Here is a 121,896-nt window from a genome sequence, read left to right as displayed (position 1 = left end):
ATTCTGCAAATTGGTTCTGCAAATGGAAGGGGGTGGTCGCGGCCTCTCGCAACTGGCAGTCGGTATGGGGGTTGTTCCTGCAGAGACTGTGTGTCAGGCAGCCGAATTGATTTGAGAGGATGAATCGTCCATGCCTGGAAGCTTCAGGGAATTCTGCCATGCCTGGGCACATGTGCATTTGCCTGAAGATGCATTGCTTGAATTGGGGGTGGGGGGGGGAGGAGTGTGCATGCAAGGCTCACCCTCCTCTAACATCTTTGCACTGATAAACACACATGTACACCCACCCACCCACATGTCAGTCACTGACTTCCCCCGTTTGCAGGCGGCTTCTAGAATCTGCCTGAATGCGAGTAGAACCACCCACACTGTAACAAGTCATTTAGCCCTAAGGCTAATCTCTCTGTAGCTGACAAAAACAGTCAGGCTGACAACGCTAAGCGGTCTGCGGTCTAGAGACCGATGATCTGAGCCCAGCTATGGCAACACAAATCTCAACAAGAGTTGTATTGGATCATATCAGCGGCCCCATTTCTCTATTGATTTTCCCCTAAATTGATTTTTGAATTCTGAATTTATTGTTATTCACATTTTATACCGTATTTTATGCTGTTTTTTGTTGCATCAATTAAGTGTTTTAAATTTATTGTTAGCCGCCCTGAGCCCGGTTTTCTGAACTGGGAAGGGCGGGGTATAAATAAAAATTTATTATTATTATTATCCCAGACCCTGCGGTCTCCACAAGGGGTCCGGACGGTGGCAACATGAGAACTGGCTTTTTCTGCGGTGGCTTCCCACTTATAGAATGCTCTGCCCCGGGAGGGTTGCCCGGTGCCATCATTACTGAGAATTAAGGGCCATTGCAGTGGGGGTAAGGGGCCCACCCTGAATCACACCAGCAGAGCTCAGGAGAACCCAGACGGCAGGCCCCCCCTCATTTCCTTCCTAGTGGTGAGAGACCAGCAGTGCCTCCTATGTGCCAAGACACTGCTGTAGAGGTGGCATGGGGGGTGCTGACAAGGAGGAGGCAGACCCAGCTTCCAACAAGCACATCACAGGTGTTGCTGCCATCGCGGCAGCAGCAGGAGACACGTTCCTTAGAGCCCGGATCTGCTGCCCCTGTGTATCCTGCCGCCCGAGGCAGTTGCCCTGCTTTGCCTCCTGCGTGGGCCGGCCCTACTTGTTTGCAGCAAATCTCTTCAGATCTCTGCACAGGCATGGCTGTAAGCGCTGTTGGAGGAGAAACAGCAGCGGTTTCCTTCAAAGCCGCTGTCTCACCTGGAACCCGCGTCTCCCGACAGGCAGCCGAGCGAGAGATGAAAGCCAGCACAAAGTGTTTAAATAGCTTTATTCATTAATTTACATAATGCATATATTTATATTTAATTCTTCTTCTTATACTCTGAGATCCATAATCAACTTCATTGCTCTTTAAAATATAAAATAGCCATTTTTCATCTTATTTGTTTTTGTTTTGCTTCTGAAAGAAAATCAGAAAACTGGTTCGAGTCCTGCCTTGTATAACAAGAAAACGTACGTCACATTTCCATCCCTTTCACCATTTGCCAAAGCGATTGTTTTTAAGTGTCTCTTTACAAGGAAAGAAAGACGGGGGGGGGGGGGAGGACGGAGCAAATGACAAAAGCCCGGCGGTGAGAGGCAGGGTGAAAGGTGGAACATTTGAGGAGATGGGGGGAGATGATGAGGGTGGAGGTCAAGATTACTTTCCCATCTTGCGTGGTGATGCTTCGACCTGATTTATGCTCTGAGAGCGCACCTTTTTCTTAATGTTCTTCTGCGGCTGAAATTCAGACCATGGTGATATCTTCCCCTCCAGGCCCTGACAGCTATGCTCTCCCTGCCACAGCACCATTCTCTCTGGCAAATAAATCCAGCCTAATCCCAGAGCTGGCTCATAGCTTTCCAATGCAAAAGTAGGTGCGTATAATAAACAGTAAACCTAGTTCCTAGTCTCTTTGCTTTGTATTTTTTTAGGCCTCTTCTGGAGAGCAGATTCCTATGTGCCTGTAGCCTGCTCCAGGCTTTCTACACCCGAGTCAAGTAAACAGGTGAAAGGGGAACAAATGTCCTACACAAACCCACCCCCTGCTGCTATTCCTGTTGAGCTCCCTGTGCATTTTGGAGCCCTCATCCTCGGGGGTTCATGCACAGAAGAGGCTCCCTGCTTCAGAAGTTTGCCCTCCGACCCTTGCAGTGTCTATGTGTGTGTGGAGCTAGCTTGCTTTTCTCCACTACCCCACTCGGCTGCAGAAAGCTTGTAGCGCCAACAACAGGAAGTTGAAGGGACTGACACTTCTATCAGTAATCTGTCGTGGAGAATTGGCACCGGGTACCATGCAACTTAGGGAGGTGGGTGGCGCTGTAGGTTAAACCACAGAGCCTAGGGCTTGCCAATCAGAAGGTCGGCGGTTTGAATTCCCGTGACAGGGTGAGCTCCCGTTGCTCGGTCCCTGCTCCTGCCAACCTAGCAGTTCTAAAGCACGTCAAAGTGCAAGTAGATAAATAGGTACCGCTCTGGCGGGAAGGTAAACGGCATTTCTGTGCGCTGCTCTGGTTTGCCAGAAGCGGCTTAGTCATGCTGGCCACATGACCCAGAAGCTGTCTGCGGACAAACGCCAGCTCCCTTGCCCAATAAAGCGAGATGAGCGCCGCAACCCCAGAGTCTGCGACTGGACCTAATGGTCAGGCGTCCCTTTACCCTTTTCCCCTTCAGCTTGGCAGGCCTTTCGTCTCCCAAGGTGCTACAACCTTTCAGCAGAGCCTCGAACCCCCACAGGAGTCACTACCCTCCTGGCCCTTGCTAGAGGTGAGAGGCAATATCCCTGACTATATGTGCATGTTCACTGACAAGATACGTCTGATGTTAAATCCAACACAGCAGAAATCGCCCCTGCTGCTAATCCTCACATTCTTTCTGCTTCTCTGAGTGAGTTGACAGGCACTACTGGGAGCTAATCGGGATCTTTCTGAAAACATAAATTTCTTGGAACAGCAGAGATTTCGGGATCTGGGTGGGATCACTGTGGCTCCACCGCAGCCTGCCCTACTCAATGAGTTCCCCAACATCAACCTACTCCCGTAGCATTTGACTCCAACAGGAAACAGCGATTCTTCTCCGACCTGACCTTGACTCAAAAGCAACAACTATCTCACATTCACTTGCATTTAAAGAAACGGACACTCTGGGCAGCTTCATTTCTGACCCGTGAGGACCATCAGTAGGTAGGTAACGTTCTCGGCTAAAGCTGCCCACGCCGCCTCTTTCTCTGTTGCTTCTCCCCACCCCTCAAAGGACCTGAAATTACGCTTGGATTCCCCAGTAGAAAGTTAAAACACCAAATTCCTGGCCAAGACCAAACCCTGCAGTGGCCTTGAGGTAGCTCCAGCAGCTTCCTGCTAGTTCAAGGAACACCTTTAAATTAAATATATATATGTATATATGTGAATGTGCCCAGCCAGTCCAATCTTTTTGACCTCCTGCAGAAAGTGTCCTATGCCATGATTCAATAATACAAAAGGGATCTTGGCTTTCACAACCCAAATCCGAGGCTCTGCTTTTCCAACTAGGATGGAGACCAGAGATGGATGGCAAGAGCAGCAGTGTGTTCAATGGGGCAGGGAGTCTTCGCCATTGACCCAAGGCAGCATCTTCATGGAGCTGAAAGCAAAGCTGTACACCGGTCCTCCAAGTGACTTCTTTTTGGGAAAGATGCCAGCCAGAAAGTTCCCTTCCCTCTGGAGCAGGGGAGATGGGAGCTCTTCTTTACGCAAGACCGCAAAAGCACAGGACTCCACGTCTGTTGAGATGTGCTCCAAAGGACTCCCCCTCTCCTCTGGCTGAAGTAACACCATGTCGCTGCGTAATCGGTTCCCCAGGATGAATTTCCCGCGGCTTCATGTTCCGGGAAGGGTGGATCGGAGGGGGGAGGGCGTCTCCTGCAGGTGCTCATTTTGGGGTTCGGCGGCTGCCGGAGCTCACAAAAGCTTTCCTTCATCATCCGGGACGTCAGCTGTGCGGAAGGGAACAAAGACAAGTTGTTAGCGTGGAAGAAAGGAGACACACAAGCTTTCAGAGCAAGGGAGACAGTTGGATGTGTATTAGCTCGGACCACTAACGGGAATATGTGAGGCCATAATCCAAGAGGCTGCAGAACTGGGCCAGAAGTAAGGGAGGGAAGACAGGTTCAGTTGTTTTCTATGGAAGTCTGCTGCATCAGGCAATTTGCTTACAGTGGTACCTCGGGTTAAGAACTTAATTTGTTCTGGAGGTCCGTTCTTAACCTGAAACTGTTCTTAACCTGAGGTAACCTGAGGTAAAGTGGTAACCTGAGGTACCAGTTTAGCTAATGGGGTCTCCCGCTGCCGCTGCACCGCGATTTCTGTTCTCATCCTGAAGCAAAGTTCTTAACCTGAGGTACTATTTCTGGGTTAGCGGAGTCTGTAACCTGAAGTGTCTGTAACTTGAGGTACTGATGTATTTGTAAAGACAGAAATACGTGAGGATGGTATGGGCCTGACTTCATTCCTGGTTTCGATGTAGGGTTTTAAAATTCCATGCTTGGGCAATTTTATCAACTCGGCCAACCCAAGACTTGCAAGTTACCTAAACAGGGTTTTATTCTCCTGTTCCTCCTGACGGCACACGGCTGTAAGTGGTGATAAGTCTTAGGCTTAATTTTCCTTTATAGCTGCTTCAGATACAAAGCAATTTTTTAGGACACGGATCTGTTCCGATCAGGCCCTTATTAAATACACTACAATGCCGTAGTATTAAGTTCTGCTGATCTAGTCTGTTCTTGCAAAATTAAAGAGTGAACATGGCATTTTCTTCTAGCAATGAGTGACAACCTGTAATTAAATTGTGACTCTCTCGATTTATTTGACAACAGTCACATCCTGTCTGTGCTGTGAGAGAGCTCAAGCTGGCAAACACTGGCATTCCCAGGTGGCCTTCCATCCAGGAACTGACTAGTCCCAGATCAGCTTAGCTTCAGTGAAGGGCCTACAATCTCCCCACAGCTATAGGTCATGTGATGCTCCCACTTATGTGCTGTTCCGGGGGAAATCGCCAAGCGGCTTTTTACATACAAACATATGCAATGGTTTGTTACATGCCCAAATACACAATGGTTTGCTGCATGCAAATATATGCAATGAAACTATTATTTAAGCAATACAGGTAAAGCCACATTTTGGGACTGGGATCAGCTAAAGGAAACAAGGGGCTCCCCCAGTTTTGGAACCCCAGAGTGGGAAAAGCCATTTTGGACTTGGAGGTGGGGATTTGGAGCAGGAAAATGGCAGGCTGGGGAAAAGTAAAAATGCCCGCTTCCACTTCTAGAGCCTAACTGCTCCCACTGAAGTGGCATTTTCTGCATTAAAAATGGAGGGGCTGCTGAGCTACTAATACACTTGAAAAGCCTGTTTGCCTAATAATGTACCTAAAGTGATTAAAAAAGACTAAAAGGACTGTCAAATGAATCCCTTGGTGTTCATACGATTAAATTTAATCACAACTGTAAGAGCTACTTAATAGGATTGTGCAAAGGCTCCTACTGGGATGGCCAGATTCCTTTTATGACTCCAGTAGATGCCCTGTGCAGCCTTCGGCTGCTTCCTTCTAGGAATGCTCTGTTCAATTTAAGAGTCACTGAGGGGAGCCTTGAAGTCCGTCTACTCAAACCCACTGCATTTCCAATGCATGGATAGAGGAGCAACTCAATTCAGCATACCTTTAAAGCCAAACATTTCCCATTTCTTCATTCTGAAAGGAATATGCACAAATCAAAGGAGCCAAGCCTTCAAAATTCGCACTCATCCGAATTTTTCAATGCCCTATAAAGCTTTACGGAAACAGACGCTTCCGCCTTGTGGTTTCACAGGCTTCCTGGCCGCAAGGAAGCCTTAGGCCAGAGGTTCTCAACCTGTGGGTCCCCAGATGTTGTTGGACTACAACTCCCATCATCCCTGAGCTCTGGCCTTGCTAGCTGGGGACCCATAGGTTCAGAAAGGCTCCCTTAGGCGATGTGCACATTAATGGCTTAAAACACTGCAAGATACACCCACCCACCCCCATCCATCCCCCCAACTGCCCTTCAAATCACGTTTGCATGTCATTGTACACATTTCTACGGTGGGATGTGTTTCTGTCAGTCACCTGAGAGGCAGCGTGGATATCTTCATATATGGCTTATGTTTTCAAATCAGATCGAAGCTGTTTTTAAGGTAAATGCCCCCAAATGCAATATTTCTCAAAAAAACAAAACAAAATACCCTACAAGATATCTGGATTGTGGCTAATGTTGTGCGCACATGGCTTCACAAACCAGGAGCAGGAGTACACTGGCTGCAGAGTAAATGGGGGTATCTACCCAGGCTGCAGGCATAGGCCTCTCTCTGCAGACAATCACAGAATCATGGAACTGTAGGGCTGGAAGGGACCCTGAGGGTCATCTAGTCCAACCCCCCGTAATGCAGGAATCACAGCTAGAGAATCAAGATGGCCATCCAACGTCTGTTTAAAAACCTCCTGTGAAGACGAGTCCACCACCTTTGAAGGTGGTGTGTTCCACTGTCAAACCGTTCTTACTGTCAGAAAGATCTTTTTTATGCCCAGAAGTGGAAAGAAGAGGACGTACCAACGAAAGAAGAATGGAAGACTAAGATGATAGACTATGCTGAAATGGCAAAACTTTCTGGGTAAGATCAGGAACCAAGATGAAGAAAAAATGTAATAATGAATGGGGATTTTTTAAATAGATTATTTTAAAGAGCACTGTAAAAATGTGGAAGCATTAGCAGGATTGTTGTAGCATTTATAAACTGAAGGTAGAATTATGATGTGAAAAATAATCTGAAATTAAGTGGAAATACTATTAGATGCATGGAAAATAAAGGGGGGGAATGGAAATTGGTGAGGGGGGTCAATCAATGCAAATTTGGATTTGATATGTAAGCTTATGAAAACTGTTATCAGAAAAAATGAAAATATTATAGATATAGATGGGGACGTGGGTGGCACTGTGGTCTAAACCACCAAGACTAGGGATTGCTGATCAGAAGGTCGGTGGTTCGAATCCCTGCGACGGGGTGAGCTCCCGTTGCTTGGTCCCTGCTCCTGCCAACCTAGCAGTTCAAAAGCACACAGTGCAAGTAGATAAATAGGTACCGTTCCAGCAGAAAGGTAAACGGCGTTTCCGTGTGCTGCTCTGGATCTCCAGAAGCGGCTTAGTCATGCTGGCCACATGACCTGGAAAAACTGTCTGCGGACAAACGTCAGCTCCCTCAGCTAGCAAAGCAAGATGAGCGCCGCAACCCCAGAGTCATCCGCGACTGGACTTAACTGTCAGGGGTCCTTTACCTTTTTTATAGATATAGATATAGATATAGATATAGATATAGATATAGATATAGATATAGATATAGATATAGATATAGATAGATATAGATATGAAAGTTCTTCTTTCTAAGGTTTTGTCAATCAATCAATTTTTATTAAGGCAAACAGCCAGCACATTCCTAAGGTTTTGTCAGAATCTCCTCGCTTGTATTTTGGATCCACTGGCTCAGGTCCTACCCTCTGCAGCAGCGGAAAACAAGCTTGCTCCATCTTCCATGTGACAGCCCTTCAGGTATTTGAAGATGCTCCCCTTCAACACATTTAGCTCCCCTTCAACACATCAGCCCAAAGGCCCAGCAACCACCTTCCAACCTGCACACACACACACACACACACACACACACACACGATGCACACATCTCTTTTGGTTTACTCACCGCCTTAGACTTTCACAGAGGCTGGAGGCATCATGAGTTGATTTACTCTGCAAAGCAAGAGGGGGAGGAAAGGTATCAGCAAGTTCCAAAAATAAAAAAAACAACACAGAAACTTTACAGACACAGACCCTGACATCGAGAGCAGCCGTCACTGGATGCTCAGCCAGCCAATGCTGAAGCCCATCCTGCTGGCTCACTTGTCATTTTTGGACAGGTGAGCCATTTGTGGAAGAGAAAAAGTAAACAGGCAAGCGGAAACGGCATCGCCCAGGTGCGCTGGGCATCCCTCCCACGGTGGCCATGCAAGAGTCGTGCTGCTCCCACACTGGGAACAGTCACAGACCCAGCAGCATAAACTCCCCAAAGGTTTCTGCAAGCGATGTCACCCCTTCTTTAGCTGGGGGAGATGGTTGTTTTTGTACAGTGCATGTTGACAAGCCATCTTTAGACGACTCCCTGACTGTCATCCATCCATCCCCTCTGGCAATACAACAACATCTGCCTATTTCCTGTCCTTTCCTCACTCCCCATTATCTGTTTGTGAGAAAGGATAACAAGCACAGCGTGCCAAGCAGGGGTCTCGGATTACTGGCACAAGATATTAGAGGCAGGGTTGTGTGTGTGTGTTTAATAAAATGGCTATAACACTTTTCTAAAATAAAGAGAGAACAGAAGAGAAAAATCAGACGACAGGCCAGCGTACAGGAATAGAAAACAGAAAACCAAACCAGCCGCTCAATAAAGTGAAAAAACAAGATGGCTTTGTATTAAAGTTAGAAAAAGCTAAAACAACAACAACCGCAAACTTCAAATTTTTAAAAAGAAGACCACCACACATTTGGCGCCCGGTCTAAAGCAATGCTGTCCTTGAGAAAGGCCTCCTTTGCCTAGGCTGCTTGAACGTGGGCACACAAAGCACAATTCCTGATGGCATTGCCCCTCAAGGGCTTGGGTGCTGTCAGGTGTTGGTGTGGTTGCTCGAGAGCAAACAGGCAAGACTCCGACCTGTCTTTTCCAGCTTTACTATTAGTCCAAAATATTTACGGTGAAGAACGTCGCAAGTTCATGTCTGGCTCAGTCGCTAGCAGAATCTGGGAGTGGCCGGTCCTTGTACCTCCCCCAGCATAACAGCCGTGTGACCCCCATCCTTCTCCTCCCCTCTCTGCGCCGAAACCTACTGCGCAGAGTGGGCACTGGCAAAGGGGGGCTCCCCCCCCGCTTTGCACAGGCTCCGTGTTGAGGATCTCCCTAGCATCTCCTGGTCCCTGCACCTCCTCCCCACTGGAGGCGGGGCTTTCCTCCTTGCCAGAGGAGGAACTGCTTTGCAAGATCTTCGGAGGTTCCCTATAACACAACTGCCCTTCCACCTCTTGCCTCTGAGCTGATGGCAGTTCCCTGACAGGTGCTCTAAGGGAGGGAAGCAGCACTGCTTGGAGAGGGGGCTTTGTGAGCTGTGGGGCCCCCATGGATGCTTCCCCTGGACACCCTTTGCAGCACAGACTGCAGTCGCTGCCTCCGTTATGAGAAGGGCTGGGGAGCCAGTGGCCCTCTAGGTGCTGCCAGACCACGACTCCCATCCTCCTTGTCCATAAGCCAGGCTGACTTGGGAAAACAGGAATTGGAAGTCCACAAATATCTGGAGGGTCACAGATTCCCCTGCCTGGCTGTAAAGGAACAATTTGAGGGCCATAAGGCCTGCCTTGTACTCGAGGTGAGCCTGATGAACACGCTCCAAATAATAATTATTATAATCATATTCCCAAGCTTGGAAATATTGCCTGCTGCTCTTGTCACCCCAAGAGTGCCTGCTTACCCACCAATGGTTCAGGCTTTCTGGGTTGGAACAGGGCTGTAGTGTCTCAGGCCATATCTCTGCCTTATAGGGAACCTCAGGCTCAGGGGCAAAATATGGCCCCCAGACCCCTCTGACCGGCCCTTGGGAACTCTTGTCAGATGCTTCTGCATGGTCAAATGTCACCAGGCTTCTCGGTTGCCTGGATGAAGGATGCAGAGATGTGCTCTGCCTTTTTCGTGGTCCTAATGAGCACAGCCTCCAGTACAAAGAGTCACACCTGTTGCCACACCCACCAGTAGTGTGCCATCCCCAAGTTTTTTTTTAAAAGCCCATTCCCATTATAGAATTAGAACTTCATTGAAAGCAGCTCGGATTGGTTACCTGAGAGCCCTACTATAGCTCCACGTGGGATGCCTTATTTAAGTCGCTTTGAGTTCAATTTAAAAAGCGACAAATAAGTGCAGTAAATAACTAAAAACAAACCTGTTCCAACCTACTGGGGACAGATCTCCTTTATAAATAGCCCTCCCAAACAAATCTATTTTTCTTGAGATTGCAGATCTTTTTGTTCATTAAAGAGGAAGAGGCAGCGACATCCTTTTCTGCTATTTTCTGAAAGGAAATAAGCTGCCATTGTTTTCTTTTTTTAAAAAAAAAGTAGCACAAAAGTTGAGAAAAATGAGATCTTGGAATTCGGAAAAGCTCTTTGTCCGCTGTAACCTTCTGCAGGGCTTTTTTGTTTTGTTTTGCTTTTGGAAAACATCCCTGTCCTGTTGCCTGCTCCACCTTCTCACTCACTATAATATAGCTTGCTGCTTGCAGGAATCCGCAGTGTTTAGTCCAGGACGGACTAAAACTCATTCCACAACCTTTGCGAACTTCTACAATTAAGGAGGGTTTGCAGCAGCTGCTATTTTATTCTCGCCTACCTGCTCCAAAATGAGTCATTCAATTATTTCTAAAGGTATTTTTAAAAGGGATCTAATTTGATGCCCGGAAAGCTTTCCTGGAGAACCCTCAGGGCGTCTTCGTGCTTCTATGCCCCTTCTACTGGAAAACCACTTGTTTCAGCGGGACGCTGCAATTTCCCCATATGTCACCAGCCTGCATTTTGACCCTTCCACGTGTCCCCTCCTACCATTGTCTTACTTTCTACGGCACTGGGAAGAAAGCCAAAAGCAGCATCAGGTTCATTGTAGGAACTTCAGGTGAGCCCTGGCCCAGGGATGGGATGCGTAAACCTTTCAACTGCAGTTTTGCTTCTCCACGCTTCCACACCTCTTTGCCATTTTTAAAAGTCCTCAGGAAAATTCACCAGCATTTTAGTGCAAATTTCTCCCATGCACATTTTTGTACTCAATTCTGCCAAATATAGAAATTTTTGTCATGCATTTTCCTGCAACATAATGCATTTTGTGCATTACTTCCACTCATACATGCATTTTAAAACGCACACTTATGTGCATGCGTTTTTTAAATGCGTTTTTTAAAAAAACAGGATTAATTTAGGGCTGGGGAATCTGTGGCACGCCACAAGTTTTTGGACTCCAATTCCCATCAGCCACAGCAGCAAGGCTAATGGTCAGGGATGATGGGCTTTGGAGTCCAGCATCATTGGAAGGCTACCCCTCATCTCCCCAATGAATCTGCTAAACGTTACAGCCCAAGAAAAGTGAAATTTGACCATTGAGTAGGTTTGGGAAAAGGCCTGGGCTGAGTGAGCTAAAAATATTCCATCTAGTTACATATTGCTTGATAAGCAATGACAGTGACTCCAAGCCTTTAAGGGAGCTGGCTGTGCTTTAGGAACCAAAGGCCGGTTTGCTCAAAGGAAAAGTCACAACCGATTAGGCCACTTGAAAACGTTAGTGCAAGAATGAGAGAGGATGCTGTTCCTGAACAGATCTGGGAGACTCGTGTGTTGAAGGCCAGCCAGGGGATTGGACATATTGATGGAGGATAAGAGGGCCTCACCAGCAGTCATCTGTTACGAAGGGATAGACAGAATGGTGTGGCCGCACCCTTGACTTTATGGAGTTTTTTTTTATTTCAAGTCAACTTACAAAGCATAGGTTATTAAATTGGCTTGTGCACAGTTAAGATTAACCACAGTTTAGCATTCAGATGCAACACTAAACTGGAGTCAATCAAAAACGGAAGTGAGAGCTTCCCAACTCATGGCCATGCTGGAGGAGTCAAGGGGAGCACATGAGTCCAAGACTTGCCTTGGCTCATTCTAAATAACTGGTTGTGTTTGAGTGCTACACTAAACAACAGTTCATCACATCATCCCGATGTGGCCAGCTACTCAGCCCTGATTTGTCTCTTTCTGCCATTGCTATCTCCAATGCTTCTCTCAAGGTTTTTACCTTCCTGGCCTGTTTTGCTTCAACAATTTGAAGGGGAGAAGTATTCAGTTTCCAGAGGAAAACTCGGGAGGATAAAAGCCAGCATTAAAAAAGAGAAGAAAATCAATAGCATTCCCTTGTCTCTTCCCCAGGCAACAAAGCGTCAAGGGCTCTTCATTAAGCAACCAAGTGTTGAGACAGAGATAAAACTCCAAAAGACAAAACTGCCCTACACTTTCAGCAATTAGGACTGAAACTGAAAGCTTGCCATTCTCCTCCTTGTAACGGCGGATTTGCACACGGGCAACCTATATACCAGGTGCCTGCAAGAAAGTTGTTCTACTCCAATTCCCATCAGCCTAATCCAGCAGGGCTAAAGTCATAGTCCGAGGCTAGATAGCTCAGTCGGTAGAGCATGAGACTCTTAATCTGAGGGCTGTGGGTTCAAGCCCCACGTTGGATGAAGAAATTCCAGCATAACAGCTTTCAACAAGCAGAGAGTTGCCATTTTGCATGGAGGAGCAGTCCATACCATGAACCCCTTCTGACCTGTAGTGGCACAATGCGAGGCACAACTCAAAGAGAACTAGCCCCTAGAGTCCGAAACCATCAATGGCTACCCCAGTCCTGTGATAAGCCCTTCTCACCTTGCACAGCCTAACCGGTTGCAAAACAAAGATCTCCCACCTCCAAATCATCTGCCCTAATCATTTTTAAAGGATGTACTAGTCATCGCTCCTCCACACTTGTAAAAGCTGCTAAAAGCCTGCCAATATTTCTGTCACACAGGAATATTTGCAAACACACTGAGAGGGGGGAAATGTCAAGATTGTGTGTGTGTGCGCTTGCAACTGCTTTTGAAGCTGTTGTGCCACATTTTGGTACATCGCAAATATAAAATATTCGGCAGTTTACTTTCCTGGGTGACACCAGATTAAATGCAATGAACTCGGGAACTGGGGCAAATCAGCCTGTTGTCTGAGCTTGAAATGGACCCTCGTCTCCTGATATCTGTGAAAATGAGTGTTGCATACAGTACATAACCCACAAATGGTTGGGGGTCGCTGGCATAGAACATCTCAAGGCAACTTTAAACAGCTCTGATCATAGCTGGACATTTTAAGCATTTGCCCCAGGTATGTTCCACAGAGCTACAAGCCATCTCTATGCTTCATTTACATACATCAATACTTAAAAAACCCCAACACTTCAGGACTTTTGAAATACCACTTCGAAACTTAAAAGACCGTTTTGATACCACTTGTCCTTGTTTTAATGGCAGCTGGAAGCAGTGGCGTAGCGTGGGTTATCAGCACCCGGGGCAAGGCAAGTAATTTGCGCCCCCTAACCCATGGATTTGCGCCCCCTAACCCGTGGATTTGCGCCCCCTAACCCGTGGATTTCCCTAACCCCCAGATGTTGCGCCCGGTGCGGCCGGCCCCCCCTGCACCCCCCACGCTACGCCACTGGCTGGAAGACCTTTAGTTGATCAGGCTGCTTAACAAAGATTTCAAACTTTCTGCTTTATGTGTGATTTTTATACTGAATTTGTCTACATTCTTCTGTGTTGCACTTTTATTTCTGCTTTAAACCTAACTGCTGTATAACAACTAATACCAGTGTACTGGAAGAAGCAAAGATCACCAGTGCTGAAGCAATGATTCTTCAACATCAGCTTCATTGGACTGGTCATGTTGTGTGGATGCCTGCTTATCGCCTTCCAAAGCAACTACTCTATTCCGAACTTAAAAATGGAAAGCATAATGCTGATGGCCAACAAAAGAAGTTTAAAGACTGTCTCAAGGCAAATCTAAAAAATGTAGTATAAACACTGACAATTGGGAAACGCTTGCGAGAGCTCCAATCGGAGAACAGCCTTTACCAAAGGTGTCATGGGCTTTGAAGACACTCGAACCCAGGACTCAAGGGAGATACGTGCTAAGAGGAAGGCACGCTTGGCAAATCCACACCGTGATCAACTCCCGCCCAGAAACCAATGTCCCCACTGTGGAAGGATGTGTGGATCCAGAATTGGCCTCCACAGTCACTTACGGACTCATTGTTAAAACCGTGTTTATGGAAGACAATCTTACTCAGCTACAAGTGATCACCAAAGATGAAGCAGCAGTACAGCAGCAGCTGTATAATGTTTAGGGAACTTACATTATGAAGGCGCAGGCAAATGCAAGTAACACCTTAACCTCTCTATAATTGGAAGCATGTGAGAGAGAGAAAGAGAAACAGAAAGACAGGGAGAGCATCTATCTTTTCATCCACTTGTCAAGCGCTCTTCTTATAACTGTGATTATAGGGCAGTCAAGAGGTCTTAAGGGACACTCCATCTTAACCCTAGGATTTTGAAACAAGCAGCCTTTCAAGCCCCAACCTGTGCAGGCCAGCATGCGCTCAGAATGCGATACCCAGATTAATTCGTTAGCGAAGCCTGAGACCTTCGACCCCTTGTGTCCCGGCCTCGCTTATGATAAATGGGTTTAATCGAAAGCTTATGCGCTGGAACCTATGATCAACGAATAGGTCCGCAAACCACTTACATGCAGCGTTTTTCCAGGCCTGCCATTGGTGGGATAAATCAGGGTCTTGCTCTGAATCCAATTGGGGAATACACATATCGACAAATGATTCTGATTTCCAGGTAGGATTTTAGACACAGAGGGGGCTTTCTGGAAGGTATCCGCTGCTACTGGCTACACTTCTCTCTCTTTTTTGCTTACTGTACTTTTCCATGTATAACACACCCCCATGTATATTTTTGGGGACTCAAAATTAAGAAAATTGGGGGGATTGCCCTGAGTTATTGAGCTTTTTTTGGGGGGGGGGGAATTGCCTGGCCAATTCTGCCAGTAGCACACATTGCAGAAGCCAACAATAGTCAGCCCCCTCGCCACCAGCCGCCGCCAATCACCCGTCCAATTGACGCAACAACAGCCAATCAACAGCAGCTCTCGCCACAGCCACCAATCACCAGAACAATCGCCACAAACAACCTCCTACTTGCGGCAACAACCAATCACCTGTCCCCACTCTGAACTGCCCATGTATAAGACGACCCCAAATTTTTAAACATTATTTTAACACCAAAAAGCCTCGTTTTACACACGAAAAAAAAAGAATGGTACCTGGAGACAATTCTTATCAGATTTACGGGTGAAGTAAAATATCTGCTTTTAGACATGTGAAGAAGATGCATCTTATAAGAGAGCTCAAATCGACAACAGCAAGCATAAAAGGAGGTTCTTCGTAAACAGAAAAATTGCAGCCCCTCCGGCACCTTCTCTGTGACTGGCTGGGAGGCCAGAGTCCCAGTTTGTAAGTCAATCAAACGGTGCAAAGAAGGACCTGACCATTGTTCTGAGAAAAAGAGAGACTGGAAAGAAGCATGTAAGTCAAAATAATTATAGCAAGTACTGGTAACAAGAGGAATCTGCGTCAGCATCTTTTTGGTGACGCAGTTCTCCAACCAGGCAACGTTTAAAAAATGCACATATTAGCGGAAAGTGTGCATAAAAATGAAAGTATTGGTGAAAACAATATAGAAAAATAACTTACAAAAATGCTATTTTGCACTTGCAAAAATATGTACAGTACATTAGTCCAAACTATACACAAAAATGTGCTTATTAGGAGAATCACACAAAATGCTATGGTTTTTTATGAGAATTTTTTTTTAAGTATCACAAATTGCTGCAGAAATGTGGTGGACTGAACTAATTATTGGAAAAATGAAAAACAGAGAGAAGCAAAATGGACGGATCCTTCCACCCCTAATGCAGGGAGATTGTCTGCTGAATAATACCTCCTAGCACAGTCAGAATGGAAAGAGGAAGGATGTCAGAAGGGAGACAGAAAATAAAAATAGACAGGTTGGTACCAGACTCTCTCTCAAGAGAGAAAGCACAGAGGGCAGAGTTTGGATGCCTCTGGTTTTCAGAAACAAAATCAGCCGGAACACTCCTCAGAAGACTCAGCCTGGACTAGATAGCACTGAGGATATACCTGGCTGAGATCAAGGAAGGAATCTACCACATATCTGCCCATTGCCAGGAAGGGGATGGAGAATGTGATCACAGGGACATAAGAAGATCCTGCTGGATGAGCCCATCTAACCCAACATCTTGTTTTCACAGAGGCAAACCAGATGTCTACAAGAAACTGGCAAAAAGGAGGTTCTTAGGTTGTGGGGGGGAATCAAAACTTCTGAGTTCAGAATCAAGCATGCAGACTGGTCAGGCAAAGGAGGAATGCCAGAGATTTTATCTGCTTGCATAATTTCAGTTTGATATTTGAGCTCCTTGAAGGCGAAGTGGTAAACACAAAACACCCCCTTTTTGGACCCTGTAACCAGCAGTGACGTCAAGAAATCCTTGGCAAACGCCAATTCCTGACTGCAGAGGCAGCCAGAAAGGCATTTGGCAGTGACCTCTGTGAGTTACATTTTAGGGTTACAGTTCTCTGATTCAGGCGCCCGCAAAAAAGGACTCTTCAAGGAATCATTGGAAGCTGGCCACAAGCCCCCCCCCCCCCGCAACTTACTAACACATGCTGCGCTCTTTAAATCTCATAAAGAGATTGTCAGGGACGCAGCGGGAGCGCAGGGAGGGGAGGAGATGGAGAGCGAGGGGGAGCAATCCGAGGGCAGCGTAGGAGAAGAGGACAGTAGCCCGAGAGATTCCATGAGCCTCTCCAGCGAATCGGAAGATTCACAGAAGGGGGCGCCGATGGCCAGGGCAAGGGGGGCCCCAAGGGGGACACCCCAGAAGCAAGGGGCCAGCGGGGACTCCCAGAGCAGCAGTTGGAAATCAGGGCCAGCTTCCCCACCAGAGCATAGTGGGGGGGAAGGGTCCCAGGTATCAGGGCCAGCGTATTCACCACCAGCGAGAGAAGATGAGTCAGGGTTGACCACGCCTCCGTCGGAGAGCGAGGGAACGGTCGAGAGGAAGGTTACCGGCTGGGCGCGCGCGCCAAGTTCAAATGTACAGGCGAGCGGCACAGCAGGTAGCCCGGATAGGGAACCAGGTCCTAAAGCCCGCCGGAAGGAGGGGCAAGAATCAGGGGGGTCAGCGTCAGAAGAGTCCAGAAAGGATGAAACCCCAGCGGGCAGGAGGGCCCAGAGGAGGAAGGAGCTAAGGAAGAGGTGGAGCAAGGCTAGAGTCTTAAACTGGTGTCAGGGGGGCGGAGACTCAGACGGGACTTCGCCGGTCTAGGCTTTAAGACGTAGAGTTGCACGCTGCGGCTTTGAAATGGAAACTGAACTTCAATAAAGACTTTTGTACATAACTACAGCCGGGCGTTGGTCCTTTGTGAGCTGGGACCTAGGGGCGGCTCTGACAGAGATTATCATCTTGCTCTTTCCAGGCTAAAGGATTGCTAAAGGACTCTTTCCATTGCTAGCTTGACCGGGGTCATGTACCACCTATATATCATTTTCATAATATTCTCCTTCAAAGCATTACATGCCGTGAATTTTATTCCGGTGGTCCATAACCTTTCCCAGTCCTCAAACATAATGTTATACCCTATATCCTGAGCCCATTTTATCATGGCTGATTTAACAGTCTCATCCTGTGTATTCCATTTAAGCAGCAAGTTATACATTCTCGACAATATCTTAGTCTTTGGTTCCAACAGTTCTGTCTCTAATTTCGACTTCTCCACCTGAAATCCTATCTTTTTGTCCAATTTAAAAACCTCTTGGATTTGGGCGTAATGTAACCAATCTTGCACCTTATTCTTTAATTTCTCCAAGCTCTGCAACCTCCATTTGTCTCCAATTTTTTCTATTAATTCCCAATATTTCGGCCAGCCGGCCTCCATATTGAGTCTCTTCCGGGCCTTAGCCTCCATTGGTGATAACCTTCTCGGGGTCTTACTTTCTAGTAAGTCTTTATATTTTGTCCAAACAATAAATATTGCTTTTCTGACAATATGGTTTTTGAACATTTTATGAACCTTTACCTTATCATACCACAAATATGCATGCCAACCAAAAGCATTGTTAAACCCTTCCAGATCTAGGACATCAGTGTTCTCTAGAAGTAACTAATCTTTCATCCAGCAGAAAGCTGCAGCTTCGTAATATAACTTTAAATCTGGCAGGGCAAACCCCCCTCTTTCTTTTGCATCAGTTAGTATTTTAATTTTATTCGGGGCTTTTTGCCCTGCCAGATAAACTTAGAAATATCTTTCTGCCATTTTCCAAAACATTCCACTCTGTCCACAATCTGTAGAGCCTGAAACAAAAACAACATCTTTGGCAATACATTCATTTTAATAGCTGCGATTCGACCCATTAAGGAAAGTTTCAATCTTGACCAAATTTCTAAATCCTTTTTAATTTCTGACCAACATTTTTCATAATTATCTTTAAATAAATTCAAATTTTTAGCAGTCAAGTTAACCCCTAGGTACTTCACTTTTTTAACCACATTTAACTCTGTCTCTTTCTGAAACCTTTCTGACTCCGAAACTGTCAGATTTTTTACCAAAACCTTAGTTTTTTGCTTGTTCAGTTTGAATCCCGCCACCCGACCAAACTCGTATATCAGTTCCAAAACTCTTTTCGTACTAGATTCTGGCTCCTGTAATGTAATTACCAAGTCATCTGCGAAAGCTTTCAATTTATACTGTTTCACTCCGACCTGTATTCCTTGCACTAACCGGTCCTCCCTAATCATGTTCAAAAGCACCTCCAGGACTGAAATAAATAACAGAGGGGATAGGGGGCACTCTTGTCGTGTTCCTTTCTCAATTTTAAATTCTTCTGACACCACATTGTTAACAATCAATTTAGCTTTTTTATATCACCTGTCTGATAATAAATGTTGGAAATGTAGAGAGGCTGAGGGGACATTCTTCCACCTCTGGTGGACATGCCCTAAAGTGAAAGCCTTCTGGGAAATGATCTATAATGAACTAAAAAAGGTATTTAAATATACCTTTGTTAAGAAACTGGAGGCCTTCCTCTTGGGCATTGTCGGCCAGAAAGTGTTAAAGAAGGACAGAAGTTTCTTTATGTATGCGACAACAGCAGCAAGAATACTCATTGCAAAGTACTGGAAGACACAAGACTTGCCCACACTGGAAGAGTGGCAGACGCAATTGATAGACTATATGGAATTGGCTGAAATGACTGGCAGAATCCGAGACTTGGGAGAAGAAACAATGGAAGAGGACTGGAAGAAGTTTAAGGATTATCTACAGAAATATTATAAGTTGTATGAATGTTAAGTATTTGCACGATTTAGAAAATACCAGTTCCAGCAAATAGGCTTTGTAAAATAGAAAATTAAGTTATAAGAAAAGGTCGAAATTTAAGGCAACACTATGTTTAATTTTAAGGTATGAGCAATTGATAAAAACTATTTTAAATTTAGAAGTATAACATTTGGAAAGTACAAAATAAGGTATGAAATAAGGTAATAATTTGCTGACATTCTGATTATAAATAATGCAGGGTAAGGAGATGCGAGGAAGTCCAGTTAGTTATATAAGAAAAGTTATACTGAATGGTTGGTTATATTTTTCTCTTTTCTCTTTTTTATTTTTTATTTCTTTCTTTCTATATGGTTTCTTGGTGTATTTGTTCTGGTTTTTTGGTGTAGGGATCTTGTATTATGTATTTGAAAATTTAATAAAATATTTTTTGAAAAAGGACTCTTTCCATTGCTAAAGGACTCACGGCGCAGTCTGATGACAAATACCTGCATTAAAATGTGCATATTCTTATCGGCATGTCTTGATGACTCTGGGAAATTAACAAGGCCGGGCTGGGCTGAGGTCCCACCAGCACTGCAATGTTTGCAGTTGCCTTATAAGTAAAGGGTTTTTCTTTGGAAGCTTAAAAGCAGTTCAACAGAGGTATTGTAAAGCTGGAGAAGGTTCTGAAAAGGGCAACCAGAAAGATCAAGGAGATGGAGTGATTCCCTTTCAAAGAAAGGTTGCAGCATTTGGGAATTTTGAGTTTAGCAAAAAGGCAAGAGATGGCACAGTAGAAACTTATAAAATCATGCATGACGTGAAGAAAGTAGACTGGAAAACCTTCTTTTCTCTGTCTCCTAACACCAGAACTCGTAGACCTCCAATGAAGCTGAATGTTGGAAGGTTCAGGAGAGATAAAAGAAAGTCCTTCTTCACACAGTGCCTAGTTAAACTATGGAACTCATGTCCACATGACGCAGTGATAGCCACCAACTTGGAGGGCTTCAAAAGAGGGTTGGGCCAATTTATGGAGGATCAGCCTGTCAATGGCTAGTAGCCATGAATGCTATGCTCTGCCTCTACTGGAAACCACAGGAGGGGAGAGCACTACTCTTGTGCTCCTGCTTGCCAGTTTCCCACATGCATCTAGTTGGCCACTGTGAGAACAGAATGATGGACAAGATGGACAATTGGCCTGATCCTGCAGGCTCTTCTTATGGTATTAAAAGTGGGTTGGGAAGGGTAGAGGATTGGGGACCTCCAGTAAAAGACCCTGGGATTGTGACCCCTGGGCCACCCACCAACAACGGCCTTGCTCTCAGGCAAGAGATCCCAGAACATATACAAAAATGCATATTTTAGGGTAAAGTCCCCACAAGTATGCAAAGTATGCAAGTATGTCTTGCATAGAAAGACATCTTCACTATACAGCTTTCATTTTATGCTGAAGATACACCTCTTTTCCCTGGTCTTTCGCACTTGAGATGATGGGCTCCATAATCCACACAAGGTGACCAAAGCTACTTAACATCTCAGATCGCATCCCTGAAACCCTGGAACCTTAGTGTTCTGTGCATCTAAAATTATTATTATTAATTATTGTTGTTATTAGGTTGACTGGTAATCTTGTGCAATACTTAAATCCCTGCAGATCTCTAGCATCGTCCACCAACCTCCACTTAGCAAATTTATCTAGGCAAGAGGACTTGTGGAAATGTTGCTTGTATAGAAAGCTCACTCTCTAACCAGGAGACTCTGTAGCATATTTATTGTTGTCATCATTGCTAAGGGTAAAACGCCTAAACTTTCTTGAAGCTTTTATAGAACAATGCAAAACAGGACAAAGCAGAGTTATGATTCAACACCTGCGAATCTGAAGCGGACTGGAGACACACAGATCTGGCCGCCCCTTATCCCTGACCCCAACCACAAAAGAAGTATTCCTCCTTTCCCGCCCCACAGGGAGGAAATGTCTCTTCTGAGATTGTGCAACAGGTGCACGTGCCGCCCACAAACAAAAGCTAGCGAGTTTTCTTCCATCATAACTTTCGGCTTTCTCAGGCGCAAATCTATGCAGGTTGAGCATCATCTAATTCCGTCAAAATAAGGTTTCTTCAGCGGAGTTGCATTGTAGGAAAAGAACAGGCTCGTTAGAATTAAAAGAGTCGGGATCCTAAATGCAATAGTGCCAGTGGGGGTGCTCAGCTGCAGGGAGTGCACGGGTGTCGTGACACAGAAATTCATGCAGTGCTATTGCAAAGCCTTCCAGAGCATTTGATCTCAAGCAGAGAAGGGGAAACAGGGGCCCGCAGGACAGTGATGGACTCCGACACCCATCAGCCCCAGCCAGCATACCCAATAGCCAGGGATGATGGGAGCTGTAGTCCATCAACGTCTCGAGAGCCACAAGTTTCCTATCCCAGGTCTAACGAACGACAAAGCACATGCTTTCAGAAGGTTCTCGCCTCCTTCCTCTTCCGCAGTGTAGCAGCTTTGCCAGCTCTCCCTGTGCTCCGTAATTGACTTAATGTCACGGTTTCATAGCCAGGTTCTCGCTATCGTTTGCTCCATGCTGTTTTTGTTTATTGTTTCAAATTGCAGGAGGTTGGCAATGCTGCATTCCTTCCGAGCAAGCAGCTAAGGTAAAGGCTGATCTGCAGTTCTGCTGGCAAAGAGGAAACCCATCATATATGTAGATATTTGAGAAATATCCCCGAAAGGGAAAGAAAACCAGGGTGGGTTGGGGGGAGGGGGAGACAACAACCCAGGGAAGCTTGTGGAATAATCTGCTACAAAGGTTTCCAAGGAAAAGTGGACAGATATGCCACCAAGCGTGGTAGGATGCCACAAAAAACATTGAATGTGCTTTTGAATCCAGAATGCAGCTTCCCAAGAACCTCAGATTCCCTCTCAAAAACAGTTGGCAAAGATGATAGTCCTCATGGTTTTCCAGCAGGCATGTGATGCCTGCTGAAATTTCGGAAAGCAGAGGAGTGGGGAGAATAAGGTTTTCAGTGGGGGGTGCTTCAGGACCCCACATTAGCAAAACTGGAATAAATAATGCAAATTTGCTCAAGTTGAACAAACTGCGTAGCTCACAGAACCGAGCCTCCTCCCCAAGCAGAGGATTCCGTTAATGTATTTATTTATTTAAAATCACCTTAATGTAAAGTTTTAATGTCAGCTCTGGATGAAGGAAGAGGCCACATGATGAGAACGGATGCCATGCCAGCCACCCTGAGCCACAAAAGGATTGGGGTGGATTATAGGTCTAAACTCATAATGCATTAAAAATAAATACACGGCTATCAAAATCTGCCCAAAAACGTATCACATAACGTAAGAGCAGATCCACAAACATGCCTATGGAACCACATGTTTTGGAAACAGCAGCCCGCAAGAAGCAGCTTGGTCCAAAAAATAAAAAACCAATTTCCCAGCAGAAAAGAAGTTCAGATTTCTATGTGTTTTATTTTGGCGCTGAAAATATTTACATATATGGTGGGTTTTCTTCCCCTTTCCATCTCCTGGCCAGTGAGTAGAAGCTTTCTTTTTTTCCTTTAAAGAAAGAAGACAAAAACACACACCAACTAACCCCAAGTTGTAGCGGTCATGTGGCTGTGTCTTCCGAGTTACTGGAGGTGCCCGTGGCGAGGCGGTCCAGATCCGTGCTGAAAAACACGCAGCTCCAGGTTGGTTGGGTTTCACTTTTAACAAGCCCCCCCAAAGGCTCAGCAGAGATAATTACCGGTATCTTTTGAGGAGAGGAGTGACAGGGCACTCAAGTATTATTTCATACTGTAAACAATATCTAGTCAGTCTCCCTCTCTCTCTCTCTCTCTTTCTGTCTCTCTCTCTCTCTCTCTCAGACACACACACACACACACACACACACACACACACACACACACTGTATTTGGTGTTGTTGTTTTTAATTGCATCTCTATCCCATCTTTCCTTTAAGCTCAAGGTGGCACAGTTTTTCTTCCCCACCTTATCCCCAAACAGCAACAACCCTGTGAGGTAGGTCAGGCTGAGAGACAGTGACTGGCCCAAGGTCGCCCACTGAGTTTCACAGCTCAGCAAGGATTTAAGCCTTGGTCTCCTGGCTTCCGAGTCCAATTCTCTAACTGCTACACCATGATGGCTTATATTTCATACAGTAAACCAGCAGCTTGCACATTCAGCCTTATAGGTATGGCCGGGGGGTGGGGGGTGGGGAGTAATTAAAAGAAGAAGAAAAATGACTTTGGCAATCCCACCTGCCATTGCACCCAATGTGTTTTGACTATGATTTTGGCATGGAGCGTGATCCCCAGAACATAACCCCCCACGTAAGTTGTCGGCTTACTGTATATTAGGTAAAGGTAAAGGGACCCCTGACCATTAGGTCCAGTCGTGGGGTTGTGGCGCTCATCTCGCTTTATTGGCCGAGGGAGCCAGCGTCCAGCTTCCAGGTCATGTGGCCAGCATGACTAAGCCGCTTCTGGCGAACCAGAGCAGTGCACAGAAATGCCGTTTACCTTCCCACCAGAGCGGTACCTATTTATCTAATTGCACTTTGATGTGCTTTTGAACTGCTAGGTTGGCAGGAGCAGGGACCGAGCAACGGGAGCTCACCCCGTCGCGGGGATTTGAACCGCCGACCTTCTGATCAGCAAGTCCTAGGCTCTGTGGTTTAATCCACAGAGCCACCTGTGTCCCTGTATATTAGAGCCGAGCTAAAATGGGTGGGATGATCCTTCTGAACATTTCCCATACTCCTTGGCAAAGGCTCTAGCCTGCTGTTTTCTGGGTCTAAATGGCACCCCTTGTTTATATCCTGCCTTTCCTCTGTGCAGCTCAGGGTGGCACACGAGGTTCTCCCCCGTCCCACTTCAACCTCACAACAACCCTGTGAGGTAGGCCAGGCTGGCAGGTAAGTGACAGGTCCAAGGTCACCCAGTGAGCTTTATGGCCAAGTGGGTGGGTGAGATTTGAATCAGCGTCTCTCCATTTGTGTTCTGCCACACTATCTCACAGAGAAGCAGGGAGTGGAAGGAACCTGCCGGCCTCCTTACAGAGGCAAACATGGCTGAGGCTCTCTTGCATTGACCTGCCCACCCCACAGCACAGTCAAACGTACGTGTCCGTTCAAACAGGCCCTTTTAAATTAATTAAACTGCCTCCAATCCAGATCTGGCTGTGACAACATTCCCCCCCTCCCCCTGCCTTCCAACACACAACATGAGCTTTTAACTTAATTAAAATTAAAAGGTGGTGGAGGGAGAAACAGCAGCTCTCCTATCCTATATTGAGAGCAGCTTCTGATATTCTGGAAGGTTGTAACACTTGCTGGATCGGGGCCACTGTAGATCGCACGTGGCCTGAAGGTTTAACTTGAGCCAAGCTTCTGAGCACGTCCAGAGTTGAAAATGAATAACCCCAGCCCAGTCTTTAAAGTGTCGTATTAGGGGGCAGGGATTCCACAGCAAAGGGGTGCAGCTTCCAGATAATATTCAGTTCTGCTTCGCTCTTCTCTCTCCCCTCTCCTTATTTCTAATATTATGATGATTCCTAAATCAGTCAAGGACTGCCTATAGGCCTTCTTTCCCTTCCCTTCAATTATGACCCCAGTTGCTGCCTCATTATGCTCTCTTGCAGTCGCCAGGTATAAAATATGACCGAGATGCTGTGGTCTGCCAGAAGAGCTGGGAGTTCCAGCATTCCCTTCTTCAAATCAGATTTCCCGGTCTCAGAATAATGGGGTGTCTTTACAGCGAAGAGCTTGTTGTGCAGTTCATCAAATCTGCTTTTTTGAGATGGTGATTTAGAGCTTTGCGGAATATCTCGGGCCCAGGAAGCTGGAAAGTCATTCCAAGGGAAGGGAGCTCGTGCCAGTTTGACAAGTGCCAGGACGGGGATCTTCCAGGCAGAGTACCAATAAACTGAGCCATGCTTATGCTACGAATATAAACTAGTCAGAAGTCCATTTGGCTCCCAGGACTTGCTCCATCAGAGGCAGGCAGCACAAGGCCCAGGAACTGACAGAGGAGCAGGGGGCCACTGCCAAACTCCAGAGTCCCTTGGGCCAGGGGACGGGCTGTAGCTCAGTGATGGAGCAAATACTTTGCATGAAAAAGACCCCCCAGCATCTTCAGGGAGGGCTGGGAGAGAGACACACCTGCGAGAGCTGCTGCCAGCCAGAGCAGGCAACACTGAGTTGGATGGACCAGTGGTCTGACTTGGTCTAAGACAACTTCTTATTTATATATATTTAACAAAATTCATATACCGCTAGTGATAAAAAACAACAAAGCGGCTTACAACAACCATGCACAGAACCACACAATAAAAAACCATATACAAAAGTGAAACCTGCTAACTATTATGGAAAGATGCATTATTCTTAATTGCCTGCATAAGGCAGCCTGATGGAAGAGAAAAGTTTTGGGACAGATGGGGTTTGCTGAATCTATGTTGTCAATACTGAGCCAGCGACACGAAAGGCTCCGTTTCTTGCTGCCATCAAATGGGCCTCACCATGACCCACAGTGCTCCTGCAGATGTTCAACCCAGGATATAAGAGTACAGGCAGTTTCCTGAGGTAAATTATGTTCCTATGGAAAGGAGCTCAGAGGGAGAGGGCCTGAGGAGGTCAACACGCCCAGGTGCCCCCCAAAACCTGGGAACTGGCACCAGCTTGCCCCCCCAAACAGCCCTGGGAAATACAGTTTCGTGAAGGCACCAATCTTGCTTTGTTCAAGATCACTCTCCCTTTTCATGTACCATATTTTTCACTCTATAAGATGCACCAGACCACAAGACGCACCTAGTTTTTGGAGAAGGAAAACAAGAAAAAAAATATTCTGAATCTCAGAAGCCAGAACAGCAAGAGGGATCGCTGTGCAGTGCAAGCAGCAATCCCTCTTGCTGTTCTGGCTTCTGGGATAGCTGCGCAGCCTGCATTCGCTCCATAAGACGCACACATATTTCCCCTTACTTTTTAGGAGGGAAAAGTGAAGTCTTATAGAGCAAAAAATATGGTAACTGGGTTCCTTGATCAGGAACGTCGACGGTCAAATGGGTCTGAATCTCATCTGACTGCGTAGTGCGGACATGCTTTTCCCCCCACCGGCTGTAGGGGGCACCAACCCAAAGCTGGCATGTACAATATCATGTGCAAATGGTGGATACTCACTGTTGCTCTGCTTTGGCTCGGTCACTCAGGAAGAAGAGGGCCGTGGCTAGGAAAAACATCCCCCCCAGAACGACGACGAAAGGGCAGAGCATAAGTGCGTAGCCTAAGCTGAGGAATTCCCAGAGCGGCGATTCCTTTGTGCTCTGGCGAATCAGGTCAGAGATCTGGAGAGGAAGCAGAATTGGGGTCGGGGAGAGGGGGAGAAAAGTTAGCATCTTTCCGGGTGCAGTTTATTCAGTATGACAGCGATTGCTCGCTTGCAAAGATGTGTGGGACTCTCGAGAGATGTCAAAAGGGAAAGAAATACGATGGTTGCTACGATAAACTGTCTCCTTTCCTCCTTGTCAGTCAGGGTTTCCAACTGATATGCTTCCCTCCTGCTGGTCTGCAAGAACCCCTGCATGGAGGGCAGGAATAGCCAGGCTAGATTAGTCGTGGATAAGAGCAGGGAGTGTCACCCACAGCTAGGTGGTACAGCACATTCGTGATTGAAGAGGGTCCCGGGTGCAAGCCCTGGTTTCCCCAGTGAAGAAGAAGACCAGAGAAATGATTTTGCCTCCTCTTCCCCCGCTCCAGTCCTTGGTACTTTCAGACCCTCCAAGTGCCCCGATTTTCCAGGGACAGTCGCAGATTTACAGAAGCCATTCTGCTTTCTTATTTTATCCTGGAATGTCCCGTTTTGCCTTAGGGCTTCCCTATTTTCATCAGGGAAATGTTGGAGGGTATGGAGTTATGCGACCCCTGAGCCAAGGAGATAAGTTTAGAAAACATCTGAAGGCAGGCCTTTAAAAAAAAAAAAAAAGTTTAATGTTTTATTATGTTTTTATATAGGTTGGAAGCCGCCCAGAGTGGCTGGGCCAATCCAGTCAGATGGGTGAGGTATAAATAAATTAATAATGATGATGACGACAACAACAACAACAACAACAACAAGAAGAAGAAGAAGTAGTAGTAACTGTATAGGACATCCCTATTTTCATCAGAGAAATGTTGGAGGATATGCACTTTCCTTCCTTTGCTGGGGAGACATGGTTGCTCTGCAAATGAGAGTCAAGCCTCCCAACACATCCCTGACCCAGACACCCCAAAAATGCACTTACAAATCCAATCAGGTAAGGGCTCCCAGCGTCTCCCAGAAGGTGTGAGGTGAAGCTTTGCAAAGCTACTGCAGTTGCCCGGCGTGTAGGAATAACCACGTACTGGCAGGGAGAAATATATTAATAATAATAATAATAATAAATTTTATTTATATCCCGCCCTCCCCAGCCGAAGCCGGGCTCAGGGCGGCTAACAACACTAAAACAGTACAACATTATAAAACATTATAAAAATGAATTAAAATCAAAATTGATGGCAACCATAAACTAAAGTCTTGTAAAGATTGCCAAAGGAGGGAGTCAGGCTGCGCCCTGACCAAAGGCCAGGTGGAACAGCTCTGTCTTGCAGGCCCTGCGGAAAGATGTCAAGTCCTGCAGGGCCCTTGTCTCTTGTGACAGAGCGTTCCACCAGGTTGGAGCCGCAGCCAAAAAAGCCCTGGCTCTAGTTGAGGCCAGCCTAACCTCTCTGTGGCTTGGGACCTTCAAGGTGTTTTTATTTGAAGACCGTAAGTTCCTCTGTGGGGCATACCAGGAGAGGCGGTCCCGTAGGTACGAGGGCCCTAGGCCGTATAGGGCTTTGAAGGTTAAAACCAGCACCTTAAACCTGATCCTGTACTCCACCGGGAGCCAGTGCAGCTTGTATAGCACCGGATGAATGTGATCTCTAAGTGAAGACCCCGTAAGGAGTCTCGCTGCGGCATTCTGCACCCGCTGGAGTTTCTGGGTCAGTCTCAAGGGCAGCCCCACGTAGAGCGAGTTACAATAATCCAGTCTGGAGGTGACCGTCGCGTGGATCACAGTGGCTAGGTCAGGGCGAGAGAGGTAAGGAGCCAACTGCTTAGCTTGGCGGAGATGAAAAAATGCCGCCTTTGTTATAGCTGCAATCTGCGCCTCCATGGAGAGGGAGGTATCGAAGATTACACCCAAACTCTTAACGGACGGTGCTGGCACTAATTGCACCCCCTCAAGAGATGGGAGTTGCCCCCTCAGTCCCATGTCGTCCCGTCCCAGCCAGAGGACCTCTGTCTTCGAAGGATTTAACTTCAACCGGCTCCCACGTAACCATCCAGCCACAGCCTCAAAGCATCTGATCAGTGTGTCTGGGGCCGAGTCCGGGTGGCCGTCCATCAACAGATAGAGTTGGGTGTCATCAGCATACTGATGGCAGCCCAGCCCAAAACTCCGGACAAGCTGGGCGAGGGGGCGCATAAAGATGTTAAAAAGCATCGGGGAGAGTATTGCACCCTGGGGCACACCACACACCAAGGAGTGGCGGGATGACAATTCCCCCCCAAGTGCCACCCTCTGTCCCCGACCAGAGAGAAACGAGCGCAGCCATTGAAGGACTGTGCCCTGGATCCCCACGTCGGCAAGGCGGTGGTCCAGGAGTTCGTGATCGACCATGTCGAAGGCTGCTGACAGGTCTAGAAGAATCAGCAGCCCCGACCCGCCTCGATCCAGCTGCCTGCGGAGATCATCTGTTAGGGCGACCAGAGCCGTCTCGGTCCCATGACCAGCGCGGAAGCCGGACTGGAATGGATCCAGAGCTGATGTTTCATCCAGAAACCTACCAAGCTGTTTAGCAACCGCTCTCTCAATCACCTTACCCAGGAATGGTAGATTCGAAACCGGGCGGTAATTGGATAGATCTAAGGGATCTAATGATGTTTTCTTTAAGAGCGGGCGCACCACTGCCTCCTTCAGTTCCCCTGGGAATGTCCCGGTGCCAAGGGACAGATTGATGATATCCCCAAGGGGGGCCCACACCTCGTCTGGACACGCTCTAATCAGCCAGGACGGGCACGGGTCGAGAGGACAGGTGGTGGGCTTTCCAGCTCGGAGGAGTCTGTCCACATCAGCTGGGGATATCCAGTCAAAGTGGTCTAATACTGAACCCGAGGACAGTCAAGGGGCCTCCAGTTCCTTTATTGTATCCAAATTGGCAGGGAGGTCATGGCGGAGCAACAAGACCTTCTCCGCAAAAAAGCTCGCAAATGCCTCACAGCTGTGTGTCAAATTGTTATTTAAATTTGGCTGTCCTTCAAGGGACGTTAAAGACCGAATTATACTAAATAATTGCGCCGGGCGAGAGCTAGCGGATGCAATGGAGGCCGAGAAGTAGGACTTCTTAGCGGCCTTCACTGCCATCTCGTAGGTTTTCATAAAAACCCTATAAGATGTTCTTGAAGCTCCATCACGGGCACCCCGCCGTACTCGCTCTAGCCGTCTGAGGTCCCGCTTCATTTTCCGGAGCTCCTCGGTAAACCAGGGAGCACGGTTTCTGCGGGGACGCAGAGGGCGCTTAGGTGCGATCTCATTGTGATGGCTGCTAGGAGCTGGGTATTCCAGGCCTCAACAAGCTCAGTCAATGAGTCGCCAGGGGGAGAAAGGTCCTGCAAGGCTTGACGGAATCTATCAGGGTCCATCAGCCTCTGCGGGCGAGCCCAAATTGGCTCGCCACCCAAGCAGGGTGGGGGTGGAACGTCAATCCTGGCTTTCAGAGCATAGTGATCAGACCATGGCACCTTCATCGAAGGAAACATGATCACATCTATACCAATGCCAAAGATCAAATCCAGCGTGTGGCCTGCTTGATGTGTGGGGCCCGAAACAAACTGGGAGAGCCCTAGTGTCGCCATGGAAGACACCAGGTCCAGAGCCTGTGAGGAGGGAGTGGCATCAGCATGGATGTTGAAGTCCCCCAATACCAATAGGTTAGGGAACTCCAAGGCCCAGCCGGCCACCGCCTCCAGCAGGCCTGACAGGGTGGCTGCTGGTGCGCTAGGTGGCCGGTACACCAGCCAGACAGCCAAGCTCACCTCGGAGCCCCACACTAGGCCAACACATTCAATGCCGGGGATCGATGGCGATGGTAGAGCTCTGAAAGAACAATCTTCCCTGATTAATAACGCCACCCCTCCCCCCCGGCCCACAGTCCGCGACTGGTGGAGGACGGAGAAACCCGGGGGCGCCATCTCTCGTAAGGTAACAGTATCCCCTTCGCGCACCCAGGTCTCAGTCACACATGCCAGGTCAACCCCCTGCGAGGTGAAGAAATCTCGCAGGGTGGAGATTTTGTTGCCTATAGACCTGGCATTGCACAACACCAGTGACGGAGGTGAGTAATCCTTGCTCACCCTACCCTCGTCTCTCAGGATGGGGCGCAGATTGGAAGGGGTACGAGCATATCCGTATCTCGATCCCCTTCGCCTATGACATCTGCCCCCACCGCCATACCTCCCTCGCCCCTCCACAGTAGGAATCCCAAGCCTCGTACTCGCCTCCATTTACAGAATATAAAAGCAAACAAACGAAAAACAATTACACAAAAACAAAACCAATCCCCACCCCACTCCACAACCACCCCACCCCAACCCAAAATAAACCAAAACAAAATAAAAATACATGGATAAAAACCACCGCTTATGGTGGTACAACAAAGCAAAAAATAAAAACAATTTAAAACATATTATTTATTATCATTGCATTTATATCCCTTCTTTCCTCCAATTAGCTCAACGTGGCATTTACGGACTCCCACTCTGCGTATTATCCCTCACCACTGACAGGCTCAGGGTGACCCAGTAAGCTTCATGGTCAAGTGGGGATTTGAACCCTGGTCTCCTTGGTCTTTGCCCAACACTCTATGGGTAAAGCATTTCAACAACCAGTCAGTCAAATGACTAGCTGACACTGGGATGTGCCATTTAGCACAAGCATGAATTTGGGGACCATGTGGTTACAGAAAAGAAAATGGCGGCAGAGCTGGCCTGATCTTGGTTGTACTTGTACCAATCTAAGAGTAGACCTACTGCAATTAGAGGCCTATACATTTAAAGATGTATCAAAACAACCATGGCTTCCCCCTGACTGCAGGAGAGAGACCCCCACAGTTGTGTGGCAAACCTATACAGTACTTGCCATGGACTGGCTGGATGGAGAAGGAATGGTGGGAGGAACCAGCTGGGGAACTCCCAAGGGATCGGTGGTGGGACGTTGGGTCCCTCAGTATTGTGAACACCCAAGGTAGGGAACCTGCAGCCCTCCCAGAGTATTGACTGGGTATTGGCCCACCCTCCGTATTGACTGACTGGGATATTGACCCACCCTCAGTATTGACTGACTGGGGTATTGGCCCACCCTCAGTATTGACTGACTGGGGTATTGGCCTTCCCTCAGTATTGACTGACTGGGGTATTGGCCCTCCCTCAGTATTGACTGACTGGGGTATTGGCCCTCCCTCAGTATTGACTGACTGGGGTATTGGCCTTCCCTCAGTATTGACTGACTGGGGTATTGGCCCTCCCTCAGTATTGACTGACTGGGGTATTGGCCCTCCCTCAGTATTGACTGACTGGGGTATTGGCCCTCCCTCAGTATTGACTGACTGGGGTATTGGCCTTCCCTCAGTATTGACTGACTGGGGTATTGGCCCTCCCTCAGTATTGACTGACTGGGGTATTGGCCCTCCCTCAGTATTGACTGACTGGGGTATTGGCCTTCCCTCAGTATTGACTGACTGGGATATTGGCCATCCCTCAGTATCGACTTACTAAAGTTAGTGTCTAACAACATCTGAAGGGCCAGAGGTGCCACATCCCTGCTCTGTAGCCACTGGGGAAATCTGTGGGGCCCTCTGGAAGTTATCAACCCATAATTCCCATCTGGAGGGCCAGAGTTTCCCCATACTTGTAGCAAAGGATGGTGGGTGGGTGCCCTTTTAAAGAGCACTTAGAAAAGAAAAAAAAACCCCAGCCAAACATTAGTTCCTGCCCAAGTTTGGAAAATAAGTCAATTACAGGCCTGAGTGAACCAAAAGTGCACCACAGTAGCTGGCTCGGATATCCCTGCCAAAGATGGCGGCAGGTTGGCTAAGCCAGGAAGCAGAGCGTGGGATCGCCCCGGTTGCTCCGAGCTGAGCTGCACACACAACTCAGGAAGCCGGAGGAAAGACCACAAGGGTTGCCCTGGCAAGGCCTCACCTCCTAAAATAGAGGCCTGGGGAAAGGGCTAGCGTTGCCACCAATGTCCTCTTCACACCACAAAAAAAATGAGCAGAGCTATTCGTGGCATCACACAGGGCACCACTAAGCTGGCTCTGAGAGCCAGGCAGAGAGGCCTGGAGGGCCACATTGGGCGCCCAGCCCAGAGGTTCCTCACCCCATCCTTCTTAAGATTCCCCCATAATGGCAACAGGATGCTGAACTCTGCACCAGTGCAATTGCAACATTATGGACTGTGTGTGGCCTTCACCAACACAGTTAAGAGCACTCCCTATGCCAGCTTACCATGAGTATGTCAGCAGTGATGGCCCAGTTTGAAAACAATAGTGTCTCACCGATAAAAATGCAGACCTGTTGATGAAACACAGACAGCACCAATTGTTTAATTTTTACCACATTTTAAGCAGATTTCGTAAAACAGTAGTACTTGCTCCCAACGCAGCCATATGCACAGCAATTTACTTTATTGCACTGCGAAATTGGGCTGCTTGTTTCCTTTTGTTTGGGAGGAAGATTGGAAATGTTCTTAGACAGATACTAGTCAAATTCTCATTAATTATGGTTGTGGGCGGAGTTAGCTGAAGGAGGGAGAATCTGTATATTGCAAGGAGAGAGATAAAGGGAGCTAAACAGCAGATAGAGAATATTTACTTTATTGATAGTATTTATGTATTCACTGTGAGTGTTTGCATAGTGGGTCAACGATTTCCATTGATCTCTATGGGAACATTTCTAATGTGTTCCTGACCACAGAATTTTGATCCCCAAATGACAGGAAAAACCCAGGAAAACCCTTGAAGGGGGAAAATGCTCTCTTATTTCTCTGATCTCTCCCCCCTCCCTTCCCACCATTTTTTTTGGGGGGGGGGGCAAAATGGATGCCATGGACCAGCAAAACACAAAAAGTAAGGCTTCTTTAAGGCTGTTTACTTGTTTACAATACCACATGCAGGTCCAGATGTTTGGATATGTGAATCTCTGGTGCATAGCTGTCAACTTTTCCCTTTTCTTGTGAGGAATCCTATTCAGAATAAGGGAATTTCCCTTTAAAAAAGGGAAACGTTGGCAGCTATGCTCTGGTGTGCATAGCAAGGTTTGGGTACTAATTCCTCGTGCTTGGATAAGTGAATTCTCGTATAAAGAGTGTTTGGGTAGCGGGGCCTTGGGAATTTGTGGACTTTCGTTCCTTGGAAGTTTTAAAGCAGAGGTTGGATGGCCATCTGCCATGGATGCTCTAGCTGAGATTCCTGCATTGCAGGGGGTTGGAATAGATGACCCTTGGTGTCCCTTCCAACTCTACAATTCTATGATTTTATGACCTGTGTGAAATTGCAATCAGGAACTTCAGTCTCTCCCCGTACCACCCCAAGCTGATTCATACATACATAGGCTCCCACAATGCTGCTCTTTGCCGCAACGAAGATCAGACAAGTGAAGATGGCTGAACCCAACATCCCGACGGCGCAGACGAGGGGATCTGCCCGCTGTGTTTTCAAACGGCACCACTTGGTCGCGCCGGCCCCGGTGATCACGCCCAGAAATCCGGTGAAGCAAGTGATAGCTCCGAAGATCAAGCTAAGGGCAAGGAAGAATTCCAAAAATAGAGGCCTCTCTCACTGATACGGGGCATATTTTTATACACAGGAAGGTGAGAGGCAGGTGGATTAGCAAAGCAAAAGGCATGAGTAAGATGTGCTAAACGGACATTTATGGGCGAAAACCCAAAGCAGGGAATTCATAAAATTAAGACGCTGGCTCTGAGGACAGTCTGGACGTTTTCCATGGGAATCTGAGGTTCTCAGGTGACTGAACCTTGCGGGAGGGGAAGGATCTTTTTCTGAAGGGCGGCAATCTGTAACTGCATTTTAAAATTTAACCTGGTTCACTTATGTGCTCTGTCTCTCACAGGAGTCTATCTCTACTTTTTTCTTTTCTTCCTTCTGGTGATGCAGTGGGGCAAGACACGTACAGTATATCAGGCCCAGGAAATCCTTTTATAAAATTTATTTATTTGGTTTTTCGAATTATAATTTTACAGTCGCATAGTCAACGTAAAAAACAAGATTCCAAGAAATCTCTTTAACTTCCCTCCACCCCCCTTTGTGGGTCCAATTGTTAATCATTTCCTCCTGCATCTTTTATGATAATCCAAATCTCTTACCTCTCCATTGTGTCTAAAATTCACTATTAAACTACAAGTGATATTCCAATCTTACGAACGATGGTGTTTCCTGCTTGGCAGGGGGTTGGACTCGATGGCCCTTGTGGTCTCTTCCAACTCTATGATTCTATGATTCTATGATTTTAACCGTTTACAATGGTCTTTAAGAAAATTATAAATTACCCCCATTATCTATCTCTACTTTCCACTCATTGCCCAACCTTGGACGAATCCCTGATCCCTCAAGTTTGAGTTCCTCCAACATTAAACAGGAACCCCCCTCTCTCAGTGGGTTGGCATGACAGCAAACCTGTCCAAAGCAAGTAAAAGGGCTCTGAAAAACTGAAAAGGACTTTTATACAAAGTGATGAGCTGTTAGTAAAGAGCCAGTGTGGTTCAGCATTTAAAGTGTCGGACCTGGGAGACCAGGTTTCGAATCCCCCACTTGGGCACGAAGCTTAATGGGTGACACTGGGGGCTAGTCCCTGCCTCTCAGCCTGACCTACCTCACAGGATTGTTGTGAGGATGACCTGGGGAGGGGGAGAGCCATGTATGGCACCTTCGGTATAGGGGCCACTATATTGGTCATGGCAAACCTGCAGCTGAATGCAGGATTGGAAAATCAATATGAAATCATATTGAAAATCAGAACTCCTATTAGAATAAACAAGCTCGGTTATAAATACTGAAATACAATGTGTCACAGAAAAAGAAGTAAAAAGTTGGTTTAAAAGCGTGTGAAAGAAAGTAATAGAAGTGGAAAGAAATTGCAAGCGGGTAGATTGGAAGTCAAGCACAGGGTGGGGTGAGGGATGGTGGTGGGAAAAGGAAGTATGTGTGGGATTGAGTGTGGATATGTATGAATATTTTTAAGGATTGTATGAAATGTATGTTTGTAAATTTGTAATATGTATGTATTAATGTTGAATTATTTTAATAAAATAAAAATTAAATTTTTAAAAAAAAAATTAAAAAAGAATTCATGAACTGACTCTCCAGAAATGCCTTATGATCCAAGGAGGGTGCTATCACTGGCACTTAAGAGAATCTTAGAGCTGGGACACTGGGGGTGGGGGACATCTAGCCCCACCCCACGCCGAATGCGAGACCAACAGCGCAGGCTGCCCCTTGCGCCATCCCTGCTAGACGTAAAAGCAAAGCAGGAGCTCACCTGTCCTTGGTCCCGCAGGGCTGAGATGTGCAGGTCTCTGCGGTTTTCTGGACCACTTGTGCCCGGTGGAGGTAGAGGGGGATCCACATGCCCAGGGCCCCCGTGGCGAAGGAGACAGCCGAGGTAGCCAGAGAGGAAAAGACGTAGCTGCGGCTGAAGGGATAAAGGGGTTTTGGGGGTGAGCCAAGAAGGGGAGGCTTCATATCCCATGAAGAGGAAGCTCTCGCTGCTTCCCCATAAATGATCCTGGAAAGTTTTGGTTTTAATTTTGTAATATTACGGACAGAACATCAGAATGGACAAACCAATATAAGACGATAAAGCCATTCCAAAGAGCATGACGGGGGAAAGAAATGCACTGTGCATCTTCATTACACACTTTGAGAAGAATACAGTGTTACCGTGGGTTAAGTACTTAATTCGTTCCGGAGGTCTGTTCTTAACCTGAAACTGTTCTTAACCTGAAGCACCACTTTAGCTAATGAGGCCTCCCGCCGCCGCCACGCCACTGGAGCACAATTTCTGTTCTCATCCTGAAGCAAAGTTCTTAACCCGAGGTACTATTTCTGGGTTAGCGGAGTCTGTAACATGAAGCGTCTGTAACCCGAGATACCACTGTACAGTGGTACCTCAGGTTAAGTACTTAATTCGTTCCAGAGGTCCATTCTTAACCTGAAACTGTTCTTAACCTGAAGCACCACTTTAGCTAATGGGGCCTCCTGCTGCTGCCGCGCCGCCAGAGCACGATTTCTGTTCTCATCCTGAAGCAAAGTTCTTAACCTGAAGCACTATTTCTGGGTTAGCCTGAATGTAACCTGTATGTAACCTGAAGTGTAACCTGAAGCTCATATATACACATATACATATATATATATATGTGTGTGTGTGTGTGTGTGTGTGTGTATATATATATATATATATATATATATATATATATATATATATGAGAGAATGACATATTGACATAAGAACATTAGAAGAGCCGGCCGGATCAGGCCAATGGCCCATCGAGTCCAGCATCCTCTCCTCACAGTGGCCAAACGGATGCCACTGTGGGAAACCAGCAAGCAGGTTTCACGCACTTTCCTGCTCCTGTGGCTTCCAGCATTTAGCATTCAGAAGCATTGCTACTAGCCATCGTGGCTAGTAAGGTAAAAAAAAGGTAAAGGACCCCTGGATGGTTAAGTCCAGTCAAAGGCGACTATGGGGTTGTGGCGCTCATCTCCCTTTCAGGCCAAGGGAGCCGGCATTTGTCCAAAGACAGCTTCCGGGTCATGTGGCCAGCATGACTAAACCACTTCTGGAGCAACGGGACACCGTGATGGAAGTCAGAGCGCACAGAAACGCTGTTTACCTTCCCACCGCAGTGGTGCCTATTTATCTACGTGCACTGGCGTGCTTTTGAACTGCTAGGTTGGCAGGAGCTGGGACAGAGCAACGGGAGTTCACCCCATCAAGGGGATTAGAACCCCTGACCCTCTGATTGGCAGCCCAAGAGGCTCAGTGGTTTAGACCACAGCACCACCCGTGTCCCATGCTTGTAGCCATGACTAGTAGCCATCAATAACCCTCTCTTACGTCTGCAAAAAATCAGCAAAGAAACTTTGAATTAGGGGGTACAAAACTGACACAGGATGGAAACAGGCTGCATAGTTCTCTTACTTCCTTATCAAGGCCTTCATGTCCCTCAGCCACGAGGTCCGAGCCTTCAGCTGCGCTCCCAGCTGCTCGGCGTTGCCCCTCTTAGCAGCTGGAACAAATATTAAGATGAGTGTGCCGGTGATCATACCTAAAAGTGGGGAGACCTGGAGGAGAAAGAGGTGTGCGGTGTGAGGAACCAGGAATCAGAAACATCTAGAGCACACGGCCTGGTTTTTTTTTAAAAGGGCGGATGACTGGGGCAAAATGAACACCCAGCTTAATTGCAATCATCTCTAAGCATTGCACGAGAAACTCAATACAATGGAAATGTTAAAAAAAGATGAGTTAAAAATGATACAATTGCAATTCAGTTAAATATGCTTGCTGGAATAAAAGATTCAGCAGACGCTGGATGTTCACAGGGAGGGATGGGAGACTGACCTCGACAGGAAGGGAGCTGCATAAAATTGGGTGTGCAATACTAAACAGTACGAGCTGTGTGTTCAAGCCACTGGGGACCACTAAGAGGGGCTCCCCGAAAGAGTTCAGTGATTAGGCTGGGATATAAAGAATTAGGTGGTTTCTTGGGGTATTCTGGATCAAAGTTGTTCAGGGCCTTGTAAGCTAGAACAAAAGCCTTGAACCACACCAAGTAGCAATATAGGCAACTGGTGTAGAGCTTTGAGCACCTGAGTTATGCGCTGCCGATAGCCTGGCCCCATCAACAGGCCAGGAGACCTGATTTTAGCACCCCACATCATTTACAAAAGCCACACCTCCCATCCCATACTTTTCACCTTCCTAAAATTCCATCCACGGGAAAAGTCGCCCCTCCACTGGCAAGAGGCCAAGCGGAGTCAAAGGTTAGGAAACAGTTTTGCTGCCCTGTTTCCTGTTGGCTATTTCTTTTCTTTTTTTCTGGTCAAGCGCTCTTTGTGTCTGCTGTGTCCACTGCATGCTTAAAGTATTCCCCGCACATTTTTCAAGGTCCCCCAAAGTGTATAGAAGGAAATGGAGAAACCTTCATGCAGGAAAATGAATGCAAAAGGGAAACAATTATCCCTCCCACAAAACAAGAAAACATCCCTGGCTGAGTTTCATGGCAGCCAAGGGACACTTTGACTAAAGAGCAGCAGAGGGAACGGAATGCTGCTGCAACCTTTCGTTTTCCTGTCCTGACAATAATCTACCTCAAGCCAGAAGCATCCTAAATTCTTCAGCAGATTTTTCCTCCACTTCTAGCAAAACAGTGGTCCAGGAAGCTATTTAGCCTGTAATGTTTCCCATGACACTGGCATGAGGGGAGCATTCTAATATTTAGCCAACCGAAAGGGTGCCTGATTCTTGTTTATTATTATTATCTTGGGCAAGTGTTGGAAGGGGCCTTGATAGTCATCCTGTCCCCCATTCCTGATGCAGGAAACCAGCTGCTGCAGTGCCCCTGGCTGATGGGATGCCCAGCTTGCCCTGTCACGAGGGTCTTCATAGTAATAGTGCCTTGTAATCTGCTGAAACCATGTCAGAAGAGGCTCTACGCGTGCACCAATGTTTGCAGGTAGAGCTTCTCTATGCTCTCCCTCGCATAGCTCTATGTGATAGCCAGCGTGCAGGGACAGCCAGTGCAGTACCCCCCAGGTGCTGTGGACTACAACTCCCATCATCCCTGGGACTGATGGGAATTGTAATCCAATAACATCTGAAGAGAACCAAGCTGGCTAGACACGGTGTAGATCTTCTTCCAGCATGCCGATGGTGTGGTCACTGGGGGTGAGCATGACTCACCCATAGAAGTCCCACATGTATTTTTTTCAATGTGTGGGCAACGTGATCTGTAAACAGCACCTCAGTTAGGGGCAGAGCGGAGCAGATCTTTGAAACAAACATCAAAAAACAGGCTGCTTGCTCACCCGAAGGGCCCAGTGCCAGTCACCAGCTACTTGCTTGACGCTTGATCCAGTGATGTACCCTAAACCGCTGGGGAACAAAGCAAAAGACAAGAGGAAAAATAGGGGAATTAGTTCATTCATTCGTTCAAGTTCCTAGCCCACTTGATCTCCCAGTGGCACCTGAAGTGCAGAATCCAACATGCGTAGAACGGCTAACCAAATGGATTGAAAACATGGTACTTTAAAACTTCACCAGTACCAATCCAACAGCTGCACCGTAGCCACACAAAGCCTGTTTTAAAGAAAGCTCCACTAGATCATGGCTGAAAGGCACGCGTGAATTTCCAGGGGAAGGGAGTCCCACAGTCCAGGAGAACATCTAGAGCTGTTTGTGCATTCTGCAACCAGTCTCAGGAACTACACAAACAAAGCTACTGGTATTTTTTGTCAGCATCCGTCTTTCTAGAGAGACAACGGAGTGTGCCTCTGAGGTTGAAGTCAACTGCCGCATTTGTAGCACCAAAGTGACACCCCCAGGGCGAAATCCTGGGCACTGTGTATGAAGGTCCTGGGCTGCCCAATGACAAGGCTCCTCTCTCGGCCTCATTGATATGGTCCAAAGGAAAGCAGAGTAATATGCTTGGCACCAGCTTGGCCAAAGTTGCCGGAAGGAGGTGCACAAGGCACCATCCAGCCGTCTTAGGGACTTCACTCTGGATTTCTGTAGGGTTTACTCCTTAGCCTTTTCTTCTCCCAAAGATGTCCCTCAAGGCAACAGGGGACTACTGGTATAAGCGTGCAGAATTCAGCATCCTGGCCATCTCATTTGAAAAAGTGTGATGCAATTGAGCTTTACTCAGTCTAGACACCTTGAAATAATCTGACCCAAATTAGTCATTTCCATAGTTTTCAGTAGGTCCACTCTGAGTAGGATCATCATTGGAGAGCTCTCCAGGTCTTTAGCCCTTAAGGTTACAAAGTCCTCAAGGCGTTTGGTCTAGTTTAACAGCTGCTACCTTTTCTATAGGGACCCTTGGAAATCCATAGTGCTGAGAGGAGGCCTACTGAAATCCCCCTCACCAAAACGAAACTCCCAGGATTCTTTAAGAGAATCTAGAGTAGTTTGGCTTAGTTCACAGACAGATCCTGACCATCTCTAAGTACCAGTTGCTGAGGAGCAAACAACTGGGGCTAGCTGTTGCCTTTACGAGTAGCTTTGGGAGTTCCAGGAATAATCTTACTGACCCCTCTCAGATAAATGGCCCAGGGACCCCATTTGATCTGACCCTCCTCACTACACCACCCAAACAATACTGAGCTTGCTATTTTAAAGCCAGAGTCACGGGCCAAATTCACAGCCTCGCTTCCCGCTGTTGTTCAGGAAAAAGCTGCCCCCAGCGTTCTCAGGCGGGCCTGGGGACGCATTTTTTCCTGAAGAGCTAAAAGGAATGCTTTCAACCCTTTGTCTCCAAGCTGGCCTGCAAACGGTGAGTTCAGGATAGCTTGTTCGCCAGCCCGCCACAGATGTTTTGTCACCCGACTGATTACGGGAAAGGTTTCCCCCGCGCCGATGGAAGTAAACATGCGGCGCTGAGATTCCCCGCAGGAAACGGCCCTGCCAGCTGGAATGCGGAGTGCCCAACCCGTCTGTCACCATGCCAAGCTGGGGCAAGGAGGCATTGTGAGGAGAGAGGAATCCCCAGAATGCACCAGGCTGATAAGGGTGGCTCGAAGCAAGGAAGGAAGCCATTAGCCCCAAGCTTGGCACCGTAGCCGAGGTTTCCAAACTGGGACCTCAGTTATTCTGTACCTCAGGGGCACTCTGTCAGGGGCTGCATGCCCCCGGTGGATGGGGCCTGGACGAGTGGTGGGTGGGGCTGAAGCAAAAAAAAACAAGGCCGCTTCCACACCGTCCATTTAAAGCACTACGAACCCACTTTAAACACACCCGCCCCAAGAATTTTCTGGGAACTCTAATTTGTTAAGGACACTGAAGGTTGTTGCTGCTTCAAATGTAAGGTGCAGACATGTCCCAGGGCTCAAGGCGTTTTCTGTGTTCAGAGTAAGAAAGCAAAGAAACGAAACACGATGCGTGTAGAAACAAGGAGGCAAGGGGTCCGTGGAGTTCCATACCTGCCCAAAGGGATTGCGAAGTAGAAAACAGAGAGCATGAGGGTCCGGGTGTTTTTGGTGAAGAGGTCTCCGATGATGGTGGGCGCAATGGTGGAGTAGCTGGCTTCTCCGATGCCGACCAAACCCCGCGAGAGGACAAACAGCCAGAAATACTGAGGGTGAGAGAAGGAAAAGGGGAGAAGGAGTCAGTCTGTTGTCATCGCGATTCACACAGCAGTCCCAAACTCCCCCAAAATGACTGAGCCATAGATCAGAAGGAACTCCCTCTCCAGTTCAAACTCTACTGTGGAATAGTGTGGTGTAGCAGTTAGAGCAGGGTTTCCCAAACCTGCGTCACCAGTTGGTTTTGGACTACAACTCTCATTATCCCTAGCTAGTGGTCAGGGATGATGGGAATTGTAGTCCAAAAACAGCTGAAGAGAGACCCAGGTTTGGAAAATCCCAGTTTAGAGTGTTAGACTAGGAGTAGCACCTGGGAGACCAGGTTTTGAATCCCCCACTCGGCCATAAAGCTTTCTGGGTGCACTTGGGCCGGCCACTGTCTCTCAGTCTAACCTACCTCACAGGGTGGTTGTGAAAACAGCATGGCAGGGAGGGAAGCACCTATGCTATCTCTGGAGTAAATCTGGGGCTGGAATGTAATAGATAAATGGAACACCGCCAAGCCTCAGCCTCCCTCGGTTCCCTCTGGCCTGCTCTGCACATAACACTTAATCTGCTGCTGCCAGTCAGTGTAGACAATACTGAGTTAGATGCACCAGTGGTCTGATTTGGTATAAAGAGGCAGCTCCCTGTTTGAATCACTTCTTTAATTTGAACCATGAGGACTAGTATCTTACTCTGCCTCTAAGGGAAGGGCAGTAGCTCAGCAGTTTTGCATGCAGAAGGTGCTAGATTCCTACGTTCCTCTGTGCAAATGCCTTGCCCGCCCTGCAAGCAGGTGGAAATCTGCTGTCCCGGCACATTGGCTATGCACCGCGCTGCAAACCAGCCAACCTCTATTTGCCTTTTGTGCGCTTGGCAGCTCCACCTTGGTACCCTTTTTTGGGAACTGTTATGCTGCCGCCTGCCCTATAATTACAGGTCCAATTAAATGTTTCCTGCTGCCCTTGTCATATCAGAGACAGATGTGTGTGGGCTGAGCCCTAAAGGGCAGGCGCATGACTCAGGGCCATTTAATGAGTGTCCATCGCCCAACACTAAACCGCTCTGGAATACCGTGGGGAATCTGCTGATGCCCAGTCAAGAGGGGAGCCAAGAGGCCTTTCAAGGAAGCGGCCATTCTCACAGAGCACACGCTGAACAAATTAGCTGGCAAAACATTTGCAGCGGGAACAGACAAGGGGTGTTTCTGCTAACGCAAATGCACAAGCGTGTGCACACACATATATATATTTGAGGATTTTTACTTGAGGAGGAGAAGAATCATAGAATTGTAGAATTGGAAGGGACCACGAGGGTTACCTAGTCCAACTTTCTGCAATGCAGGAATCTCAGCTAAAGCGTCCATGACAGATGGCCCTCCAACCTCTGCTTTGAAATCTCCAAGGAAGGAGAGTCCACAACCTCCTGAGGGAGACCGCCCCACTGTCAAACAGCTCTTACTGTCAGGAAGTTGTTCCTGATATTAAATCAAGAACCTGCTTTCTTGTAACTTTTTCTGTGGGATTAGCAACACCTTTGAAGGACTGTTTAGATTTAGAAACGAGTAGGGAAGGGAGGCGTTGAACACCCTCTCCTTGTGCAAATTTCATAGCTAGAGAACTGGGCTGCAAAATTCGGAGAAATTCTAATTTCGAAAGGTGGCTGCATTGAGGTCCATGCAGCGTTCCGGAAAGCGTGAATTTAAACACAAGCAGAACTGACTTTCTCCCTTTTCTCTAGCCTTGAGTGGACAAAGCCATGGAGACCAGCCTTCACAACCAGCTTGGCACGTAGACACAGAGACTTCAAGGATGCCCAGTCCTCAGCGGCCTGTTTCCAGGGTTTCCCTCACTCTGAGAGTTTCTGCCCTCTAATTTGTGTGTGTGTGCGAGCTTCTGCAAACTGGGACACTCCCTCAGACCTTCCAAAACCTCCCTCTTTTGCGTGAGGATGATAACAATCGGCACTCGCTGTCTAAATGTCGGAAGTTAGAGGGAATGGCCTTCCTTTGGGAGCCAGCAGAATAACAACTACAGGAAAATGGAGGACAGAAATATATATATATATATACTGCCAGCCAACTCAGAATGGATGGTTAAAGTCTGGGACATTGTCCTTTTGAGTAAACAGATATATTACACCCATACAAAAGAAATGTCAAATGGCTGCTGAGTCATTAGCCTTACTTGCTGTATGATAATGACACGGCGACTGCCTGGCATTCCTTTCGTGTGTTTTTTGGGAATAATTCGAGACAGGACAAATAAACAAGACAACTTTTGATCTTTTTTAAGTCTGCAACAGTATTTTGAACCGTGGCTGTGGTGCAATGGGCGTGTTCAAGAATTTCATGGAACAATGCCATCCCCATTGTGAAATACCCCACTCCACTCCATGAAATAACAGGGAGGGGGCTGGAAAAGGGGCACAAAAACACCCAACCATTCAGAGTGAGGGCAGGAAGTACAGTTCACATGTCAAGGCTTTGCGATGACATCACTTCCTGAAATCTGGTTGGCGCAGCGATGCTATGATGCTAGCTACATAGTTGGAATAACTCGGAGCAGGGCTTTCAGTGCAGATGCCCCTGTTCTGTGCAGCTGTCGAGATACAACAGTATCTGCACTTTCCAAAGGCGATTTATATTTTTATTGTGACCCGCTTTCCCAGTTGGATGACCAAGTCTCTGCCATAGGTGTCGACCTTGTATTGCTTCTAAACTAAGCTGCTGTAGGGAGCCAGTGTGGCCTAGTGGTTAGAGTGTTGGACTAGGACCAAGGAGACCAGGGTTCAAATCCCCTCTTGGCTATGAATAGTAATAATAATAATAATAATAACAATAATAATAAACTAAGCTGCTGTTATTTTCCATTTTCCTTTTAACTGCTTTAGGCTGTTTTCATTGCATTATGTATATCGCTCCGAGACACATTTTTGGAAAGCGGTTAAATTACTGTTGCTATTACCACTACCAGTACTACTAATACTAATAATATAAACCCTGATTGGCTTCATCGCAAGCCAGCAAAAGGAAAAAAACTGTCTTCAAAACACTGTACGAAAAGAGGGAAGCTGCGAACAGGCTGTGAAGAAAAAGACAGCAGCTTTGAGGAGTTTGCAGAAAACACCCCCAGCACACCAAAACTCTTTGCCAGTCAAAATTTGGCTCAGCCCGGCAATGTACTCCTCCCTGGTATTCTTCTGCAATCTCTTTAAATGCATTAAAATTGAAATAGTATTTTTTGCAAAGGTTCGAGACCCCCCTTCCCCACGCTAGCATTCCTCACCAACACCCCATTCCTGCATCCGTGCACGGCCAGCCATGCAAGTAATCCATACTTTAATAAGCCTAAATGTGTCCCTGCTCCTCTTGCTCTCCTCCTAAATTGCTTAAGAAAAGGAGAATTACGCTACTGTTCTCCAAGAGCTCCGCAGCCAGTGATAAAGCGATAATCTGCTGAAGTATGTCTAAAGCCCAGGGGCAAACTGCCTCGCCATCTCAAAAAGCACATGATCCTTAAATCCCGGGGTCAGAAAGCATTAGAAAACGCATGTGATGCGATCGGAGGCTGCAGGAAATCCCAGAGAGAGCTGCGAGGCCTCTGAGCTAGGCTTCCACGCATCCAGATCCTGAGATACGTTCACGTGGAACTGAAATTCTTGTGGTGTGTTGTTGTTTTTTAGAAACACACAGCTGGGACCAAAATATCCTACGGCCTTGTAGAGGAGAAGCCCATAGCTCAGCACACAGAACATGTCATTGCCATGAAGGAGGGGAAAAAAGTTGCAGGTCCAATTCCTGAATTTTTGTATTAGATTAAAGCAAGGGGCAGGGAAACGTTCGTCCTGGAAAGTCGATTGGGGTCCACTATTGATGGTGGACATCTGGTGGTGGTGGTGGAGACACCAGAGTCAAAAGGTGGCACTTGAAGCCGTGGTGTATGCAGCACTGCAGCCGAACCACTGTGGTACAGGATTAGGACCCGGGAGACAAGGGTTCAAATCCCTGCTCAGTCGTGAAGCTCACTTGTGTTGGTCCACTCAAAGGCTGTGTACACGTAACGTTTTATTCTAGAATCAGTGGAGATGGAGGAGTTGTTGTTTTTCCTACGTACTCCATGCACAATCTAGATCTGTTGCATATACCTTCTAACCCTCAAAAGCATTTTTTTTTTTTAGGAAACTGGTTTCATTTTGAAAACAAAACTTTGCAGATTCATCCTTCGTTGCTCCACCTGCAAGCAGTTCTTGAGCATGAGATGCCTCTCCCCTCCTGAGTTTTCCAGCAACTGATATTCAGAAGCATTGATGCCTCTGACAGGGGAGGCAACACACCATGCCTAGTAGCCATCGATAGCCCTCTCCATCATAAATTTGTTTCATCCTTTTTCACAGACATCCAAACTGATAGTCATCACTGCCTCCTGCGGGAGCCAGTTCCGTAGTTTGTGTTGCCTGAGTAAGTAAAGGTAAAGGGACCCCTGACCATTAGGTCCAATAGTGGCCGATTCTGGAATTGCGGCGCTCATCTCGCTTTATTGGCCGAGGGAGCCGGCGTACAGCTTCCGGGTCATGTGGCCAGCATGACTAAGCCGCTTCTGGCAAACCAGAGCAGAGCACAGAAACACCGTTTACCTTCCCACCAGGTACCTATTTATCTACTTGCACTTTGACTTGCTTTTGAACTGCTAGGTTGGCAGGAGCAGGGACTGAGCAATGGGAAATCACCCCGTCACGGGGATTCAAACCGCCAACCTTCTGATCAGCAAGTCCTAGGCTCTGTGGTTTAACCCACAGGCCACCAACGTCCCTGAGTTAAGTACTCTGTCCTAAATCTTCATTGCACCTCCCTGAGTTGTAGTGTTGTGGGGAAGGGAGATAAAACCTTCCTCTATCGTGTGCATAATTTTATATACTTCTAGCTTTCCCCCCACAGGCTCCCCAGTCCTGCTTTATTGCAGCATTTTTCTTCCTACCTCCCCCACAATTTTTTAAGATGCAGGTTTAAATGGACTTTGCATGATTAATCGCTGAATATTTCTTTGAATTGGGTGGCTGCCTACCTTCCAAATTAACTTCCAGGAGGGTGTGCAGGCCCACCTTATCCTGGCAGGTGTCCTGGACAAAGCGCCAGCTGATTATGGGTTTCCCTTTCGGGCTGCATGTGTTCCTGCCGTATAATTAGCTGTGCTTTTTATTGCTCCCTCTGCATAATAGATCACCGGTTTCACCTTCAAATCGGAAAGCTAAACTCCCCTTGTATTGATTTGCAACTTGCCTTGAAAGTAGGAGCGGTGGGATAAAAATAACGCAGGTTAAAAATAAAAATGAACACCTGGTTTCATGGAACAAAAGGAGTGACAATTTTACCCTTTGGGTTTGGGGGATGTGGGAGGCCAGAAATCACACCCATGGATAGCCAACAAACTCACTGTCTGCCTTGGAGGTGGTAGTAGTAGTAGTAGTTGTTGTTGTTTGTACCCCACCCATCTGACTGGGTTGCCCCAGCCACTCTGGTCAATGCTATTTTTCTTCCTGGCATAAGTACTTCTGCAGCTTAGTGGTCGTCTAGCTGACTGTCATCCTCAACAGGGGTCCTCCACTCTGCAACAATTTGTTGCAGGTACCACTTGGGCCATCCACATTGTGAGAATGAAATGGCAGTGAAGAGACACCAAAGGGCACGATAACTAAGCTTATTCCGGGAATTTCCAAGCCGGCTATCCATTCTCACACTGCACCTCACCTCCCAAATACGGGAAGCCTTTTGCTAGCTGCCAAAGTTATAAAAAGGGAGAGAGAAAGAGAGAGATGGAGAACAAAGTCTGTATTTTAACATGCCAACACAGGAACAGGATGCTGCAAACTGACCCTGTCAGATATCCTGTTAATTGCGTTCCCATTAATGGATTCAATGCTTCCTGATGACCGTTGCCGTGGCAGAGGAGAAAAACACAGAATAATAGAAATAAAATAATAAATGCAGTTGCGTGCACCGATGACTGCAAAACAAGAGAATCGGACAATTCCATGGAGTTCCTTAGGAAGAGCGATTGATTGTTGTTAAAGCAGTTTCTGGAGGAAACTGTAGCTGACAGATGACACCAAACTGAAATTTGCAGATGACACCAAACTGGGAGGGGTGGCTAACACCCCAGAGGACAAGATCACACTTCAAAACGACCTTGACAGATTAGAGAACTGGGCCAAAACAACCAAGAGGAATTTTAACAGGGAGAAATGTAAAGTATTGCACTTGGGCAAAAAAAATGAGAGGCACAAATACAAGACGGGTGACACCTGGCTTGAGAGCAGTACATGTGAAAAGGATCTAGGAGTCTTGGTTGACCACAAACTTGACATGAGCCAACAGTGTGACACGGCAGCTAAAAAAGCCAATGCAATTCTGGGCTGCATCAATAGGAGTATAGCATCTAGATCAAGGGAAGTAAAAGTGCCACTGTATTCTGCTCTGGTCAGACCTCACCTGGAGCACTGTGTCCAGTTCTGGGCACCACAGTTCAAGAAGGACACTGACAAACTGGAACGTGTCCAGAGGAGGGCAACCAAAATGGTCAAAGGCCTGGAAACGATGCCTTATGAAGAATGGCTAAGGGAGCTGGGCATGTTTAGCCTGGAGAAGAGGAGGTTAAGGGGTGATATGATAGCCATGTTCAAATATATAAAAGGATGTCACATAGAGGAGGGAGAAAGGTTGTTTTCTGCTGCTCCAGAGAAGCGGACACGGAGCAATGGTTCCATACTACAAGAAAGAAGATTCCACCTAAACATTAGGAAGAACTTCCTGACAGTAAGAGCTGTTCGACAGTGGAATTTGCTGCCAAGGAGTGTGGTGGAGTCTCCTTCTTTGGAGGTCTTTAAGCAGAGGCTTGACAACCATATGTCAGGAGTGCTCTGATGGTGTTTCCTGCTTGGCAGGGGGTTGGACTCGATGGCCCTTGTGGTCTCTTCCAACTCTATGATTCTATGATTCTGTGAGAGGAACAGGGGTCTCCTAGCAGCTCTCAGCACCCTTGACAAACTAATTCCCAGGATTCTTCCCTGATGAGTTCTCCAAGGGCAGCCTTGATGAAGAGGAAGCTGATGGGCAGAACCAGCCCCTGAATTGGTTGTAAGGAAGGCGGCAGGAAGGGAGTGGCTGGCTGTGGCTGGTGGGGCAGTGCCCCATTCTCCCTAATGGACCAGCCTTCGTTATTCGGGGCAACAGAGAAGTGAGACAATGAGAAAGTGGGCAGCTTTGAGGCACTGACCAACTCCCAGCAGCCAGAGTTTACATACTGGGCCTTCCCAGCTACGTATTGAGGTGTTGATTGTAGGAGGGCCATTAGGTCAGTTAAAAGGTACAAAAGGGAACACGTTGAGGGCATAGCTGTCAACTTTCAGATTTGAAAATAAGGGATCAGCAGCCACAAAAATAAGAGATCAGCAGCCTCACCTGTCCCGGGGACAGTCTATGGGATATCTAACAATCCAGGATAGCAGCGGGAAGCAGCGCTGGAATAAGGGAATTTCCCGCAAAAAAAGGGAAGGTTGACAGCTATGGTTGAGGAAAGAAATGTCCTCTTGCCTTTTGGAAATTGGTGGGAGGCAGGAGAAATGCACGAGGTCTAGAGCTGACAGAGAAGGAGAGCCTTTGGCTGCTAAAGTTAAGCAACATGTAGCAGCTGGTAACTGGAAGGGGGGGGGATTTGTTTGGACAACGGTATTTGTCATGAGCACTGGAACACCAAAAAGCAGGCCCCTCTCTTCAACTGTGCAGGAAATGGAGAGCTTTACCATTCGATCATGACAGAACTGGTAACAAGCTCTCCCTGATATGTTGGAAGTAAAGCGACAAGGCATGCAATAAGCTACCTGAACCAGCAGGCAGAAAGGCAACCTTTTCTTCCCTTGCCAATTCCTTCTTAACTCCCTGCAAGTTGGTTTTCTCTCTCAGGCTTTACTTCCTTCCTGCTGCTTCTCCAATGAGTGTTAGACCTTCTTATTGTGGCTCCAGGACAGCCGCATGAGAGCTCGCACTCAGAATGGCCTTGTTTGCCAGGACTAATAAACCTTACGTTTCTATATTCTTTCCACTAGATTCCTACTTTGCAGGGGGTTGGGCTAGATGACCCTTGGGGTCTCTTCCAGCGCTATGATTCTATGATTCTATCAGGCTATTTCTGTATGATAGGACACCTGCTAGAACAGCAATGGGGAGCCTCGCATGCAGCCTTCCAAGTCCTCTCATTCTGGCCCGTGTGACTCCCCTAGGCCACACGCACCCTGGGCCACACTGCAACATTTTGTTGCAGATCCCATTTGTGCATCCTAAACCAGTTTAAAACTCTAGTGTAAACACACCCTGCAGGGTTGATATTCCATTTTGCTTCCCATCAATTAAAAAAAAGGCCCGGAAAAGACTCAATATGGAGGCCAAATGGCCGAAGTATTGGGAAATATTAGAAAAAGATGGAGACAATTGGAAATTGCAGAGTCAGGAGAAAATGAAAGACAAAGTGCGAGATTGGTTACACTATGCTCAGATTAAAGAAGTTTTTAAACTTGATAAAAAGTTAGGATTCCAGGTGGAAAAATCGAAGTTAGAAACGGAACTGTTAGAGCCTAAGACTAAGGTACTTTCAAGAATGTATAACTTGCTGTTAAAATGGAACACACAGGATGAAATGGTTAAATCGGCTATGATAAAGTGGGCACAGGACATTGGGTATAATATTATGTTTGAGGACTGGGAAAAGTTATGGACTACTGGGCTGAATTTCACTGCATGTAATGCTTTGAAAGAAAATGTAATGAAAATGATATATAGATGGTACATGACCCCAGTCAAACTTGCAAAAATATACCACTTGTCTGATAATAAGTGTTGGAAATGCAGGGAAAGTGAAGGAACGTTCTTTCACCTCTGGTGGACCTGCGCTAGGGTTAAGGCCTTCTGGGAAATGATATATAATGAGCTGAAAAAGGTATTTAAGTATACCTTCCCTAAGAAACCAGAGGCCTTCCTTTTGGGCATTGTTGGCCAGAGGGTGTCAAAGAATGATCGAACATTTTTTATGTATGCAACAACAGCAGCAAGGATACTCGTTGCTAAGCATTGGAAAACCCAAGATCTACCCACACTGGAAGAATGGCAGATGCAACTGATAGACTATATGGAACTGGCTGAGATGACTGGCAGAATCCGAGACCTGGGAGAGGAGACGGTGGAAGAAGATTGGAAGAAATTTAAGGACTATTTGCAAAAATATTGTAAACTGTATGAATGTTAAGGAGGATGCTTGATCACAAACAATTTGGCACCATTGAATTAGATAAAGTGAACTATGAAGATAAGTTAAATTTAGGAAAAAATCAACTTTTAGATAATGATTAGGCTAAATTAAAAGTTTTAAAAAGTCAAATGAATATATCTAAAATTTAAGATATAACATTGGAAAACTAGATAAGGTGGGGATAAGGTGATAAATTGCTGAATTAACTTTTATATTTTGGAACGTAGGAGCGGGAGATGTGAGGAAGTTCAAAAAGGATAAGAAAATATGTTATAAAATGTGATATTTTTTGTATGTTTTGTTTATTATGTTGTAATATAAAAAAAACCATTAATAAATATTTTTTTTAAAAAACCCACTCCTTGTGACTCTGAGGTGACTAGCCAAGCCAAGTATGATGGCGGCTCCAAAGGCTTTTAGAAATACTCGCCTTTTTGTCACACCGCAGTCGGCAGCTGAGGAGCCCAGACATGCACCCACTGACATAATTAAATGTGTATTTTTATCCCTAAGGTATCTAAACTTGAAATGAAGGGTTTTGGGGGTGGGGTTTTGTTTTGTTTTGTTGTTGAGGCAGGCACAGACACTTTTCACCTCAAGATAGCACGCTTGCGGTAACCTACAACATGTGGCAAAACACCACTTCCTGACATGAGGTTTGAAAAGGGAAAAAAAAGGAGGAAAGGAGAAGTTACTGCATGACGGCCAACCACCAAGTGGAAAGTGTGAGGGGAAAGGTGGGGTCCTTTGTCTCCGAGGCACACCCAGCCACCCCTGGAAGTGACCGCGGCTATGAGGCCCTGCCAGCCACAAGGCCAGGGACTGTCATAAGTGAAGCAAACAAGCTCAAAATGAACCACCTGGCCTTGTTCATGAATGCAACAACGGCCGCAAGAATACTCCTGGCCCAGAAATGGAAGCAACAAGAACTCCCCACCTTGGAAGATTGGCAAGTAAAAATGGTTGAGTATGTGGAGCTGGCAAAACTGACGGGGAAGATCCGGAATCGCCGTGATGAACTGTTCCAAAAGGACCCGGGCAAATTTATACTTTATATGAAAGAAAATTGTAAAAAGTTGAAAACGTTTGTAGGTTTAAGTTGAAACGTTTGGTAATGGGAAATTAAGAAGGTGATTGCTTTAAGATTGATATAAGGTAAAAAAGTGAAATATAGGAATGTGAAGAAATTGGTAAAGTGATATGGAAGTCTGTTAAAGGGAGGAAAGGAGGTCGATGCTTTATTTAAGCAATGCTTTAAGTTATAAATTCTTTGATTTTTGATTCTGAAATGTAATGAAATATGGAAAACTTAATAAAAATTATATTAAAAATAAACAAAAACAAAAACAAAATGAACCACCTGGCCAGCAAACTGGGAGGAAGGTTGCCCTTTACGCCAGGCGCTAGCAACCAAATAAGCCTTGCCGAAGCAGATACCTGACCATTTTACTGAAAGGAAAACTGAGAGGGCGAGAGGAAGAAGGGGACTGAGGTCACAAGGCAAAGCCCGTGGCAGAGGCAGGAATTCCTTTTGGAAATGTAAACAGTGAATAGTCCTGGGAAAAGGACCTACGCAGCCGGCCAGCCTGCAACATCTGCCCCCTCCCTGCGAGGTGACAACCAGCATTCAATCATTAGAAACGGCACACCTCGTGGGATCACGTGGGTGGCTGCTCACCATCTGGGTGTGACAGGATGAGGGTGATCCCAGGAATGCAGATGGACCAAGAAGACGAGAGGAGTGTGGGATGCTTGGCTGGCTCCCTCCTTCTGGAGGGAAATGGCCCGGCACGACTTTGATTGATCTCACCAGGAATACATTAATTAGCCCTCTTCAACAGCAGGTTGCAAAACAGGAGCATTTCTGTTCCCAGCTGCGGAGGACTGTGGCGTCACAGCGCTGGCAACGGAAAGCTGCAATGTCTCCGGCACAAACAACCCCTTCCCACTCCTGGGTCCAGAAACAGGTGTGTGACTTGGAGGTTGCTGGAGGATGCTATATTTAGCCTCCCAAAATTAGGCAAGAGCCAAACCCCAAATTGCACCTGACGAGCTTGGAGCTCAAAGGGCAAAACAGAAGCGACAAAGAGTCAACGGCGAGGTTGTTTCGGGGCAAATCTTCCCTGTGCAGTGGGTTTTTGTCACACGCTAGGCAGGGGAAGGTCTGTCCAATTCAGCTGACAAAAGTTTCTGCTGGTATTTGTCTATGTCACTGCATACGATTAATAAATAGACTTTTGCCTTTCTCTTTTTAAGCTAGCAAAACTTCCACATGGAAGCTTAGGAGCAAAGCTGCGATACTTAGTTGATCAACACAGCCCAGAATCGGCTGCAGAGCACCCACTGCTTCCTCTGAACATGATCTTACCTGCTCAGTGATGAAGGAGCTGGAAAAGGTGATGGCCGACCAGAAGAAAATGCCGCAGCTGAGAATAATTTTCCTGTTGAAACGGTCCCCCAGGTAGCCGAATATTGGGGCTGCTACCATGAAGCTGCAGATGAAAACTGTAGGAGGAGAGAGAAGCAAAGAGATGGGTTGAAGAAGAAGCATTTCCCAGACTTGAGCAGGTGCTAACTTATGCTGCCCCCAAACCAAGCACCAGTCATCTCTCCTACTCATGGGTGAATTGCCTGGCGTGCAATTCCTCACCTACAGCATCCTTTGCCAACCGGATGCCCTCCATATTTTGGGGACCACAACTCCCATTAGAGCAGGCAGGAGGTGTAGACCAATGACTGGGCTGAGAGCTTTAAAAGCAACTCCAGAAAGCTTTTTGCAATGGAGGATTTGGATAAAGTGAATAAAACTATGACAGCACCAACAGTTGCCAAAAGATCTGCTTTATTTAGATATAGGGGTGAGATAATTTGCTCAATGACAAGAGGTGTCAGAAGACATCGCTTCCTGACCTGGCCTATATTCATTGCATGTTGTAGCTTTGTTTCTGTTCTGCTGCAGTTCTTCTTGTTAGGATATTTCCATTCCACCTTAAAAGGGAGCAGGATGTTTGTGTCACAGCCTGCGTATTTCCTGTTCACAGGATGTTTCTGTTGTGTCTATGCTTTTGTTTCTCTCTCTGTGCCTGAACACGCAAGCAGGCAGTCATGTTTTTTCCTTTGTTCTGACCAACGCTGAATAAACTTCTAAATAATGCTCTCCTGCGTGCATCTTTCGCTGTACGAATTCTGCTGATAGAGCGGGCATCAGCTCTGGAATGTGGCAAGCTATTTTCTGGAGCTCGTGTCGCTAATTGCTGATACTGTATATACAGGAGATCAATGGATTGTCCGGAGGCGACGTGGGGGCAATGATGGGCTTTATCTCCCTGGCAGTATCCCAACACTTCTGCCATCAAAAACCACATGATTAAATAATAGAATCAACTGAATAATTATTAAATTATAATAACACAACAAGATGGAAGAAGTAAAATATTGAGATCACACATGGGTGAAGGGGAGTGGGGGGTATATGAGAATCTATAATATCATTTATAATATAATTTGTTAATTGCATTGTATTTACATATAGCAAAGGGAAGCCTAGAGCAATTAGATATATTTTAATTTAGGTAATCTATGTAATAGGCTTATGTTCAAAAATGAATACAGATTTTGAATTTGATGTTTGTAATTTTTTTTGGTTTTGAAATAAAAATTAAAAAACACACAAACCACATGATTAGTCTCAATGTCAATTATGCAAGTTGCGTAATGGGTTACACATGTTGCGTTGTTTGGACATTATCCCACTCCATTCCTTTCAATGCAAAGGAAACACAATGCAAATGGGGGAGGGGAAACATAATTGTGTGTCATAGAATCGTAGAGTTGGAAGGGATCCTGAGGATCATCTAGCCCAAGGCCCTGCAATGCAGGAATATACAGATGTCCCATACGGGGATCAAACTTGCAACCTTGGCATCATCAGCACTATCCTCTAACCGACTGAGCTATCCAGGCCGTTTGCAAACTGAAAGCAATAACAGGAAATGCCAATTGTATTTGCTAGATTGATCTCTGTTGCAGACATGAAAAGAATCCCCCTGCCCCAATTTCTGTTCTCATCAGAATTATACAACATCCCTACTTGAGATACCTTTTTCAGAGTTGAGGATCTCCTGCTAGCACATACTGGAAAATTCCCTGCAAGATCTAGCAACCAACAGCATAGAATCCTGTCCTTGGGCTTTTCTTCTTTAGCCAACTCCATAAAAACATAATGGAAGCTGGGCTGATTCAGATCAAGGTTCCCTCTAGCCCAGCATCCTGTCCCCCAAAATGCCCAACTACATGCTTCCAGTTACCCCACTGGTACTGAATGAGAACAGATTTCCCTTGCTGTCCAACCCCTCCTACAAAGGGTATCCAAAAGTGCAAGTTAATTAAGCTGGGTGTTGCAGTATGGAGTGTTCCTGCTCAGGGTTTCAGCCAGCCAGTCAGCAGTGCCCAGCTCCACAGTGCTCCGTTCCGTTCCCTCCCCCCCCCAACTCCCCCACCTCACACCAGTCAGTGTTGCTTGTATGGCTGATGTACTGGTTTTTTTTGGGGGGGGGGGTCTCCCCAGCATCTTGGATGTTCTTTGCAAATATCTTTTTTTTGGGGGGGGGTATATCTACAAACCTCAAGTCTGCTGCTAACCCTGGTGGGGCGATGTTCTGCCTCCACTGTCAGAGGCAGTGGAATACTTCTGAATACAGTGGTACCTCGGGTTAAGTACTTAATTCGTTCTGGAGGTCCGTTCTTAACCTGAAACTGTTCTTAACCTGAAGCACCACTTTAGCTAATGGGGCCTCCCGCTGCCGCCGCCGCCGCGCGATTTCTGTTCTTAACCCGAGGTATTATTTCTGGGTTAGCGGAGTCTGTAACCTGAAGTGTATGTAACCCAAGGTACCACTGTACCAGTTGCTAGAAACTGCAGGAAGGGAGAGTGGCTATCCCAGATAACCGACATAAGCTTGCAACCAAATTAATAGGAGTCGTCACCCAATTAAAGACATCTTAGCCAATTAATTTCATGGCCCTGATTAAATCTGCATTACCTTGCATATGAGAAAATCCAACCGTCTGCAAAGGAAGGAGGAGCCCATTTTGCTCACTTATGAAGAGCAGCCTCAATTATGTTAGAAAACCTGTTCCCATGGGATATAGGAAGCTGCCTCCTACAAAGTCAGACCACAGGTCTCCAGAGTTTCAGGCAACAGGCATTTCGAGCCCTATCTAGAGATATCAGAGGCTGGAACTGGGACCATCTGCTTGCAAAGAAGATGCTCTAACCACTAGGCTGTGCTACATAGGCATTGCTAAGTTGCCACTAGGGATGGAGAGACCTGTCACTTTCAGGTTTCCCCAATTCCCCACATTCCTGCAGCAAGTTGTAAAAAAACAACAACCCACCAACAACTTCTCTTGAAAAATCCTCACGAAAATTATTCCACATTTTATGGCGAATTTCTCCCAATAGACACGTTTTTATATGCAGTTTTAACTAATACAGAGATTTTCTTACCAGCTACTTCTCCAAATAGCATGCATCTTTGTATACTTTTTAATCGATTTATTCATTTTTAGGCACACTTTTACCTAATGCATGCGTTTTTATAAGCGCTGGTTGGAGAACTGCATGCAAAATTTGGATAAGCGTGAATGTCAAAGGACAGCTGTGTTTTGGTTCTTGTGCTGTTTCGGAAAGTGCAAACTTGACACGACTCATTTTAAAATGCAAACCGAATTAAATTCCTCCCCGATCCCTAGTTGATATTTGCAATTTGTTACACATACTTGTGTTAAAAGTAAGTTAGATGTGCTCCACAATTTACCAGCAGTTCTTTAGTCCATCAGAATGTGAACTACATTGAAATCTCAAACATGGGTTTCCGGTCATGTCACGAGTCAATGGCGGCCGCTCCCCGTACCCCCTCCATAGGCTGCGAGGAGGTCCAGGCAGAGGAAAGCCAGGATTTATGGGGCACAAATCCTGGCAACGCTCCCCAGTGGGGTCTGGGGAGCTCACTGCATCCTGATTTGCCGCTCAAGCCTGTATCTGCCAAGTTGAAAGGCAGAGTGGGTGCGACCTGGGAGTGTGTCCCTGCCGTGAAAGAGCCTCTGGCATGATTTATGGCTGGTTCCTCCATAATTTGGACAATTGGCATTAATCAAGAGGTGCTCCTGGACCTACATATGCTAATGGACTGCAATCAGTCAGCTGCCGAAAGAACTGGGCTTGGCTCTTTGAAGGTATTTGAATGTTTTCTTTGAAGCTTGAGAATCCTTACAATAGCCGGGAAAGGAAGGAGAAGAACAAGGTGTTTTGTGCTTTCTTGTGATTTCCAAATGGTCTCTTTTTTTCATTGTCCTCCCTGCATAATGAAAGAGTCATGTGTAGCCGCTGCTACAGTGGTACCTTGGGTTAAGTACTTAATTCGTTCCGGAGGTCCGTTCTTAACCTGAAGCACCACTTTAGCTAATGGGGCCTCCCGCTGCCGCTGCGCCGCCGGAGCACGATTTCTGTTCTTATCCTGAAGCAAAGTTCTTAACCTGAAGCACTATTTCTGGGTTAGTGGAGTGTGTAACCTGAAGTGTATGTAACCTGAAGCGTATGTAACCCGAGGTACCACTGTATGTTACTCTGTTTGTTAAATCAAAAGCCTCCCCCCTCTTTTTCAAAGTAAGCTCAACAAGGAATTTAACAAGGTTTTACTACATGCCATCCCCCCTCGACCGAGGATGAATGGACTTTATTTAAAATTATTCCTGGACTGCTGTTAGAGAAATGCAGTGGGGGGGGGGGGAGAGAGAGAATGAACTGCTGCTGAACAGATGTGGTAAAGAGGCTGAATTTGAGGGAAAGATCTTGCTTTTAACTGTGTGCTGAGGAAGAACTCCAGAGTGGAATTTTAATGGCGGAGTTTGGATATGCATTCTGTGAGTTATTTATGGCTGTAGCTCCTACGCTACTCTGTAAACAGTGGAAGGAATGGAATTTGACCTTGTACCATTCCAGATAAACACTGCAAAGAACTGAACAATGTTCCAATATACCCGGTTTGGAACAACAATGTATATGAAGGATTACACACGTGAAACGGATTATTTATTTATAAGATGTAACAGAGGTGCTGCTTGTAAGGTAGAAAAAGCAGCCAGCTAGAAGAGTGGTTAAACAGCAAGTGAAGGATGTCAGCTGGACTCTAAATAAGAAATGATGAGGCTATGAGAGAAAATGATGGTGGTCATGTTTGGAACAGGAGCGGGAAAGCTGATTTTAAGATATTGTATTAAATTAAATTAATTTGGTTTGATTTGTAATAATTTGGAAAAATAATAAAAATAATAATTTGGAAATGAAATCTCAAACATGCTTACAGTCCTATCAAACACAGTGAAAATGACTTCCAAGTAAGCACACATAGGACTGTGCTGATAATCAATGAGATGAACTGGTAAACCTATAGTGGAATCCTATAGACACACACTAAGAAATAAGTCTCACTGATCTGCACAGACTTTGACTTACTCCCAAAGTAAGTGAGTGCAGGATTGCAACCATTAGTGTCACAGCCTTACAAAATCACTGTCTTGGATTTTTTTTGCAATGGAAGTTGGGAGTGTTATTAAACGCACGACAGGACACAATCTTCCATGCACACACTTAATTATTACTCTAAGATGTTGGAGAAGCTGTTAATAATTCAAATAAAAATGAACAGCAAACTAACTTGCTCATCAGGAAACAGCAACCCATCAGGAAATGTGAGATCTGAGCAGCATTTAGTTCTGCATACGTTTTCTCCCATTACAAATAATTTGTTGGCTAAAAGCAGATGTCACCCTGCGTTGTGCAATGCGCCTTGCTAATATTTTCCATTTTCCCTCCTTGTATTAGCAAGTTACATTTAAAAGCCAACAATTAGAAGACTGATGCTGATGTGCAACATGACCGGAGAGGGGAAGAGATGCATAGAGGCGGACAAAGGAATAAATTCATTGCCAAGAACAAAGAGATGACAGAGCCCAGATGGCACAATAACGAGGCCAAGCCTGTCACAGCTATACATTTACAGGAGCCTCGAATTACATGAGACATCCAAACACTGATTGACTTGTAAACAAATTCAGAAAACGACTCTTAGCCTATCAGACAGATTGCTTGCCAGCGAGTCTTGTTAGGCACAAATCAATTCCTGTGACGCGTTTGCATGTGATGGATGGGGCTTCCAAGCTCCGGCGACAGGTCTTTGTCCACCTAGCTTACCCTCCAGCACAACTGAATGCAGGTAAGCGCATACCAAGGATAGTCGACAGGCAGATACTGGGCCAAAACCCAGGGATGGGGAACCTGTAGCCATGCAGGTGTGGTTGAAGGACAACTCCTGGCTATTGGCCATGTTGCTTCACGGGATGCTGGGGTTGCAGGCCTGCCCGACATCTAAGGCAGTGTTTCCCAACCTTGTGCCTCCAGCTGTTTTTCAACTACAACTCCCATCATCCCTGACTAGCAAGACCAGTGGCAAGGGATGATGGGAATTGTAGTCCAAAAACAGCTGGAGGCACAAGGTTGGGAAACACTGAAAGGAACCCTCTGATGTAGAGGAAGGAATAGATGCAGGATGCAGGTGACAGAAGTTGGAAAGAAAGCCCACCTGAAGGGGTGGGCAGGCCTTGGACCTGGCGCTCCCACAAGGCTGGGTTGAAAGGGACCTCGGCAAAGTGGGATCTGGTGGAACCCCATGTGGTTTCTGGAGGTCTTTCAACGATGGCACCGGCAGCTCCAGACAGTGGCCATTTCCACAACGCCCAAGAACAGTGGTTCTCAATCTGTGGGTCCCCAGATGTTGTTGGATTACAACTCCCATCATCCCTGACCGCTGGTCATAGTGACTAGGAATGATGGGAGTTGTAGTCCAACAACATCTGGGGACCCACAGGTTGAGAAATACTGCTAGAAGTTGAACCATCTTCCATGGTGTCATGGAAAACCAAGATGTTGGCCACCTGGAGCCTGATGGAGTGGAGGGTTTGGTGTCTGATCTTAAAGGATGCTTGGGGGAGGCACCACAGGGGGGTCCTGCGAGGGTACAGAACCCTCCCCCAGCAGCCCCCAGAGGCCTGCCTCCATTGAAGTTGCTAACTGGGAAGACATAGCTGTTTACGGAGGATACACCACGAGCATATGGGGAACCTCCAGCCCACAAAGGGAGCTACAGAATGGTTCAACAATCAATCCCTCTTCATGGGGGACTTTGAGACTTCCAGCTCTGAGAGGGGAATAGAGCTCTCCTAACAAATCTCAGCAACTTAAACAAACTACAATTCGCAGGATTGTGTGTTGGGGGGTGGGGGAAGCCTTGACTGTTCAAAGCAGCATCACAGCACTTTAAATGCATGGCGTGAAGGGTGGTCTTGGTTTGGGCAGTCATTTTGTAGACCAGGAAGGAGGAGCAGAAAAGGACCGCTTTCAGAGGCGAGCCACACCAGAGCCATTTAAAATGGCGCTGGTTAAGCTACCAAGTCCCAGTCCGCAGACACCGCTGAGGGCGTTCTGGCAAATGCTAAACTGCCAGCTGAAAGGGGGAAGAAACAGAGCATACGAGCTTCTATCCTGTTTCTTTGAAAACTAAGAAAATTAAAAATATATTTTAAAAAAGAAAAGATTTTTTTTTAAAAAAGGAGATAAACATTCTTTTTCAGCGAAAGAACAGAAATTAGCTTTCCGTAATGCCGCTGAACGAAAACTAATGTCAATTTCTGCACGACACGGTTGCTGAGCATTTATGGCAGATAGCACTTCTGCGTCGCATCCCGTGTTTCATTCTACCTTGCATTCTGTGGATCTATAATTTCATTAAAATGTTGCTTTTGGTGGGAGTGAGGGAAACAAGAGGCGAAAAAAGAAACATTACATACGCCCTTTCTATTTAAGTTCCTTCCTAAGGGAGGCGGATTTGGGGTGATATTTTGGAACTACAACACACACACTGGAAAAATGCATTTGTTTTGCTATAATTGTGCTCAAACAAAAACAAAAATCAGAGGAAAGGCTGAATTAACGAGACAGGATGGGCAGTTCAGTATCTATTTCTGCCTTCAGTTGCCTGACCCACCCCGATACAGGTGGGCCGTTGTTTCTCTCAAATATGTCCCAGTTCTTTTTTGGTATGTGGTTGGATTCTTCACTCTATCTCTCTCTCTCTCTCAATTATGCGAAGAGGGAAAAAGCAGTTCATCCTCTCCAGGCTCCATAGCTTCCTTCACGCACTGCTACCCATGAGTGTCCTGCTCAGTTATTCTGACTCGGGAGAAGCCATTCAACCGACAACTTGGCTCTCTGACAGGAAATGTGAGGTGCTGCTGATTTTCTTGATTTGAAGAAATAAAATAAAATAAAATAAAACCAACACAGGGGATAAGCGGGACGCACAAATTTGATTTATTTTTAAATACAAAACCTGGGTGTTGTAGGGGATTAATATCATTAAATGTGCTGTGGTGCTTTGAAAGTTCCTCCGCAATGTCAGAAAAAGGAGATTAACTGAGGGAAACTGAAAGCCCTCAAGTGGGCTTTGGATTTCAAGATATCCCCCTCACAACCAGAGACGCGGGAGAAATTTGGTTCAGTTCGGATTTACTTGCTTAAAATTCACCCTTCCTGGAAAAATAACGAGACACAACCATCGTTCGAAGTGTGCGTTTCTCAGAGGTTAGGGCTGCAGTTCCCTAGCCAAATGAAAATGGATGTATTTGCGGAAATAACTTGTGAAATGCATTGTGCTAGGGGAGAGTGCTTGCAAAAATGTGGAAATCGGGCAAAATTTGCATTCCCTGTCAGAGGCAGCAATGTTTCTGAATATCAGTTGCTGGAAAACTCAGGAGGGGAGAGGCCTTATGCTCAGGCCCTGCTTGCAGGGCAGGGTAATGCAAAAATCGATCTACAATAAACTTTTGTTCTCAGAATGAAACCAGTTTCTCAAGAAGAGCTTTTCGGGGTCAGAAGATATGCAACCGATCTAGGTGTCCGTAGAAAAAACAAGTACCGTATTTTTTGCTCTACAAGATGCACCTGACCACAAGACGCACCTTTTGGAGGAGGAAAACAAGAAAAAAAATATTCTGAATCTCAGAAGCCAGAACAGCAAGAGGGATCGCTGCGCAGTGAAAGCAGCAATCCCTCTTGGTGTTCTGGCTTCTGGGATAGCTGCACAGCCTGCATTCGCTCCATAAGACGCACACACATTTCCCCTTACTTTTTTAGGAGGGAAAAAGTGAGTCTTATAGAGCAAAAAATAAGGTATTCGGTCTCCACTGATTCTAGAACAAAATGTTGTGTGTACACAGCCTGTGAGTGGCCCAAGGCTACCAAGCGAGCTTCATGGCTGAGCAGGGATTTGAACCGTGGTCTCCCAGGTCCTGGCCCAACACTCTAACCCTCATGCTACCCTGCTCTCCACTTCCACCCCAAGCACTTCCAGTTTAAAAGGGATCAACGTTAGCTAGGCTGGGAAGAGACTCTCTGCTTGGGGCACGGTTTCCCAAACTTGGGTCTCCAATTGTTTTTGGACTACAGATCCCATCATCCCTGATCACTGGTCCTGTTAGCTGGGGACGATGGGTTTTATAGTCCTAAAACAGCTGGTAGTCACTATCCTCCATTAATTAGTCTAATTCTCACTGCCCTGGGTTACTCAGAGCATGCCAATGCCCCCCTCTTTTATTTCTCAGGAGTTTCCATTTGGCTCCATTTTGACCGGCCCTCACCACCCAAGTCTGGCATCAGAAGGAGAGATGCCCCAGTTTTCCAGTCAAGTTAAGTAGGGAGAATTGGCTGCATGCCGCAGCGTTTAGGTCGTGTTGTGCCACGCATGAGATTATGCTGTTTGCTGATTCTTCTATTCCCCCCCCCCCATGAAAGTTCATGCAGCAACAACAAAAATTTCTGCATTCAGCAACCCAGGGTTCCCAAGGTCTTTAAAAAATAAAAATAAAAGGAGAAGAACAAAGTCTGCTAATTACCTTTAAGGAACAAGAAAGAAGCATGCAAATTAATATCTTTAGCCACAAACACCGGCCTGTATAGGACAGATAAGGCAGCTGAGAATCACATGTGAAGGGCTTCTGTTGGACACACCCACCCAATGTTAAGATCGCCCCCCCCATTTAACAGTAATATGGGCTTCCATGTCTCTCACTCATGGCAAGGAGCATACACACCAACTTCTGGGGCCGAGGCAGTTTTGGGGACCCAAATGGTTTTTTTGAGGGGGTTGTACCCCCTCAATGTTCAGAGGGGTTTTGGCTCCATCCCCCGGCTCCTTGTGATGTCGCACGTGTGACATCAGGCTGTTGCATTGGGCCCCCTCAAACAACTTGTGAAGATGACGCTTCTGGCAAGTAGGCAGTTGAGCGGGTCCCAGAAGCCTGCAGCCATCAGCTTGAACTGCAGACCTAGGCTAGAGGCTGCAGTTATATAGGGCCAGGAGGGATCTTATTGGCTCCTCAGGTCACCTGAGCTGCTGGGCCTGAAAGCTGCAGTGCCTTTTCTGGCCACACGGAGAGGTGGCACTGTAGTGGCAAAACAGCGAAGGGGCAGGAAACCATCAAATGATGTCACACGTTTGACCCCTGGGGTCCCTGTCGCCTTTGCTCTTTGTTTGAGCTTCTCCCATCCCAACACACCTCTTCCTTCATTGCAAAACTCCGCAGGAATACCTATTCAAAGGCCCCAAACCTTCAACTTCAAATTTTTAGAAGCCATAATCATGCTCACATTTCTAAGCCCCAGCCTTGACCGCAGCTGAAAACAGAACTATAGATGGAAATGGAGAATGAAGACAAATTTGCAGAGGAGGCGAGCAATTACCTTGAACTGTTTATATACCATTCCTTCCCTTGCTTGGTTTTGTTTTTAGGTTTTGTCTTGTTTATGCTATGTTGATTTGCTCCTTTCTATCCTTTTATAGAGAGGATTCAGCCAACCCCTAGTAGCATATATTTAGAAATCTATGGGGCAGAGAAATTTGTCGCCTTCTAGCCATTCTGGGGCTCCAGCTCTTGTCAGCTCTGGCCGGTATGGCCAAGGATTGGGGACGATGGGAACTGGAGTCCTCTAACGCTTGGAGAGCACCCAATCCCTTTCCATTTGCTCCAACCGTGGGTGCCTTGCTGAGAACTATTCTGCCTTTAATAGGGCATCACAATCAGGAACAGCCCAAGACACTTTGTGGCCTGAAGCAAAGAATAAACTGACCCCCCGCAACCCGCACACCCACACTTGAAGGCAACTGATAATTAAATTTTAGTTCAGCACTGCTGATGGGGCCACAGAGGAGGCCAAGTGGGTGCCAGTCCATTAGGAAAACTGGGGCACCAAGCTCAGCCTAATCCTTCGCCAGTCCTCACTTGTCTACCTCCTTGCTTAACAAGCACAGCAAGGGGGTGGCACTGACTGTTGCCACCCTCTTTCTCCTCCTCTCCAGCCTTAGTGTTGCCCACATGGAGAAGGATGGGGACAAAACAAGGCCTAGCTGCCCCTGCCTATCGTTTGCCTCTGGCTTCACCCCCAGTTGGCCTCCCTGCCTTCTGACTTATCAGTCGCAATAAGCACCGGCCACCATTGGCAGCACACAAGGGTGGATCAACTATGAAACTAATGAAGCTTAAGCTTCAGGGCAGAAGCAACTTCAGTCCACACTGCTTTAGAAAAAAATTGTCTAAATTCTGTGATGCATCATGCTTGTATAGAACATTTCCCTAATTTCCACCCCCCTCCATAACTCGAAAACTATAAGGCATAGGGAATTTTTGCTCACTTTATTGACTTTGGTAATGCAGGACAGCAATTTTAATCAAAATCTGAGATGCAGTAGTTTAAAAAAATGCAGCGATCTGTTGTGCAGCAACCCCACTGAAGAAGATAACAGTGGTTACCCAGACCTCGTTGTTGGTTGTGAAGGGGGTCCCATAACAGTTCAAGCTTCAGGGGGGCCCCAAATGTAGATCCAGTACTGTTGCCACTCTTTGCATCTGCTGCCCGAGGCAAGTGCCTTACTCTGCCAAATAGTAGAGCCGGCACTGCTGACAAAGAAAGGTGCCAACAGTCAACCTGGTTGGGCAGCGGTGCTCCCTAACCCCGAAAAGGCATGGGAGATGGGTTGTGGTTTCTCAGCACAAAGGTAAAATGGTATCCCGTCTGCCCTGTGGCTTCCAGGCAAGCCAGAGAAATTGAACCATGGGTTATTCTAATGGAAAGGGGAACCAAGTCACACCACCAGCTTCCTAAAACCAGATCAAAAAACCACACCAGTGGCTTGGGAAAGCATTGTTGCTTTGATGTCGCTCTCGTGTAAAAATCCAGACCTTTCCCCCCAAAATGCACATTTGAACACGCACTGGCAGAGCAAAGCAGGTGAGAGCTGAAATGTCACCATTCTCCGCTCCACGCAGGGAAGGTGTGAGTATCGGTTAAAATGCAGACGCAGAGCTGAAAACCATGCCTGCCTTTTACTTCTTTCCTGTGCCAAGGTTAATTCAAATCCCTGAAAACATCTGAAGACACACAGCAAAGTGAGGCTGGCAGTAGCCTCTGCCGATCCTCATTCTTTAAGAGTCAGAGAGACATTTGTCAAATTATATTGGAATTCAAGGGGGGGAGTGCACTTGCAGAGGGAAGTCGCTCAGGGAATGCTAAAATAACCAGCCTTGGTCTACAGTCCTTGCTCATTGCTGGGCCTTGTGTTTCTGTATTCGGCCCCATCTGGGCTCTTGGGCTTTATGCAAACCTCTCTCTTCAGGGTCACCACCAACAACATAAGAACTTAAGATGAGGCTGCTGGATGAAGCCAATGGCCCATGTAGTCTAGCATCCTGTTCTCACAGTGGCCAACTTTAGCCTATCCAAGTGTCTGCCATAATGTGTTAAGTCTAACAGTTGCTTTTGCTCAGACAGCAAAATATACCAAAAGCCACAAATTGGTGCAAACCAAGGTTTAGTGTTACATCCAAACCAAGAAGCTCTGGTTTGGGGACATTGCTCCACCCTGCTGAGGATACTCAGGATATGGGGTGAGGATGCACAAATCAATGATTCACGTGCACATTTTTACCACATTGTGGTTTGGGAACCAGACTCATTTAGTGAAAACCATGGTTTGGTGCGAAACCTGAACCAACTGCAAGCACCATCTTCCTTGCTCTACAGCAGTGTTTCCCAACCTTGTGCCTCCAGCTGTTTTTGGACTACAATTTCCATCATCCCTTGCCACTGGTCTTGCTAGTCAGGGATGATGGGAGTTGTACTTCAAAAACAGCTGGAGGCACAAGGTTGGGAAACACTGTTCTACAGGAACAAGCTACTAATTTTGGGACTCTGGGGTGGGAGATCAGAGGGAAGACAGACGTACAGTTGGTTTCTAGGTTTTATATGAATAATATCCACCGTGCAACAAGGAACGGAATTAGATTATAAGGTCCCTGATGCACACCCGCCCACGCTGCGTTGGATGCAACCAAGAGATGCGGCTTCTTTCTAGCCGGGCTTGGAAAAAGCCACGGCCGTCTGTCTGCAATATGTGCCGCGTGCAGCAGCTTCACCAAACGCCGCCTTTACAAAAGAGCACCATCTGGCCACGTGTTTTGCGAGCCAGGATTGGCTGGCAGAAGATTCAGAGAGCTCTGCAGCCGGGGTGGGAAACCCGTTTGGCTCCAGATCTACTTTGGAAGGTGGGCGGGACAACAGACCGGTCGATCATGTGGCGCCATCACGATGTGCTGTGACTGGCAGGTGGGTAGTCCAACCCACCTGCGAAAATCCCTTGCGTGGACTTTGGGACGCACGAGAATAGGGCCGCCAATGAGGCTACTTTCTCTTTTCTCTAAATTCAAAATTCCCAAATGCTGCAACTGTTTGATGTACAGCATTAAAACTGTCTTGTTTCATGACCCATCTTAGAACCTTCCTGTGATGGGCTAAATGTTCCAAAACCCTCTCAAAGCACCCACCCCTAATTTTATAAACTGGTATGGGATTATTGGGGTTGCAGTCCTACAGTATTGGAGAACCCAAGATTGAATCATTCATTTATTAAATTTATTAGCCACTCTTTTTTCTGTGGCAACTCAAAGCGGCTTACAAAAAAAAACCCCACAACACCCACATACATTAAAACTAGGGGGGAAATGCCTTAAAGCACCCCACCCATTCTAATACACCACAGATAGTTAAAAACCAAAGACCTGGTTAAAAAAGGAATGTTTTTGCCTGGCACCTGAAGATATGTAACGATGGTGCTCTCCCTGGGGAGAGAATTCCCACCAACGGGAAGCCACCAGTGAAAAGCCATCAGGATGATCTGCTTATGGTAATACAGTGGTAAAGGTAAAGGTAAAGGGACGCCCTGACCATTAGGTCCAGTAGTGACCGACTCTGGGGTTGTGATGCTCATCTCGCTCTACAGGCTGAGGGAGTCGGCGTACAGCTTCCAGGTCATGTGGCCAGCATGACTAAGCCGCTTCTGGCGAACCAGAGCAGCACACGGAAACGCCATTTACCTTCACGCCGGAGCGGTACCTATTTATCTACTTGCACTTTGATGTGCTTTCGAACTGCTAGGTTGGCAGGAGCAGGGACCAAGCAATGGGAGCTCACCCCGTCGCGGGGATTCGAACCGCCGACCTTCTGATCGGCAAGTCCTAGACTCTGTGGTTTAACCCACAGTGCTACCTGGTACCTCGGGTTAAATACTTAATTCGTTCCGGAGGTCCGTTCTTAACCTGAAACTGTTCTTAACCTGAAGCGCCACTTTAGCTAACGGGGCCTCCTGCTGCTGCCGCGCTGTCAGAGCACGATTTCTGTTCTCACCCTGAAGCAAAGTTCTTAACCCGAGGTACTATTTCTGGGTTAGCGGAGTCTGTAACCTGAAGCGTCTGTAACCTGAAGCGTATGTAACCCGAGGTACCACTGTAAAGTGATGGCGATTATTATGACTGTCATCTGTTTCCTAAGGCTCAGCACTGCCTTAGGTTCAGTTCAGCTCCCCAAAGCTACACGAAACAGGAGACGTTGTCTGCTTTACCTGGGATACTGAGATGCTCTTTGCCAAAGAGAAAAAAGATGCTACAAGCATCTATATCATTCCTCACACCCATCACCTGCCTTGCTCTGCTTTGCTTGGACGCTGAAGGCCAAGCTGCAGCTGAGCTGAGTCAAAGCAGGGCGAAGGATGTAAAAACAGGCGTTTGCCAGCCAGCTGCGATTTAAAACCAAGCCAGCGCTCACTCGCAAGGGCACTGTGACCTTGGATTAAGAAACCGCACAGAAGAGGAGGGAAAACACGCTTAACAGTTCTCTTACCTGTCTGCAGCAAGCCGGCTCCGCTGTCCTTGACTCCGAAATGTTGCTGAATGTCTAGCAAAACACCTGCAGGGCAGAGAATAACATCGGATGAATGAAGTTGGATTCTGAATACCTGTGAAAAGCAGCAATCCTCAAGGCATGTTCAAGAGAACCTGCTGTCCCCATTTACTAAAGACAGGCCTGATTATTATTATTTTGGAAGAAGGTGGCATCATCAAATATCAGCTTCCCATATTCAAACGTTAGCACTGTTGTTTTTTAAAAGTAAAATTATAAATCAACACAGTAAGCGGCAGCTGAACAGTCATTTCCTCAGACTAGATAAAGGAGGGAGGGAGATGGAACTGCAGGACCTCTTCATTCACTTTGCTGGAAGATCAGGAATAAATACCGTATTTTCTGGCGTATAAGACGACTGGGCATATAAGACGACCCCCCCAACTTTTCCAGGTAAAATATAGAGTTTGGGATATACTCGCCATATAAGACTACCCCTCTTCCAACGCACACCAAATAAAATTTTTAAAAACCAGTCTCCAGTCCGGCTCAGAAATCTGCTCCACTTCCCAGTGGTCGGGGGCTTCTGGGGCCAATTTTCAAGTGTATTTCTGCTTCATTTAGAGAGCTTGGTATCCTATGATTTAATTTGCTGTCGTTTTATCCTTTGGTGGGGAGACGACCTCTGACTTTTGAGAAGATTTTCCTGGGTTAATAAGTAGTCTTATACGCCAGAAAATACAGTATTTCCATTCCAGCTAGTTAGTAGGAGAGACAGTGTGGTGTAATGGTTAGAGTGTCAGACTAGGACCTGGGAGACCAGGGTTCAAATCTCCCCACTTGCCCATGAAGCTCACTGGGTGGTCTTGGACCAGTCACTCCCTCTCAGACTAACCTACCTCAAAGGGTTGTTGTGTGGATAAAATGGGAGGGAATGTAAACCATTTCCAACCTAGTAAAGAGGCAAGACACCTACCAAAGGACAAACGGCCACAAAGTATACAAGGTCTAGCTTTCCCACAGCACATTTGCAATTACATTAATCAGATTAACCAACATAAGTGTCAGTTGATTAATCAGTCAGGGCCCAACAAAGTTGATTGACAAGTTCCGAAAGGGCAAAAAGGAAGAACTTATTTCACAAGAAATCCAAGACTCTTTTATCAGAAGTGCCTAGTAACACACAGGCTTAGCTGCCAGCTTCAACATCTTTTTTTTATTCTCAGTGCTCTCAGATTTCGGGTGGCCCCCCCCCCGAAAAAGTGTTCTTTGCTACTGCTTTTAGAAAACGAGCTTTAGCTGCACTTTTGCTATTAAATGGTTTTATCGTTGTGCCGTTGGTTATGCCACTCTGCAAACTTTTAGCAGGAGAGCAGGATATTATGCTGATTCTTTATTGCTGTTGACGGGAGTTGTAGCCCCAAACATCTGGAGAGCACCAGGTTGGCAAAGTCTGGCTTTAGGCATTTTTTAAAAAAATAAAGAAGAGGAGGAGGAGGAGGAGGAGGAGGAAGAAGAAGAAGAAGAAGAAGAAGAAGAAGAAAAACCTTACTCCCCCATGCAATGCTTAAATCAGCCTTTGCTACCACAGGAGGGATCCGCACCACATTGTCCCAATTCCAGCGTGAATACTCGGGAAAGTAATCTCCCGGGTCGGCCAAGATCTGCCGTGCTAATTGGAGCCAATTTCCTATTTCACACACAAGCCCATGTGGGACGTCCACTGGGCCCTGAGAGTGTTTTTCTACAGTTTCGGAAGAATTAAATTGGAGAGGCAGCCGGGGAGACCACATTGATGATGTAAGAGGCACCCGAGGGAAGGAGAGCCTCCTTACTTCCATGCATGACTTTTTGCCCTGAAACCTCCTTTGGGGGGAGTTGCTGCAATTGCCAGGTTTCCTCGATTGCATTTCAACAGACCCTTTTCTCCCTTCGTCTCCTCCAAACTCTCTCTCACCCCTTGAATGCTCGCAAGTCGTTTTTTCAAGGAGGTGCACTGACAAACTGCCACATATCGCAGGGTGGTGAGGGGTCTGTAAACCGAGTCCCCACAAGGAACAATTAGGTACTTAGAAAACTGCTTTATCCCACATCCGGCCTTTGGTCCCATCTAACTCAGTATTGTCAACACGGACAGGCAGAGACTCTGTGGGGTTTCAGGCAGAGGTCTCTCTCCCAGCCCTGCCTGGCAAGAAGAGGAGGAGGAGGAGGAGGAGGAGGAGGAGGAGGAGGAGGAGGAGGAGTTTGGATTTGATATCCCGCTTTATCACTACCCGAAGGAGTCTCAAAGCGGCTAACATTCTCCTTTCCCTTCCTCCCCCACAACAAACACTCTGTGAGGTGAGTGGGGGCTGAGAGACTTCAGAAAAGTGTGACTGGCCCAAGGTCACCCAGCAGCTGCATGTGGAGGAGCGGAGACTCGAACCCAGTTCACCAGATTACGAGACTACCACTCTTAACCACTACACCACACTGGCCCAGTAAGAGATCACTGGGCATTGAACCAGCGGCCTTCTGCATCCCAAGCAGCTGCTCTACTAGGGTCTATGGCACGCCTCAGAGAAGCAGCTCTAGCCTGGGAACGGTGTGCTGGGCTTGGAGAACGACAGGTTAAGGAGAGACATGGTAGCAGTCTTCACATATCAGAAGAGCTGCTGTCATGGACTGGCTGGATGCAGAGAATTGGTGGGAGGAACCAGCTGGGGAACCCCCAAGGGAAGAAGGCCCGGAGCCCCGGGATCGGTGGTGGGATGGCAATGAGAGGGAGAAGACTAGGAAGAAGTGCTGGAAGATGAAGAGGCAACAGGGTTTAGTGAGTGGGAAGAGTCTGTGGCAGAGAGCAGTTCAGAAGCAGAAGTGGAAGCAGGAGAGGAGGGAGACCAAGAGGCAGAGAGGAATAAGGCTGGTGAAGGAGCCAGAGTATCTCCCCTTCCTGCTACGACAAGCTCCCCTCCCTGCTGGTCTCCCAGAAGAGGGAGGAGCAGAGACAGGCACGCCAGCGGAACCGGGAGAAAAGGAGGTTTAGGCAGCTGTGGGAAGATGGGGACCGTCAACTGTCCCCACAACTGTCTCGTAAGGGCAAGATCTACCGGGAAGAGTTGCTGTGCTCATTAGGCCTGGCACTACTCAGCAGCCCTAATTTCTTCTACTAAGGAGTTAACTTCACTTGATTATTGCTGACCCTTTCCTGACACCTGCTCCTGGAGAACGACAGGTTAAGGAAAGACATGCTAGCAGCCTTTAAATATCTGAAGGGCTGCCGTGAGGGAGATGAAGAGACTTGTTCTCCATCGTACCAGAGGTCTGTAATCAGTGATTGGAAATGAGAGAGAAATCAATTCTGGCTAAGTATTAAGAGACACTTCTCAACAGTGAGAGCAGCTTTACAGTGGGCTCTATTTCACTGGAGACACTTAACAGAGGCTGGATTGACATCTGTTAAGGACGCTGTGGTTGCATCCTGCATTGCACGGGGGTGAGACTAGAAGACCTCTGAGCTCCCCTCCAACTCCATGGGCTGTATCCTATTCAGAGCAGGCCTACTGAAATTAAGCAGGGCATTCATTTCGGCAGGTATTCTCTGAGTAGAACTAAGTTGCATACAACCTATTTTACTCAGGCAATTTTTTACCACGGCAGCACCAGAGGATGGGCTGTGGCCCTGAGATCAGAGTCACCAAGACTAGCAGCGAAAGGAAAGGGATAGAAGGTGCTTTTAAGCAGCTGGAAACAGTGCATCCCGTGTCTCCTTGCTAGAGCGAAGGAAAGAAGGAGCACCTGATGCAGCCGTGGATAAGCGAAGTAGTCGCCAGTGGCAGACAAAAGTTTGTGCTAATCAGAACATTCATCAACGTGTCTCCGGAGAAGCGGCAGAGTGACAGCGAGTGAGCAGCCAACACCCTTCCATGAGAAATGGCGGGGATTTGGCAATCGCCACGCAGGAGAGAAACTTACGACACGCTCAAGCTGCCTAATCACCACCTTCGTGGGCCTGTATCATTATGCACACCTCTAGTGCTTGCTGCAAAAAAAACACCTCCCAGGATCTGTGGCTCCGGCTCTGCATTAAGCAAGCCACCCACCTGAGCCATCAGCATTGCACCTGGGTGATTTAAGCCCATTGAACAATGAATGCCGAATGAGACCAAAGGAAGATGCAGCCAGCCAATGTACCAAGAGCCTTGACCGAGAGAGACGGAGACAGAGAGAACCCATAATACAGGAAAACGATGATGGGGATAAAATGCTTCGTGGATAATTAGCTGGTTTCCATTTAGCGACGGCTGGGGCTGCAGGCTGCATGCACCAGGTTCACCAGTGCCCGACAGAAGCCTTGAAGTCCCCTCTGCGAAAAGGCTTAGGAGAGATGCAATTACCCACAGACAGAGATGCTGTCAGAAGGTGATAGTTGCAGGTCCCGCCCCAGGCAAAACAAGCCAATTGGCACTTATTGGACTAATGCACAGTTACAGGGAACCAGGCAGAGGGCCTTCTCAGTAGCGGCGCCCACCCTGTGGAACACCCTCCCACCAGATGTCAAGGAGATAAATAACTGCACAACTTTTAGAAGAGAACTGAAGGCAGCCCTGTATTGGGAACTTTTTAACACTTGCTGTTTTATTAGGTTTTTACATCTGTCGGAAGCCGCTCAGAGTGGCCGGGGCAACCCAGCCAGATGGACTGGGTACAAATAATAAAACTATTGCTATTATTATTATTCAATCGGAACCTAGGACCTCTCCACTGGGTTTCTCACGCCTCCAAATATTTCGCAGGTTCAGAGACAAATGTGGAGATGGAACTAAGTGATGGGTGAGGGCTGTGCTTTTCCGTTGCAACAAGATGCAATAAAAGGAATTCCTGTTCCTTAAAGATTAACAGATTTATGTATCATGGCAGAAGCCAGTTGCCTGGGGCTGATGGAAGTTTTTGGTCCACCACTGATTTAGGGAGGGTTTTTTTTTAATGCCAGTCTATTTAAGCTGGCACAAATCATCTATTTGTTTATTTATTACTATTTATATCCCACTTTGCTTCTTTCCTGGAATCTAATACAAGTCTCCCCTTCAGGCATTGACCAGGATCAGGCCGGCTGAGCATCAGCAAGGGAGTGGTCCTATGGTGCTGTCAGATCATCCTGGGACCTATGTGTATATGAACTAGGGACTGCTGCTCCTGCTCGTTCCATTCGCCAGCTCCACCAACTGCTTTGCTATTCCGCTTTCCCTCCTCCCTTTCCACCTCACCCACCCTCTCGCCTATCCCCTCACAGGTTGACCAGACTTAACCTCCCCACCACAGTCCCTCTTCCCCTCACAACTTGCCGCAAGCCCCTTCTCCAGCGGGAGGCACTTCAGAGGGCAGTTTGGCAAACTGCTCTCTGAAGCGTCCTCTCCCTGCCATTAAACTGCTCGCTTGGGCCAACTGCACCTCCCAAATGTTCCTTACTTCTGGTCTGTCACCCCACTGGAGTTGGCATGGCCATGCAGCATGATGACAGCCTTACAGTTTTATTATATGGTAAGAAATGGGGAGGTGTGAGATTAAGAGGAGTATAAGATGCAGGAATTACAGACTGTGACAATTTCATAAAAGACAGGCCATATGCAAAGTCCTCACAGCAGCCAATTAACAAAGCCGTGATGATGTTAATACAAACATCATGGCGTTTGTGAGATAATTAACAGTGACACGTATCAGAAGCCGGCAGATCTGCCCAACCCAGCCCCTGAGTGGCACAACCTGGAAGGCTGCTGATTAGCAGAAAGCAAGCTCTCTGTTTTTAAGAAGTTAGGGCAACATTCCTTATCGTTCAAAAGCAGCCAAGCACAAAACATAACTAACAGTTTATATGGTTCTTCTGAGAATAGGTCAAATTACTGGAATCCAGAGTCACCATAGACAGCAACGGCCACGACTTACGTTCACTTTCAAGGTGAACCTAGAATTCATTGATAGGGATGGGGTTTCTGTATAGCCATCAGCTGAGATGGTGAAAGGGAACTTCCATCTCCAGACTCAGTATTCTAGTTCTGCAGTTCAGGACTGAGCACCCACTGGCTACATAACCAAGAAGAAGGGTTTGGATTTGATATCCCACTTTATCAGGCTACATAACCAAGAAGAAGGGTTTGGATTTGATATCCCACTTTATCACTACCTGAAGGAGTCTCAAAGCGGCTAACATTCTCCTTTCCCTTCCTCCCCCACAACAAACACTCTGTGAGGTAAGTGAGGCTGAGAGGCTTCAAAGAAGTGTGACTAGCCCAAGGTCACCCAGCAGCTGCATGTGGAGGAGCGGAGACGTGAATTTGGTTCACCAGATTACGAGTCTATCGCTCTTAACCACTACACCACACTGGCTCTCAACCAAGACAATGCAATCCACTCAAAAAGGAGAAGAGATCATCAGAACAACAAGAAGAGCCTCCCAGATCACACCATCTAGTCCAGCGTCCTGTTCTAACACTGGTCAACCACATGACCCAATGCGACAGCACTCTTCCCCTCCTGCTGTTTCCAGCAATGTGAAGAAGCATACTGCCTCCGATTCTGGAGGGAGGTCATAGCCACTAGTTAGTAGCAGGCTCAGGGAAAAGAAAAGACTTAGAATCAAAAATTGTAGATTTGGAAGGGACCCCAGGGGTCATGTAGTCCAACCCCTGCAATGCAGGAATCTGAGATTGAAGCCATTGGAGAACTAGATAAATTAACAGGAAGGATTCGAAACCTGCGGGATCAGGGATTCTTAGAGGACTGGAGTAAATATATGAACTATTTGAAAAGTAATTGTGATGAACAGATTACGCTAGTAGAACTGCAAGAAGTTTTGTAAGGTGGATTATCTGAAATATTACAAGAAAGACTATGAAAAGAATTATTAGTTAAGGACAATTAAATGCAATATAGAAACTAAGAAATGCAGAATAAGTGATAAAAACAGAAAAGGTGTCGACGGAAGTCTAAAACATTGTATAAGATGAGAAGTGATGTTGTATGACTGTTGGAACTGATATGCTAAAAAATTAATAAAAATGTATATTTAAAAAGAGAGAGATTGAAGCCATTGGGTTTGGGTCCTCCCCTCCAGAGCAGGAGAATACAATCTTGATTTGAACCCGGCTCTCCAACATACAACCCCAGCTCCCTGATCTGCTGTGCCCCAGTGACTCCCAGAAAACACCACCTGCCCCCAGGATTGTTTAGCAGAGTTAGCTACACATCCGAACTCTCAGATCCTTTGCAAGGGATACCTTGGCCTGCTCTTCTGGAAACCTTCCCAGTCTCAGAAGGAGAGCAAGAGTTTCGCCGGGTGCCATGTTGGCCGCCCTTCCCAAAACTATCCCTTTTCGCCCAATCAGCTTCTCCTTCCCTTTGTTATCATCCCTGTGGGAAGAAGAATCTCTGCACTATTCCTTCCTCCCTCAAGGGGTTCTGGCTCACCTCCAGAACGCGCAACAGGTAATTATAAACATCAGAGGGGGAGAAGGCCATGCAATTAGCTTCGGGGGAAGAGAGATAGAGGAGAAAACAGCTCCGGAAAATAAAGTTAAAAATTCCTTTCGCCGTGGAGGTGGCTGAGCCAAGATTTCTCAGGAACCGATGACAGGATAGCGCAAGTGTGCTGCACGGCAAACCCAAAGAGCCTTTTAATGCAATCCATTTTTTGTGTGTGCCACAAATGCATTTACTTCACATTCCCTCGAGGTCTGGCATCTCCTGTGGGTTTGTGGCAAGAGGGGCGTGGGGTCTCCTATTTTTAGAGTTCTCCAAGCAAAACATTTTTCTACTTGGGGAAAACGCCCCAAGGGTGAAGGTGTGTAATACAGTGTCTTGCTGTTGCAAGTGTCACCGCTGAGAAATGCAAGTGAGTAAGTGGTATGTAAACGCCTTGAATAAATGAAGTACTTCCCGGTAATACAATGTGCAGGGCAAAGAAAAAGGGATCAGCTCACTCTGCCTCCTTATTGTAATATGAGTTCACTCATCTCAAATAATACTTTCACTATAGGAGAACTTCTGGAAAGAATTCCAGAAGTGGAAGATTGTCGGAAGAGGCTTTATACCAAGTTCAGACCAGATCACTATTGATCACATCCAGATCACTATTGGCAGAGATTCTCCAGGGTTTCAGACAGAGCGGTCTCTCCTAGAGCTACAGTGGAACCTCAGGTTAAGTACTTAATTCGTTCTGGAGGTCTGTTCTTAACCTGAAACTGTTCTTAACCTGAGGCACCACTTTAGCTAATGGGGCCTCCTGCTGCCGCTGTGCCGCTGCTGCACGATTTCTGTTCTCATCCTGAAGCAAAGTTCTTAACCTGAGGCACTATTTCTGGGTTAGTGGAGTCTATAACCTGAAGCGTATGTAACCCGAGGTATCACTGTATCTGGAAATCCGAAGGATCGAACTGTGGTCCTTTTGTATGCTGTCAGGTACACAACACTCAGCTGCAGTCGTCTCTAATACAATGGAGCTATGCCAGCATTGGATTTCGGGGACAGCCTGCCAAGGGGATCAATAGTCTTTGGATCCTCTCCCCTATCGCTAAGGCCCCATTTGCACCATATCTTTAAACCATGGCTATACCTTTTTTTTTGTGTGTGTAGTTTCTCTGAACCATGCTAATTCATTAAAAAAAATATTGTTATTTTCAATGCAAAAGTACAACAAAAATTGCAAACATACAATCCCAAACCAACAGAAACAAAGCAAAACAAACAGAAACCAAAAAAAGAAAGCAACACACCTACAAAGAAAACCATGCCATCATAATAATCTTTAGGTAAAGGGACCCCTGACCATTAGGTCCAGTCGTGACTAACTCTGGGGTTGCGGTCCTCATCTCGCTTTATTGGCCAAGGGAGCCGTTGTACAGCTTCTGGGTCATGTGGCCAGCATGACTAAGCTGCTTCTGGCGAACCAGAGCAGCGCACGGAAATGCCGTTTACCTTCCCGCCGGAGTGGTACCTATTTATCTACTTGCACATTGATGTGCTTTCGAACTGCTAGGTTGGCAGGAGCAGGGACCGAGCAACGGGAGCTCACCCCGTCGCGGGGATTCGAACCGCCGACCTTCTGATCCCCAAGTCCTAGGCTCAGTAGTTTAACCCACAGCGCCACCTGCGTCCCTAATAATCTTTAGGTGCATATACACATATTGACTTCCTTCCTCTGTTTTGAGACCTCAATTTTTTTAATCTTTCTGAATTGTTGTGTCTAATGTACATTACCTCTATCTTTATACCTTTTGCACCGTTTTTCAATTTCTTTAACCCTGCAAAGCTTCTTTCATTACATACCAATATACTTACTCCACAACATTGTTTTTTTCATATATTCTTTAACACAATCCCATTCTTTTGCTAATTTTTGGTCCGTACTCTAACATATGTACTGTTTCAAAGGCGTGAAGGGGGGATCGGGACCCTGAGTACGTGGATGGTGAGGGGTTGGACTGGCTAGAATGACCTTAGGACCCCTCACATATCCTTTTAAAACATGGGGGGGGGGGTCCTGAGAGACCTACTGCACCACCATTCAAGGGATGTTCACACGGTACATAATTCAGCGAGGGCATGTTCACAAATCATTGAGCCACACAACAGTTCAGCAGTTCACACGTACTGTTCAACCCACACGTGATCTATGTATCTGTAGGTACCACAACCGGGTTGTACAAGTGAACAAGCGTGCCCTCTTTCACACCAACATGTGTACACGTGTAGAGACGGCTCGTCCCGGCATTGAGTGCGATGTGCGAACAACTTCATAAGGAGCGAGAGATGAATTCCGATCGAAACTTTCCCCCAGGAAGCCTGACGCAATCTTGGGTTTGCGTCAACCCTCGTGGAATGATCCCACTGCAGACGGGGAAGCGTGTGTGGCTCTATCTAGAGACATCTCGCCCACAAGAGTGTGGAATGCTAACCTGGATCGCGCAAACATCTGGCAGCGAAGCTACACCCTAATCAAGCCTTTGATCTTGCTAATTAAAAGAAACCACACAAAGCCAACCCTGTTCTCATCGGTGGATTGCCTGGGAAGCAGAAGTTCCTGACGGGTCGAGAGGAGGGCAAGAAACCGCACAGGCAAGGGATGGCAGAGAAATTCAATTCAGTTTCCCTTTTTAAAGGCCGGCCTACCGAAACAATCTGTGAACTGAAACACAGCAACCCATGGGAATTTGCATTTATCCGAATTCTGCAATACCACCCGCCAGCCAAACAACGTTTGAAAATATTAAGGGAAACTGCGCATAAAAGCAAAGACATTATTGAAAATAGCATACAAAGCCACCTCTACAGATGGGAAACCGCTTGCAAAAAAACAACAACCCAGTACATTAGACAAAAATGTGTTCTCTGGGAGAAATTTGCACTAAAATGCTGGTGAATTTTCATGACACTTAAAAATTATAATAATCCAAAACAATGAACTGCAAATTGCTGCCCAAATATGGAGACCTAAATTTAAAATTGGAAAAATGAGAGAAGAGGAAAAACAAAATTGGCAGATTCATCCTTACTCACAGGAAACAAAGCAAGGAGCAGGGTGTTTGGGGAGAATATTATGTGGAAATTGATGTCCTTCCTGAAGGTTTAAAAGGGGAAAGTCTGAACGCTTGAGAATTTTTGTGCCTCAAGGTGCGAATTTTTTGTACACTTTTTTTTTGATGGATGGATTGCAAAATTCAGAGGAATGTGATTTTTAAAGGCTAGCTGCATTTTCCATTTTCGTATTTATTTGGGAAACGCTAATTAGGCAGGTTCACATTAAAGTGAACCAATTCCTTACTCCAAGCTAAGGGATGCAGGTGGCACTAAACCACTGAGCATCTTGGGCTTGCCGATCAGAAGGTCAGCAGTTCGAATCCCCATGGCGGGGTGAGCTCCCGTTGCTCTGTCCCAGCTCCTGCCAACCTAGCAGTTCGAAGACATGCCAGTGCAAGTAAATAGGTACCACTGCGGCAGGAAGGTAAACGGCATTTCCATGCATTCTGGTTTCTGTCACAGTGTTCTGTTGTGCCAGAAGTGGTTTCATTATGCTGGCCACATGACCCTGAAAACTGTCTGTGGACAAATGCTGGCTCCGTGGCCTGAAAGTGAGATGAGTGCCACAACCCCATAGTTGCCTTTGATTGGACTTAACTGTCCAGGGATCCTTTACCTTTTTTACCTTTTACCTACTCCAAGCTAAGTGTCCATTGGATTGCAGCCCTAATTTCTCCCAGTGGTTACGAAACCAGTTCTCTGGCAACATATAGCTTGTGGACATCCATTGGATCTGAATGCTGGAAGATTTGGGAAGCAAGAATTTCTTCACACAGGACATAAGTTAAAAGATGGAACTCACTCCCACAAGAGGCAGTAATGGCCACCAACTTGGATGGGCTTAAAAAAGGATTGATTCACGAAGAAGACTATCAATGGTAGCTCCACTGTCAATATGCTTCTGAATCATGAATGAGGAGAGTGATGTTGCACTCAGGTCCTCCTTACAGGCTTCTCACGGGCATCTGATTGGCCACTGTGAGAACAGGATGCTGGACTAGATGGGCCATTGGCCTGATTCATATGGGCTGTTGACATTTCCTGTTGCAGAAAGGATCAAAACAGATGGCCGGGATTGGCAGTATGGCGGAAGCTATGACTTGGGACCAAACCAGCCAGCCATTCCAAGGATCTGAAACTGAGCTTGTGGATATGGAAGACTGGAAGCCAAGGAGATCATTCTCAGAGGTGAACACCCACTTGAGGTTTACTCTTTCTGAAGTTTCTGCCCTATGCATACTCATTTGAAATGTTAATCTGTTGGAGGGCTGGTGGTTTAAATTGGTTGACTAATTTAATTAAGAACTCAAACAGCATTTTAATTTCATCGTTAATTGAATTTAATCGTACTCTAACCAATAAATAAACGTGCACGTTGCTAAAACTCCAGCGAGCGTAGGTGTCTTTCCGAAGAGGTGAATGCTAGGGTTAGAGCCAGCAGTTACTCTCGCCAATGGCCACGAGTCCTATTGCACTCAGGTCCTGCTTGTGGGTTTCCCACAGGCTTGTGGTTGGCCACTGTGAGAACCAGCATTCAAAATTTGCCAGGAGCATTTTGCACCTGGCGATCAGCCACTTGCAACCAAGGGAAGAGGCCCAAGGTGCCAGGATGGTGCCTGGCGTCTCCACCATCTGGAGGTGCACACCTGGGGATCCCTGCATCTCGACTGTTTTCACACTCTAGCAACACACCCCATAGAACGCTTGGCCGTTCAAAGTGGTATGATACTGCTTTAAATATCAGGTGCGGATGTGGCCAGAGTGTGTAAGGAGGGGAAGATGCATGTGGACCAGGAAGATCTGAGTTGGGGGGGGGGTCATAGAATCATAAAATAGAATCATAGAATCATAGAGTTGGAAGAGACCACAAGGGCCATCGAGTCCAACCCCCTGCCAAGCAGGAAACACTATCAGAGCACTCCTGACATATGGTTGTCAAGCCTCTGCTTAAAGACCTCCAAAGAAGGAGACTCCACCACACTCCTTGGCAGCAAATTCCACTGTCGAACAGCTCTTACTGTCAGGAAGTTCTTCCTAATGTTTAGCTGGAATCTTCTTTCTGTAGTTTGGAACCATTGCTCCGTGTCTGCTTCTCTGGAGCAGCAGAAAACAACCTTTCTCCCTCCTCTATGTGACATCCTTTTATATATTTGAACATGGCTATCATATCACCCCTTAACCTCCTCTTCTCCAGGCTAAACATGTCAAAGACCTGTAGTGAGGAACTTCCCACAGGAAACAACTGCCCCGCACCCCATTTACTTACTGGCAACTTTCACTTCTCTCTCTCACACACACTCAAAAATCAGCTGGCTTGCGATTCTCAAGGGGTAACTGGGCCACCAGCAGACCTGCTTAGCTTCAACAGCAGAACTGCACCGCTTTCTGGGCAGTGAAGGCTGGAGATGTTAGGCCCTATCTGCACCTCTCCCCCCCCCAAAAAAGGGTGGGTGGGTGGGTGGGTGTACTGGGCAATGTAGTTTGTTAAAGGTGCTGCTGGAAGTTGTTAGGAGAGTCCTTACCCCAGCTACAGCTCTGAGAACAGTTTAAGAATCAATTCCCTCTCTGAGGGGAATATTGGGTCTGGGAATTGAAGCTCTGCAAGAGAATACTGGTTTCCTAACAGCACCCTTAACAAACTACAGCTCCCACAATTCTGGGGGGGAAGCCATGCCTGTTTATAAAGTGGTTTGACACAGTTTTAAGCATACAGAGCTGATGAAGCCCTCGGTAGTCTGTAACGTGTTGTACTTCAATTTGAACACAGCAACAACCACCCATTTTGCTTCCAAGTGCCTATTTTGGCTCCAGCCTTGTCCACCACTCACCACCCAAGCCGACTGTTAGCAGGAATGATACAACAGTGCAAATTATTATTTATGTAGCACTGTCAATGCACATTAGTGGCCTGCAATATAGGCAAGGAAGGATGGGCCTCTGCCCCAGGAGGTTTGTTTACAGCCTAAAATTTCGGAAGAGGGCATGCTAAGGAAGGATATTGTTGCTGTTGCACGTGTCAAGCCTCTCCCCACCCCCCTAGGAATGAACACACCTCAATTTCTTGACCCTCCATTTTGGCATTCATCAAAGCACACGCTCTGGAGCTGGTTGGAAGCGAGCGAGGCGCCAGAGAAGGCCGCCGGTCGGAACGAGGGCCAAATTACAGCGTTGCGGGAACTGCCGTTCCACAGGCAAACCTGTAATCTGCAAAGAATTCGAACTACCAGGGAGAAAACAAATTAAGGCCACAATGAAGAAGGGGGAAAAAACACACAGAGAGAGAGAATTAGACAGGGCTCTATTTAAGCATCATTCTTTCTGAGGTCGGGAATGGAGATGAAGCCGGGAAAAGAGAGAGAGTTTTGTTTGTTGATGAGTTGTTCAAGTTTCCATGAAATTGGGGCGGATAGCAACCACCCTTCCCCGTAATTAGCTCTCACTTCTTGGGCAGCACAAAATTAGCCCAACGTGCTCGTGGGAGAGAGGAGAGAGAGGCTTCTCTCCAAGCAGCTAGAGCCCTCCTCGTGTCTGCCAGGCGGAAAGATCAGTGGTGTTGAAAAGTCTCCTTGCTTTGGGGAATTCCCACCACCCCCAAAAAGACCTTGTCTGTTGCAGGACTCCTGTGTGTCGCAGAAGTCTTGCACCCTGCAAAGGGTTATGGGAAATGGCCAGGCCTGCTGAGGCCTAGTTGCTGTTGACATGGCACACATTATGGGGGAGTCCAAGAGGGGATAAGATAAGAGCAGGTATGGGGAATCTTTGGCCTTCTAGATATTGCTGAGCTGCAGCTCCCACCAGCCCCAGGCATGGCCAATGGGAGTTGTGGTTCAGCGACATCTGAAGGGCCAAAGATTCCCCACACCGGTGCCAGAGGTTTATAAAATTATGCATTGTGTGGAGAAAATGTACAGATGCTTTTTGACCTTTTCTGTAATACTAGGCCCTAGAGTCATCCATCCGTCAAACTACACACCACCCGCCATTTCAGGGGAGCAAAGTGGGACATACACACATCCAGCCCACCTGATCTCTGATCTCTTTCTCCCTCCCACCCATGCGATCTCCAAACTCTTTCGGCCACTGCCTGCCTGTCTCTGTGCTCTTTCGGCCACGCCATGTCTGATCTCTGCTGCCACAAGACCAAGGCTGCTGTGAGGTTGAAGCCTCCGCCATGGCTGCAGATGTACTTCCAGAAGCGAAGCTGGCACCAGCTTCATGAAGTATGTCAGTGGCTTCGGCGGAGGCCTCACAGAACAGGAGCCTTCACCATGGCGGTGGAGGTCTTGCCCTCACTGCAGCAGCAGCAGAGGAAGCGAGACACCCGGGATTTCTAACAGGAGCCAGGGTGGCTTTTGTAAATCAAGGATGTCCTGCTCAAAGCAGGACAGTTGGCAGGTATGAAACTGATGTGCAGAAGAGTCAGCATAGACTGCAGAAAAGTGTATGTTTTAAACACATCGTTTTGTGGAATTTGTTCCCATGATGGTAGAGGCAGGATGGGGAACCTGTGGCCAATAGTGAAGGATGGTGGACGTTATAGTCTAGCAACATACAGAGGGCCAAAGGATCCCCACCTCTGGCAGTAGAACATGTGTGTTCAGAAGGTCTCAGGTCCAATTCCTGCAGCTTCAGGTAGGGCTGGGAAAGACCTTTGAAACTGGAGAGCTGGTGCCAGCCAGTTCACTGTAAACAATATTAAATTTGGGCACATGATCTGAGTCGATATAAAGCAGCTTTCCCTCATCCTGATAGGAGGTCTTCCTGGCGTTCAGGAGCAGAGGCTTGCTTAAATATAGGTTTTTTTTAATTAAATTGTATTTGTAAAAAAAGAAAAGGGATGTGTCGTGAGTTTTTCTTCTGAATGCATTTGTAAATTTTTACATGAATAATAAAGTTTAAGAAAAGAAAAAAATGATTTTACAATGCTAAGTTATGCATATGGGCACCAAATATTTTGTGAAGCACCATGCAGAATGGCAAGACAGAGCACCGCGCCTAGTCTCCACAGAGCTTATACCATCCCCCGGACCTCTCTAGATTTTAGGAGGAGCTCTTTCCCCCTAAAAGCAACGCTTTCAAGGATTTCAGAGCACCACTTCCTGCGTGGGAAGGTGCATTTATGCAACAGGCAACCTCGTCGGGGCCTGAAGGCTATTTAAGTCAGAGCAACTGGAGAGCTACTATCTTACAAAAACACACACCACCAGCGAGAGGCAAGCCCAAGTCATAATCTTGCGGCGAGCTCATCCACTTAATTGTCAACAGGCCGAAAACTTCGAGCAACAGAGCCACAGCTAAATTACAGGGGGCACCGGGCAAACAGCAGCTTGGCAATTGGATTCGGTAATTTGCAGTACAAAAACAGAGGGCTGTTCCGCGCCCCCATTTGCAAGATGCTAGCCTCACTTCTTAAAAGGAGATCCCATGACACACCAGAGAGGGGGGGCGACAGGGGGTGGGGTGGGAAGGGGAAGCTGAATAATTTTCTGTAGTTTTTTTCCACCTTGAGAGCAACAAGATTTCATTGGTTTAAAAAGTTACTTCTCTGAAATTTCTCGCTAAAACCTTCCCTGCGCGCTGGACTGCACAGTTGCTAAGCTACACATAGTCTTCAAAGGAAATGTCCACACAGTTGCACTGGATTCCATGTCCTTTGGACCGGGTTGTTAAAATTCCCCCATGTGTTTAGCACCACAACACCATCAGCCCTAGGCAGCAAGCTCATTGGTCACAGGTGAGCCACAGCCCCATGGAATCAGATGAAGGAAGGCTAGCCTAGCGGTGTTCAATGTAGGTTTGCCTTGAACAATGGCAGGTCAGTCTGTCAGAATTCTTATCTGGGGAAGCTTCCCCCCCCCCCAAAAAAAAGCAGGGAAGTCTGCCAGTTTGGAAAACCCCACTCCAACCCATAACAGATTAGGTCAATGTTCAAAAGTGCTTTGTGAATGTCAGAGGTGTCCATCCCATTTTTTACTGCAAGAGATCAGCGGCCATTTGGGTTGCTGTGATCTCACAAAAGTTTCCCTTGAAAAAAACGGGCCATGAACTCATGTTTTTGGGTGCCGTGCCTGGAAAAAAAATCACTTGGGGGGGAATTACAGTGTGAAATCACGCGAGATCATGGCGTCCAGGAAGATGGCGTCCCACATTTTGGTTTCAAGGGGTTGGAGGGTATGCATCTGCAAGTCAGAAAACTGCTGTGGGAACCATACCCCAACTTTGTAACCAAGAACAAACTATGTCTACAACAAAACGCTAGACTGCACTATAAATTTAAAGCAGCATCATACCACTTTAAAGGGACGCGGGTGGCGCTGTGGGTAAAACCTCAGTGCCTAGGACTTGCCGATCGTATGGTCAGCGGTTTGAATCCCCGCGGCGGGGTGACCGCCCGTCTTTCAGTCCCAGCTCCTGCCCACCTAGCAGTTCGAAAGCACCACTAAGTGCAAGTAGATAAATAGGTACCGCTTTATAGCGGGAAGGTAAACGGCGTTTCCGTGTGCTGCGCTGGTGCTGGCTCGCCAGAGCAGCTTCATCACGCTGGCCACGTGACCTGGAAGTGTCTCTGGACAGCACTGGCTCCCGGCCTCTTAAGTGAGATGAGCGTACAACCCTAGAGTCGGACACGACTGGCCCGCACGGGCAGGGGGACCTTTACCTTACTACCACTTTAAACTGTCATGGCTTCCCACAAAGAATGCTGGGAGCTGTGGTTTGTTAAGGGTGCTGAGAGTAAGGAGACCTTTATTACACCCACAAAGCTACAATTTTTGGAGTGGTTTAATGTTTGATCCCTTTTTCTGGGAACTGCAGCTTTGTGAGGGGAATAAGGGTCTCCCCAACAACTCTCAGCATCCTTAACAAGCCACAGCTCCCAGGATTCTTTGCCGGAAGCCATGAATGTTTACAATGATATGATACAGCTTCATATGTGAGGATGAGGCCCTAGTCTCAAGTCTAATTTGATGAGGTGGGAGACTGTGGGCCCCAGGCAAAGTCTCTGAGGGGACATGTCTACCTGCTGGATCCAGATTGCTTATCCCTCTTGCATATTTTCCCTGTGTTCTTTATGACCACTCGTAAGGCAGGCCAGTATTACTGTGTCCTTTCTGCAGATAGCACACCACTCAGCTTTCCTGCTTTAAGTGGGACATACTGGAACGACAGAAGCCATCTTGGGCTTCTGTGATCCCAGGATGCCCCCTTTCGGCTCCTGCAACAGTGCAGTCCCAAAACACTCTCATCCCGATTTTCCTCTGTGGTAGGTTGGAGGGTAAGAGGCAGGAGAGTCAAGGCGAAGGAGGAACAGCTCCCGTGAGACCTACAGGCAGCTCTCTGGGAGAAGGAAGATTCCTACAAGCAACTTCTCTATTCACAGTTCAGACTCTACACTAAACAGGAGGGGGGGGGAATGTGTTTCAGAGGTAGAACATGGTAGGGAAAAAGCCCAGTTGTTTGTGTGTAATGCTCAGTATCAAGGCATTGTGTGGGGAGCATCTGACAACCGCCCCACTTTCCCATCTCTGGAGCATCACTTTTTTTCAAAAAGTAATAGGGTGTTTTCCAGAGGGGGGGGGCATTTGCCCCACCAGCAGAGGGGCCTAACAGCGCTGCCATTTCCCCTTTACACAGAGAAACCAAGATGTTCGGATGCAGCTTTGGCGATCTTCCACATTAAGAGGGGACTCATCAGGGCTGCTTTGCATGTGTTCCCCCCCCCTCAAAAAAAATCACAACACCCTGGAGCCAGCTTTGAAAAGCAAGACCATTGCTTAGTCACAGCATGTCCTGCCCTGCATCCTCCCGTTAAAACTGTTACAACACTGCAGTAGAATCTAAATTATATCTTCTAAATTATATACATTAATACGCCGCGGATGTCATCGTAAAGAATGGGTGTAATTACAGCATACTCTTATAACCTACCATGACTCCCTTTGAGAGAGAAAAAAACCCAGCCTAAAATAAAAAAAGCATTCTTTCCGAGCTGTTGCCCTCCCCCCCTCCTTTACCCCTCTGGTCCTTTTTCAAAAATAGAAGCGGGTTTTTTGGCATGAGCCAAAGGCAAAAGTCACACAGGCCTGCTCCCGCCTCTTTTGACAGCTAACACGAGGGAGCCACGAGGCAAACAGATTCTATTTCCAGGATTTCAGCTGCGCCGGTGTAATCAGAAGCCACTTTCTAATGAGATGGCTGGGGCTATTCTGAGGGGTGATGATGACTTTACTGACGTCAGAACTAACAGCACTGTCCTGCCTTCTCTCACGGAACTAGGGCTCTAGAACCATGGCAAGCCTTTACACCTGAGCGCATGGAATGATAGCTGTCAAAATGCTTTTCATGCCTTAAAACAAGCTCCTGCAGCCAATCGGAAGCTGCGTCGGACGTTCGGGTTGCAAAGAACGTTTGCAATCCGGAACACTCACTTCCAGGTTTGTGGCATTCGGGAGCCAAAATGTTCGACTTGCAAGGCGTTCCGAATTCCGAGGTTGTATACGACTATATTTGGTATAGCTATTCTACAACCAACGATAACCGAGCAAATAAATTACAAAACAGGAAATATACATGGAAAAAATATCCATAATGCTTACGGCAAGACTAAAATACACCATTTAAAATTGATTTTAATCCTCATAATCCACATAGATTCTAGATAAACAGCCAGCAACTTTGTTAGCAATTCCTTTTTATATGAACTATGTCAAAATCAAAATCCTGAAGAGCGAGACTTCATCTTAAAAACTTTTGGTTAGAGTTTTTTTACTCTGTCTAACCAACATAACGCTGACCCCAGAGGTAAGAGTATAGTTTATTAAGGGCCCATACTACAGCTGAGGTTGGGACATGGGTGGCGCTGTGGGTTAAACCACAGAGCCTAGGACTTGCCAATCAGAAGGTCGGCAGTTCGAATCCCCGTGACGGGGTGAGCTCCCATTGCTCGGTCCCTGCTCCTGCCAACCTAGCAGTTCGAAAGCACGTCAAAGGGCAAGTAGATAAATAAGTACCGTTCCGGTGGGAAGGTAAACGGCATTTCCGTGTGCTGCTCTGGTTCACCAGAAGCGGCTTAGTCATGCTGGCCACATGACCCGGAAGCTGTATGCCGGCTCCCTCAGCCAATAAAGCGAGATGAGTGCCGCAAGCCCAGAGTCAGCCACGACTGGACCTAATGGTCAGGGGTCCCTTTACCTTTACAACAGCTGAGTAAGAGGGCGTGCAACTCAACCATCCTGTACCCATTGGCAATGGCTGCATCCATGCAACCGTTCTGCTAAAAGTCATATTATATAAATATAATATTTTCCATTATATTTAGATCTTCCCCCAAAATATATGGTTCTTCCCTACACACACGTTTTATCCTCCTAATAACCTAGTGTCAGGGAAAGGAAAGTGTGTGTGTTGAATTGATAATGCCTGTGTCTGCTTAAATTAATATGCCAACAGATTTCGACGCCTCCATTCTCTCTTAGAATCTAAACTATTTCTAAGCAAAGCGCATGCGACCCAAATGACATGTCTCAAAATATTTACAAATGTTCCAATAAACATAGAAATCTTCAGCTGAGACACTCTCTCTCTCTCTCTCTCTCTCTCTCTCTAATCTGCAACAGTCTTAGGGTCTAGTACCTTGAGCTCCTGCCTTTAAAACTTGGACTAGATCAACTCCAAACTCTGATGAACTGGAAGGCATTAAAACATGGACTGGATTCTCAAAATATTATATGGCAGGGGCAGGGAATTTTTTTTGGCTCCACGGGTCAGAATTTTATCACAGACTGAGTTCGACTGATGGGCAGGTCTGCCCACTTGTCAAAATGCCTTTGGCAGGTCTGCAAAGCACACTTTGAAGCAACCTAACCCCCTCTTTTAACTAGGGTGGAGGGGCAGTTTCATATGGTGCTTTGCAGCCAAGCACTTCAAGGCAGTATTCTGTGCTTCTGTCAGACACACAGGAACTTCCCTCAAAGCAGCACAGCACCTCTGCTTCTCCTTCAAGCGGGCAGGAGGCAGGAACAAGGCAGCATAGCCAATGCAGGATTAAACCCTGCCCTCCTGCCCAGTGATGCCAGCTGATGGGTTGGTAGGAGTGGTTTTTTGGAGGGAAATGATCCCATGAGCCAAATTGGATACCACGGCAGGCCAAGACTAGCTCACAGGCTGAACGAAGGGGCCAAGAGAAATCAATTGAGAAATCCAATATTTTGAGTATCTGGGATTAGACACAAGTATATCCTCCCGCTGAAACAGCCCACTGAAGGCTGAGCATGCTCAGCGGGGAAGGATTGTTTAATTTGGGGAGGAAATGGGAAACCCTACAGAATTATATTGTTCCACCCATGCTCTCTTGTTGATTGTTCAGCTGTTAAAAATCGATAAAATAAATATGTATTTTAATAAAGAAAGCCAGGGGGATGGGAGATTGAATGGAGAGGGAATGGCTATCAGGCACACTGTACAGGAGAACTTCATACTGCAAGAATCTGTTGCAAGAGCCATGGGTAAACAATAAAGGAATTCGTCCTCCTGTGTTTTATATGTGGATGGGGCAACCAGGTGAATGATGACCCCACCACATCACATTTGGACATGAAAAGAAAGCTAATCTCTTGAGGCTTTATATATATAAATTACTTGTCTACCACTCCATTGCAGGGAGAACCAGAGCTTTCAAAGGCTGCAAATCTGCAGGCAAACCTGCTTGTTCAGCCTTTGGTGGAAGAGAAAATTAATAATAATAATAATAATAATAATAATAATAATAATAATAATAATAATATGAATGTTACATCTGCAGGGTGTAAACGTCAGCAGATGCTTATGGGAAAGGAAAGATTACCCGGGAAAGTCAGCCAGCCGTTTCAGCTGCAGAGAAGAACAAGGGCTTGAGTCTTGGGAAAGTGCATGAAAATTCATGTCACTGCAGAGGCCCTCCCATTTAACATTAGATGTGCTTTCAATGCATGGTGTGGAGGTGACAATATTTTATTCAGCCTGGGGGCTGCAACACCCTAGGAGAAAGCCAGCGGCTGGCAGTGCAATGGATGTGGCTCTATTACAGCTATGCCCCCCCAATGCCCCCCTCCCATGATATCTCTTCATCCAGGCAAGCAAGTGGGATTATCAAAAGTCAAGTGCACCCACCAGCTCAGCATGCGTCCTTGAAAAAGGGAACAGGGGAGACAAAGTTTGCAGCCTGGGGAGAGATTCACAGGCCAGAGAGAGAGGCCTGGAGGGAGACATGCAGCCCGAGAATCCTCACATCCCTGCTCTAACCACTACACCCCACTAACCAGATGCGCCAATCAAAACGAGACTCCATTCTATGTGGTGTGGATAAAAGTGGGCAGAGAAATGCTTTTCCTCCCTCTCTTGTAATACTGGAACTCAGGTACACCCGATGAAGAAGGATATTGGAAGATTCTGGGCAGAAAAATAAAGCACTTCTTCGTGCAGTGCAGAAGAGCTGAACTCTGGAACTCACTGCCACAAGAGGCATCAACGGCCTCCAACTTGGATAATAATAACAACAACAACAACAACAACAACAACAACAACAACAACAATAACAATAATAATTTATGGCTTTATTAAAAGAGAGCTGGGCAAATTCATGAAGGAGAAGGCTCCATGATGGCTATGCCCTGCATCCACGGTCAGAGGCAGTAATGTCAGCTTCTGGAAACCACATGAGGTGAGAGGGTGTTGTTGCGCTCTGCACATGCTTCCAAGCTTTCCAGAAGAGGCATCTGGCTGGCCACTGTGAGAACAGGATGCTGGACTAGGTACGCCACCAAGCTGATCTGGCAGGACTCTTCTTCTTCTTATATTATTATTATTATTATTATTATTATTATTATTATTATTACCCCCTCCTTTGGTGATCCTTGTAGAACTCTGGCCCAGTGGTTGCCATTTGATTTTGAGTTGATTTTAGAATGCTGATTTTAGAATGCTGTGTTACTTTTATTGCTTTTAGCCGCTCTGAGCCCGGCTTCAGCTGGGGAGGGCGGGATATAAATAAAATATTATTATTATTATTATTATTATTATTATTATTATTATTATTATTACCCTAAAACTGGAGACTCCATGGCTGACATCAAGTTTAAAAACAGTCACATAAGAGGACCCAATCGCCTGCAAAATGCCTGTTTTGCAGCCCAGACTGCAGGAGCCTTTCACTTCCCGCTCTGCTCTTTCCCTCAGGTAACCTCTGCGCATAGCTGGAAGTCTACGGTGCGCATGCCTGACCCCAAGCCTCTGGGGCGTGTGAAGAAACAAAATAGGCATTCCGAGGCAGAATTTCAGGATGTTTAATAGTAATACATTACATACTAAGATCCGCATACGTGAACAGGACTTTGTCACCGAAAGGAAGCCGGACAATCCAGCAAACCATTGCACAATTTGGCAAAAGTAGCAGACGCTCGGTGGCAAAACCACCACAGGGTCTGAGGCCACAACTACAGGATCAGACCACTTTAAACCGTCATGGCTCCCCGCCCCAAAGCATCCTAGGAATTGTAGTTTGTTAAGGATGCTGGGAGGTGTTAGGAGACGACCACCACCCCATTCCCCTCACAGAGCTACAGTTCCCAGAGCTCGCTGGGAAGATGGATTGCTTGCTAAACTACTCTGGTCATTGTAGCTCTGTGAGGGGAATTGTCACTTTTTTTTATACTGATGGCTTTTCAAATGAAGCCATCGAACCGAGTGTCCTGTAGCAAGTTTCACCTCCGTACAACAGAATAGTTTCTACAGACGCTCGCACGTTCCTCGCCGTCCTCCACCCCTTTAGGCAAAATGCATTATCGGAGTTGAGGGGCACATTTCAGCCAGGCAAGGGGCACTGCTGGTTAGGGGGTGTGGCCTGAGGAAAGGGGGCATGGCCTGTGGAGAGTTCAGAGGGTCAGATAGACATGGTTTAAGGCAGGCGTGGCCAAACTTGGCCCTCCAGCTGTTTTGGGACTACAATTCCCATCATCCCTGACCATGGGTCCTGTTAGCTAGGGATGATGGGAGTTGTAGTCCCAAAACTGCTGGAGGGCCACGTTTGGCCATGCCTGCTTTAAGGGATACATTTGGCCCCCAGGTCTGAGCTTGCCTGTGAATAGCGCTTGTGATGTTTTAGTTGCCCTATTAAAAGGGAGCATCCGAATATGGATTTTGGATTTCCCCCCTTAAATTTAAGACTAACCCAGAACTAACTCTGTTTGATTGAGACTTTTTTTTTTAGGGACAGAGGAGGAATTTTGCAAATGTCCAGATCGGACCAATTCTAATTTGTCCATCCCTACTTATTTCTGAGAAAACATCTTATGGTATTTATGTCTTTACTGTATTTATTTCCCATCTTTTTTCTCCAAGGATGAAGCAGTTAAACTGGATGCAACTTAAAAGCAACAGTTCCTGCGTGGGATGTGCAGAGGCGTTCCTGTTTCAAAAGATGCATCCGTATGTCTCCATAGAAGCCGTATTACAGGACGTCTCTCTCTCTCTCTCTCTCTCTCTCTCTCTCTCTCTGCACATGCCTGTCCAACTCTGTCTGAAGAAGCAAACATTCTCCTTTTTCTAATATTAAAAGTGGCAGACTCCAACTTGTCATCTGCAATACCTGCATATATATATATATATATATATATATATATATATATATATATGCGCAGAATTAATGTCCATGGGGAAATTCCAAAAGACGGTGCCTAGTCCTGGATCTTAGGCAAATCAGTCGGGAAAAATGTACTTTTGGCATTTGGGGCATTATTTGGGGGGTGCCCCCTGACTTTTACTTTTTGAAATATGGCAACCCTATATTATATCGCTTTGAACTGTCATGGTTCCCCCACCAAAGAATCCTAGGAACTGTAGTTTGCCAGGGGTGCTAGTCCCTTCCCAAAACTACAATTCTCAGGGTGGTGTAAGAACCTTCCCAGGGAACTCTGCAAAGGGAATAGGGGTTCTCCTAACAACTCTCAGCACCCTTAACAACATCAGTTTGAGAACCATTAAAAAAGGGGGGTACATGAAAATCCATCAGCATTTTAGTGCAAATTATGTACCTTTGCAGGGACGCAGGTGGCGCTGTGGGTTAAACCACAGAGCCTAGGACTTGCTGATCAGAAGGTCGGTGGTTCGAATCCCCACGATGGGGTGAGCTCCCGTTGCTCGGTCCCTGCTCCTGCCAATCTAGCAGTTCGAAAGCACGCTAAAGTGCAAGTAGATAAATAGGTACCACTCCGGCAGGAAGGTAAACGGCATTTCCGTGCGCTGCTCTGGTTCGCCAGAAGCGGCTTAGTCATGCTGGCCACATGACCCGGAAACTGTACGCCGGCTCCCTCGGCCAATAAAGCGAGATGAGTGCCACAACCCCAGAGTCTGTCATGACTGGACCTAATGGTCAGGGGTCCCTTTACCTTTACCTTATGTACCTTTGCATGCAATTCTGTCTAATATAAACATTTCTGCAAAGCGTTTTCCTCCAAAATAATGCATGTTGATGTTATTTTCACTAATATCTGTAATTTTTATCCATGTCACGTGGCACTACAAGATTAAGATGAGGGCACATTTTAGAGGATGGTTGTGCTTCAGTTCCCATCTTGCATCGGAAAGTGTGATTCAGGTAGGTTTGCCTTTAAATGCGCACTGAGTTGAATTTCTTCTCTATCCTCACCTCCAGTAAGTTCGCTCCAATCTCCTGTCCAGAAGAAGCAAGATTTCCCATTTCCGAAGCATCCCAAAAACCCGAAAGGCAGGAAGGAAATTCCACAGCCTTCCAAGGAAGTCTGGTCCGTTGACAACCTATTCTCAGTGCCATCCATCTCTGCATAACCCAACACAGCAACAATAGCATCAACTAAGTGGGATTTTGAAAGAGTGTTTGAACAAGTAGTCCCCAAGCACAAATTGTATTCTCTTTGGCAACGTTCCTTCTATTTCCAAAGTACAGAGTGTGAGTGCCAATCATTTTGTAGACAAATAAAAGCCAGCGCTATCTTCACAACAGCAGGCTCAGGGGAACCATAGAGTTTGGAGTCGTACCCCCAAAAATGTTTTTTAAAAACCCTGGCCAAGAGGCGGCAATCCCAAAACAGCCCAATGAGGACTGTGTTTGGTCACATAATAATGCCTGCCTACTGGAGGTAGATACAGAGACGGAGCAGGAATCCTGAGCAGTTGCGGCGAAATAAATTATGTGCAGTTCAAATTCATGCAAATCTCTAATCCCAGCCATATTGCACTCATTTAAAACTCTTATACTCTGCCTTTCCAAGGTGACTTACAATTCCTTTCTTGTTTTAAAGTCAAATGAAATCCACAATAAATTAAAACTAAGCACACAGACGGCCGCAGAACCACCGGCAGAAAAATAGCCAGGGGGGGAAATGATTAAAAGATCATGTTATTATGCACGAAAAGCTCAAGAGAATAAGGCTGTGAACATGTCATACATTTAAAGCACTGACTTCTCCTCCTATGCTCCTCGCCAAAAGAATCCTAGAAACTGCAATTTGCGAGAATCGTAGCTTTGTGAGGGGTGAACTATAGTTCCCAGGATTCTTGCAGAAGGGGTGCTTTAAGCATGGGATTTAAAGGGGTTTTTCATATAAATGGATTGCATATGCCAGCCCAGTATGGTACATTAGGCTGAGAGAATCTGGCCCTGCCTCTGTTTGCATGTGTGCACTTAACCCTTTCTTTAGGTAAATGTAAAGGGACCCCTGACCATTAGGTCCAGTCATGGCCGCCTCTGGGATTGCGGCGCTCAACTCGCTTTACTGGCCGAGGGAGCCGGCGTACAGCTTCCGGCTCATGTGGCCAGCATGACTAAGCCGCTTCTGGCGAACCAGAGCAACGCACGGAAACGCTGTTTACCTTCCCGCCGGAGTGGTACCTATTTATCTACTTGCACTTTGACGTGCTTTCGAACTGCCAGGTTGGCAGGAGCAGGGACCGAGCAACGGGAGCTCACCCCATCGTGGGGATTTGAACCACTCCCCTTTTGCTGTGGCTTTTCTTTCAGTATAGAGAAAGATTCAGAGATCTAGTATATTCCCTCCTGACGCTGAGAAAAATGGTGATTTGATCAGAAGGATGACCTCTGGGGGATGCGTTGAGACACCCCCTTCTCTGTGTTGTTGCTTTAATCAAATCTGAACCCTCCCCTTCACAAGCACACAGACACCCCCTCAAATGAAAGAAATGATTAAAACAACCCAGCAACAGGGGGAAACTTGAAGTAAATCTCCCGTGCCGTACCTAATACAGCCCCAAGACATGAATCAATGTCTACTCTTTCAACCGTATTCACAATTTAGGCTTCCAAGTCCCCGGTTCACACACAAACACACACGCTGACTTCGCCATCATAGCTTGAAGGATGTAGGCTGGGAAAGCAAGCTAATTATTTTTTAAAAAATCTGCATCCGTTGGGATAGCATTTTTTTAAAAAAGGAATGTCAAGAGCAAAACATATTTGCATGCTTCACCTCGTCAAACTCTGGAGCCAGAGGAAAAAGTTACACAGATACACTGAGATATCTCCTCTGAGGATCATCTCAACCACAGGACAGCTGAAGCCTTGCATACAGATCATCTTCGCTCTAACAGGCTGGCTTTGCAAGCAAGCCTCTGGAAGCGAAGTTACAGAGGGAGAAAAGGCCTGAGAACAGAGCGGTGTTGGGTGTGTACATCTCAGGTTTAGCGATATGTATCTGACTGACCCCAACTCATGGAGGCAGCTGAGGTCTTGCAATGTCCTCTGCTGCAACCTCAGTTCTGGTGCAGCTTCTCTTGACCTCATTTAGGAAGCATGGATAAAATAATAATAAAAAAAGCCGCATGGAAGCAAATTTTGCAGTGGTAAACCAGACTCTAAAGAGAGGAAGGCAAAGCATTCTGCCTAAAAATAGATCCTCTTGCCTTGCAAGTGACAAGTTTGTCTTTAGAAGGCAGAATAAAGACTCTGGGTAGTATCCCACCAAGTTCTACAGATTCTGATTAATGACTGAGTGAGGTCCATTCATTTCAATGGGTCTACTTAGGGTAAAACACAGTTGACTCTCTGCCCTTAACTGCAAGAGGCTTATCTCCTTTCTCATAAGCTTAGAACCCAATGGGGTCGTTCCATGTAGCCTCAATAACGGGAGATACAGCACAGACAAAACAACAAACTTCTTTACGCAACAGCTCATAGTTAACTTGGGGGATTTGCAGCCGCAAGTGACGGCCACTAACGGCTTGAAAAGGGAATTAAGACAAATTGGAGGAAGATATCAGTGGCCGCGAATCAGGATTGCTATATCAACTGCAGCCTCAGAGGCAGGGGACATGAGTGGAAACAGTGGTGGACTTCGTGCTTTCAAATTCCAGCAGGGCCCTGTGCAGCGCCAACATTCAGCACCTTCCACTGATCATCATTGTTGTGGTGCCCTTGGTAGCGCCCAGTGTGGGTGAACCAGTTGTGCTCTGATAAATCTGCCTCTGAGTGGGAGAAGGGTAACTGAGCTCACAGCCCACATTCAGCCTTTCATAGGCTTCTGTCTGGCCAGTATGAGACTAAATGAGTCTTAAGTCTGATCCAGTGGGGTTCGTGTGAACCAGTGTCAGGAACTCCCCAGGCACGTTTTGCTACTGGCCCGAGTCCCATTGCGACTGCGCGAAGGTTCCTGGGCACTAGGTTGGTGACTGCAGTTTAAAGACTTCTGCCTTTGTCCGTAGTCAATGCCATTTCCATTTCCACTGTGTGTGTGTGTTTCTCCTTCTTGCACACTGGGACAAGTGAACTGTTGTAAGAGCAAGCTGCAGTCAAGGAATGTAAGCTGAGATAATAGAATCGTAGGATTATAGCATTGGAAGGGACCCCAAGGGTCATCCAGCCCAACCCCCTGGCCAAAACAGACATTTGGTTGTGGCAACCTAGCTTTTTGGCACCTAATTTATATGTCTGAGTTCCTAACACTGTCGTGAACCAAAGGAGCTAACTTCTAGGGGCTGAGGTCCCTTCAATCCCCTAAATAAAATATTTAAGGTGGGCAGGCCCACACAAAGTTGATGGCCATTGCCATTCAGATGGTGTGCATGTGGTCGATTATGCAGGGCAGAGCTCACCTGACACACACACACACCATATTTTATTCAAGTTGGCACCCTTGTGAGCCAATACTTCAGACAGAGTAGAACATACAAAGTTACCTTAACCAAGCCAGACTGGTGGGTCCATCTAGCTCAACAGTGTCTACACCAATTGGCAGCAGCTGTCCAGAATTCCACTCCCAGCCCTACCTGGAGAGGCAAAGGACTGAATCTGGGGATTTTTGCATCCAAAGGAAGATGCACTGCAATTGAGCTATAGCCCTGCCTTTACGGAATTGCTTTATTCGGGCAGTGACTCTTCCTCGGAGTATGGAGGTGTGTTGAGATCAGGAGCCCCCTTTGCAAGATATTGGAAGGAAACTCTCCTGTGGTTACAGAAACCATAAAGAGAGATCAGGAAAGAGGAAGCGAAGATCAGAAAGAATGCAAAGAGTTACTAAAAGGAGATGCGAAAGATGAGTCAGAGGCAAAGGCAAAACAACATTCCAAAGCCTCCGAATCTAGAATCCACGTGACTTCTGCGGAAACGTCATCTTGAAGGAGGGGCGGACACCGTGCCAACAGGTGTCTCTGGAATGCCGCTCCGACAATTCTCACCGTGGCGCTGCAATTGCCTCCGATGACAGAGCTCGCTCTCATATCCTCAACCACTTCCCTTCCTTAGTGACAAGAGGCACACAGTTTTCTTCTTCTCCAGGAAAAGCCATGTGTGCAGGCAGGGAAGAGAAAGCCAACTCCTAACTCCAGGCAGACGGAGGGTAGCTAACTCCTTCCACAGTACGCCTTTGGGGGCAGATGAAGGCTGCAGAAACTTCCGTCGTGGTTGTCTGCAAGTTGAACTTGCTGCTTAAAGGCAGAGGAGCCGGCTGTGCAGGTTTCATCCCAGTCGGTTGACAACCCACCCTGGCCAACGGACAGTCTGTTCTGGACACTCTCAGACACTTTGAAAGCCTGCCATCATAAACTCTGGAGGGTCACACAGGGCCAATTTGCAAAGCAGCGAATCACGACAGTATAACTTAGCTGCGTTTAGAGTGTGGTGCTGATAATACCAAGGTTGCAGGTTCGATCCCTGTATGAGACAGCTGTATATATGCAACTGGAGGGGTTGGATCAGATCATCCACAGGGTCCCTTAAAACTCTGCAGTTCTGTGATTCTATGAACGTGGGGCTGCTTCATTAGCCATTAAGCCAACATATCTCTTGAGCAAATGCACACAAATGCCAAATTTCAGCTGTCTGTTGAGGAAGTCTTACAGCTGATTTTTCCCATCAGCAAGTGAATGAGTCAGTGACGACAAAATGCCAGGCAACAAAACTCATTATTTTTTATTTTTTATAGATGGTTCTCTGCACCACAACCTACAGCATACACTATACCCTCACAACAACCCTGTGAGGCAGGCTGGACTGAGAACATGGTGGTCCCACATTCCTCCACCGAGTGAGGATCTGAACCTGGGTCTCTCCAGGCCTAGTGAAACACCTTAACCGCTGGACCGAAGAATGAATTCCTAAGATTCTTTTAAAAAAAAAAACTTGCAAGCTATACTCGAAGGTGGAGATGACCACAAATATTTATGCATTTATTTGCCTACCCCTTCAGAAGAGTTTTGTTTTGTTTGTTTTTTCAAAGAAAACCAAACGAGAGCTTAACAGCTTACTCACTGCAGAGCCGGAAGTCAACAGAGAAGCCACATATTGCTAACCAGGTATCAGGAAATGAGCATGTAAGGTTTGGCTTATGACTTAGCAGCCAAGCATAAGGATGTGACCAAGGCAGAAACTGCTCCTTATCCTCTGACACACACACACCGAAATCTGTCACCTTGCGGATATCCCTCTGGGTCCAGCTCCTCCCTTGCAACTGGGCCGGGGCCAAATTTCCAAAGCTGCTGCGTTCTTTAATGAGCACACCATGCTTTGGCTGCATTAAAGAGCAGGTAGTGCTAATTGCCACCTGCCCTGAGACACAAACCGGATTTCTCACCTGATGACCTGATTCACACACAAACACACACATGCATTGCTGGCACCTGTCTGGGGCTGGATGTGCACCCAGATTGCTGAATCACCGATTCCAAATTAGAGCCGGACAGGGTGGGGGGTGGGGAAAGGGGGCGGGAAACACATTTGCACAAATATAGCACAGGCAGAGTAATTAACCTCAGCTAATCTTTTCATTACCTTGGGCTGCTGCCTTTCCATTTGCAGAGTTAGCAACCCAGAATTCGTATGCAAGCTACATTTCAATTACACTGGTGCTCTGCCGCACACCACACTAGCTTCAAGGCTCTAGTCCTCATCTTTTACATGCCATCTCAGCCACGCCCCATGACTTTTGAGAAACACGTCCACAATGAAAAATCCTGCATATTTCAGTGACCTGTGGATTATTATTTTTAAGGCACCCACTCAAGTCACACGGAGTTCTGGGCACATCTGTCCCAATGAGAACATACCTTGAATACTAAGGTAGCAGCACATTAGAGAGGGGAAGCAAAAGTGGCAAGCAAGGCACATGTCAGCTTTATTTATCCCCTTTATATCGCATCTTTTTCTCCAGGGAGGTCAAGGTGGGGTACATGGCTCTCCCTCTCTCTGTTTTATGCTCACAACAACCCTGTGAGGTAGCTTAGGTTGAGAGTTCACGACCGGCCCAAGGTCACCCAATGGGCTTCATGATGAAGTGGGGATTTGAACCCTGGTCTCCCAGGCCCTAGGTCAACACTCTAACCACTACAGTCATACCTCGGGTTGACTATGCTTCAGGTTGAGCGTTTTCGGGTTGTGCTCCACGGTGACCCGGAAGTAACAGAGCGTGTTACTTCCGGGTTTCGCCACTCGCGCATGCGTACACGCTCAAAATGACGTCACACGCATGCACAGAAGCGGCGAATTGCAACCCGTGCACGAACAGACGTGGGTTGCGTTTGCTTCAGGATGCGAACGGGGCTCCGGAACGGATCCCGTTCACATCCAGAGGTACCACTGTACAGGCTTATCTACAATCTTATCCACAATTACGGGTGTTACTGAGGAACCCCAATAAACTTTGGAATAATAATAACAGTAATAGTAGAAGTAGAAGTAATAATACTGTAATAGAAATTTAGATACAGATAGGTAGCCGTGTTGGTCTGTACCTATCTACCTATCTGTAACTGGAACTATGGAAGGCACCACATTGAGCCGCATGAAATGGAAGTCCATCGTATCTGAAGAAGTGTGCATGCACACGAAAGCTCATACCAAGAACTGATTTAGTTGGTCTTTAAGGTGCTACTGAAAGGAATTTGTTTTGTTTAGAAATTTAGAGTTACAAGAAACCTTGAATGTCACCTAGGCCAACCCAAGGCTCAATGGAGAAATTCTGTATTTGCCAGCATCCCTGAGAGATGTCTAGTTTCTGCTTAAATATCTCCAGCGATGGAGACCCCACCAGCTCCAAGTGCAGTATGTTCCATAGTCAAACAGACCATTAATTTAGAAATTTGGGAGCCGCATCTCAGTGGCAGAGCATCTGTTTTGGAAGCAGAAGGTCTCAGGTCCAATCACTGGCAGCTCCAGGTAGGACTGGGACTGTCACTGCCTGAACTCTTTTGCACAGCTGCTTCTAGTCAGTGGAGACAATACTGTTCTTGATAGAGCAATGGTCTACCTGTCCCTATGAAGCAGCTACCTATGTTCCCAAAGATCTGCAATTTCTAATCCTGATCTCTGGAGCAATGGAGCACGCAAGGAGCGCCTTGTTGGATCAGGCCGGTGGCTAATCTAGTCCATCTTCCATTTGTCCTTCCTTCATAGATTTGTAAACGGCTTCCATGCCTACCCTTAAAAGTTCTCTTCTCCAAATCTCACACACACACTTTCAATAGTTCTCCATCTGATGCGGTTTCTCAGTTTGGAGCACAGCTTGGTGGCGAGTGTGAAACTATCACCCTTATCACTTTTCCTCTTAGTTAGTTCCTGCCTCTCTATACCCAGAACGTGCCACTATGAATAATGCCACCCGCAACCCGCATCTGATGTCCTGGCCAGCTTTTTGGCCCATTAAGGAGGGCTTGGGACTTCCCCAGCTTTATAGCCATCTTCAGAACCAGAAGCCAAACAGAAAAAAGGACCAAACAAAGGAATGTGTTAGGGCTGAGGAAGCCACCCATTCCACAAGGCCAGCTGACATTTGCCCAGGCTTTTGTTTACACAGGCGTTTCCTGGATTTCCTGAAAAATGGTGGCCGGCCGTCGCTCCGCGCCCTATCAAGAAGGTCTCTCGCCACCGCCTCGTCCTGGGGTCTCTTCCCTGACAAAATGGATGTGAGGGACCAGGGTGGGGTTGCAAAGAAGAATCTCGTTTGTGTTCTCCCCTTCCCAGAGTGAACAGCGGTGGTTTTCTACGGCGTAAGCAGATTTAACCAAACGCTAGGAATACAAAATGTGCTTGGTTTCCCATCCAGCCCAGGAGGAAGTTCCCTCCCTCTTCTTCCCCCACCCCCAACAACTCTGGCTGTCCCTGACACCATTTCTCACAATAATAGCGTGTCACTGCCGGCCTGCGAGCTGTTTTTCCGCAGTTTGGTTTTCACTGAAATGTCATATTGCATTTTACAGCTGTTTACGTAAGCCAGCTTGAAAGGGCCTTACCCTAGGAAAGATTAAGGAAAATAGACAACCGTCAAAAAATTAGGAGCCTTCCCCTCAGCCACCCAAAAGTCAGGTCTATACGACTTGCAGGCTTCCCACAGGCATCTTGTGGGTCATTGTGAGGAAAAGATGCTAGACTGTGAGCATGTTCGTACCATACGTTTTGAGCATTACGATACCACTTTGGAAAACTTTGGCTTTCCCCCAAAGAATCGAGGGAGCTATGGTTTGTTATGGGCACTGAGAGGGACTGTTGTTAAACCGCTCTGGGAATTGCAGCTACATGGGAGAGAAAACTACGCTCAGCTTCCTTAAGAAACCACAACTCCCAGAATTCCTTGGGGAAAGCCATGGTTGCTTGGAGAGGTATCTTATGGGCCTAGATGGGCCTAGAAATTGGCCTAGAAATTGGTCCAATGATCCAGCAGTCAGGCTTCTCTTTGTCTTGTCATACACCCTGAGGTGGTCACAGGGACATAGGAAGCTATACAGAGCCATGCCACTGGGACAACAGTACGGCCTCAACACTGACAGGCAGTGGATTTCCAGGATCCACTTTCCTAAACCTACCTGGAGTTGTTGGGGATTGAACCTGGGAATTTCTGCATACATTGCTCAAACACAGAGCCCTGCTGCTTCCTTCTCAGCATAACTAGGGTTGCTATACATCTGGAATTTCCTGGACACAGACGGTATTTGGCCCTCTTTTGTAGCTGACGTGTCCGGGAAAATGAATGGCAGCCCATGTCGGAAGTGTAGATTTTGGTGAATTTCATTTTTAAAAAGACCAACCCTCAACAGCTTTGTCGTCGTCCCCCCAAATATGGCAAACGAAAGCCCCCACTGTCTCCAAAACACTGCCTCTCATTTCTCCCCGTGGCTGGAAAAGTGCTTCTGCGAAACTGGCAAATAAAATACATTTTAAAAAAGCCTTGCCCTGTTGTGTATACTCCGTGGAAGCACCACTTGTGTCAGGAGAGTTTGCCTGTAGCCAGCGGCCCCCACCACACACTGCAGTGGCTAATCTGAACCCCTTGCTAGCTCTGTAGAGAAAATGTATCCAATTTCAAACACAGTAAGGAGCTTTCTGAACCTGCCCACATAAAGAATGGAGAGAACGTGGCTCAGTAGCAGAGTGCGTGCTTTGCAGGTTCAATACCTGACATCTCCAGTTAAGGAGGATTGTGCAGGAAGTGAAGGGAAAGTCTAGCAGAGACTTTGGAGAGCTGCTGTCAGTCGGAGCCAACAGCACTAGGCTGTAGGGACAAACAGTCCAACCTAGTATATAAAGCAGCTCTCTCTGTGGGCTTCGTGGCTGAGTAGGCATTTGCACCCTGGTCTTCCAGGTCCTAGGTCCAGCCTTTCTCAAACTTGGGCCCCTAGATGTTGTTGGACTACAACTCCCATCATCCGTAGCTACCAGGACCAGTGCTCAGGGATGATGGGAATTGTAGTCCAACAATACCTACATACAAATGTGTGCTTATTAGGGGGGGGGGAATCAAACTGCTGAAGAATGTTCATGAATGTTCTTTTTTTAAGAATTAATTGCTGCAGAAATGTGGAGGATTGAATTTAAGACCGGAAAAGAAATAAGAAATTGAGAACAATGGCAGTGTCAGGTCCTTCCATCCCTATTTGAGAGTGTAGCAGTTCCCAGCAGGAATTATAAACTGCCTCCCCATATTCTCTTTCCCAATCAGAAGACACTCTGTGGCCTTATATAAGCACTATCTAAACATGATTACAGAGGCAATATAGCATAGTAGCCAGCACTGGCTTTGGATATGGGAAGCGCAGATTCAAATTCCTCTGATGAACCATGAATGTCCCGCAGCTAGTTGCTACATCTTAGTTTAAGCTACCTCAGAGGGTTGTCGTGATGATTAAATATGTTTTCCGGGTCCCTGGAAAAAAGGCAGAATTCAAAGGCAGACAACCATTGTTTACATGCACGGGGGGACGGGGACGGGACTCAAGCTTCCCTTGTCCCGTTTCACCCCAGGCACAACAGACCTGCAAGGTAGGAAAATATGCTACAAAATGGAACAAGCCTGAGAACCATCAGTTCTGCCTGCCGAACTGGTTCCAAGAAAGAGGCATTGAATTCTGAGCCATGGCACTTTGCACAGCTGAGGACAGTACTTGTGTCTGTTGGAAATGCAGCATTTTCAAAGCGTTCAGCATTTCAAGGGAAAACACACAGCAGCTCATTCTTGCTGGCTGCCAGTTCCCCTTCCAGCATGTTTTCCCCTCCAGGCAAAAAAAAAAAAGGGGGGGGGGAGAAATCATAGCCCATTTTCTCACCCAGAAGAAGAAAGCTCCCCTACAAATCTCTCCATGTGCTGCTGCAAAGAGCAGTGTTGAAACAGAAGCCAAGATTGCCCTCTTCTTGTGCTCCAGAAAATCCAGGATATATTATACACACACAAGCACGCACAATGACTTGCTTGGGCAGTACACACACACACACACACACAGCAATATTTTTAAACTAACTGGAAAATACCTATCCTTCCGACCCAATTCATTTTCAAAGTACATCTTATCTCAGGTCTAACAGCTGTACCTGTCATCCATGCAGAATGCAGAGAGGCATCCCATATTTCCCTCACAGCCCTCTCTCTCTCTCTCTATCACACTCACACACCCCACAGTGTCAGGGATCTGGGATGTGCAAACACAGAGGAGTTACTTTCGGGTGCCCCATCAGGGCTGGGAAGCAAACATCTCTGAGCTGGGACCCCAAACGACTTATTTTTTTCGCAAAACTCAACAGGGGAAGGGACAACAGAACCTTCCTTCGTTTACTGGGGAGCACAATTAAAAGACAGAGCGGAAGACAATGCCGCAAGCCTCCACACAAGGAGTGTTTAGTTAATTACGTTGCACGGGCCCTGATTTATTTATTTATTAAAACCCAAAGCGCTGCAATTCAGCCATCGTAAACATGGGTGGGGGGAGAGAGAGTGGGTCGTCTAGCATGGGCTTCTTTTGACCTGAGTAGTTTTAAATTCTTTATCATTTTTAAATGACACACAGAGAGATAAGCCTGGCTCTGAAACCACCTCCAGCTGACCTGCCTGGAATTAAGAGAAAGGCTTCAAATTCTCACACCAAAACAGCGAAAACAGCGAAGGCTGTCTAACCACCACAATGGATTCCTTCTGGGTATGCGAAGCATGTTTGCAGCGGAGAGATGCGGACCAAAACATCCACCTATCTATCGATCCATGCCAATCGCACCGGCCACCTCCAGCATACCCAAATCCAGGAGAGGACCCCTGCTTTTCCAAGGTGCCTAGCGGTGGGCGCCCCTCACCGCCCGCCCCGCAGCTCTGCTCAGCCTTTTGTATGCACATCCCCATGGCAAACCAGAGAGCTGCTTTTTTTCCAATAGGACAGCTAAACAGCATGCGGCAGAGAGAGAGAGAGAGAGAGAGAGAGAGAGAGAGAGAGAGAGAGAAGCGCAGATGGAAGAAGGAGGGCGAGCAGATCGCTGGGGACGGATGGAGAAGAGGATGGGGGAAAGAGAGACGGGGAGAGGAAGGGAAGGAAAGAGGAAAGGGAGAAGAACAGAGGAAGAAGAGAAAGGCTGGAGATGGGGAGGAAGGGAGAAGAATCAGAGGGGGAAGAGGAAGCAAATGAATGGGGGAAACAGGAGGAAGAAAAGGATATAAACGGAAGAAAAAAGGAAGGCGAAAAAATTAGACGACGAGGGAAATAAGAAAGAGGGCGTGGGGGGAGGGAAGCGCAGGATGGAGAAACAGGAAAGGGAAGAAGGCGAATAAATGGAAAAAGAAGAAATGAGAAGAGGGGATAATAGGAGGGAGTCAAAAGAGAGAGAAAGCGACCGAAGGAAAAGATCAGATGGAGAGAGAGAATGAATGAATGAATGAATGGTTAAGGTAGAGAAGGGGGAGCGCGCGTGGGTTTCCCCCCCTCGGGGGCAGAGAGAGCTCCTTCTCGGCCCGCCTGCCGGGGATCTCCCGAAGCGCCGCCTCACCTGCCACGGTGTACCTGTCCAGGTAGTTGAGGACGTTCCCCACGCTGAGGATGGCGGCGGCCGCCACGCGCGCTCTGCCCAGGCTGGGAGGCGCGGCGCCCGCGGCCGCCGCCGCCGCTGCCTTGTCGGCGCCGCCCTGGGGCGCGTGGACGGCGCCCGACAGGGTCTGCACCTCGCCGCTCCGCCCGCAGCAGCCGCGGTCGCCGTTGCTGCTTCCTCCTCCTCCTCCTCCTCCGTCGTCCTCCTCGTCGTCGTCGCCCGCGCCGGCCGCGGCCGAGACCCGGAGGCGCCCGCTGCAGCCCGGCGGGCCGCCGCTCGACGAGCCGTCGCTCTCCAGGCACATCATGAGCCGCCGCGGCCGCGCTGCCACTAGACGCGCACCTGCCGCCCGGCCGGCCGCCGCTCAGCGCCAGCAGCGCCGCATCTCCCACCGGCCCCGCCCGGCCGCCAGGATTGGCTGCGCCGCCTCGGCTCCGCCCACCGATCCTCCGCCCCTGCCCGACGGCGCGCAAAGGGGAGCCGGGCGGAGGATCGCAGATACGCGCGCGCTCTGTGGCGGGGGCCGCTTCTGACTTGCCCCTTCCTCAAGTCGGTGGGACTTACTCCCGAGGAGACGCGTACCCAAGTCCGGTGGCGTAAAACTGCCCAGCTACGTTCCTCGACGGGCTTTCCACCCAGTTAGAAATCAGCCATGGCGCACAGTGGGGGCAATGGACGGATTTTAGCCTCTTCAGGCACGCTAGGCTGAAGCTGCCTTATGCAGAGTCAAGCCTTGGGTCCGTCGGGGCAATATGGCAGCGGCTCTTCATGGGTTTCAGGTAGGGGATGTGGCCATAGGGTTACCTGGAGGGGCTGATGAAGGGACTCAACCTGGCATCCGCGAGGGGAACTTGCTTCTGAAGAAAGGTGAGCAGGATAGGGGCGCTGGCCCCCAATAACTATTTCGTGTTTACTTGGAAGTAAACGCCACTTGGTTCCATGGGGTTGGCTCCCCCGGAAAGGTCCGACATTGGCTATGGATCAGAGCCACTTTGGCTATTCATTCCCCCACTGCTTGCCCTGGAGGAGCTCAAGCTGGAAATGTTTTCTGTACATAAGCAGAAAAGACAGGGGGTGGGTTAAAAACCTTCTTCCCCAGCACTTTGGTTTGGATCTGAATCACTCCGCCCTGTGGCGTCTGAAAAAAATATAAATAAATGTATGCTTTTGTACTTTTCACGATTTCAACAATGATTTATCACATATTTCATAAAAACAATTATACACACACAAAAACACACATTCTCTCTCTCTATATATATTCTAATATGCACACACAATCTTAATCATGTTTTCCCACATCACATCTAGCATGACTAAAGGCATGTGCAATGGGACAAGTATATCACTACACCTCTAGTGTTTGTTTATTTCAAGCACTTCCCCCTTTAGAGCCCCACACGCTCTCAAGGAACACATGACAGAACTCATATAATCCGTGGCCATCCAACGATTGACAGGTTGTTGGCATCCATGCCTGTCTCAAGAGACAACAGAGGGTGCCATGGGAGGTGAAGTCAAGCCACAGTTTTTGCAGCACTGAACTGACCTCCCCAGAGCACAAGCCTGAGCACTGTGTCTGGAGGTCCTGGACCCCCCTCTTGGCCTCGCTGATGTGGTTCAAAGGAAAGCAGAGCAATACGTTTGGCACAAGCTTGGCTGCAGGAGTTGCTGGAAGGAGGAGTACAACATGCCATCCAGTTGTTTTAGGGTCTACACTCCAGACTTGTGTAGGGTTTATTCTTTAGCCTTTCCTTCTCCCAAAGATATCCCACAAGGCAGTGGAGGTTTAGGATCAGGGTTTGCCTTCTCCTATATGGGCTACCTTCCCAGGTGGACAAGCCCCATCTGCCCCATTCTTCCCTCTGCGGCAAGGGTCAGCAACCTTTTTCAGCCGTGGTCCACCGTCCCTCAGACCATGTGGGGGGCCGGACTATATTTTGAAGGGGAGAAAATGAACCAATTCCTATGCCCCACAAATAACCCAGAGATGCATTTTAAATAAAAGCACACATTCTACTCATGTAAAAACACCAGGCAGGCCCCACAAATAACCCAGAGATGCATTTTAAATAAAAGCACATATTCTACTCATGTAAAAACACTCTGATTCCTGGACTGTCTGCAGGCTGGATTGAGAAGGCGATTGGGCCGCATCTGGCCCCTGGGCTTTAGGTTGCCTACCCCTGCTCTACGGCATGTGCAGAAACCGCCTTCTTGACCATTGGTCATGAATTGCCCTATGCATTGCTCAATGCATAGGAGACTGTCTTCGCATGTAGGGAAAGTCCCTAACTCACTGAGGGTTTGAGACCCATTGGCTACCCTCACCTGGTTTAGCCGGCGAGTTGAAGCTGTTTTTCAGAGTGTAGCCGCTGTCACACACACTATCACCTGCCAGGAGCTGCAGGTAAGAGTTGAATATTGGGTGGGGACCAAAGATGGACAAACTACCCCAGAGGGAGCACCATGTATCCCCCACCAGAATTACTACCCCTCCCTAACACCCCATTGGCAGGTATATAAAGGTATATTGTCTATACCTGGGATGGGGAATCTGTGAGCCTTCAGATGCTGTTGGACTCCAACTCTCATCAGCCTCTGCCAGTTTGGCTAATTGTCCAGTGACCAGGGATTATTAGATTTCTGTAATCGAGAGCTGAAGTTATCCTTACCCTCCCCACTTTCTAAACACCTCACCACCCAGCTTCTTCTTATGCTTCATTTTGTAGATTTTTCGCCTTTCTAACATGTCTTCTTCGTCTCGTAGCCAAGTAAGATTGTCTTCCATGAACATGATCTTAACAGTGACTCCGTAAGTCCCTGTGGAGGCCAATTCTGGATCCACACGTCCTTCCACAGTGGGGACATAAGTGGTGGTGATATTGATAGTGATTTATTATTTCGAAGTCCGCTTTAGTTTTATTTGTTTTAGCCAAAAGAACGGGCGCAGAGAAACACAATAAGTGAGGTAACTGCAAGGCGAGTGTTAAAATAGAAACTGAGATCAAAGGAGCAAAGCGTCGCCTGAGCAGCATCCACATTATCTAATTTACAACCTCAGAGGGCCTGCTGTCTTACTTAGTTTGTCGCAGCAAAAAAGCAACAGAGGCTTCTCTGCCACCCTAAAGCATCCTCAGGCTCGCATCAACCCTAGCCAGCATAGTCATTGTGGCTAAGGGCTAGGAATAGGGATGAAATTCAGTCCGGTTCTCATTTTAATACAAACCTAATTCCCAAAGCAAGATGTGCCCCGAAACACAGTTATCCTTCACAATTTCCACTTGCAATGCGATGTACGAAAATACATATTTTGGGGGAGGTGTGCCAAAAATGCATATATTAGTGAAAATAGCATACCAAAAAAATGTAGTATATTAGGGGAGGTTGCTTGCAAACATTAATATTATTAATTATCAAGAATAATATTTATATTATTATATTTATTCACCAGCTATTTATAATTCAGTATGAAGAACAGTTAAAGCAGATCTCTGTCACCATAGTAGGGTGGGTCCTGAAAACACACATCGCAGGTGTAAAAAGCAAGGTTAAAAAGCTGTGTACTCAGCATTCGCTGGAAGCTGTAGAGCTGTGTGTGTATGTATTAAACAAAACACATTTCCATATTTGACAAAATTGCATATTAAAAATGCATGCTATAATGGGGATGAAATTTACCGAGGACTTTAAAAAAAAACTGATGAGAAAATAAAGGCAAACTGTACTTAAAATGGGAAAAACAAGGTACCAAGAGAAACTAAAACAGATACATTCATTGCTAGCTGGGGCTGGTGGGAGTTATAGTTCAAAACATCTGGAATTCAGGGCGCCAGGTTGGTGGAGGCTGCTCTGAAGACTGGCACTTCACTTCTGTTTACCCCACTACTTTCCTTGGGGAAAACCTGTGGTTTAGACCAGAATCAGGACAAATAGCCATTGGGTTTTCTGCAGATTGCTGTTTGTTCCAATTTAGCACCAATGAGCAGGTTTCCCCAGGGAAAGGTGGTACGGCAAAGGCAAAACCGCTTGTTTTTGTGGTCCAGAATCTACTTCCCTGGAGTTGTGTGTCCATGCACAGCATTCTCATCATTGTACTCATTTCACAGATCAGGGAATTGTGGTCGAGTACTAACCATTTCCAAAGGGATGCATGTGGCGCTGTGGGTTAAACCACAGAGCCTAGGTCTTGCCGATCAGAAGGTCGGCGGTTCGAATCCCCACGATAGGGTGAGCTCCCGTTGCTCGGTCCCAGCTCCTGCCAAGCTAGCGGTTCGAAAGCACATCAAGGTGCAAGTAGATAAATAGGTGCCGCTCCGGTGGGAAGGTAAATGGCGTTTCCGTGCACTGCTCTGGTTCGCCAGAAGCGGCTTAGTCATGCTGGCCACATGACCCGGAAGCTGTACGCTGGCTCCCTTGGCCAATAAAGCGAGATGAGCGCCGCAACCCCAGAGTCGGTCACGACTGGACCTAATGGTTACCTTTACCTTTACCTTTTACTAACCATTTCCACACTGATACTCTCAAGCCAGCCCCACTCCTTACTGGACCTAAATTGCCATCTGTAAAAAATTGCCACCCCACCAGCAAACAAATAACCTTTCCTTCTGGACTAGCATACTGAAATTCACCAAGCTATCATTGGTCACCATGGGTTGATTTGATGTTTCTATGAAAAAATCCCTGTCCCCAGCAGGATATCCATGTTCCAAGTGAAATTACTTTTGCGGTCTCCCTGCAGTTCTCAGCAGAGACTGTGCTCTCCTCTGAACCACATCTTGGCACATGAGTGTGTGCGCGCGCACACACACCCCGCTTCTGCCTGGAAAGAAAACAGGGCGGCTGGCCTTCAAAATGCTGATGGCTTAAGATTTCCCAAGAGGGACAGCGTGTATTTTAACTACAACCCAGAGTGTTCCACCTCTTCAAACAGCTGCCAATTTCTTGGAGGTCTGGTAAACTACCGTTTAGGAATCTCATGCAGAAATAACTTAAGACGAGTGTGCAGGATCAGTCCACCTTGTCTACCATCCTGTTCTCACAGTAGCCAGCCAAATGCCTAAGGGAGGCCCGCAATCAAGACTTGAACACAAGACCCTTCTCCCCTCCTGCGGGTTCCAGCAACTGGTATTCAGAAGCATACCAGACCGTGAGGGCAGAGTATAGCCATTGATGGCTTTTCCCAATCTTTCTGTGGCAAGTAACTTAAACTAGATGTTGTGTTGTGATGATGTCACATTGCACCCACCTCAAAATGAATTTGAATACCTCGGGGAGGCACACAAAGTACTAGGTAAAGGTAAAGGGATCCCTGACCATTAGGTCCAGTCATGACCGACTCTAAGGTTGCGGTGATCATCTCACTTTACTGGCTGAGGGAGCTGGTGTTTTTCCACAGACAGCTTCCGGGTCATGTGGCCAGCATGACTAAGCCGCTTCTGGAAAACCAGAGCAGCGCATGGAAACGCCATTTACCTTCCCGCCAGAGCGGTACCTATTTATCTACTTGCACTTTGATGTGCTTTCGAACTGCTAAGTTGACAGGAGCAGGGACCGAGCAACGGGAGCTCACCCTGTCGCGGGGATTTGAACCGCCAACCTTCTGATTCACAAGTCCTAGGCTCTGTGGTTTAACCCACAGCGCCACCCACGTCGCACACAAAGTACTAGTGGACACAAAGTACTAGTGGACTTACAAATAGTTCTTTGAAGAATTGAAGCCAAGTAGGTTATTTTTGCAAACTGGTAAGTTTTTATGAACCATTTTGCAGATCGAGTCGACCTCATTCCTATCAGGGGACATGGCCTGGACGGAGACTTTGTGGCCTGGGGAGGGCCCTGTTCAGACCCCAGCCTGAGGTTGGTTCCCCGCCTCTGCCCTATGGCATGCCCACAAGCAGAACATGAGAATGATTGTCCTTTCCCACTGCATTTAGATGCATTCTGCCTCCTGTCCTGAAGGCAGAATCCATCATGGTGGAAGGCCCATCCATTTTAAGTACCATCATGCCACTTTAAAGAGTCATTGCTTCCCCCAAAGAATCCTGGGAACTGTAGTCAGTTGAGAGTGCTGAGAGTTGTTAGTAGGCCCCCTGCTCCCCTCATAGAGCTATAGTTCCCAGCAAGCCCTTTCCCCAGGGAACTATGGGAGTTGCATACCCTCCAACATTTATCCAATGAAAATAGGGACATCCTATCCATACCCTCCAACATTTATCCAATAAAAAATATGGGCATGACCAGTGCTATTTTTCTAGAAAAAGAGGTGCTGGAACTCACCACGAACACCTCCCTCATTTTCTTAGAATGCCAGTGGCGCCTGAGAGATGCTGGAACTGAGTTCCAGCTTCCTATTCCATTCCCTCCAACATTTCTCTGATGGAAATAGGGACATTCTAAGGAAAATCGGGGCCTTCCGGGGTCAAATCAGAAACCAGGACGGCTTCTGTAAATCCAGGACTGTCCCTGGAAAATAGGAACAATAGGAGGTATGGAATTGTACCTCTGTAAGGGGAACAGGGACCTTCTAACAACTTTCAGCACCCATAACAAACTACAGCTCCCAGAACTTTGGGGGTGGGTGGGAAGCCATGGCTGTTTGGAGCAGTATCGTAGTGCTTTAAATGGATGGTGCAGATGCTACCTCCGAGATTGCTACTCCCTCAAAGCAACATCCCTTCTACATGTTGGGGAAGGCATTGACTTCTAAAGTGGTTTGGTACTGCTTTAAATGTGCCGTGCGGATGGGACCTAAGCGCTGGTCTACAGAAGCTCGCTGAAATGGGCGAAGGGAGGTGAAGAGACCTTTGCTCAACTCAGCGCCGGACGATGTTCTTCAGTTCTGTTGACTCCCACAGTGCTCAGATGTGGGGAAGGTAAGCTTATGAAAGGAAGTTCTGGAAATTGCAGCGAATCATCCGCTTCCCGGAGAGCTAAGGAGGCCAACTTGCTAGAAAATGCCCTGAATGCTAAGGCTACAGCCAGCGGTTAGAGGAAAAACCTCGGAATGTCTCTGTGGCTTCCAAGGGCAGGCTACTCTATTTGACTGAAAATCCTGCGGGCTGATGTTTTGTATTTTTAAAAAAAAATATATTCACCAAAAAATTAAAATGTTTTAACGGCTTGGCAGCGCTCAGTCAATTCCTTTGGTTTGGAAAAGCTTTGCAGCAAACTCCCATAACCGGCGTTTCAGAAAGAAGCTCATAAAACCAAGAACCTCTTTGCCGTGGGAAACATGAGCCCAGATTTATAAAGGAGTCACTGCCAGGTTTAGATTAGGGTGGAGGGTTTTTTTTTTTTTTGCTTTCAGTTTGGAAAAGATTGAAAATAAAGGCATGTTTGAGGAGTGTGTGAGTTTCGGACATTCTGGACAGGCTTTTGGGGACGTGTGCTTGAGAGAGGGGGAGGGACAAGGACATGGGCCAGCCCCCTTGTGTTAAAATTATTGTTTTAACGGGGATGGGGTTTTAACTTAGGAAGGTGCTGTTTTATTTGGAGGATGCAGTTGTTTAAAATTGTTGTCAAATGTTATATGTTATAATTTGGTTTTTTTGTATTTGTTTTTGCAGGCTGGAGTATTGTTTAGGGCAGCCTTTCTCAACCTGTGGGTCCCCAGATGTTGTTGAACTACAACTCCCATCACCCTAGCTAGCAAGGCCAGAGCTCAGGGATGATGGGAGTTGTAGTCCAACAACATCTGGGGACCCACAGGTTGAGAACAGCTGGTTTAGGGGGTTTTTTTGTTGAGGAGTGTATTGTTTAGTAATGTTAATTGTTTTGATTATTTGTTTTTGCTTTGTGTATTGCAACTTTGTGTTATGAACAGCCTTGAGACCTACAGGTATAGGGTGATGTACAAATATAATAATAATGTTGAATATGCTAATTAATACATATACATGCAAACATAGAAATTTCAGGGGTAATGGCTAAGCTATGGAACTTACTCTGACAGGAGGCAGTGAGAGCTACCAATCTGCATGACTTTAAAAGAGGAATAGGCAAATTCAGGGAGGTAGATGTCTGGAACTGGCAGGACACAGAGATGAATGTGCACCAGGGGCAGCGGGGCTGGAGTCTGACTCAGGAGGAGGGGCAGCAATTTGTGGGGAACAGTTCCATCCAGGAGGCAAGAATCAGAGGCAGGGGGAGCTTGAGAACTGGAGCGTGGAACACAGGATGACTCAGAAGAAGAGGCAGGTCAGGCAACTAAAGAGCCAGGGGCTTCCGCACAGTGGCATAGGAAGGGGGGTTCGGTGGGTGCAGGCCGCCCCAGGTGTCATCACTGAGGGGGGTGACAAAAATATGTGGTTCTGAAAAAATAACTCCCACACCCACCACAAGGGACACGGGTGGTGCTGTGGGTTAAACCACAGAGCCTAGGACTTGCCAATCAGAAGGTCGGTGGTTCGAATCACAAAAGCAGTCAAATACAGTGGTACCTTGGGTTAAAAACTTCATTCGTTATGGAGGTCCATTCTTAACCTGAAACTCTTCTTAAGCTGAGGTACCACTTTGGCTAATGGGGCCTCCCACTGCCGCCACAGCCGCACAATTTCTGTTCTCAGCCTGAAGCAAAGTTCTTAACCTGAGGTACTATTTCTGGGTTAGCGAAGTCTGAAACCTGAAGCATCTGTAACCTGAAGCGTCTGTAACCCGAGGTACTACTATACTACATTTCCTGTTTGCCCAGAGTGGACTCACAGGGGAATGTTGCTCTAGCCAGGAGGACTTGCTGTCACACCTGGTCTGGAGCATCCTCTCCCTGCGTGTGACCAGGTAGATGGGCGTGACCCTGGCAAACCCTATAAAGGGGCCAGTCATTCAGCCACCTTCCTCTTGACTCTCTTGATCCCATCTCTTCTCGATGCTTTTGCTGTGTGCTGGATCTCAGCCAGCAGCACATGGGCTCATCCCTCACAAGAGGACGTAACTGTAACTCTGTAACTGTAACTAAAAGCTAAAGCCCGCCTTCAGGATCATACTGTGAACTGAATGTAAGTAAACCTTATCGTTGCTTTCTAAAAGATGACTGTTGTGTTGTTATTGTTTTAAGAGGGGATTTACCAGGAACAATCCAATCTGGACAAGCCAGACTGGATTGCTTAACTCAAATGATTCTAACGAAACTATCAACTAGCTTCATGCTATGTAGAATGGAATGTGCTCTGCTACCAGCTCACCAGCGTGAGTCAGGAAGGATAATATTTCATCAATATATATCCACTCCTACTATCCTCAGCATTCCCACACCAGGTAGCACTGTCAACTGGCTGAAACCCTGGAGAGCTGATGCCACACAGGGCAGGCAACAGGGCAAGTTTCAGTATAGGGTTGTATCCAATGCTAGTCCTACTTAGAGTAGACCCATTGGACTTAATGGGCATGACTAGGTTTGTGAATTTCAATGGGTCTCCTCTGAGTAGAGCTTCATTGGGCACAACCCATAGCTGCCTGAGAATGCCATGTGTTGACTCCAACCCTGGGGGGGGTCTCATGTCTAACTGTAAGATCCTCAGGGCAGGGACACAACTTCATTTATCTGTAAACGGCTGCGCATGTTGCAGTTGCAATAGCAGCAGAAGGAATTTCTCTGGCCCACAGTGAGAGGCTGCCCCAGCTGAACGTTTCCCAGTCATGCAGGACTTGGTGCTCCAGGACGTATCTTCCAAGAAAGGGGACGGTCGCCCTACCAGAGCCTCAAGATGCAGCCTTCTCCCCGCTGAATTCTCCTGGATGCAAAAAGTGGAGCCTTTTCCATTTCCTGCTTTTGTCTCAGGTGATTCAGAGAGAGGAACTCGTGGTGGCAAGTGTGTGTGTTGCATCACGGCAAGTAGTTTATGAATGGCACACACAAAAAACCATGAATTACTGCAGCATTCAGTTAGGTCCCTGACTGCAGACCTCATTTGCTAGGTGTTATTTTTAATGCACTTTATTACCGAGGTGAAAATAGAATGAAGAAAGAGCGAAAATCACAGCCAGGGAAAACGAGAGCCTCTCCCCTCCCCAACAAACTAAAGAAGGGGCAGGCAGCCGAATGCAGGAGTGTGAATTCTGCCATATGTGTGATTTTTCTCTCTCTTTAGCAAATGACGTAGGTTGGAGATCTTCCAGCTTCTCTTCTGTTGCTGTGGGATTCTCCGCGGAGCTGCTCCCTCCATCCTTTGAGCTCCTTCCTCCCCTTTGCTGCCAATCATGGCAGGCTAAGTTTGACTTCTGGCACGGGTTCAATGCTGTGGTGTCAGGGGACTCAGTTCACTGATGCCCAAGTCACAATCGCCCAGTGACTGAGGTTCCCAGTGCTGGAGAACCTCCGACCTACAGGGCCTTCCCCTTTGGCCTGTAGGGTCATGTTGGCCCACCTTCCTTAAACCTAACATTGCAATACATCAAGGACCGCTTCTCTCCATATGAACCTCCCTGGACTCTGCGGTCATCATCTGAGACCCTTCTTCGGAGTCCAGATGGCGGCAACACAAGAACGGGCCTTTTCTGCAGTGGCTCCCCATTTGTGGAATGCTCTTCCTAGGAAGACTCGCCTGGCAGCAAGCGAAGAATATTAGCATTATTTGGTTATCAAGCACATTGCATTTAAGGCGGTTCCCTTGCCGAGCTGAGAGAGCACAAAAGATCCATAATTGAGAAGATCCATTTGGGGGCACTAGACAGCATCCTAAAAAGCAGAGACATCACCTTGCCAACAAAGGTCCGCATAGTTAAAGCTATGGTTTTCCCAGCAGTGATGTATGGAAGTGAGAGCTGGACCATAAAGAAGGCTGGTCGCCAAAGAATTGATGCTTTTGAATTATGGTGCTGGAGGAGACTCTTGAGAGTCCCATGGACTGCAAGAAGATCAAACCTCTCCATTCTTAAGGAAATCAGCCCTGAGCGATCACTGGAAGGACAGATCCTGAAGCTGAGGCTCCATACTTTGGCCACCTCATGAGAAGAGAAGACTCCCTGGAAAAGACCCTGATGTTGGGAAAGATGGAGGGCACAAGGAGAAGGGGACGACAGAGGATGAGATGGTTGGACAGTGTTCTCAAAGCTATGAGCATGAGTTTGACTGAGCTGTGGGAGGCAGTGGAAGACAGGAGTGCCTGGCGTGCTCTGGTCCATGGGGTCACGAAGAGTCGGACACGACTACACAACAACAACAATTTGGGGGCACCACACATTATGAAAGATTAAGTCGGCCCTTGTATGAAGTATAACTCCAGTTTTGCTAGGTATTCCAGATATTTTTCTGGCAGGTCTTGGTGAATTTTTTTATGCATCCCCCGTACTCCAGGAGTTCATGCAGAGTTCCTTGGTGGTTTGAAGCGTCCCCTGTCTCTATGCCCTCCAGCTGACGCATGGTGATGCTTTGACATCCCTGCGCCAAATGTCATAGAAGAGTGAGAACCGGCTTGCTAGCATTGCTCCGATGTGATTTCGCTTGCTTCAAGACCTGCAATACACAGACCCACATGCTATGATCCCCTCTCCTGTGCAAGCGTAAGAGTTGTCACACTGGGTCAGAGAAAGGTCTACCTTCATTCAACCAGCAGACTGTTGTGTCAAGACCCTCCTCAAACATTTACAGCAAGGGAGAGTGACAACTGGTTCCCTGGAACCCTGTGTGACCATCGACTGCTTACTTTCTCTCAGTTCAGGCCTTCTTCCAAGAGGGCCAACTTGAATAAAATATAGGCGGAGGGGCCCAGGTAAGCCCTGCCCTGCGGAACTGAATTTATATATGCAACTACGGCCGCACGAACATTATTAGCACAACATTGGAAGGAAGAAGGTGTCCTAGTTAAATAATTTTGGCAAGTTAAATTAATGGAATATGCTGAAATGGCAAAACTGACAATGAAACTAAGAGGAAGAGACGATAACAAATTTGAGGAAGATTGGAAGGACTTTATTGCATATATTCAGAAGCAATGTACTCAGGTTAATACATTATAATTTAATTTTGACTGGACAATAAGTAATTCAATGGTTTATAACTTTACAATGGACTTGCAATATGTTGATAAACAGTGGAACCAAGGAAAAGACTAGGCAGAAGTCAAGTTGTTTTGCTTTGTTTTGTCTTGATATTGTTATTGGTTTGTTTTTGTCATTTTTGGAAAATTAAAGAAATGTTTTATATATATACACACTATTTAAATGGCAATGCTCATCAGCTGGAGGGGGTGCTGGCCCCTTTAAATGTTTTATTGGGGGCCCCAAGGGACCTCAGCCCCTAGGAGTTGTCTCCTGTGCCACCTAGAATTGTGGAGTGGGAAGGGACCCCAAGGGTCATCTAGTCCAACCCCCCTGCAATGCAGGAATCTCAAACCAAATCATCCATGACAGATGACCATCCAACCTCTGCTTAAAAAGCTCCAATGAAGCAGAGTGCACAACCTCCCATTGGAGTCCGTTCCACTGTCCAAATGCTCTTGCTGCCAGAATAGTCAGATAACTACAGCAGAGGCTGGTCCATTGAGGTGCATGAAGAAGAAGAAGAAGAAGAAGAAGAAGAAGAAGAAGAAGAAGAAGAAGAAGAAGAAGAAAAGTTTGGATTTTATATCCCGCTTTATCCCTAAGGAGCCTCAAAGCGGCTAACATTTTCCTTTCCCTTCCTCCCTCACAACAAACACTCTGTGAGATGAGTGAGGCTGAGATACTTCAGAGATGTGTGACTAGCCCAAGGTCACCCAGCAGCTGCACGTGAAGGAGCAGGGAAGCGAACCCAGTTCACCAGATTATGAGTCCACCACTCTTAACCACTACACCACACTGGCTCTCACACACACAGAAGTACACACACACGTTTCTGGGCCTAGGTAGCTGGCACCCCTCCCTGAGCTTGTGCTCCGAGCTGAACTTTTGGAGCAGTGGGTGGCCGTGCCTCAAAAAATGGCAAATTAAGTGAGCATACATGATGTACAATTAAGACACATCCCTCTTCTCCAAAGAATCCTACAAACTGTTTGCCCCTTGCAGTGCTACAGTTCCTAGAAAGCCTAACAAACTACAGTTCCCATGATTCTTTAGGGCAGGGGTCAGCAAACTTTTTCAGTCGTGGGCCGGTCCACCGTCTCTCAGACCTTGTGGTGGCCCAGACTATATTTTGTGGGGGGAAATGAATGAATGCCTATTCCCCACAAATAACCCAGAGATGCATTTTAAATAAAAGGACACATTCTACTCATGTAAAAACATGCTGATTCCTGGACCATCCTCAGGCTGGATTGAGAAGGCTATTGGGCTGCATCTGGCCCCCGGGCCTTAGGTTGCCTACCCCTGGTTTAGGGGATGTGTGCTTAGTTTAAATCAGCCTTTCTCAACCTGTGGGTCCCCAGATGTTGTTGAACTACAACTCCCATCACCCCTAGCTAGCAAGGCCAGAGTTCAGGGATGATGGGAGTTGTAGTCCAACAACATCTGGGGACCCACAGGTTGAGAACCGCTGGTTTAAATGCATGCTAACGCTCTTCTCCAGATTTGGTAAGCTCCCAAATACGCAGAAACTAGTACTTGTTTTGGGTTGGTCCACTCTAAATCTGATAATCCTTGGAGCTGACATTCGAAGGAATCCGTATCATTTGATTTCCAAGCATAAATAAGCACCTTCTTCTAGGTGCTTTCAGGCTCGAACTCCAAAGGATAGACATGAAACAGAGTATTTTTGCCACTCCTGGCCCTTCCCTGGCGGGAAACATCTGTACCGTGCTAACAGGCCTAGCTACATTCCCTCAGAGAGAAGCAATTTACACTTCTGCCAATGGGCCTTTAGCAACTAAATTAATTAAGCTAATGGATACTTATTGAAAAACGTCTACTTGGCTGAAAGGGGGAAAGCAGGCATAAATAACAGAACAGGAATCTGTGGGATGACATTGTGTGGGGATGGCCATATCTCATCAGCTAATTAAAGCAATTGCTCTCCAAACTTTGAGTAGAAGATTCTCAGCCTTTTCAGAACTTAAACACCATTTCTACAAGCAAAAGGAGCTATTTTCCGGTGGGGAGAGTCAATCACACACCAGCAAATTCAGGTTACATCATTATAGATTAACTTATTATTACTATTTATTAAATTTGTATATCGCCCTTCATCTGAAGAAGAAGAAGAGGCGTTTGGATTTGATATCCCGCTTTATCACTACACGAAGGAGTCTCAAAGCAGCTAACATTCTCCTTTCCCTTCCTCCCCCACAACAAACACTCTGTGAGGTGAGTGAGGCTGAGAGACTTCAGAGAAGTGTGACTGGCCCAAGGTCACCCAGCAGCTGCATGTGGAGGAGCAGGGAATCGAATCCGGTTCACCAGATTACGAGTCTACCGCTCTTAACCACTACACCACACTGGCTCTCACAGGGCAGTCCACAACATAAAAAGGAGAACAGGTCTGGTGCAGCAAAGCCAATTCTCCTCAAAGAGCAAACATTTTGCAACAAGGATGGTGACAGGAAGGGTGGAATCATCCTGGCTTTGAAACAACGTCATCTAACATCCCAGCAAACGAATCGGAATGAAAGTTCATTAAATAGCCAATGCTGTCTAGTCTCCCTGCAAAGCAAATCAGGATGAACGCTCAATAAACAGGCTATCTGGAAGCACCCTCTGGTCAACACTTTTGTGCTGGTTGTGCAAAGCCACACCTTCCTTCCTTGAGGCAGGGGTTTGCATGGTGTTGATTGGCTAGCCCCTGTGTCCGTCATGAAGCCACCCGCCCACCCCATATCATCTCAGAGCATTACGATGGTAATAAAACACCAAGCAAACATTTGAGCAAACTTGGAGGAACTTGGGGGTGGGGGAAGCAGCAGACAGCCCTACTGGGGCGTGGGAAAGGTGACCAGGGGGCCCAGAGACTCCGCGAGACTTATTACAGGAACAAAGTCATGGGGTTCAGGAGAAGTCATCCCACATAACAGAAAGATCCACCATTGCCTCGAGGGTTGCCAAGTCAGGAGCATCTCAGACCCTTGTGATGTCATAAGAGAGGCCCCTGATGATGTCACAGGGAAGGACTCTGGAGATGGAGGTTAATTGGGAGAATGGAGCAGAGGAGGATAGACCCCCACACCCAGAGTTTATTTGCTATAATTTGCAGCCAACTCCGACAAAGCTGAAGCTTGTGCAGTCTTCTTAATATGTTGTTGTTGTTGTTGTTGTTGTTGTTGTTGTTGTTGTTGTTGTTGTTGTGACTCTTGCCCACCTGGCAATTCAAGCCCTCCACCTGCCCCCTGGTCGGTGGCCGGGCAAACCTAGAAAATTCAGGTCAGACCTGGAGGTCTGGCAACCCTAATTAGCTCCTATTTGTATCAAAGGCAGATTTAGGGCAGCGTGACCAGTTGCCCCACACAGGGCTCCCAGCTGAGGGGGCGCCTTTCCTACTCTTTCCCAAAGCCTAGTAAGTACACTGGTACCTCGGATTAAGTACTTAATTCATTCCGGAGGTCTGTTCTTAACCTGAAACTGTTCTTAACCTGAAGCACCACTTTAGCTAATGGGGCCTCCTGCTGCCACTGCGCCGCCGGAGCATGATTTCTGTTCTCATCCTGAAGCAAAATTCTTAACCCGAGGTACTATTTCTGGGTTAGCGGATTCTGTAACCCGAAGCGTATGTAACCCGAGGTACCACTGTACTTGCTTTAGGAAGGCGGTGTGAGGGCTCTGACAGGGTCCTGGAGTCCTCCCTTCTCCTTCCCTGTAAGTACTTGTTCAGCTTTGGGAAGGGGCTCCTTCCCAGAGGAGGGAGTTGCTTACCCAACTTTGGGAAGGCAGCACGAGGGTTGGGGGCGGGCATCAAATTTCAGCCTTGCACAGGGTGCCATATTACCAAGGTCCACCCCTGTTTGTATGAAGTGTAAGACTTCTGCCCACACACTTCCAGGCATTTCTTTGCTTAAGGACTAGGAATATGAGTGATGGTTGTTTTCTAAAGCAGTGGTTTAGACCACAACGCCACCCACTCAGCACCACTGAGCCTCTTGGGCTTGCTGATCGGAAGGTTGGCGGTTCAAATCCGGGCAACAGGGTGAGCTCCTGTTGCTCTGTCCCAACTTCTGCCAACCTAGCAGTTTGAAAGCATGCCAGTGCAAGTAGATAAATAGGTACCGCTGCAGCAGGAAGGTAAACAGTGTTTCCGTGGTCTCTGGCTCATCACATTGTGCCAGAAGTGGTTTAGTCCTGCTGGCCACATGACCCGGAAAGCTGTCTGTGGACAAACACCAGCTCCCTCAGCCTGAAAACGAGATGAGCGCCACAACCCCATAGTTGCCTTTGACTGGACTTAACTGTCCAGGGGTCCTTTACCTTTTTTAAAGCAAGCAAGCCATGGTTTTCCTCATGCTGCATT

General features: G+C 47.0%; 1 protein-coding gene across 2 annotated transcripts; it reads right to left on the bottom strand.

The window, feature by feature from the left end:
* Positions 1 to 1,331: 1,331 nt before the first annotated feature.
* SPNS2 (SPNS lysolipid transporter 2, sphingosine-1-phosphate) lies at positions 1,332 to 105,858 on the bottom strand (the record flags this gene model as incomplete). 2 transcript variants are annotated; one of them, XR_014151832.1, is made up of 14 exons in its annotated part: positions 1,332 to 4,031; positions 7,798 to 7,844; positions 22,751 to 22,826; positions 26,336 to 26,499; positions 27,436 to 27,534; positions 32,721 to 32,786; positions 33,821 to 34,010; positions 35,769 to 35,921; positions 37,431 to 37,573; positions 39,317 to 39,383; positions 41,429 to 41,580; positions 53,237 to 53,373; positions 68,213 to 68,278; positions 105,513 to 105,858. XR_014151832.1 is itself a non-coding variant. In XM_081843531.1 (13 exons), 12 exons carry the CDS (start codon positions 105,856 to 105,858, stop codon positions 7,802 to 7,804), a joined length of 1,626 nt encoding a protein of 541 aa, XP_081699657.1. In that variant the 3' UTR covers positions 1,332 to 4,031; positions 7,798 to 7,801. The 2 variants fall into 2 exon arrangements, 1 of the variants encoding a protein (XP_081699657.1); XM_081843531.1 differs by lacking the exon at positions 22,751 to 22,826.
* Positions 105,859 to 121,896: the final 16,038 nt, after the last annotated feature.

The sequence above is a fragment of the Podarcis erhardii genome (genome assembly GCF_964252035.2).
Source record: "Podarcis erhardii genome assembly, chromosome: 16".
NCBI lineage: Eukaryota > Metazoa > Chordata > Lepidosauria > Squamata > Lacertidae > Podarcis > Podarcis erhardii.
This window is presented reverse-complemented; position numbering and strand designations above follow the sequence as displayed.